Below are 144,179 nucleotides of genomic sequence, written 5' to 3'. Positions count from 1 at the left end.
AGTGGCCACGTCGGGCCTCTTTCACACTGGCGTTTTTCACACGCATGTTAAGCGTGTGTTTTTGATGTACAGAACTAGGATTGCACTCAATGGGGCATATTTACTTACCCGGCCCATTCGCTGCTGCGCTGAAGTCAGCTGGAATGCCTCGAAATACACCGGCCTATCCTGGATGAAGGTGAGTGAAATTTTCGCGACACAATTTTTTTTTTAAATGCGGCGGTTTTTCCGAATCCGTCGGGTTTTCGCTCGGCCACGCCCCCCGATTTCCGTCGCGCGCATGCCGGCGCCGATGCTCCACAATCCGATCGTGTGCGCCAAAATCCCGGGGCAATTCAGGTACAATCGTCGCAAATCGGAAATATTCGGGTAACACGTCGGGAAAACGCGAATCGGGCCCTTAGTAAATGACCCCCATTGGGTTTTATCAGACTTGCATTTTTTTGTTGAAATGCATTAAACTCTCAGCATTATAGCCAGATTATCATTGTCACACTTGAAGCACCAGCGCCGGGCCCTGCGATCCGGATGAATTTGGAAGGGGCCCACGGCCTGATGCTCCACCAACGCCATGATGAATGTCAGGCTGGGCCTCCGATGGGCCCCCGACACGTGGCCGCAAGACAGGGCAGGAAGCTCCTGCTTGTGATTGTACAGTTCTCTATGTGGCCGGAAACAGCCGCTCAAGCACTATTAATGAAGCTGGAGTGCGAAGTGGCCAGAAGACAACCCAGGCACACATTGAACTCTGAACCAGGATGGGCAGCCACATAATGACATCATCACGCACCCACGCACCTATTCCTGTCCGGCAGCAGTAAGAGGATAGCAGACAAGGGAGCAGTGGTGAGTACATGTTTTTTTTAATCTACAAGCAGAAAAAAGTGGTTCCCCATTATATAAAATAATTACAAGGCGGACGTGCAGAATTTAAAATAATTTGTTGAGGGGAGACACACCAGTATATCAAATAATTAATTCGGGGGGGAATATTAAATAATTTATTGAGGGCCAGGATTTTAAATAGTTCATGGGCGCAGGTAGTATATTAAATAATTAATTGAGGGGGGCAGTATATATTATACATTAGGTGGCCCAGTATATTAACCCATTATCAACATGTGATGTAATAGTACGTCACATGTCGGCTGCCGCTGTATGGAGAGGGCTCACTGGCTGATGCCTCTCCATACAAGGGGGGTGTTTTCTGCATATTGCAGGAAACACCCACCATTAACACCTGTGATCGGTGCTAGCACCAGTCGAGGATGTTAACTCTTTGAATGCTACTGGCAAAGCTGCTGACGGCAGTAAAAGGCTATAGCGGCTAAGATTGTTGCTCCCTGTGACATCATCTGGGAGCAACAATCTGTCTCCATCATCTGTCTGCATGATTTCTGGACATTTGTGACAGTGGCACTTTGTAATAAATGAGTAGTAAAATCCCCATATACTGCCATACCGTCGTATGGCAGTATATGGTAGCATCAATCAGGCAACACGGGGGTATGAAAAATAGTAAAAAAAAATAATAAAAAAGTTAATTCAAAAAATTTATATCACCCCCCTTTACCTAGAACTCATATAAATATAAATAAACAGTAAAAATCATAAACATGTAAGGTATCAGAGCATCCCTAAATATCTGATCTATCAAAAATAACGGTTATTCCCAATGTTTAATCCCGTAACAGAAAATAGTGCTCAAAGTCAAAAATGCCAATTTTTGATAAAAATGCTGTACAGTCCTCAAAATGGTAGCATTGAAAATGTCATCTCATCTTGCAAAAAATAACACCACACACAGCTCTGTACACTGAAGTATGAAAAAGTTATTAGTGCCAGAAGATGGCAAAATGAGGATTTTTTTCTTTTGTACAGGTTTTAGTTTTTGTAAATGTATGAAAACATTATAAAACCTGTATAAATTTGGTATCCCTGTGATCGTATCAACCCCAAGAATAAAGGAGATATGTAATTTGGTGCGCACATTGAAAGATGTTAAATTCAAGGCCACAAGAAAATGGCGTAAATTCATTTTGTCACCAATTTCACTGCATCTGGATTTTCTTTCCCGCTTTCCAGTACACGGCATGGAATATTAACATGCCCAATCTACGGGGAACATACATACATGCCGTGGTCATGATTCACCGCAGCGTGTAAGGGGTTAAACACCCAGGATCAGAGTTTTTCCAATCCCGGGTGTTAGTGCTGGGTCTGGGCTCTGATGACATAACCTGACACCGGCATTTTCTGAGACTCAATATCCCGCAATCTTCTTCTGACACGCCGATGTAGAAAGGTGGAACCTCAGAAGAAGCACCCTTAATGGCCACCATAAAAACCTGATATGACGGCCATTAAGGGGTTAAAAATGTATTAAAACACAATAAAACCTGTATAAATTTTGTAAGGTATCCCTGTGATCGTACTGAAACAAAGACTAAAGTACAGGTGTTATTTTGAGAGTTTAGTGAATGCCGTAAAAAACCGAGCCCACAAGAAAATGGTGTAAATGTGTTTTTTCCTGCTTTTCAGTACAAGGCATGGAAGAATAAATACCATCACTAAGATGTACAATTTGTAATGCTGAAAATAAACCTGAGCCCTGAAGGGGTTAAATAATTAATTGGTGGGCGGGGGGCAGTATAAAAATAATTAATTGATGGGGGTCATGATATAAAATTCATGGGGTGCCCCGTTTATTAGAAAGGGAAATAAATCGGGTAAATTAATTAATAAATGGGGTCATATATAAAAGAATTCATGGAGGAACCATGTATTGTGTAATTAATTGGGGGTACCATATATAATAAGGGGTACAGTTTTATTTATTTAGGGGCTGTAGTATAGTAATATTTTAGTTGCACAGTTATGGGCATATGCTACCAGGAGGTGAAGACATCACTTTTCTTGTTTGTGATAAAGAATTCATCCGTAAATGTGGATAACATGGAATTTAGGCTTTTTGACCCTTAGTCAACCTAATAATGTATTAGATGCTGATGACCTCGTCTGATAGATTTCATCTGCTTTGCATAAAAATGTCAAATAACCTTTACAGACATGTAGTGCTCTCAGTTCCTTCAAGGATATGGAGAACAAATCTCTGTGCTTGGCAGAGAGCAGCGAGCCATGATAAAATATATTACCTACTAAAGTAATCTTATCCTATTCTTCTATATATGAGATAGCTGCTGAGGTTAACTACAACTGTAGACGAGGTTTCGTTCATAAGACAGAATGGTGATTACAGTAGGCTCGACACACAGGATATGAAGGCAAGTGATGATGTTCTCTCGTTGCTTAGCAACAGAAGCATAATTACTTTCTCTTTCATCCATGCAGCAATCTAAAGACTATGAAAACTGTCAGCGGCCTGTGCTTCCACTTATGAAACAATACTGTCTCTTGGTTAGTCTATACTGATCTGTAACATTGATCGATGCTGTCTACCACTTGTGTATTCTGGTGTATCATCGTTTTTATGGAATAAAGGAATCAAAAGATTAGTTGCAACCATATGGAGAACTGGATCCATTTCCCCACATTCTTGTTCATCTGAAACCTTGGAACTCTCCGGGCACCACAGACAGGAATGGCGAGCGCGTGGCACCCATTGTTTGAACTGATCCTTAACATTGTATTCTCAAGTCATTTCCCTTATAGAGAAAACAGAACCAAATCAAATTTCAAACAGTTCAACTTTACTAAACCAACAAAAAGTGTTTTGTTTGCCCTCAGCCTTAAAAGGGTTTCCACATTACCTCAAGCTTTTTCCAATGTATGTATAGGTGTGGGGGAGAGGGAGGAAATTACCATTATACATTTATTAGAAGTTCTGCACCCCTTTTTTAATGTGTAAAGTGAAGCCTCCTGTCTTTTACCTCATCAGCCAGACATTTCTGACCATAAAATGGCTGCAGATCGAGGGTCATGTGATCTGTAACTGTCCATGAGCAATCAACCTGCCAGGGTTTTATGATAGCATTCATGAACATAAGTTTAAGGTCCTGGGAGGATGATTATTCATGGATAGATGGATAGAGATCATATGATCCTCCATCTGCAGCCACTTTATGGACAGGAATGTCTGGCAGATGAGGTAAAAGACAGGAGGCTTCACTTTACATATTAAGAAAGCAGTGCAGAACTTTTAATAGTTGTATATTGGTAAATTCAGTAATATCCTGCTCCCCCACTTACACACACATTGCAATAAACATGACAAAATGGCCAACCCCTTTAACCTTTTAAGGACACAGCCCCTTTTCATTTTTGGGTTGCAATTTTCACTCCCCACTTTCAAAAATGCATAACTTTTTTATTCTGTGTCTGTGTTAAGCGCTGTAAAGAGACTTACAATAAAATTGATGAAAATCACATTTGCACCATTTTCTTCTGGGCTCAGACTCTTAAGGCTGCATTTCACATGGATGTGAGCGGGAAGATGTTCGCCCCCCATAGATAGCAATGGCCGCATAGAACATGTGCTCACCATTCTGTAACAGCAAAAAGATACAGCATGCTCTATCTTCGGCTGTATTCATGATATTTTTAATATGCTTAGTTTCCAGAAAATTAGCAAAAAAGTAGTGAATGTATTAGAATTCAGTGAAGAACTAATTACCATAGATTATAGGATTAGACTCCATGGTCCACATTTATCAAAGCTAGTGCATAAAACTGGCACAGACACTATAAATGTACAAGAAGTTTGCACTTTCTTTTCAGTGCAAAGTCAGATAAAAAACTGGGGCAAACACTTTAATAAATGTGGGCCACTTTGTTAAGACGATACTATAACAAATCAAGCTGTCTATTTCGCTACAATCCCCTTTACTGAAGTACTGCTACTTTTTTCAGTAAAAAGTAATCTTCTTCTCTTAGGGGAGGGGGTATGTTTACCAGTCTGAGCATAATAAAGTGTAATAAAGGAAATAGGAAGGAGGAATTAGCGTATTTACACCTTAGCACACCAATTGTGTGCACACAAAAGTGTTACCGAATACTTGTCGTGGGCAGAGCGACCTGTGTTACCTGTGTAACCACTGCTGTGACAAAATTTTAAATGCTGGAATTAACAAATTTTTCAACATTTTGCTACATATAAACATTTGAATAGAAAGTGACCAAAAGGCCATGAAATCCCCAAAAGGTAGCAATGGATCAGCTCATCACACAAAAACTGACACCTTACACTGCTTCATACAGCAAAGTATGAAAAAGTTATTGGAGTCAGAATATGGCAAAACAAAAACTTTTTCTTTTTGTACAAAATATTTTATATTAAAACGTAATGAAACCTATATAAATTTGGTATATCCATTATCATACTGACTCAAAGAATAAATGGGATGTGTCATTTGGACCACACGGGATGTGAAAAAAAACCCCACAAAAAATGGCAGTAATGTGTTTTTTTGTTAATTTCCCAATATTTGGATTTGTTTCCAGCTACCCAGTACATGGCTACCTGTCCATAATTCTTGAGTTTGATCCATGTTAATAAAGTAGTGAGAAGGGCTGCCAAATTGTAATCCCCAACCCACCAAATATTTGTATGTATGAAATTATAAACATGCACTATTGAATGGTATATATCAATTTAAATGTCAAACTAACGTTTGCTTCAACTGTGGATACATTTTACATGTACAGTAGAACCATGTATAATGGGGTGGGAAAGAGCTTAAAACCTGGACCATTTCTCTAGTGCTGCTTGGATTTTATAATTAAAAAAAGGTTTATTCAGTGGATGGAGCCACATCTAGAACACCTGAATTGTATACAATCTTATTCAACACATAACAGGTTTATTACTTCTGTAGATTTGAACCAGACTTTTTGTGACTGTTTCCAATGTTTTAAGGAAATCTAGCATCAAAATCAAGCATGAATAAACCAGGGACATTTTCTCATAGATCCAGGCACCATGACTCTGCCTCCTTGGCCTCCTTCCTTCAAAAATCAACTTTTGGCTTCCCCAACCCCACTATGTTCTGGATTTACAGTCTGTTACACTGTCAACCATCCCCCTGCTCCCTCAGCACTCGTGCAGTAAGCTCCTGCTCACTGCACAAACAGGACTGTTTTTTCAGCGGTCGACACTTTCCATTCAAACCTTTGTGATACAGTGGTGAGATCACAGAATAGGATATTAGACTGAGGGAGACAGCAGCAGGGACAACAATGTGAAAAGAGACAGCTAGACACTTTTAGGAGATCCTCTCTGAAATCCTGCATATTGCTGCCTGAGGCCAGAAACTCTCTATGTAGCGGTACATGTAAGGAACCCTATTGAATTATTGAAGAAAGTCTGACTCTTTGTAGCTTAAGATATTTTTTAACCGGTTCGCGACCGCCCGCCGTGTATTCACGGCGGCGGTCGCGTCGCGCTGCATGGAGAGGGCTCACGGGCTGAGCCCTCTCCATAGCCGGTAAGTCTTTGCTGCATATTGCAGCAAAGGCTTACCGGTAACATCCGCGATCGGTGCTAGCACCAATCGCGGGTGTTTTTATAGCGTGGGCTGCCGGCAAAGCTGCCGGCAGCCTCAAACAGATAGCGGCGCATGGGCGCCGCCATCTTACCTGGGATCGCCGCTCCCCGTGACGTCATCGGGGGGCGGCGATCCGTCTCCATGGTAGCCTCGGGTCTTCGGAAGACCCGAGGCTATTTCGTTTTAACCCCCCTGATAGCACATTGTAATGAATGAGGAAGAAAATCCCCATATACTGCCATACTGTAGTATAGCAGTATATGATAGGATCGATCAGACAACCTAGGGTTAAAGTACCGTAGGGAGTCTGAAAAATAGTATAAATAAAAATAAAAAAAAAGTTTTAAAAAAAAAATTATAATAAAAAAACCTAAAATTTCAAATCACCCCCCTTTCCCTAGAACTGACATAAATATAAATAAACAGTAAAAATCATAAACACATCAGGTATCGACGCGTCCGAAAATGCCTGATATATCAAAATATGATAACGGTTTTTCAATGCGTTTAACCCCGTAACGGAAAATAGCGCCCAAAGTCGAAAATGGCACTTTTTTGCCATTTTGAAAAATCTAAAAAAATCTATAAAAAGTGATCTGAAGGTCGTACAGTCCTAGAAATGATATCATTGAAAATATTATCAAATTTCGCAAAAAATGACACCACCCACAGCTCCGTACACCAAAGTATAAAAAAGTTATTAGCGCCAGAAGTTGGCAAAATCAAAAAAATTATTTTTGTACAGGAGGTTTTAATTTTTGTAAATGTATGAAAACATTATAAAACCTATACAGATTTGGTATCCCCTTAATCGTACCGACCCAAAGAATAAAGTAGACATGTCATTTGGGGCGCTCAGTGAAAGACGTAAAATCCAAGCCCACAAGAAAATGGTGCAAATGCGTTTTTTCACCATTTTCATTGCATTTGGAATTTTTTTCCCGCTTCCTAGTACATGGCATGGAATATTTAATACCATCATTATGAAGTGCAATTTGTTACGCAGAAAACAAACCATCACACAGCTCTTTACGTGTAAAAATAAAAAAGTTATAGATTTTTGAAGGTGGGGAGTGAAAAATGGACATGAAAAAACAGGAAAGGGCACGGTCCTTAACCGGTTAAGACTACGTGCAGAATCAACATAGAATCTAGATACTAATAGCCCACAGACAAATGATTTTAAATGGGTTCATACACAGAGCACTGTTTTTGAACCAACTGCCCAGGACTCAAATTATTAAGAAGTACCTAATCCATCCCGAGTTTGCTGCTCAGGTAGTCTTTTCTACTGTCATCGGCACATGAGCAGACCTCAGTGACACTTTTTTTTCGTATTAAATTTTTATTAAATTTTTAAATCAAACACAAAAACTTTACAAACCACACTCTTTAGGAGCAATGAAAAGCCAAAAACAAACCAAAATGTATATGTAAGGCCTAGCTCAGCCGAGCTAAGGCCCAGTATTAAACATTTATCAATTAGAAATGATTCATCAAAATTATGTAAGGAGAACAGGATGGGGGTGGGGATGGAGGCAATAGGGGGTAAGGATATAGGAGGGAGCTAGGGTAGAGACCTCAGTGACACTTGGCCTCCAAGCAACCCCGTTTCCTCTATTTGAGACCTGGAGCAAAGTGCAGGTAGTCTAATTTTAAGATAAATATAAATAAAGCACATGCATGAATAGAAAGCTGACATATATTGGCAAAATGTATCTACAATTATTGCTGACATTACGTATATAAAAAAAAAATAGTCAAGGGTGTCACTTGGGAAAACCTATGCATTTTGGGAATAAATTTGACTCTTTGAACCCCACCAATTTCATTTATGAATATTGTTTTTGACACGTCAGAAGATGATCTAGGGCAGTGGTGGCGAACCTATGGCACGGGTGCCAGAGGCGGCACTCTGAGCCCTTTCTGTGGGCACCCGGGCCCCAGCACACCAGACAGGACTCAAAGAACCTTCCTCCAGTACCAAGCAACTTTAAATATGCTGCTTTCAGTCATAGTTTGATACTTACTTCACTATTTGGGACTGTAGGAAGAGGGAGAATGAGTAGACAGGGCCAAATTATCTTTGGAGGACCTCCTTCTGGCCCCACAATCCTCTGTCTAAGGAGGGACACTGGAACAAAGCTAAAATTATGAAAATTTTCCATCTTTCTACTGTGTTAATGTCCTCAGGAGGCAAATATGAAGTTGTTGAACAGGGAGCAATACGTTACTTCTTTAATTTTTGGTTGGCACCTCGCGATTAATAAGGGGGGTTTGGGGTTCAGTTTGGGCACTCGGCCACTAAAAGGTTCGCCATCACTGATCTAGGGTACAGTGGATTATTTGGATCTAATGTAGGCATTGTGTGTCTTTGTGGTTGCACTGTTTTCTGCTACAACCTGGCCTTTGTCAATGAAGGAGTCAATAAAAAGAACATGACGCATATGATAATTATGCAGTGATATCCCAGAACGAAAATTAATACACTGTTATAAAACAATTCCCTGACAATTATATCATATCACATAGTGGTAGGTGGATATTATTCCACACAGCATTTAGAAATTTATTTAAAAGGGAACAAAACACTGGAGAAGAATCATTCACATTATGACATTTTACAATTAACCTATGATCCTTTCAGCAGAGAAGACATTTAAGAAGAAATTTAATTAACAATACCAGCTGTCTGATGAGAATGGATAGGACTTGACTGCTGTTGCCTTTTCACGAAGAATGGGTCATCATGAAATGACCTTTTGTTTTCATCAGAATTTTATGTTACACATACTTTTAGGACTTCTGTAATTTTAAAAATGATTTAAAGTAACTAACTACAGTATATTTTTTTAATTAACCCCTTAAGGACGCAGCCATTTTACAGCTTAAGGCTCAGCCCGATTTTTTGGATTCTGACCTGCGTCTCTTTATATGGTTATAACTTTTGAACCCTGTTACTTATCAAAACGATTCTGAGATTGTTTTTTCCCCACATGTTGTACTTCATTTTAGTGGTAAATTTTGGCTGATAAGTTTTGCTTTTATTTACAAAAAAAAAGAAAATATGATAAATTTTTTGAAAAATTTGCCATTTTCGAAATTCTAAATCATTGCGTTTTCAGGCAGATAGATTTACCACCTAAATAAGTTGCTGAATAACATTTCCCATTTGTCTACTTTACATTTTCATAATTTCTGAAATGTCTGGATAATTTATTTTGATGTCACGCGGCTTACAAATAGAATAGTTATTTTCTGTATTTTCAGAATTGACTATTTTGGGGATAAATACAGTTTTGAATGAAATTTTACATATTTAGCATCAAAACCCCCTATATAATCTACCCATTTTCAAATCTGCACCCCTCAAGCTATCAGAAACAGCTTTTACGAAGATTGTTAACCCCTTGAGATCTTCATAGTAATTGAATCAAAATGGAGGTGAAATTTAGAATGGTCATATTGTTCCCTTATACGTTCATTTAGCACTAAAATTTAAACATTTCCAAAATATAAAAAGAGAAAACCCACCATACAATTTGTTCTGCAATTTCTCCTGAGTACAAAGACCCCCCACATGTGGCTGTGACTTGTTTTATGGGGGCACAGCGAGGTGCAGAAGGGAAGGAGGGCGCTGCAGCTGCCAGGATTTTAGTTTCCTCATTGGCCCCCTTTGAAGGCTATAAAATTTTTAGCTTTTTTGTTATTGGGGCCATGTGACGGCATTTTTTTTGCGGGATGAGATGCTTTTTCCATTGTTACCATTTTGGGGTTGGTATCACCTATTGTTGAAAATTTAGGAACTTTTTTTGAGGGCCGGAGTAGAAAAGCATCAATTCTGTACTGGATTTTTTACTTTTTTTTTTTTGGTGTTCACCGTATAGACTAATAATCATGTTATCTTTATTCTATGGGTTGATACGATTACGGGGATACCAGACATGAATATATTTTCTTACGTTTTACTAAATTTGTCAAACAAAACCCTAATTTGGGGAAAAATCTATCATTTATGTATTGCCGTCTTCCAAGTGGCATAACATTGTTACTTTTTTGGCTACGGAGCTGGTTGATGGCGTGTTTTTTGCGGGACATGTTGTACTTTGCACAAGTATCATGTCTGAGTACATATGGTTTTTTGATCACATTTTATAGCATTTTTTGTGGGATTGAAAAGGTAAAAATCATAATTTTTGGAGGGTTTATAACAGTTTTTCTTTACGGCGTTTATCGTGGGGGTTCAATAATGATTTACTTTTATTCTACGGGTTGTTACGGACGCGGTGATACTATATATGTGGGGTTTGTGTTATGATTTAGACTTTTTTTTTAGTTATATGTCTCTTTATATGTTTTGGGGGTTTGGGGCATTTTTAGTGATTTATGACTTTATTTTTTTATTGAATAACTTTTTTTTTTTACTTTTTCACTTTTATACCATGGGACATGAACAAGCAATCATCTGATTGCTTCTTCATGATAATATTCTGCAATACTGATGTATTGCAGAGTATTATCAGTGTCAGCCTATACACTTGCATAGGCTGGCACTGTGCCAGTAAGATGACGTCACAGACGCCATCTTACCGGCAATTCTTGCAAGTAACTCTGGGGTCCAGATCGGACCCCAGAGTTGCTATAGCAATGATCGGCGCCCCCCGAAAACGGTTCGGGGGGGGGGGGCGATCGTGGGGGAAAGACCCCCCAGATGCATGTTAGATGCCGCGGTCGCGCTGACCGCGGCATTTAACGGGTTAAGCACCCGCGATCGGAGACAACTGGGGTTAGTTACAGCCGGCACCCCGTGTTTCCCGATGCCGGTTCGGCTATGATCCAGAGCCGAGCCGGCATAAGCGCAGTGGCAGATATATCCGCCACTGAGCGCTAAGTCACTCCGCTCCGTGGCGGATATATCCGCCACGGAGCGTGAAGGGGTTAATAACAGTAACTTTGTTTCTTTGAGAGGAATGCTATCTGTCAAAACCCTACTTGGGAGGACATCTGTTCACCTCTGGTTTTCCTCTTTGCTTATACTTTTCAGTAACATTAAGTGTATATACACTGGAGATCAAAATTAGAGAAAAATATATGGTCACTTTGTTTTTTCAGAAATAATGCAGTTTCCATTGATCAACATTTGATGGATTCTTTGCAATGGGTACCCCATGCCACTAGAACAGTGTTTTACAAAATTACCAAAGTATATTAACATGAAACCTTTATTTTGAAAAATGTAATGATCATAATTACAGAATAGCATTCAGTCACCAATCAGTGGGCAGTGTACAGGCCTTTGCTATGAATGACTTCAGCACATCTGCAGCCACAGGACATCACTAGTCTCTCACACTGCTGTGCTGGGATTTTGGTCCACTCTTCTTCCAGTCTCTTCCACAGTTCTGTGGCTGCTGTGAGTCTCTTGGCCATAACTTTGTCACCAAGGATTTGGTGTTCTATGTTTAGATCAGTATTCAGGGCTCACCATTTCATTGTTTCAATGTTTTCTGTTTTAAGAAACTGCTTTACCCATTTTGCTATGTCATCAAGGGCATTATCCTGCATGAAAATTGCTTGCTGAGTGAAGAACACAAGGAAGGAGCCACATGTTGCTGAAAAATATTCTGATACACACTTGCATTCATTGTTCCATGTAGCTATGTGCAGAGCTGCATTTAGACAAGGTGAGACCCTGGGCAAAACTAAAAGTATGGCCCCAAAATAAAACTATTTTATGAACTGTCACATTCAGTGTTCCCTGTAGCCCTGCACAATAATAGCTCTGTGGAGTTTCTAAACAGTAATATGTGGATCTGCTCTCTGTTGTGGGATTTTAGAAGAATTTGATAGATAGATGATTATATGCGATAAATAGTCAGATTGGTAGTTAAAATAAAACAACACACACCAATAATTCAATAGAAAAATATGTGGGTACTTTATTTGCCCAAAGGCAACGTTTTGGTTCCTATTCAGGAACCTTTGTCAAGCAATGTGTTTCTTGGTGAAGTTGAATCTCCCCGCTTTGACCAACCTGTAGTTGGTACAATAGTCTTTAAGAAGGTGATACCAGAAAGTCTGGCAAGAGCCTAATTTTAGGTTAATTTTCAGACTGAAATTAATAATTATATTGATAAGTACTTGTCACGGGTGCTCCCCGACCCACGTCCTAGGTTGCGGGCACACCCATGCCTCTCCAGTCCCCAGCTCCCCTTCTTGCTGCCTTACCTATCTGTGTTCCTGCTCCGACTCCAGCAGCCCAGCGCCTGCGTCCCCGCCTCCAGCACTCAAAGATTTAAAGGGCCAGCGCTCCACCCACTTCTCCCATCATCTTTGGATGCCAGATCTTTGTGCCTAGTGGCTCTGAGAAAGCTATTTCATGCAATTTGCTGTATTTCTGATTTTTCTGCAGTGACCCCTGTTTCGTTCCTGACATTGAATCTGTGCTGCATGTCCTGACCTCCTGCTTTGTTCCTGACGTTAATCCTGTGCTGCCTGACTCGACCTCCTGCCTGTCCCCAACCACGATTCTGCCTCACGACTTAGTAACACGCCTTGGCCACCACCGCTGGCAAAGTCGCACCTGCGGAGTGACCAGGGGTGTACCAAGCCTGTCTGCTGCTGCCTGAGGTGAGCCATAGAGAGACGCCCCCCCCCCCCCGCCCATATATGTAAAATATCAGGGAGTGTCAGGACCAGATCCATCATATTGGTTTGGTGTAAAAATAAAGCAATGCAAAATGCATACAGTGTACCGCCATGAAGTATAAAATGCATACAGCGTGCCACCATGTCGTATAAAATGCATACAGCGTGCCGCCATGTAGTATAAAATGCATACAGCGTATCGCCATGTAATATAAAATGCATACAGCATATCGCGATGTAGAATAAAATGCATACAGTGTACCACCATGTAGTATAAAATGCATACAGTGTGCCACCATGTAGTATAAAATGCATACAGAGTACCACCATGTAGTATAAAATACATACAGCATACAGCCATGTAGTATAAAATGCATACAGCGTGCCACCATGTGGTATAAAATGCATCCAGCGTGCCGCCATGTAGTATAAAATGCATACAGCGTATCGCCATGTACTGTAAAATGCATACAGCATATCACCATGTAGTATAAAATGCATCCAGTGTGCCACCAAGTAGTATAAAATAGATACAGAGTACCGCCATGTAGTACAAAATAGAAGCCCTGATAAATATCACTAATGCTGCATATACATACAGCATATACACACACAAACATATATTCACATATGTACACACACACATATACATATACACACACACGCACACACACACACATATATATACACACACACACACACACATATATATACACACACACACACACACATATATACACACACACACACATATATACACACACACACACATATATACACACACACATACATATATACACACACACATACATATATACACACACACATACATATATACAGAGGTCGCACTAACTTTTTTTTGGCAGAGTAAAAATACTCCTCTTGGCATTTCTGAGGAGTATTTTTAGTCAAGGAAGAGTATGGAATTTGTAGTAATATTGGGACTGCACTGGACTCCTATTGTAACAGCGGCGTTGCTGTTTGGCTGGCAGACAGGGAGTCCTAGCATCATATTTCTCTATGATGCAAAGACTACTGTCCAGTGCACTTTGCTCATTCCATTCACCTTGCTGCCACTGGAAGTCGCTGTAGATTAGCCAATTACTATGCGGCTATGCTGCGGTCAAGCCGCCCCATGTGTCTCCTGACCTAGAGCTGCTTTTACATGGGGTGGTTAGCTTCCATTTGGTAATATATTGCAAACACATCGTGCCTAAAGGATGACAAAACGCTTGTGAATTCTCATAATATGCATGAGCTTAGTAAAAAAAAAAAAAAACTTTAAAGGGGTTGTCTGAGTTTATTAAAAAATCTTCTGGTAGCCTGCGGGGTGCTGTAAAAAAAAATAAACTTCCTGCAGATCAGTTGTCCTACGCCGCTGTCCTTCAGTGCTGTGCCGTTTGTTTACAGAGGCAGGCATGCTGTGATCGGGCAACTTTCACCTGCCTAGCATGCCCACCTGTCCCAGTAGCTGATGCACATTGATGTTAATGCTGTATCAGGTGGCTGGACAGGGGATGGGTGGACATTCCAGGCGGGCAGAAGATGCCGGATTGGAGCGTGCCTGCCTCTGTAAACAAACTGGAATGGCCCTGACGGACAGCAGTGGATGAACGGTAGTGCAGGAAAAGGTATGTTTTTAAATAAACTCGGACAACCCCTTTAAGTCAATGATAATCCTTAACATATAAAAATGTGGTCACTCTTGTAACAATGCACATGTGTTTTGTTTGAAGCATTTGCGATTCATTTTCAAGTACAAAGCACCATGTAAATACAACTTAAGGCTACTTTCACATGAATTTATGCTACGCCCATGTCAGAACCAGCATATGTTCGGCTGGAGAAGCGTAGTGAAGTGTGGTGCTCACCCCTCCCCTCTCCATAAGGATGCCAGGCTGTAATTATCTTTTTCCCCATGCACACTATGGTCAAGTGGCACATATGCGCCATTGGAGTCTGTGGGGACAGATATCCACCCACAAATTTTGCAACTGGATATATGTCCCCACAATGTTCGTGTTCAAGGGGCCTAAAATTTAAAAATGGCACAACTCAAGATTCAAGGTCTATGAGCAGCTGAAAAGCTACACATGGGAATAAACACATTTTTCACCTTGAATCTTGGAGTGCTGCCACTTTTTTATTTTTACCTGGAATTTGCACCAAAGTCCTCCTGCTACAAGTGTTGCTCTTTTCTGTACTTTATATACATGATATAACACTTCCATATATAACCTGGGCAGCAGGCTGTTACAGATCTTGCACTGATGTGACTACTGTACTCACTCACATTTCAGCCCTTGGTCACAAGCCTCCAGATCCCTGGTGACCTGTGGCCACATTTTCCTCTGGGTCAGCTCCAGCCTTTGATATGTGCAACAACTATGGTGCAGTGACATCGGCACGTAGGGTGGGCGTGGCTTCTGGTAGCCCCGCCCACTTTTACCCGGCCAAAGAGAAACAGCATCAGGTTAGGGAGGGGGTGTGTCCAGGTGCTGCACGGCTCAGGCTCACACACATACAACAGCTAATCCATCTCCTCTCAGGCGGCTGTGTAAGTCAGGGGCTGCAGCAGCCCTTCTGCTATGCCCTGCCGTCCTCACTCGTCCCAAATAAGGTGAAATGTCAGTGCTTGTTTAGACGCAGGGGGTTTTCAAGGAGTAATACTGCATTTAGGAGCGTCTATGACGCTTCTAGAGGGGTTAATGCGACCTCTGCATATATATATACACATATATACACACACACACATATATATACACACACATACATATATATATATATATATATATATATACACACACATACATACACTCACCGGCCACTTTATTAGGTACACCATGCTAGTAACGGGTTGGACCCCCTTTTGCCTTCAGAACTACCTCAGTTCTTCGTGGCATAGATTCAACAAGGTGCTGGAAGCATTCCTCAGAGATTTTGGTCCATATTGACATGATGGCATGACACAGTTACCGCAGATTTGTCGGCTGCACATCCATGATGCAAATCTCCCGTTCCACCACATCCCAAAGATGCTCTATTGGATTGAGATCTGGTGACTGCGGAGGCCATTTGAGTACAGTGAACTCATTGTCATGTTCAAGAAACCAGTCTGAGATGATTCCAGCTTTATGACATGGCGCATTATCCTGCTGAAAGTAGCCATCAGATGTTGGGTACATTGTGGTCATAAAGGGATTGACGTGGTCAGCAACAATACTCAGGTAGGCTGTGGCGTTGCAACGAAGCTCAATTGGTACCAAGGGGCCCAAAGAGTGCCAAGAAAATATTCCCCACACCATGACACCACCACCACCAGCCTGAACCGTTGATACAAGGCAGGATGGATCCATGCTTTCATGTTGTTGACGCCAAATTCTGACCCTACCATCCGAATGTCGCAGCAGAAATCGAGACTCATCAGACCAGGCAACGTTTTTCCAATCTTCTACTGTCCAATTTCGATGAGCTTATGAAAATTGTAGCCTCAGTTTCCTGTTCTTAGCTGAAAGGAGTGGCACCCGGTGTGGTCTTCTGCTGCTGTAGCCCATCTGCCTCAAAGTTCGACGTACTGTGCGTTAAGAGATGCTCTTCTGCCTACCTTGGTTGTAACGGGTGGCGATTTGAGTCCCTGTTGCCTTTCTATCAGCTCGATCCAGTCTGCCCAGTCTCCTCTGACCTCTGGCATCAACAAGGCATTTCCGCCCACAGAACTGCCGCTCACTGGATGTTTTTCTTTTTCGGACCATTCTCTGTAAACCCTAGAGATGGTTGTGCGTGAAAATCCCAGTAGATCAGCAGTTTCTGAAATACTCAGACCAGCCCTTCTGGCACCAACAACCATGCCACGTTCAAAGGCACTCAAATCACTTTTCTTCCCCATACTGATGCTCGGTTTGAACTGCAGGAGATTGTCTTGACCATGTCTACATGCCTAAATGCACTGAGTTGCCGCCATGTGATTGGCTGATTAGAAATTAAGTGTTAACGACCAGTTGGACAGGTGTACCTAATAAAGCGGCCGGTGAGTGTATATATACACACATACACACACACACATATACATATATACACACACACATATACATATATACACACACATACATATATACACATATATATACACACACACATATACAAACACACATTACACACATACACACACACATATACATATATACACACACACACATATATACATATATATACACACACACATATACATATATATACACACACACACACATATACATATATACACACACACACACACACACATATACAAACACACATAAGTTAGCGGAGCGGGGTTCAGACGGGAGTGGATGGGGAGCCAGGAGCGCAAAGCCGAGAGCAGGAGGGGGCGGATTGAGCGGAAGGGAGCCTGGAGCTTGAGCAGGGGCGGGGGAAGCCGGGAGCGGAGAGGCAAGAGTTCGCGGGGAGACATGAGCGGGGGTATGGGCGACAGCGAAAGTATGTGGGGGGCGGCAGCACATTGTCGGCCGGCGGCCGGGAGCATGGTACCTCACTGGAAAGTGGCGCTGGCCGGCCCCGCAGGGGTTTGATGTAGGCCGGCAGGGGGCAGAAGCCCGGTGCCGGTGGCATCAGGGGGTGGGCGCAAGGTGCCGGCAGCGTCGGGGAGCAAGGTGCCGGACGGAGGGCGGCAACGCGGTCCCGTCCGGTGTGTGGGAGCTTAGTGCCGGCCAGTGCCGCCCCCTCATTGAGCAGGAGGCGCACCGCCTGAAGCGAGATGCTCATCTCGCCTCATGGCAGGTGCGCCCCTGGGAGCAACCTGGTGGCACCTTGCTGCAGCAAGTCCATTCTGCTTTATAGCAGGCTATGGTGTCGGCTTACGCCATCGCTCGCGGTGGTACAGAGGATCCACTACTTCAGATCCTGACAGTACTGAGTAGCAAGTCTCATGCTACTTGTTATGTAGTGTGTTACGGTGTATGGAGAGATTGTCTTGCACCCGTTGGTGTCATATATACAACAGGAGTGTTGTGCTCCCTTGTTACTGGTGGTTCACCCACCAAAAATGGCAGGTATTTATGATCTACACTGTCTCCATTATTTGTTAAGCTGAGACCAGTAGTTCCCTATTTGCCCCTGATTCCCCAGGGAACATTAACTTATGGTTCCTTTATTCTAGAACACGCCAAAGACAACAGGTCAAGATTCAACTGGTCTAAAGTGGCTGATTCAACTGGTTCAACTGGTCTAAAGTGGCTGGTTTGATGTATCTAGAAAAGGTTTGGTAATTTCAGGCTGGAGAGGTTGTAGACTGCTTTGGTAGCAGGATTTAGGCATGGCCTGTTAGGAGTAAGGAATCACTCTCTGAATACATATTCTCTAGACTGGGCCTAGGCTGACCTCTCTCAGAACTTTACAACCACAAGGGGTGTTATGACTTTCTTCGGGCCGTGTGATCCAGACAGCACGCTTTGCGAGTGTGATGCGAGTTCATCGCGTCACACTCGCAAGTGTAGAAGGGGCCCAGTACTTCATAAAGGCCGGGCCATTATACCTATATCTTTTGCCTTTACTTAAAGGACACCAATCACCTAAATACTCACTCCCGCTCCTCTTCACCTTGATCCCGGCGCTGTTCGTCGCTAATCTTGTCACGGGATAACCTAGAAAAAAATCTATAATTAGCAGCACAGAGCTAATTATACACGCCCTCACCACCTCCCTCTCCCATGCTGGAAGCTGAATTAACTGAACTGAATTCACAGACAAATCTTAAAAATGCGCCCACTCCCTGATCAGAAAAAGCTGACAACATTACTGATGGCTGACACTACAGAGGCTGACGCTTTTTCACACACTAGTATCAGTCAATGTCATCTAGTACCTTAGAGGATATGATCTACTCTATCAGGAAGATTATCACATCTCCCGGAAGGGGAGCAACACCTCACTATGCCTTTTATAAAAAGAGAAAGGGAGTCCATCTAGACCTGGTGCTGAATCCCCGAGAAGGATTCCAAAGAATCATTTATTTCTTGAATAGAAATGTCCAGTTCAAGTGTCTAAATTTGAGTCTCTGATAACTGGGGGAATATACTCCCATCCAATCTCATCTTCTAATTCCCCCTCCAAATTATTACTCTCATATCTTCTCATAAAGTTCCTTAAAACCTTCCATAATTTCCACCATGTTCTGAGTTATACTCCCATCATTTTGTCTTATGATGTGTACTCTAGAGATGAGCGAACATACTCGTCCGAGCTTGATGCTCGTTCGAGCATTAGCGTACTCGAAACTGCTCGTTGCTCGGACGAATACTACGCCCGCTCGAGAAAATGGCATCTCCCGCCGTTTTGCTTTTTGGCGGCCAGAAACAGAGCCAATCACAAGCCAGGAGACTCTGAACTCCACCCAGCATGACGTGGTACCCTTACACGTCGATAGCAGTGGTTGGCTGGCCAGATCAGGTGACCCTGGAATAGACTAGCCCCTGCCTGCGCTGCTCGGATCATTCTGTGTCTGGATGCCGCTAGGGAGAGAGCTGCTGCTGGTCAGGGAAAGCGTTAGGCTGTTCTATTAGAATAGTGTTAGGCAGGAGTGATTCTACAAGAACCCAACAGCCCTTCTTAGGGCTACAATAACGTTATACATTTTTTTTTTTATTTGCAGCTAGTACCATATTGTGAGGAATTTGCAGGGGGACTTGCTACCGTTGTGTTTAGCTCTTAGTGACACACATATCCACCTCAAACACCAAAGTGGGACAATTTATTAGGGGTTTGATTTCAATTAGGCACAGTCTGCCATTTACTTTTAATTTTACGTTTATTTTTTGATAACTCAGCGTCATCTCATCTGGCATAGCAGTGTGCTTTTTATAGTTGGCTAGAATAGCCATAGCAATAGGATAGCATCCTTTGGTTTTAAAAACTAAAAAACAACAAAAAAAAAAAACACAAAAAAAAGGAAAAAAAAAATTAAAGTTATAACTTTCATTTTCAAAATGTTTAACCCGAGGGCTAGGGGTAGAGGACGGGGGCGGGGACGTGGGCATCCAACTACTGCAGGGGTCAGAGGCCGTGGTCCTGGGCGGGGTGAGACACCACCTGCTGATGAGGGAGCAGGGGAACGCCGCAGAGCTACACTCCCTAGGTTCATGTCTGAAGTTACTGGGACTCGTGGTAGAGCACTGTTGAGGCCAGAACAGTGCGAACAGGTGATGTCGTGGATTGCCAACAATGCTTCGAGCAAATTGTCCACCAGTCAGTCTTCCACGCAGTCCACCCATGTCACCGAAATCGGCACTCCTCCAGCTCCTGCACCTCAGCCTCCTCCCCCCGAGTCTGCCCCCTCCCAGGAAAATTTGGCATTTGAACCGGCATACTCTGAGGAACTGTTTTCTGGACCCTTCCCACAGTCACAAACCACTTGTCCGGTTGCTGCTGAGCAATTTTCCGATGCCCAGGTTTTCCACCAGTCGCAGTCTGTGGGTGATGATGACCTTCTTGACGTAGTGGAAGAAGTGTGTAAAGAGGTGTCCGACGATGAGGAGACACGGTTGTCAGACAGTGGTGAAGTTGTTGTCAGGGCAGGAAGTTCGAGGGGGGAGCAGACTGAGGGATCGGAGGATGATGAGGTGACAGACCCAAGCTGGGTTGAGAGGCCGGGTGAACACAGTGCTTCTGAGACGGAGGAGAGTCCTCGACCAGAACAGGTTGACCGACGGACTGTGGTGTGCAACCTTTGCCAAACCAGGATCAGCAGGGGTTCCACCACTACTAGCTTAACTACCACCAGTATGCGCAGGCATATGAATGCTAAACACCCCACTCAGTGGCACCAAGCCCGTTCACCTCCGGCCGTGCACACCACTGCTCCTTCCCCTGTGTCAGCTGATAGTCAGCCCCCTGCCCAGGACCCTGGCCCAAAAACCCCATCGTCGCCTCCACGATCCTCCACAGCATCCACCAGCGTTCAGCTCTCCATACCCCAGACGCTGGAGCGGAAAAGGAAATATAGTGCAACCCACCCGCACGCCCAAGCCCTCAATGTCCACATCTCCAGATTGCTTAGCCTGGAGATGCTGCCCTATAGGCTGGTAGAGACCGAGGCCTTTCGCAACCTCATGGCGGCGGCCGCCCCTCGGTATTCGGTCCCCAGCCGCCACTACTTTTCCCGATGTGCCGTCCCAGCCCTGCACCAGCACGTGTCAGACAACATCATCCGTGCCCTGACCAACGCCGTTTCTGACAAGGTCCACCTGACCACGGACATGTGGAAGAGTGCTGCCGGGCAGGGCCACTATGTATCGCTGACGGCACATTGGGTTAACTTGGTGGAGGCTGGGACCGAGTCTGACCCTGCGACTGGTCATATACTGCCGACGCCGAGGATTGCGGGGCCTACCTCGGTCCAGGTCTTTCAGGCCTACTATGCCTCCTCCTCCTCCCACCCCTTCTCCACCTCCTCCTCCGAACTACCATCCGTGGGCATGGCGCCATCAGTCGCTAGCTCTAGGCACAGCAGCAGTGCCGTCGCTAAGCGACAGCAGGCGGTGCTCAAACTGCTGAGCCTAGGCGATAAAAGGCACACCGCCCAAGAACTATTACAGGGCATCACGGCGCAGACTGATCTGTGGCTGGCACCGCTGAACCTGAAGCCAGGCATGGTTGTGTGTGACAACGGCCTGGTGGCGGCTCTGCAACTCGGCAGACTGACACATGTGCCATGCCTGGCTCATGTGTTAAATCTGATAGTTCAGCGTTTCCTCAAGACATACCCCAATCTGTCTGATTTGCTCACGAAGGTGCGCCGCATCTATGCGCATTTCAGGAAGTCCAGCACAGATGCTGCCACTCTCAGGTCAGCGCAGCGCCGCCTCCAACTGCCCGCTCACCGACTGTTGTGCGACGTGCCCACGAGGTGGAATTCAACATTAACCATGTTATCCAGAGTTTACCAGCAGCGCAGAGCGATTGTAGACTGCCAGATGTCAACTTCCACCAGAACTGGTAGTCAGGTCAGTCAGCTTCCTCAAGTCTACAATGAGGAGTGGACGTGGATGTCTGATATCTGTCAGGTGCTGAGTAACTTCGAGGAGTCAACACAGATGGTCAGTGGCGATGCCGCCATCATCAGCCTCACCATCCCGCTGCTTGGCCTGTTGAAAAACTCTCTGATCAGCATGAAGTCGGAAGCTTTGCGCTCGTCACAAGAGACTGGGGAAGAAGATTCCCTTGTTGATAGCCAAAGCACCCTCAGGTCTGTTTCTCAGCGCATATCGGAGGAGGTGGAGGAGGATGAGGAGGAAGAGGAGGAGAATGTTGGCGAGACACAAGAGGGGACCATTGTTCAGTCCTTCACTGTTCAGCGTGTATGGGCAGAAGAAGAGGAGTTGGAGGAGTTGGAGGAGGAGGAAATGGACAGTCAGGCCAGTGAGGGGAGTGAATTCTTGCGCGTTGGGACTCTGGCGCATATGGCAGATTTCATGCTAGGCTGCCTATCCCGTGACCCTTGCGTTCAAAGATTTATTCCAGCACCGATTACTGGGTATTCACTCTCCTGGACCCACGGTACAAGCAAAATCTTTCCACTCTCATCCCTGGAGAGGAAAGGAGTGTGAGAATGCATGAATACCAGCAGGCCCTGGTGCACAAGCTGAAACAGTATTTCCCTTCTGACAGCGCTAGCGGCAGAGTGCGTAGTTCTGCGGGACAAGTAGCGAGGGAGAGTAGGCGAGCAGGCAGCTTGTCCAGCACTGGCAAGGGTACGCTTTACAAGGCTTTTGCCAGCTTTATGTCACCCCAGCAAGACACTGTCACCTGTCCCCAGTCTCGGCAGAGTAGGGCTGATCTTTACAGAAAGATGGTGAGGGAGTACGTAGCTGACCATACCATCGTCCTAAATGATCACACAGCTCCCTACAACTACTGGGTTTCAAAGCTGGACATGTGGCAAGAACTGGCGCTGTACGCCTTGGAGGTTCTTGCCTGCCCTGCCGCTAGCGTGTTGTCCGAGCGGGTTTTCAGTGCAGCTGGTGGCATCATCACCGATAAGCGTACACGCCTGTCGACTGACAGCGCTGACAGGCTGACGCTTATTAAGATGAATAAAGCCTGGATTTCTCATAATTTCCAATCTCCACCAGGTGAAGGAAGCTCAACCTGAATAATTTATGCACTCCTCCTCCTCATTTTCCTCCTTCTCCTCCTCTTTGTACACTAAAGCAGAGGAAACTGGCTATTTTTTGACAGGGCCCACTGGCTCTAGCTATAGTACTCTATGTATTTAATTTTTCTGGAGGGCCACCTACCCGGTCCTCAGTTTTAAACAATTTTTGGGACTGCCACATACAGGCACTCAATCTATTCAATTTTTCTGGAGGGCCACCTACCCAGTCCTCTGGTTTGAAAACTTTTTTGGACTGCCACATACAGGCACTCAATCTATTCAATTTTTCTGGAGGGCCACCTACCTGCTCCTCTGGTTTGAAAACTTTTTTGGACTGCCACTAACAGGCACTCAATCTATTCAATTTTTCTGGAGGGCCACCTACCTGCTCCTCTGGTTTGAAAACTTTTTTGGACTGCCACATACAGGCACTCAATCTATTTCATTTTTCTGGAGGGCCACCTACCTGCTCCTCTGGTTTGAAAACTTTTTTGGACTGCCACATACAGGCACTATCCAAATTAAATTGTCTCCATAGCAGCCTCCACACGTTGTCTCCATTGCTACCTCCAAAAGTCGTCCATATAGCTGCCTCCATAAATCGTCCCCTTATCAAACGAGGTGTGTCAGGCAGAAATTTGGGTTGTTTTCATGGATTCCACATCAAAGTTGTTAACTTTGTCGCCACCCTGCTGTGTTATCCACAAAATATACTGGTAAACTTTTATGATTAACCGATATTATTTCAGCGCTTCTTGCGCATCTGTTTACATTCCCCTCACCCGCCATATCCCAAACTTATAAGAACGCTACTACACTTAACTTGGTGGAGGCTGGGACCGAGTCTGACCCTGGGGCTGGTCATATACTGCCGACGCCGAGGATTGCGGGGCCTACCTCTGTCCAGGTCTCAAAGGCCCAGGGCCGCATCTACCATGAGGCGGGATGAAAATTTCGCCTCAGGCGGCAGATGCGGAGCCCTGAGGCAGGCGGCGAAACAGCTGTAGGTGATTTGGGCACTCGCCCGAATCACCCACAAGCAGTGCGGACCTGCCGCTGCCTCGATTCCTCACAGTACCGCTGATGGAGGACGCTGGCGGCATGACATCATCAAACGCCGCCTGTGTCCTCCATCAGCGCTACTGTGAGGAATCGAGGCAGCAGCAGGTCCGCACATGAACAGCAGCGCTGCTGGCAGGAGGAGGGGGAAGGCTGGCTCCCGGTGGGCTGATGAAGGAGAAGGGTCAGACGGGAAGCCTGTGCAGAGGCTTCACTGGCTGGTGGAGCAGCAGTCAGCTGGAGAGTTATCACTTTGCTGCTGCTCCACCACAGCCGGGCAGCCAGAAAGTATCCTCCGCTGAGCTCTCTGCTCCTGCTGCAGAAGCAAGCTCCGCCCACCAGCTCAGAGCTCCTGAACTTCATCAGCAGCTATGTGTGCTGCTGTGTGTAAGCTACCGGTATGTTGCTGGGTGTATGCTGGGTGTATGCTGTGCATGTTGCTGTGCATGTTGCTGTGTGTAAGCTACAGGTATGCTGCATGTTGCTGTGTGTATGCTGCTGTGTATGCTGTTTTGTATGTATGCTGTGTATAATGCTGTGTATATGCTGCTGTGTGTATGTTGCATGCATATTCTGTGTGTATGATGCTGTGCATGTTGCTGTGTGTATGATGCTGTGCATGTTGCTGTGTGTATGATGCTGTGCATGTTGCTGTGTGTATGATGCTGTGCATGTTGCTGTGTGTATGATGCTGTGTATGCTACTGCCTGCTGTGTGTGATGCTGTGTATGCTGCTGCCTACTGTATGTGATGCTGCATGTATATGCTGTGTGTATATGATGCTGTGTATTCTGCTTCCTCATGTTTGTGATGCTGTGTATGCTGCTGCCTGCTGTATGTGATGCTGTGTGTATGCTGCATGTATATGCTGTGTGTGTATGATGCTGTGTATGCTGCTGTCTGCTGTGTTTGTGTGATGCGGAGTGTATGCTGCGGCCTGCTGTATATGATGCTGCATGTATATGCTGTGTGTATGCTGCTGTCTGCTGTGTGTGTGTGATGCGGAGTGTATGCTGCGGCCTGCTGTATGTGATGCTGTGTGTATGCTGCATGTATATGCTGTGTGTGTATGATGCTGTGTATGCTGCATGTATATGATGTGTGTGTATGATGCTGTGTATGCTTCTGTCTGCTGTGTGTGTATGATGCGGAGTGTATGCTGCGGCCTGCTGTATATGATGCTGCATGTATATGCTGTGTGTATGATGCTGTATCTGATGCTGTGTATGCTGCATGTATATGCTGTGTGTGTATGATGCTGTGTATGCTGCTGTCTGCTGTGTGTGTATGACGCGGAGTGTATGCTGCGGCCTGCTGTATATGATGCTGCATGTATATGCTGTGTGTATGATGCTGTATCTGATGCTGTGTATGCTGCTGCCTGCTGTGTGTATGCTGCATGTATATTCAGTGTGTGTATGATGCGGTGTGTATGCTGCTGCCTGCGGTATGTGATGCTGTGTATGGTCCTCCTGCTTACTTATTTTTGACCCCCTCAGTTACTCTTTTGACCCCTCCATCTACCACCTGCTGATGTACCAGCAAGATCCTCTGAAGAAAAATGGGTAAGTCATGATTCATTATAGGAGTAGTGGTTTATTTCATATATATGGCTGATGTATGTATAGATTAAAAATGTCTATTAATGTGGAATGTTAATGTAGTAAGTTGTATGTACATATATGTACAGATAGAATGTTTCGCGTATTTATGTACTTTTAGTATAAATACTATTTAATTTCTATTACTATTTAAATTAATTTAGTTTTGTATTGTTTTATTGCAAGAGACCGGGTTCTGGTTACCGATCACATGCGTTTCCATAGAAACGTATACGTGATCGGGCCAAGACCCACCTCTGTACACTAGTGCTAGGTTAGTAAACACAGCGCTAGTGTTAAGTTGCGTATGTACATTCAGTGGGCGGTATATAGAAGGAGATCAGGGCTAGGATTTTTTTTTTTTTAAAGGGGGGGAGGGGGCAGCATTTCAGTTTTCGCCTCAGGCAGCCCTGCAAAGGCCTACTATACCTCCTCCTCCTCCCACCCCTCCTCCACCTCCTCCTCCTCCGAATTACCATCCGTGGGCATGGCGCCATCAGTCGCTAGCTCTAGGCACAGCAGCAGTGCCGTCGCTAAGCGACAGCAGGCGGTGCTCAAACTGCTGAGCCTAGGCGATAAAAGGCACACCGCCCAAGAGCTATTACAGGGCATTCCACATCAAACTTGTTAACTTTGTCGCCACCCTGCTGTGTAATCCACAAAATATACTGCCAAACTTTTACCATTTACCAATATTATTTCAGCGCTTCTTGCGCATCTGTTTACATTCCCCTCACCCGCCATATCCCAAACTTATAAGAACGCTACTACACTTGATCTTATACAAAAGGTTCTTAGAAGTGCTGTTTGGGGAGTAGCCTAGAGACAGGGGCTTGGATTGGCGAAAGCTCGCCTGGCAGCGGAGCGCCAGCTCCATCCCAAGATCCAACTAACATAGTTTTAACTGCAGCACCTTTAATCTACTACTAGTTCACTGCCTCCATACATGGTCCCCTTATCAAACGAGCTGTGTCAGGCAGAATTTTCAGGTGTTTCACCACATACATAGTGGAACTCGGCGCGTCTGTCGCCGCCATGCTGGAGACCTGCAGTTGCAATCATAGAAGCGCAATATGGATGCCCCATACTGTCGCTCTTAATCATGGAAGTCCTCTCCATGGCTGCCTCCAAACGTCGTCCCCTTATCAAACGAGCTGTGTCAGGCTCATTTTTCGGGTGTTTCACCAGATACGTTATGGAACTTGGTCACTATGTCGCCACCATGCTGTGTTATCGACTAAATATACCGTCAACCTTTTGTTCACAGAGGAAATAATTTCAGCGCTTCTTGCTCACCTCCTTTGGTTCCTCTCTGCCACCCATTGGTTTGAAGCCTGAGTCCATTTAGGGTATGTCGCCATGCCACTCTCTAGCCTGCCGCTGCTGCCGCTGCATGCCGTCCCCTATAGTGTCAGGGTCAATTATTGGATGTTTTAGATGCTATCTAGCTTCATTCTGTCACTCTGTCATGGCCATGCTGTTGCCCATAATTTTGGCATAATGGTGCGTTTAAGCAGCCTCAGAGGCATCCATGCATGCTGCCCCTGCTGTTTCCTGTCCATTTCCGTGGTGTTTCCATCCTTTTCTGAGGTTTCCAGGTGTTTGGCCAAGCTTCCCTGTGCAGAGCCTTGGTCCCCTTGAAAAATGCTCGAGTCTCCCATTGACTTCAATGGGGCTCGTTATTCGAGACGAGCACTCGAGCATCGGGAAAAGTTCGTCTCGAATAACGAGTACCCGAGCATTTTAGTGCTCGCTCATCTCTAGTGTACTCCCTTCCTCTAATTATCCCCCTCCACAATCCTGGCCAATAATTTCCCTTCCTCTTTCAATATAGTTCTTTTGTCCTGCGAAGAAAATTTTATGCTGCGCTTTTTCATACAAATAGGTTTTCAAAGCCTCTTGAGCAGTATATAAATCTTTCTTTGCACATAGCCATCTCACCACATCCTGCTGTTTTATCCCAACCTTTTTTTCTAACCTGCATTCTTTAAATCTCTAAATAGTTGTTTTTTCCTAGCAATATCCCTGCGATAAATCCCCCTTACATACGCCTTTAGTGAATCACACAAGACCAAAGTATCAACTGAGCCCTAAACCACTGCCCAGTACTCCTTTATCAATTGGGAGCTAATATCGGCATTGTCAAGAATCTTTAACCAGTGTGGGTTTAACCTGAAAAATTTTATTGACTCGGACAACTCATTGTCCATGCTTATTTCTATTGTTAGAGGAGCATTATCAGAGATTGAAATCAGTTCATATTTAATTTTTTTTATAAAGCCTAAAAACTGATCATTAGCTATGCACAAGTCTATCCCTGACATTGTTGATTGTGTTCGACTACAGCAGGAGAATTCCTGTTTGTCCTTTTAAAGCCATCTCCATACATCCCTCAATCACCAATCCTCACAAAAGTTAATCAGTCCGGGCGACCCGGAAGTTGAGCGGGCACCTACATTAGTCAAATTGATGTGATCCAAGGCCCTATCAAAGCAAGCATTAAAATCTCCATTTAAAACCACTAGGGAGTCAGGTTTAGTTTTTAAGAAACTAGTTAGTTGGTTTAGCACAGCCAATGAGAATGGTGGAGGGATATATACAAAAGCGAGAATAACCGTTTTTCTATTAAGTAACCCAAAAATAAAGATAAATCTACCCTCTTTATCTATCAATGAGGTGCTATGGGATCCATTGGCCTGGGGCTGTGTGGGGTTTGCCCTCTGGGTCTCCCATGGTGGCTGCGCTGGCTAGACCTGGCTGTACTCACTCTGTTGGCTTGACCTCGTCGGCGTGTCTCTGTTGGCTTGACTGATGACTTGACCGATTTGGCCCCTCTCGGGCTGGCTCGACCAGACTGGTTCTATCGGCCTGCCCTCACCAATCGGTGTCTTCGACGACGGTGCAATTAATCTGGTGGATTGGCTTTGAGTAGCTTCCCCTCTTCAATGGTTAAAGGTCTAAGGGATTGGCTATTTGATAAGTTGATAAGTTCTCTGGTTAAGCAGACATCTTTATTTGATGGCTAGGATACTTTTTGCCAGATTGTTCATCTATATAAAATTATTTAAGTACTTTTTTTTTATTCTGGTCTCAGCCGTATTTGGACTTGGGAACAGACTTGGGTTTGTGTTTGTTAATCCTTGACATACATACTAGGGGTAGTGGTGTTCAGCTTTGAAGGTGAATTATTAGAAGTACTTATAAAATGCCGGCCAAGACTCATGGGCGCAAATAAGGGGGAAGAGGAGCATCCCCGAAGGAAGTAAGGGAGAAATCAGGGAATAAGGGGGATTCATCCTCCAAATTAGAAAAATTATGGGGCTTCCTGGTGGTTAAAACACGCCATACTCTGAAACAGAGTTTTAGCCGCGATTGCTCTGGGTGCCCATCCCACTGGACGGGGTTTGCCAGGAACTCTGCGAGCCCTTTCAATCTGAAAAAGGTTTGATAAATGTTCTTCTCCCACCACGTCTATAATCCACTTCTGAATCCACCCCTCTAGATCTATATTTTCAATATCTTCTGTCAACCCCACTATTCCAATATTTGCTTGTCTAGAGTGGTCCTCTAAATCCGTCAACTTCTCTTTAAGAAGCTTATTTTATTTTGAGAATCCCTGCATTTCCTTTTTAAGACTCTTTACCTCTGCCTCTAGTATCTTATCTGAGAAGAAGTATTTGATACCTTCTCACTGATTTTAAACATATCTTCTCTTAGCGTCGCTAGGTCAGAAGAAAGTGAGCCAACCTGGGTAACTAGGGATACCACTATAGCCCCTGTTTTCTGCACTGTAGCGAGGATTTCTATCCAGATAGGGTTAGTGACTTCCCCGCCTCCCATATCTGTGTCCGCTGCCTCCTCCCCTTCCTTGTCTATTTGTTAGGACATAGCGGGGTGTTTCAAAGTATGGTGTGTTTTAACCACCAGGGAGGCCCATCATTTTTCTAATTTGGAGGATGAATCCCCTTATTCCCTGATTTCTCACTTACTTCCTTCGGGGATGCTCCCCTTCCCCCTGAGTCTTAGCTGGCATTTTATAAGTACTTCTAATAATTCACCTTCAAAGCTGAACACCCCTACCCCTAGTATGTATGTCAAGGATTAACAAACACAAACCCAAGTCTATTCCCAAGTCCAAATACGGCTCAGACCAGAAGAAAAAAAAAGTGCTTAAAAATTTTTAGATAGATGAACAATCTGGCAAAAAGTATCCCAGTCATCAAATAAAGATGTCAGCTAAACCTGTAAACTATTATGACTTATCAAATAGCCAATCCCTTAGACCTGTAACTGTTCAAAAGGGGGGCAGCTACCCGAAGCAAGTCCACCAAATTAATGGTACTGTCATCGAAGACACCGATCGGTGAGGGCAGGCCGATAGAGCCATTCCGTTCGAGCCAGCCCAAGAGGGGCCAAACCAGAAGAGTCAAGCCAACAGACACGCTGACGAGGTCAATCCGACAGAGTGAGTCCATCCACGTCTAGCCAACGCAGCTGCCACGGCAGTCCCAGACAGCAAACCCCAATGGCAGACCCCCGAACGGCAAATGTTAGTTGAAAGACCCCAATCGGCAGACGCCAGCATGTGGGAAACCGGCCTCAGAAATCAGGACGAAGAGGTGGAAGAGGAGAAATGTGAAGACTCCTCTGTGTGACACCAGGGCTGCTGCAGACACCACAGGGATTGTGATGGTATGCAACATGTATGGATGTGTATTACAGATCCATATATTGGGTGTATAGTATGTGTGATGATGTGTTTGCCTGCATGTGTGTCTGTTTGCATGTATCTGTCTGTCAGCATGTGTGTGTGTTTGCCTTCATGCTTGTCTGTCTGTCTGCATGTATCTGTGTCTGTCTGCATATATCTGTATGCATGTAGCTATACCTGTCTGCATGTGTGTGTCTCTCTCTCTCTCTCTTTCTCTCTCTCTCTCTCTCTCTCTCTCTCTATATATATATATATATATATATATATATATATATATCTTCCTCTTTATGTGAATGTGTGCTGGTTTATAGACTAAAAATATTAATCATCTCAAATGTACTTGAGAAGCAGAGAGGGTTCTGTGTCAGCAGTAATGTTTATTAAGAGGTCACACAGCAGATGAGGTGTGTAGTATGAGGTTCTGCAGCAGCTGAAGTGCGTATTAGGATGTATTAAAGCAGCTGATGTGCGTATTATGATGTATTGAAGCAGCTGAAGTGTGTATTATGATGTTTGCCAGCAGCTGTAATGTGTATTATGAGGTTCCACAGCAGCTGAGATGTGTATAATGAGGTTCCTCAGCAGCTAGGATGTGTATTATGAGGTTCTGCAGCGGCTGAAATGTGTATTATGAGGTTCTGTAGCAGCTAAGGTGTGTATTATGAGTTTTTGCAGCAGCTGAGGTGTGTATTGAGAGGTTCTGCAGCAGCTGAGTTGAAGCTTCAATTTTATTACTTGCCAGAGTTGAGGGGCACAAATTTTTAGGTTCGCCTTGTTGGTTAACTGACCTCAAAACTGCCCTGACCGTGACACGGCTGTTTGGGACGATAAACTAGGGAATATTTCAGGGAACAGGAGACTCTTTTAGTTTTCAAATTTTTAATTCTGCCACTGGAGTTCACTGTAAAGGGTCCCACTAAGGCTCTGTCACCCTGGGGCCTACTGAAACCTGGAGCCGGCCCTGCAGCTGTGGAAGAATACCTAAAATTCCTCAGAGAAAATTAATATTGCATTAATTTGCTCCATGCCACCAAGAAAAGCAACTATCTCCCTGCAGTGACACAAGCATCATGTGAATAAGTTTACAGTACTCAACTGTTAAGAGTGATACAGTTGACATTTGAACAAAAAGTTTACACAGAAGGCTCAAGCATTTTTCCACATAATGCTGAAAGTCTTCCTAAAAGTACATTTTGTTTCCTGCTTGGGGACGCCCTGATTTAGGTATTATTAGAATATTACATTGGTAGACGGTAGTAATTATTTTAGTGAGTCAACCTGTTAAAGAGACTGTAATACCCTTTTACAAAATTATTTGCTTTATTATCTAAATTGTTATTTTCCATTGTTACAATCACTGTATACTTGACCCAACCACAGTGAACGTGTCAGCTATGAGGATGTGCAGACACTATCTAGGCGCCGAGTAACTTACATTAATAAGAACATTCGTAGGTAGATTTAGCTGAGGGAAATGTTTTATTCATAATATTTGTTTTCAGAGTGATCAGACAGGATCAGAGACGGAGAAGAAAACCCTATTAATGTTTTATAGTGTTTAGTTTTCACAAAATGAGCAAAACTCGTAGTGGTGTAATCCATAGCAAAATTATATGTTTCTTATATGTATTCTACAGCCAAGGTAAATTCTCATGTTTTATGAGGTTATCATTTAAGGGAATTTATGGTAATTCATGATGTGTATATTAGAGTGATTACTCCAAGCCAGTGTAGGAGGTAACTGCATCTATAACACCAGGACCATAAGCGTTTTCACAGGGTGCCCTGTCTGTGATAGTTTGTGCATACTCTAGCATTTTAAGCCTCATTCTAAACTAGAGGGGCTTATTTTTGTTGAAAATGATGAATTGGGTGTATGCCCTGTGAGTGGACAGAATACTGTAGATGTTGATTGATAAAGGAATCCAATTGCACACAATAAAAAGATTACTCTCTAATCATAGCCTCAGACTGGTAGGAATAATTTGCTGTGTCGGACCTAGAAATGTAGGCCTTGACCTCAACATGACAAAGGTATAACAGGTTTTTGTCAAGACTGTGGACCCTGGCATCTTCCTAGGCTTACCTAGTGTTGATACTGGCCTGAAGGAGTTTGGTTAATCTATGACTTTTTTCCAGTCTTTAGATGTCAACCATTAATAGGTGAGGAGGTTGTTTCCTTCATCTTTATGTGTAACTGTTCCTTGATCCTGGTTTTGTTGCTTTAGACCAGATTTCCAGAAAAGATGTTCACTTAAAGAGGACCTGCACTAGGAGCTGCTTACTAAAGTCATCAGTTATTGTAAAGGTTTTCAGCATTTCTTTGTTGGTAGGTTGGTGTGGAGTGCGAACACTTTCATCCCTAACCACAGCCCAGCTACCAGGTAACTCTTATACCATTCCGAACATCAATACCCTGAGATAACGTCACCACTGCAGCCCCTGTACACAAACCAAGAGCCGAGCACTAGCGGAGAGGGAGGAAGGGCTTTGTTCATCCATCTCCTCACTGCCCCCACTAGGGCTTAGAAATTCTCTCATCCCGGAATATTTCTATGTAGTAGAAAGTGAGCCCCCACAATCAATTTCACTGGTGGGCCCGTGGTACCCCATTCTGACCTTGATTGAAAGGATATCCAACTAGAGGCTTAACATTGCTTTCTGTTGGCCAATAGTAGAAGAAGTACTTTGCTATCCTGCCACTGTATCTAAACATCTGTCCAAGACAGCATGCCTTTTTGGCGCCACCTTCTTGGTGCATGCATGCCCAGCCAGCACCTTATGTATACTATTGCTGCTAATATTTCCCATTGAAGAAGACCTATCAGTTTTCCACGTTTATTTACGACTGTGTACACATTGGCCCGGATATGTTATTGTGTTTGCACCAGTTTTTTGTCCACTTTTGCATGAAAAAAATTGTCTTTAGAGCTTGCACATTGTATTTATAATGTGCTTGTGGTCCTTTTGTGTCGCAGTTGCATTTTGTCCCACTTTTTAGAAAAAATGTGCACCTAAAAGGGCATGGTAGTGCTTATTCATAGTTTTTGTCTAGAATCCAACACAATTGTATTGCACAGAGTAGATTGAAAGTGCACCAAGAAAAAGAAGGTGCAACTGTGTGCACATACTGAAAATAGACCAGATTAACTAAGAGAGTACCACTGTTACATAATGTGGCGCAAAGTGCACATCAGCAAGGGAGACTAAGGCAGATTGCAGCAGTTTTCATATATGTGGGTCATTCATTTTAGGAACACTAGGGGTTCTACTACTTTAAGAAGCAAAAATAGTGCAACTCACAGTCTCAGAAGAGCCTCAGTTAACCACCCATTGTAAGTCAACAGTATCTGACAACTGGGGTATGGATCTGTCACACAACCAATTTGTCAGTGGCACATCTTCTGTTTACATACAAAATCTAAAACTTCTGTATGAGCACATTATTAGTAAGAACACATGGATTGCCCTTTAAATAAAAATACTGGAGCAAAGATACTCAGAATTTGGCCCCATTTAGAGAATTATATAAACTGAAAACCAGGCTCCTTCACAATGATTCTTGTTAATTAATGTGCCAGTGCCAGTGCCAGTGTAGCTCCATATGCAATTCAAATGTTATTCAGACGGGTGGTTATATCAAATGTATTTCTTTATATAAATTGGTAACATATACATTAATCTTTTCACCCACTGTGAAATAACTATGTGGGAGACATGTATTACTCCTATTGCTTCCTTTTTCTTTATTTTTGTGTGACTTTTTGAGTTTGCAACTTTTTAGGTGCAGAATCAAGCAGTGTACCAAAGTTAGATGCCTCACGGATTTAATGCAGTGTGCCGTATTTATCTTTGTAGCCCAGATGTTTGTGCAACTTGTGCAACTTTTGGGCTTGGAATTATGCCCTTATTGCACCTAATAAGTCGCAAAACAGAGCATGGTAGACTCATACTTACATGGTAAACTACTATTTAGGACGGAAAAGTCGCATACCACAAAAAGTCTTAAAAGTGAGACTAAATAGGCAACTCATCACATGTATCACAAAGAGGAAAATCTTAAGATACATTGCAATGATTAACCCCTTACCGACATGTGACGTAATAGTACGTCACATGCCGGGTCCCGGTGCATGGAGAGGGCTCGCGGGCCGAGCCCTCTCCACAGCCGGTAAGTCTTTGCTGCATATTGCAGCAAAGGCTTACCAGTAACACCCGCGATCGGTGCCGGCTATCAGCACATTGTAATGTTTGAGTAGTAAAATACACATATACTGCCATACTGTAGTATAGCAGTATATGATAGGATCGTACAGAAACCCTAGGGTTAAAGTACCCTAGGGAGTCTGAAAAATAGTAAAAATTAAAAAAAAGTAAAAAAAAAAATTATAATAAAAAACCCTAAAAATTCAAATCACCCCCCCCCCTTTCCCTAGAACTGAGATAAATATAAATAAACAGTAAAAATCATAAACACATTAGGTATCGCCGCGTCCAAAAATGCCCGATCTATCAAAATATGATAATGGTTTTTCACTGCGTTTAACCCCGTAACAGAAAATCGCACCCAAAATTCGAAAATGGCACTTTTTGCCATTTAAAAAAAAAAAATTCTATAAAAAGTGATCAAAAGGTTGTACAGTCCTAAAAATGATAACATTGTATATGTAATCAAAATCTGCAAAAAATGGCACCACCCTCAGCTCCATACACCAAAGTATGAAAAAGTTATTAGCGCCTGAAGATGGCAAAATCCCCCCCAAAAATTTGGTACAGGAGGTTTTAATTTTTTTAAATGTATGAAAACATTATAAAACCTATATAAATTTGTTATCCCTGTAATCGTACCAACCCAAAGAATAAAGTAGACATGTCATTTGGGGCGCACAGTGAAATCTGTAAAATCCAAGCCCACTACAATACGGCACAAATGCGTTTTTTTACCAATTTCACTGCATTTGGAATTTTTTTCACGCTTCCCAGTACACGGCATGGAATATTACATACCACCACTTCGAAGTGTAATTTGTTACGCAGAAAATAAGCCGTCACACAGCTCTGTACATAAAATAAAAAAAGTTACAGATTTTTGAATGTGGAGAGTCAAAAATGAAAACGCAAAAGCGAAAAAGGGCTGCGGGAAGGGGTTAAGTAGGCCAACTGCGGGAAACTTGAAAAAGTGGCACCTGAAAAACTATGATACATGTGCCCCTATAAGGCCCGTTCCACACTTGCGAGTGTGATGCGATGAACTCGCATCACACTCGCAACGCATGTTGCCGGGAACCCACGGCCCGAACGCTGCACCCCGGGAGTGAACTCAGCATGTCAGTTCACTCCCGGTGTGCAGCGTTCGGACCGTGCGTTCCCGGCAGCATGCGTTGCGAGTGTGATGCGAGTTCATCGCATCACACTCGCAGTTGTGGAACGGGCCTAAGTCCAACTCATTCTATGTTAAAATCTGGAGTTCACGTGCTGGACTGCTCGTTCAAACAGTACAGCATAAAGTGTATTATGTGGCGTTTCGGGGTGTGGTACCTTCCTCAGACATGCTCAGTGACTAGACCACCACCATTATATATACGGTGATCTCTATGACATGATTCTAAAAAACATAAATATAACTTTTTCGTAAGTTTCAGTCAGGCAAATTATAAATGACATAAATTACTGCTGACCAAAATTTATCAAAAAGTTAAACATCATTAGACATACTGTGTTATAAACCAGATGTATTATACTGCTAATTGTTTTTAACATTATATTTATGTTTTTTTGAATTGTGTCATAAAAATCACTGTATATATAATGGTGGGGTTGTAGTCACCGAGAATGTCTGAGAAAGGGGCAAGCCTCACCAAAACTTCCTACTACACAACTTACAGTCAGATCTAACTTGACAAAGGTCGGGATGACCGAAACGTCGTAATTTTGATCTGTTTCTTGTGAAAAATCCTCACTGATTTGTTGCTTTATGGTGAAGGCTTTATCATGTGAAAAATTTGTTGAGAAATAAAAAAGAGAAATAAGAATATAGAACGTGTGTGCCATGTTTTCCGATTGAATTGAGAAAGGGGCAACGTCCTGAAATATCACATGATACGCTTGATGCTGTTTGAACGAGCAGCCCTGCATGTAAACTCCAGCCTGCATGCCCCAGGATCTAACACCGGATGAGATGGACTTACAGATTTATTGCACAGTGGGTGAATATGCTTTGTTTTTGTGTGAGAAGAATAATGTATATGTTACCAATTTTTTATAAAGAAATGCATTTGATGTAGCCATCAGTATGAATGGCGTTTGAATTGCATATGGACATTAATTAGAAACGCTAAGTGTAACCGGCCAAGATATATATATTCTTTTGATTATAAGGGCTGACAGTGTAAGGACACATTCTAATGACCATATATTAATTCAGCTATGCATTTCTTCCTTGGAAGTTAATTGCTAGACAATATGACAATATATATAATTGATATACAATGTAGAAAATAGGATGTATGATTCCCATTGGAAGACCTGGCTGACAACCTCTATCGATGCAGTTCTTGCCGAAATATAACTTACCAGCTTGCACTTAGGAAATAAAAAGAACAGATATTAAAGACACAAAGCCTGTGTGTTGCTATGCTGATCTTTTTTATTTATATATGTTACTTTTTCATGTAAACAGTTTTGGAGGCACACGGTAACAAAAGCTCTATAGCAACAAACACAATTGAACAACGTTTCACTCCATTTCACATTGGCTTCGGCTGCGGATTGTACAATATTAAGGCAACCTGAGGAATAACAGGTGTCAACAAGAGAGGAATGTTTTGGAAGTTGGCATCTAGTTACCTTAATGTGGTTGTAGAGGATAAGGGAAACGGGTCAACTGTCTTCACAAAAAGTGTCACCTCTTTCCACAGGTTGTGTGTAGTATTGCAGTTGTCCTGTCCACTTGACGCTGTGCTGCAGCACCAGACACAACCTGCGGAAATGCAGTCATGTTTTTGTACGTTTCTCTAGAGGACCCCAGTTCTCTAGGAACAGGACATTAACAGGACAGAATTTGGACCCAGTAAAATTTAACTTTATTAATGCCCAACTCTTTAACATACAATGGTTAATGCTCATTTAGATGATAATGCTACAGGCATGATAGGGCATGGGAATCATGTAATTTAGAAAATATTGACTTTACTGGTACCAAAGTAAATAGCAATTCTTGCAGAGTGCATTTATATGGCCCCTGCCAATACATCACCGGAAGGTGCAACAATCTGAAACAATTATTACTATGGTGAGTTGTTATATATATACTGAATAAAGTATAAAGTATAATATCCTTATAAATTCTTTGGGATATCCCATTGTGTTTCCATTAAGAAGCCCATGTAAAAGTTACGGGAAAGCACCAAAGATTCCTTTGCAGTTGTATTTTCAAGGCATGGAGGTGCAGAGGATATCACAAAGGTATAATGGTACTGATATCATTAGCTCATGAATAACAAGTAATATAGAATGTAGAATGAGATAATTCTCTAAGCCAAAAAATCTCATTCCATTGATGACTAGTAACACATTAGTACAATATTATAGATCTGTTATATATTACACTTTCAGGTCTACATATATATATATATGTTTACTATGGGTACAAGTAAAACTAGGGTCATTCAGCTGTTATATACCGGGATAAGACATGGCAAAATCTCAGTGACCATTTCCTTAGTGATCTTCTACAATCATTTGAAAATGTGAGGAACAATATGTGGGAAGGTGGGATGTGAACATTTTTCTAATTTACATTATTTAGAAACTCTTGTAGGTATCTGTATTCCTGTTTAGTGTGTGTCTATGGAGGGCAACTACCTGTTTACACAGCTCAGAGCAGTAAGGATTAACCCTTTCTGTTTCAGCTTGAAAAAAAATGATCATAGTATATAACAGTCAGTAGAAGTCAAAGTAGAATTAAAACATTCACTATTCAGCCATGTGTAAAGAAACAGGGTAGGAAAGAGGAAACAGGGTAGGAAAGAGAGTTGTCTTCAGCCAGGTAGATAGATCAGTCTTGACAACGGAGAAGTAAAACCATTACTAAGGGGCACTTTGCAGTCTGTTTCATTGCAAACTATCAGAATTTCTTAATGGTGTATGTTAGGAAAACGTTCACAACACCCCTCCCCCCACATTATTAAAGATGATCTGAATACTCATTAACAGTAAATCCCTTTTGAATTTCTGCTTCTGGTTCCAAGGCTTTATACAGGCCATGGAATATACATAAATATACTGCTTGGTAAAAATAAAAAAGTAACATAAAATTATCAGTAGTGAAACACTTATTATTCTCTGAAAGAGGTTATTCTCCTAAAGGTACCTTTGGAAAATCCAGTGAATAATACATGTTAAGATGAGGAATACAAGGATTTACCTTTTACCGAAGATTGTTATCTGCTCAAGCATGAGACTAAACTGGTTGCTATGGATATGCTTCCTAAAAATATATTTTGATATGTAGTTGCCAAACAAAATGTTTCTAGCATTCCATCAGGTTGTCCGAAGTATATTGTAAAAATATATGTAGGTTCACCACCCTCAAAATCTACAAAATTGGGAAATTTAAAAACGAATGTAACAATTACAACCCTCATCTTATTGTTTATGGCAGCCATTTACAGAGAAAAAGTGCAGTCATCATCACTTTGGCATCATGTCAGCTATAGCCCAGTGTTGTTTGTTAAAGGACAGAAGCAAGGTAAGTGTTGTGTATTACTTACCATTCACTTTTCACAGTTTACATTTCATAATGCAATTTAGAAATGAATCAATGTTTGCTATTGGAATCATCATGTACAAAGTATACAATGAGATTTTAAAGCCTAGCTACTGTCAATGCCTAAAAAATCAACTATTAATACAAATTCCTCAAAATCTAATTTTCCTCATAAAATATTCATAAGACGAGAAAATGATAAATTGATAAATAAAGGTTGTATGTGGAAACTTCACCTAACCATTTGTCTGCCTGTGACTTTGGGGGAGCAATATGTCATCAGTTAATGTAATTTTTTTTATCTATAAATATTATGTAAAAATACTGTATGACATTTCTGGTCAGATTGTCTGAAAGATGAGTGACCAGGACAGGTAAGCAGCTCTACATAGTGGAAACCCCAGAAAATTCAACCCCATATTTCTTTGACTGCAGGGAGTAAGATAACAGGGAATACTAGTATTCCGCAATTTTTAGTGGAATTGTCCTTTGGGCACAACAGAGGAATCCCAACATTTTCACACATAATTATGGCAAATAGTGACAAATCAGTTGATATTTAAGACCGGAATATCAGCCACCTCTAGAAGTTACACTTAGCACATTAAATTGACTAAAAACGTACATTGACTTACAGACACAATTTAACAATTTATTTAAGGAACTCTCCAGAAACAAATTGTACACTTGGGGAGATTTGTCAAAGAAAGTATCCCCCAATGCAACAAAACAACAATTGAAAAATTTCAACCTATTATTCATTGTGTTTCTCAGCTTTTGTCACTTAATGTTCGCAGATATCATAATGCGAAACTTAGCCATTCAAGATCAACAATCTCATAGGTGCTCACAGACGAGAAGAAAATAGACCATAAAAGAATAGACCCTCTCTTAGGCCACATGCACACTGCCGTGAGCCCGCCGCACCGTAGCACGGCGGGCTCACGGCAGCGCGGGGAGAGGAGGAGGAGGTGAGCGCAGCTCACCCCCGCCCCTCTCCATAGCGATATATGGCCGCGGCGCCGTAATACGGGAAAAGATAGGACATGCGCCGTACCGCTCCCGTAGGGCGCCGTGAGCCCATAGAAGTGTATGGGGGACGTATATCGGCTGCATATACGTCGGCCGTATATACGTCCCCCATACTGTAGTGTGAATGTAGCCTTATGTTTAAAGGTTTGGCTTGGACTCCTTGACCCCCCCACCCCCATCCAACTTGTTCTCATTATTTAAAAACAGGGATAGTAACCCTTCTCCAGTCATATGATCTGACTTTTTGGTTCCCTGTTACCAATAAACCTAAAATTGCATTGATATATGTATATTTACTGTTGATTTTAGGTGGAATTTTTTTCTTTTACATAGAATACTGTTATACAAGGTTGAGATATATTTTCAAACAGAAAAAAACATATATATTACTATAAATTAGGCTGCAAGTGCCTTATTGTTCTTTTTTAGACACTGAAAGCTAAGAAATACTTGTAGGCATATTTATTTTCCTAAAAGAAATGCAATGAAGGTGTGACCATCTATTTCTCTATGTTGAAAATATTACATAAGGCTCCAGTCGTGGGAATAACCCACTTAGCACTTTTGTGACTTCCTGACCTTTCCAGGGGTAAACTAGCCATATCATAAAGGTGACTTAAATGATTATATGGCAGGACACAACAGTAGTACAAAGTAATGCTGAGAAATGGTTGGCACTTGAGTTGAAGTGGCAGTCTAGCTCATTGGCAGCGTTTAATCAATGGTCCTATGATATGATAGTCTGAGGCAGCCTATAATGTAACAGCAGTTCAGAAAATTAGTGTTGCATTTATCTGATGGTCTTTGTTTTCTTTGACAAGTCCTAAGTTCTATTAGGAAATAGGTGAAGGGACCATAAAGTGTAATAATTTTTCCTGCACCTTAGGTGTATCACATGCCTATATCACACACTGTTGCATTTACTAAAGGCTGTCAAGTAGGCACTTACTGCCACAAAATACACAACGGTTTATACAGTAGCTCAGCTCACTGCAGACAAATACAACACACAGTGTACTACATCAAGTTTGTTCACTGATGCACAGAAGAGAGTTATTTCAATCTTCATAGCTTATCAGTCCCAACCTCTATCACTGGATGAAGGGCATCCTTTCCTTATTTTCAGTGTCACCCTCGTGGTCTTCTTCTTCTTCTCCAGCCTCACTGGTTTCTGTGCTGTCATTGGCCATCTAGACAAAAGTGAACGTTTTGTGAGAAAACTGTGGAAAGCCATGAGTTCTCGGTGTCCATACAACACAAGATGTAAGTTATAATGAGTTTGAATGTGAGGTTTACACATCTTGTACAAATGTTTTAAGCCAACCGATGCTAAAAGAAAATACTTTTGTCCTTGCTGCATGTCAGGCCAGGAAAAGCACCTGAGGATTAGGAATGGAAGGAGGAAGGAATAATGCTGAAGAGTGAGCATGTTAGTCCAATTCTGCTGTACACATCCTATTGACAAGATGCTATTTTACTAAGATGAAATAAATATGGCGTTTCAAAAGTGATTGACACCGTCGAGTGCTGGATTATCACTTCTTTTCTAAAATTAACTCTACACATGCTGAGCTCCTGGTGTTTCCATGCAGATGATCAGGACTATACATTGATGAGCTGCTTTGTCTCTTATTAAATTTGTGGCACATAAATTAATTTGTGACGTGTTCTAAGTGCGATGAGATCCAGTGCATCAAGCACCGTCCCTTACCACACTGTGACTGTGCACAATGGGTACTGTAAATTAGCTGCCGTTTTGCGGCTTGCTAATGGCCCCCATTTACAAATTTGTAAATGAGTTCTCAGAATGTATACGGACATCCCAGAAAAACATATGGCAATTTTATTTGTTTTCATTTATTCACCGTGGAAGAGTGATATATGCTACTTTATACCTACCATGTTTCTCCAAAAGCAAGACAGGGTCTTATGTTATTTAATGTTCCTCATAATAGGTTGAAGCTCATTTTCTGGGGATGCCTTATTTTTTCCATGAAAAAAATATCCATATTTATGTAAATATAAGAATGTCATTATCTTCTGAATCATAATTGTAACTCCACTAACCCTCAATTACATTGTGAATTCCTTTTGATACTATGGGCTTTTGTATCATTGGCCCAGTTTTTAATGTCTAGCAATGGCACCTATGTAAATTGCTTGTAGTGCATTGAATCTGTCAGCTCTTCCCTGGATGGGACCTGGGCTGTACTAATATAATGGGCACATTCAAGTCGGGAATTTTCTTTCTACATATGGTCCTACCTGTATTCCTTTCAATTTACGTGGGTGGGGTGTTCGGCGTTCAACCCGCCAATGTCAACTAGGCCACAGACCAAAGAAACCGGCCTGTTTGTGGTCCGGATGTGGCCCTCAAGCACACAGGTGTGTTTTTGGCATTAAGTGAGTGTGTGAACTGTAAGGTAAGAGTCCTGCTGTGACTGTTGGTCAAGATCTATGACTGAGCAAGCCACTGAGGGACAAGTGGATGGCTAAAAGTTATATGGTGAGCTTTAGGCAAACATCTGTGTTAGAGCCCAGTGCGTGCCAAATCAGGAACCCATTGGGCACACACTAAGTCACTGTGTAATACAGCTATACAGGGCATAGCCTCTTAAGAGTCCCACATTCTTCCTTTTGGCATATTTGTATTTTGATAACTGGCTTCCTCAGAAATTGTCTCCAGAGGGTTTGATGGAGACCATATGTTATTTAAGAAGCAGGCAAATAGAACCTTCAAGGTCTTGACAATGCAAGACCCCTGGTAATAAGACTTCTAGATTGGTAGGAGAATTAAAAGCAACAAACATATTTGATAATATTTGTGTTGCTGCTGTTCCAGATGGTAGGAAATACACAGTGATGGTTCATCAACTACACTCACACATGTCCTGCAATGGAATATCTTACAGGAGCAGATGCCCGGAGGGTAATTGGTAAAATCTACTTTTGTTTGCATACTGTAACAGCATGTGGCAATATCACACTCTGCATCAACAGTGTCAGCCTTCATTAACTCAACAGATCCAAAAGGAAATTCATTATGTTGACAGTGCATGGGAACAAGCTGTTTATGCTCTCTAATGTTTAGCTCTTCATGTACTTTAGAAGGCCGGAGGAAATATTTCGATGCTTTATCCATGCACAAGAGAGATTGAAATGTAATATTTCCCACTGGCTACAAAGTACGGCCCCGTAAACTGAGAGAAGAACTTGGAAATCTAAATGCATTAGTCATTAAAATGTGTAAAGTTTTAAAGATTTCTCTCTTTTAATCTTCTATTATTAATTATATTGAGACACCATTAAACTGCCCGAAATCTCTGTAGAACGCCAATAACGAGTACAAAACTGGGTATCAACTCTGATGGGTTAATGGTAATTGTTAAGATTTTCCTGATGGACCTTTTAAGGAGACAGTGGATGAATAAAGTTACAAAACCAGTTCATACAGCCAATGCTTGGATAAATTCCTGCATCATGCTTTAACTGTACTGCCTACTCAAGTTTTTACTTTTTTTTCTCACCAAAGGTAACGGTGTAGTTGTATCTCAAATATTGGTATATGAGATATTGGTGAATCTCAAGATAGGACTGGGTACTGGAAAGATTCACATTGATTTATGGGAATTTATTGGATATACAATTAATATGCCTTAAATGGAATACCTCTATAAAGCTATTCCTGCTGTATATCTTCCCTTTGGTTTGCATTGCAGCTCTGGTTGTTTAAGGCTAGGTTCACATCTCGTTTTTAGAACATGTTCAGTGCTCCTGACGTATGAGAAGAAAGAAGTAAAGCTGGCACTCACCGATAAAAATCCAAAACTTTATTCCAACACGGTTAAAACAACATAGTTGTGGGAGGGAAGCAAAAAGCTACAGGAGCCCACAGAAGGCGACGGTCCGTTTTGCGCTTCAGAAGCGCTTAATCCTGCCTGACATTCCGGCGTCCTCACCTGTACTTTAAATTTCGGGCGCCGGACATGGTATCTTAGCCTAAGATACCATGTCAGGCTGGCATTATATGAGATATTGGTGAATCTCAGGCTGGCATTATATTATGGTGGAGCCTAATTTGCATATATAGCAAAATTATTTTTTACAGAAATGCGGCCATGCAAAGATATAAGAAATCTAGCTGGGGACGGGGAGGTCCGTAATAGTCATTTACCATCAGGTAATCTGATGGTAGATTTAAAGATATACATATCATATAATCATTATGTTCCTCTGAGATATCAACTCTGTGTCCTCCGGTCCCAGATAGAGTAATGTACTCTATGTATAGGTGCTCTGCAGGAGGTGATGACATTCCTATATCACATCTCCTATTTCAAGGTGTAATATAGTGACATCATAACACCTCATCCTTCACAGCAAGAAGATAGCGAATGAATTAGGAATAGAGGCAACTTTTAATATTTATTATTGGGGGTCAAATTAATGGAGTCTTTAGTGCAGAGTCTTTAGCGCTTAGACACATGGAGACACATTTCTTGCCCACGCTGCACAATTGGCATTCCAGTGCTCAGCTGGACCTTGCACCACATTTATCGTGCAAAGTCCTACAGAAATGGGTCGCACGCCCCATTTTAATCTTGCCGCAGAAAAAAAAATACTATACACAGGCAAACTGCACATAGTGCCCACTGCACTGTTCTTTGTAAATATGCCGCATTATTCACTTTGAGCATCAGTCAATGTGGGGGTATTATTCAGAGTGGACGGGAAGGGGGCACATTGAGGGGACTTTTGTCTGCCAGAATTATTCAGTGGGAGCATTATTTAGTATGGGTATTACTAGGTGGGTTGTTTCTTACAGTATGCTTTATTAGGAAGTGGGCCACATTTAGGTGGCAAGTGTAGATGTTTCATTGAGGGGCATCATATGGTGGGGAGCATATCCACATGATATGTCATAAATACATGACAGGTGCAGATCCCTCACGGCCAACTCTAAAACTTCTGATGATGTCCTTTGTGCGGCCAAGCCAAATGAAAAGACAATTTGCTCTGCTTTTTCACAAATCCCATAGACTTGAATGGAGAGTGAACACACATGCATATAAAACTCTGCATTCTGCCATCTGTGTGCATAGAGTGAGCTGCCCCCCATTTTTGAGATAGATGCAGATCCGAGTTGGGACCCAAAAATATCTTGTATCTTTGACATTTTCTATGGATAATAATAATAATCTTTATGTATATGTGTAATAAATACTATTATTCATAATACCTGTTTTAGTGTGATGGCCACAATGACCCAAATATCACAAGATGTAATAGGCAGGGATCTCTTCTGTGTTTTCTGTAGCTGTATGTTATATGTACTGTTGTTTTTAGCACAAGCATATGTGGGCGGAGGGTATGTAGAGGAGTTGACACTACTGAGAATTCAATGTATATGCACTGCAGCCTGTGCCCCGAATCTTTTATGACCCTAGCAAAGCCCCTGGCTGAGAGCATACGTTACTCACCACGAGGGTTGACACCCCTGATTTCTCTGTCCATATAACATTGGCAGCTGCAAATCACAGACTGCTGCCGTTGTTCAGTCCTCCCACCACCTTCAGGGAGGAGGAGAAGGGTGATCCTACTGTATAAGCATACAGTGGGATACGTCCTTGCCATATGTTGTAACGACACATCGGGAATTTGCCCAGACAACCACAAGCCTAAAAGTATTCTCCAGACACACACCTGATTATTGAAGATACACTGAAGAAAATATACTGCAAAAAAAAAAAAAAACTTTCAGTAGTAACAATGACTGTAATACTTACTAGAGGAGTTGGGGCTTTTTCCACATCTAAAATCAGTTTTCCAATGTTACCTCTGTCATGGATTCTCTGCATTGCTTCTTTCACCTGAAATGCCCCAAAAAAGTGATATTTATTTGAGCAATTCTTCACCCACATGCATGCAACTCCAGTTCTCTGACAAGTAAACAAGATGATAGGGTAATGCATAGGCTTAAGAACACTACAATGTGAATAATGCTGCTATCCAAAACTAGTGTTATTCAAGTAAACAAACAAATCTTGGTAATAGGAAGTGATGTATAATGCATCTCTGTTGGCAGGATCCTGTTCACATAGTTGTAGTATTATTCAAAGGTGAAAACTGGTCACAGCTTACCTCTTACAGTACAAAACAGGTTGGCCACATTCACGTGTGGCATTTGGGGAGGAGTTACTCGTGATTGCATCATGAATGAGCACTGCATGTTTTGCATTTTTTGCAATATGTGACCTTCCACGCCTTGACAGGTTGGTGGATTGGGGGGGGGGGGGGCAGGGTTGTATAGTAGTCACAATTCGTGGCCATGAGCCAAGGATTGCGACCTTTACATGCAAGCCATGATAAATTCCCCCATTCTCCCCATAGTTTAAGATGAACTTTGTGCTGTGAATGGTTACTCTGGGATCAATTTTGCTTGTTGAGAGTTTCATAAAAATGCACAGTTAATTTGCAGGCGTACAGACAACTAAATCAATCATCCAGTCCATGCCAAAAGTCAGGTCAGAATCGGGTTGATCAGGGCCGGCAACAGCACTGGGCATAGCTGGGCAAGTGCTTGGGCCCAGAGCTGCTGGGGGAAGGGGGCCCACATGAGGCTGTACATAATCCATGGGGATGAGGGGAGCTATATCTAATGAATCCATAGGAAATGTGGGGGCTTTATATAATATAAACAAAAAGTACGCCACTATGGATAATTTTCTTAAAAAATTTTTTGTTTTATATATTTCTTATTCACAAATTGATTACACAACGTACAAGTATGTCAAAAGAGTTTTTCAATTATTCAATTATTCAATTATGTCTTGCATGTCAAAACTGTAGCTCTATAATAAAAGGAGATAAGATCTCCCATCCAAGAAAAGGGACTCCAATTCATATTAAAAGTAGGTTTACCTGTGATAGTAAAAATGTAATTTATATGATTAAATGTCCCTGTGGGAAAGCATATATTGGACAAACTACTAGACAAATAAAAATTCGTATCAATGAACATAAATCAGCTATTAAGAACTATGAGAAAAATATAAAAATAATGAAAGAAAAGAAGGAAAAGGGAAAGAAACAATATGAAACGTCACTAGCTAGACATTTTTTTGAATATAGACATAACGTATCTGAATTAAAATGGACCATATTAGAAGAAGTGGAAGCAAATGATAAAGAGAATATAAAAAGATGCCTACTCCAGCGCGAAGTTCACTGGATACATAAACTTGAAACACTAAATCCAAATGGGATAAACGAAGAATGTAATTTTAATGTATTTCTTTAATGCATGTCTCTGATCGCTGCCAGTCCCTCGCCCCTCCCCTTGTACTTGGAGGGTTAGCTTAGATTTCACTTTTTCTATGCATAGTTTAAACGAAAAAGAGAAAAGCTCTGTTTTATTATGTATATTTGTATAGATAAATTAGAATATACATATTGAATGTATTAAAACTTTGGCTATACCGGTATAAATTCAAGAGAAAGTTGGAGACGCGCATGTCTGAGGAAGGAGGCGTGACCTCCGAAACGTCACAAGAATCATGCGAGTGTTTCTCTCTGCTAAGAAGTGACTGAAAAAAGATCTACTCCTCTGCTGAAAATCATCTGTGAAAAAGCCTCTACAAAGCCACGGTACAGTGAAACCTCAAAAAATGGGAATTGCTTGCAACCCAAACTATATATGTTAAAGGACTTAGAGGTAATACCTCGAAAATAATTGAAAAACTCTTTTGACATACTTGTACGTTGTGTAATCAATTTGTGAATAAGAAATATATAAAACAAAAAATTTTTTAAGAAAATTATCCATAGTGGCGTACTTTTTGTTTATATGCTGCTGAGTCTGGACATTCTAGGGAGTCTAGCGTGTTCCACTATCTTGAAACTTTTGTGCCTAAACAATATTTATACTTAGGGGCTTTATATAATGTAACGATAAGGGGCTGTACATAAAATAACCATGAGGAGGCTGTATATAAAGTAACCATGAGGGGGCTGTTTTGTATGATAAACTAGGGAATATTTTAGGGAAGAGGAAACTGTTTAAGGTTCTGAATTTTTAGTGCCGCCATGTAAATTCAGAGGAAAGGGACCTACTGAGGCTCTGTCGACCAGGGCTCTACTGCCCTATGTGGCAGGTGTCATTTTTAACAACTAATATACAAACCTAGCTTCTACAGTAAAAACAACAATCCCTGTGATAAAGACATGAGCATCATGAACATATTTTCAGCCATTTTAATGACATTATGAGGTTACCTCTTCCAAAGCCCACAACGAATCCACCAATGGTTTGATCTTCTTCATATTGTACAAGGCAAGCAGCTTGTCTACAACCCCTCTTATGACACTGGCGCGTCCTTGTTTGAAAAGCAGGTTTAGCAGTGAGAATCCTGACATAACTTTGTTCTCTTCATATAATTTAATCGGATTGACCTTTTCGACTTGCCACCACTAAAAGAATAAAGATTGACTGTATTAGCCTACATTATGCAGTTATTTGTGTAGCCCTTCTGGTATGGGGCTTTACATAATGTAGGTGACTACATAAAAAAATGTACTCAAAAATATTGTTATTAAAGGGGGTCTACCACCTACCTACTCAACAACAATGAAAGAGAAACTCACATTTCATGTTTCTCTGTGAACTTTTTTTAGTTACAATTTATGAAAACTAGCTTCTCAGTGCACCAAGGTCAAGGTTGTGTCTGCCGGGAAACCTGTTTTCTTTTTATGTTGTTCAGAACCTAGTAACACCACCCTTTTACCTGCTGCTTGACAATCCCTCAGAGAACGAAGATATAAAAAGAAGAAAACTACTCTGTACCAGTAGGCGCCATCCTAGCTTGGCACACTGAGAAAGTAATTTGCATGAGATAGATTCCTGAGAAATAGAAAGCTTATAAAGTGCCCTATACCTTACTGTTTTAACTTGTGGGTGAGTTGGGAGGTGGTAAACTTTCTTTAAAGTTGTTTCATGATACACCCCAGGAAATGCTCCAACCAATGTTTTCTCTTGTGTTTTGTAAGCTCCGGAGACACTCTGGAAATAGAGTGCAGTGCAGAGTGGTAGCATCAGTTCCAGAGTGGTGGGCTAGCATTAAAGGGGTATTCCCATCTGGGCATTAACATTTAATTAAATTAATTTACCATATGTAAACATTTTTTCAATTGGATGTTATTAAAAAAAAAAATTCCTGTGTGAAGATAATTTCTCATAAATGTTGCCATGTTGTCCTCGGATATGACCACCTCACATTTTGGCAGCAGTGGCCTGACGTGCACTATATTGTTCTGCCTGACCACTTGGATTTTGCAATCATTACTACAGGACGGCTGTGAGACCTGAAGTAACTTCAGGACATTTCATATATAAAAACTTTTTGTTTCTTTGCCCAATCCCTCCTGCAGAGCTGGTCATATCCAAGGACACAGTCTTGTTTCTAAGGGACCATATGACTACATTTGTGATAATTTATCTTCACACAGGTAATTATTTTTTAATAAAATCGAATGGAAAAAATGTATATATATGACATATTAGTTAAATTAAATGTAAATGCAGAGACGAGAATACCCCTCTAAGTAATGCTCTATTATTACTCAAACCACTTTAACAAAACAATGTGAATAAAGTATGGAAAATTGGTACACTTTATCAGTGATCTAATTGGAGTCTACTAGAAGTTTTGACCATACATTTGTGGATGTTGTTAGTAGCAGCAAATATAGATTTACACTTGATTTACTCATGTAGCTGGACTGTTCCACAGAGCAGAGGGGAGGGACTGAAGAGCAGTAAAATACTGAGATTTTACAGCACAGTGTGAGGTCAATCCTCCAGTGCATCTACAATCCGGAAAAATGAAAATTCTGTTCTACTGCTACTTACAACAGACATAAAGGTATGTTACACAGCTTTCCTATACTGCTACTAAACACTGGGATAACAGTATGTAGCAGTTCCTACCCAGTGTTTGGTTACAAGTGGCAGCATTTCATGGAAAAGCGGAAGGGTCTGCTGTTCACTGCCTGGCGCTGTGGCTCCATTGTCCAAGGTGGGTTCATGGTGGTCTAAACCAGACACTGAAGGCATAAACAATTTCCCGTTTAATTGAGAAATACTTGATACACATAGATACAAATATACATTCTAAACTAGTTGTCAAATTACGCTAGATTTAAGGGGTATTCCCACAAAGACAAGTTTCTTAAATATACTCAGAATAACAAAATAACACATTCTCGAATTCAGTTTAACAAAAATACAGCATTTCACAGATATAATTCCACCCTTTCTCTATCAGTCCTGGTGTATATAATTTCGGATGCCCCGGGATCGGACCGTAACCTTCTATCTTCTATGGTCGGGCAGGGCAGGCTATTCTCATGAATAGTTTCTCCTATCTGCAGGATGCAGTCTGCCCTTACCTCTTCTATTACAAGAGGAGCTCACCCACAGACACTTCCTGCCGGAAAGCAGCAGTGTGCAGAGACTTACTCTACAAACTACAGGCAAGATAAGATCTTTATAGATGGGTGAGACAATCTGTGTGTGTTATAGCTCGATGTAGCAGAGATGACAGTATTTGTTATAGCTCTGATGTAGCATGGCTGAGTGTGTCATTGTATGTTATATGCATCTCATGGATCTCACCATCTCTCATCTCTGATCTGTGTCATCTCTTTTTCTATGTTTCAGATACTAGTGAATGTTCAGAAGCTAAATAAAAGTGTAGATAAGCCTGTACAGTTATAATATAAGTACATTGTCAGCACACATAACCTCATAGCACTAGAGCAATCAAAATGTGCCTACTTAGAGAGTCCCCACTTACACTGACCATCACTGAGTGATAGGAACTAAACAGCAATACAACTGAATAAACTTGTAAAGTAAGGGGGGGGGGTAAATGATCTTTATTGTGTAAACATCACTAGGGGGTTCAAATTTGTGAACTTTCTTCCATGGGCAAACCCCTTTAATGATCCTCGAAATCAGTTCTAAATAATCATTATTCTTTATGCAAAACATTTTACTCCATGCCCCCTTTGTTATATAATTACATCTGCTATAATTTACAGCTCATGACCTAAATAAAGACTATGGTAAATGACTAAAGTAAGTAGAATACAGCGGCACTCACCAGTTTCGTGCGAAGGAAACTCTGCCTATGTACACACCTCAATAAAGATTCCTTTGCACGAAACTGGTGAGTGCCGCTGTATTCTACTTACCGTATATACTCGGGTATAAGCCGAGATTTTCAGCACAAAAAATGTGCTGAAAAACCTCACCTCGGCTTATACACGAGTCAACTAAGAAAAAATAATAATAATACTCACCCTCCGGTGTCCGGATCCTCGGCGGCAGCTCCCGATTCTTGGCAGCGGCTCCGCTCCCCTCTTCTTTCTTCACTGGCGGCTCCCGGTCTCTTTTCTTTCTTCACTAGCCGGCAGTCGCGTCCATGCGATCTGCGGGCGGGCGCACACTATGATGCGGCGCTGTCGCCGCTGATGACATCATCGGCGGCGACACTGCCGCATCATAGTGTGCGCCCGCCGGCAAGTCGCATGGACGCGACTGCCGGCTAGTGAAGAAAGAAAAGAGACCGGGAGCCGCCAGTGAAGAAAGAAGAGAGGAGCTGTCACCAAGGTTCGGAAGCCGCCGCCAGGACCGGGAGCCACCGCCGAGGACCGGGAGCCGTGCCGAGCATCAAAGGTGAGTATCGTCGGAGGGTGAGTATTAAGTTTGTTTTTTTTATTCACTTGGCTTATTCACTTGGCTTATTCACTGGTTTTTCCAGTTTTTGATGGTAAAATTAGGGGTCTCGGCTTCGTTCGTTCTCTCCGTTTATGATACTATGGTAAATGACTATAATGTGTATTGTTATACCAAATAGAAATTTCTGAGACCTTTTTTTTCCCAAAAGAACAGTCACCAACAGATTAATTCACCATATGAGATGTGGTTTCTAAGCACTGATTGTAGACAAATTTATTTGTATCAGTCCACTCATATATGCCAATGCAAAGCGAATGAGGGAGGAATGACTTATATTGTTCTTCCACCATTCAGCTGCACTGATTTTCAGCAGCCATCTCTTTTTTCTAAGTCTAAAACCTATCTTCACACAAATAATCAGGCTCCCTGCCCACTGCAAGCGTCTGCACTGCAATGCAATTCAAAAGCATTTGACATAAGGCTTAAGGTAGTGTTCACACATTCAGTTTTTCAGATGCAGTTTTGAAGCCAAAAGCTGGTGTGGATGATAATGGGTACAAACTTACCTAGAGTTACTTCTCCTTTTTGACTCCATTCCTGGTTTAGACATCAAAAACTGCATCTGAAGAAGTGAATGTGTCAATGCACCCTGAGGTGCATCGTGAAGAACTACATTCAATTTGGAGGGGTTTTTATGTGCAGGTACAAAAATATTTTTTTAACACGTTTCATCTGCCCACTTACTGGCTGCAGCTGTCAAATGCTATATTCATGTAACCATAACATGGGAGGACTAGTACAGAGGTGTGCATTCACAGTCTGCGGGTGACTGAAGGAAAGACTGCCCAAGCCACAAGCACAGTTAAACTTAGGACCTGCTTCAAAATTTGCAACTGAGGCACTCGGCTTATTCATGAAATTTGTGGAAACTATCGCCATGTTTATGAGCTCATTAAAATACATGGGGACGTGTGCTAGTCCTGGAAATAATAGCTAACAAAAGCCCAGAGGCAGTTACAGACCACTGAGAGAACAGTGGGGTGAGGCTATTTCTTGTGGTTTTTTGGAAAATGACAAGCTGAACAAATCCTTTCAATTAAAATATTATGAATATCTAGGTTGTGATACTCACTGATTTTGCAAAACTAAAGAAGCTTTTTGTTTCACCAGTAACCATATTGGATGAACCTGCAAAAAAAGAATGTTATTGGGATTGTGTATATGAAATAAATATATAAAAAATAAAAGAGGTCCAATTAAACAATTCTTAAGCCCGTATCAGGCTGTGACCCACACCCCGTGCAGCATGGCCCATGACTTCTGTTGCTACGATGTTCTTATAGAGAGTGGGGCACATTTACTAAGGGTCCGAATCACGTTTTTCCGCCAGGTTTCCCGAATTTTTCCGATTTGCGCTGAATTGCCCTGGGATTTTGGCGCAAGCGATCAGATTGTAGCACATCAGGGCCGGCTTTCATGTGACAAATCGGGGGCGTGACCATTGGAAAACCCGTCGGATTCGGAAAAAATTGTTGAATTTTTAAAAAATTTTGTGTCGCAAAAATAGCACTCACATACACCGAGACAAAGAAGGTGAATTACGGCGTGAATCCTTAGTGACCTTAACGACCTTAGTGAATCCCGGCAGAACACGAAGCAACGTCGGAGAACGCGCCGCTGGATCGCGACTGGACCGGTTAAGTAAATCTGCCCCAATGTGTCTGTGTCCCCTGCTCCTCTACCCTCTCTCCATGTCACAGCTGGTGGAAGGATAATCTGTAAAGTCTGAACACTGCCGATTTTTCGCACCATCCAACTGCACGGAGACAGACTAGAGCAGTCATGTGGTAGACACACAGCGAACAAAGAGGCGTCTTAGATTTCTATTATTTACTTCCAATGTGGATAATGTATTGTAGTGTCACTACAAAATCCTACACATACAGTTTTGGATTTCAAAAACAGGAATACTTACTATTTACAATGTACCTTCAACATATGCAATCTGTTGTGCAATTATCTACAATAATATGCCAAACCCTCTCGCATAGTGGTGCGGACAATGGGGCACATTTACTAAGGGCCATGCACCAGTTTTATGTCAGACTTTACACATTCTTTTCAGTGCAAACTGGTTGCACAGGTATTTAAGAAGTGGCTGAGATACATTTCTGGCGCACGTGACACTTTGTAGCACAAGCTGCACTATACCCGATGTGACACAAATTTCTGCACTGAAAGGGGCATTCCAGTGCTCAGTTGGACCTTCAACCTCATTTATCATGCAAAGTCCGACAGAAATGTGTTGCACGCCCCATGTTAAAGTTGTACCAAAAAAAGTGGTGCACTCTGTTGAAGCAATGCGCCAGATTCATGAGGAATGTGAGTGCAACCTGCACTATACACAGGCAAACTGAAAGTAGTGCCCACTGCACTGTTCTTAATAGATGTGCCCCAATGTCCCTGTACTTGCTTCGGTCTTGCTGGCAGACTCTCCATAGTACATTGGACACATTATCAACTGGCACCATGTCTACACAGTGAAGCAGAAGCAGATAAATGACAGTATGCATGTGTTCTTATTTTGACCTGTTTTATCTCTTCTTTTTGCAGGTTTTTTGATTTTTTGGGTTATTTTTGGGTGCATCTTGGCAACTATGCCAGGGGCTTAAGTAGTTACCTGGAGGATGCATCTGTTGCAGTGTTCCTAAATGCATAGTGTAATATTGACCTTAATGACTCTCACATATGATAATGCCCCCTTACTGTGGCCAATTCACCTATGGACCCGTATAATACCCCCTAAAGAAACTCTGCAACATGTAAAACCCCTCTTTTAGTCTTCCTTTAAATTTGGGTTTCCACTTTTATTTATCTCCCCTATCTCCTGTCCCATATCCTCCTCTTCTAGTGGCCTCCAGTCCTCCAGTCTCCTCATACTGTGGCCACCTGTCCTTCAGCCTCCTCCTACTGTGCCCCTCTGTCCTCCAGCCTCCTCTTACTGTGGTCTATTGTCCTCTATCCCCCTCTACCTGTTGCCTCCATCTTCCTCTTCATCTGGCCCCATGTCCACCATCCTGCTCTCTCAATGTCCTCCTATCCTCCATCCTCTTCTACCTGTAGCCTCCTGTCCTCCATTCCTCCTCATATTGTGGCCTCCTGTCCTCCATCCTCAAACTGTGGACTCCTGTCCTCCAGCCTCCTCTTACTGTGGCCTCCTGTCCTCCACCCTCCTCACATTGTGGTCCTCTGTCCCCTATCCTGCTCATATGCTGGCTTCCTGTCCTCCATCCTCCTAATATAGGGGCAACCTGTCCTTCAGTCTCCTCTACTTTTGGCCTCCTGACCTCTATCTTCCTCTACCTGTGTCCTCCTGTCCACCATTCTGTTCTTTCTATGGCCTCCTGCCCTTCATCCTTCTCTGCCTGTGGCCTCCTGTCCTTCATCCTCCTCTACCAGCCCCCTCTTACTGTAGCCTCCATTCCTCCAGCCTCCTTTTCTGGTGGCCTCCTGTTCTCCAGCTTCCTACTGCGGCCTCTTGTCTTCCAGCCTCCTCTTGTGGCCTCCTGTCTTCCATTTCCCTTCATATAATGGTCTCTTGTCTCCCCTCATATAGTGGCCTCCTGTCATCCTCCATCTCCCCTCATATAGTGGCCTCCTGTCCCCCTCCAACGGGACTGTGTTGGGAGCTATGTTAAATGTATCTTTCCAAGACTAAAGTTTTCTTTGTTTTGCAACTTTTTGTAGAGCAAAACACCTCCCTCTCACCTCCCTTTGAGCACTGTGGGTTGTAAGGATTTTTTCAGACATGATGGTTAAAATGCAAATAAAACTTCATAAGAAAATACATTTTAAAACCTTCATCTGTGTCAAAATACAAGCCATGGATCAGGAGTACATAAACCAGACAACAGCAGAGAACACATCTTGGCAAATGACTAGCAAGCTAGGAACCTGAATGCCAGTCGGGGAAGTTTTTCTCAGCAGTTTGTACTATTCCAAATTAAACCATTTAAAGGGCACCTACCACCCCGATTCTACCTATAAAGGTAGAAGGGGTGGTAGGTGGATGGATGGGACGTGAGGATAGCCCTTTTTTAAGCTAATCCTCACGTCCCGGGTGTCTTTTAGAAAACTTTATTACATGTATATGCTAATCTTTTTATGCGGCTACTGGGGCGTGGAGTAGCCGGACATGAGGCTACTAGTCGCGGCTACTCCACGCCCCAGTAGCCGCGTTACTCCGCCTACCAGGTAATCTTCGGCGCGCAGCTCCTGGTAGCTGCGCGCCCTCGTCCGGGTCCCCTGCGTTCTGCGCATGCGCAGAATGCAGGCCTTCGGCTCCACGGCCGCGCCTCTGGGGCCGGAACTACTGCGCATGTGCAGTAGCCGGGGGACTCGTACGAGGGTCGAAGATTACCTGGTAGGCGGAGTAACGTGGCTACTGGGGCGTGGAGTAGTGCCGCACTTGCTCTTGTGCCGCACTTCTCCCTATGGAGAGTGGAGGGGTGAGCAGCACGTGGCTGTATGCGTTTGTGTGAAACAGACCTTACACAGTAGAAACATCTAACCACACTTACCATATAAAATATATGTTCCCAGTGGTTTCAGGAGGCCAATTCCTTTCCCAGTGTTTTCTCCGCATAAACTGTCCAGGACAATGTCAACTCCTTCTGGTGAGATTCTGGAAATAATTAAAGAAAGAACTTGTATTTCTGCTTCACACAATAAGATCTTTGTGGAAATATGAACTATAGATTCAGCGATTTCTATTATGTAAGGAAAGTGTGCACAGGCTTGGTCTGGCCCACGTGGCTGCGCAATGACGTCGAGACTGTTACGTCATCGCACGGCCACGCATCTCCAGGGACAGGAGTCGGACACAGGATGAGGTGAGTAAAGTTTTTTTTCCCCCTTAAAATATGGAGGGGAGAAGGGGGGGGGGATCTTAATAAAATATGAAAGTTTACACTGCTCTACAATGCATAAGTATTGTAGAGCAGTATATTGGACTTCAAACGGGAACTTGAACCAGCGATGCTCTGATGCTCTTTAGGATATATAAAAAATAAATAAAAATATAAGCCCTTAAAATGTCACTTTCCCATGCAAACATTTAATAAAGTATAAAAAACACAAATACACAAAATAACTCCACATATTTGGTAGTCCCTCATCCGTAACAATCTGCTTAATTTAAAAAATCAGTACTGGATCCGCATGGTAAATAGAGGAAAAAAAACACAAACATTTTTCCCAAAAAAGGTAATTTTTAATTTCTAAAAAGTGATAAAAAATGTTATGCACTCTAAAATAAGGCCACTAAAAAGAACAACTCTTCTCGCAAAAAATAAGCCCTTAACCAGATTTGTCAGTCGAAAAATAAAAAAGTTATGCTTTAAAAAAATGGTGATGCTTAAATGAACAAGATTTTCTGCAAATTAGTTTTTATTCAGTAAAATTTAATACAATACACAAAACCCTGACATATTGTGGTAACAAAGAGTTAATAAAATCTCACCAATTAGCTATAGATGCCCCAAAATTATGTAGCAGAAAAGTACATCTCATGTGACAAAAAATAACCCCTACAGGTCCACATTAAAAAAGAAAAGAATTATAGCTTATACAATTTGACAATGCAAATCTGTTCTGGATGGGCTCCTTTCATTTTATGGCCGGCCATGCACCCATACAGCAGGTTACCAACATATATAAATTGGGTATCAAACTTTGTGGAGCCTTTATTCATTTATACCATCACAAATGTTTAATTTTCCGCCCAAAATGAATGTATTGTCAAAAAATATTACACTTTGTAGACCACACCTCCATTTTGTTTTAACCCCTATAAAACACCTTAAGGGTTAACAAACTTCTTAAAGTGCTTTTTTATACGTTGAGGTGTGTAGATTCCATAATGGGGTAATTTACTAAACGTGCTATTATTTGGACCTCTCAGAGTCAATTAAAAGTTGAGCATTAGAGATGGACGAATGGATTCTAACGAAGTGGAATTCGGTCCCAATTTCAGGGAAAATTTGATTTGTCACGAATGCGAAGTTTACAGTGATTTGTGGGAACAAAATTTTTTTTTCTCCTTTATTACCAAAATAGGCGCAAGCACAATGGGGCAGATTTACTTACCCGGTCCATTCGCGATCCAGCGGCGCGTTCTCTGCGCTGGATTCGGGTCCGGCCGGGATTTATTAAGGCAGTTCCTCCGACGTCCACTAGGTGGCGCTGCTGCGCTGAAGTTCCCCGGAACGCACTGGAATACACCGAGCCGGGTTTTCTTTCAGCCACGCCCCCTGATTTCCATCGCATTTCCATCCATTGCATGCCAGCGCCGATGCGCCACAATCCGATCGCGTGCGCCAAAATCCCGGGGCAATTCAGGGGAAATTGGCGCAAATCGGAAATATTCGGGTAATACGTCGGAAAAACGGGAATCGGGCCCTTAGTAAATGACCCCCAATGTGTTACATGGGGCAGAGAACTCTGGGAAGAAGAAAGGGACACCCTCGATGACATGTGCAGACCTGTAAGCCAATCAGCAACCGTCAGGCTTATGTGGTGTCACAGCACTATAAAAACAGGCAGCCATTGCGGCATTTCACATTGCATGTGCTGTCTCCAGCGCCTATCTGCTTGTACTGTACTGTGCTGTAGCGATTTATGCTCCAATCCCTGGGTGTCCATTGTGGGGGATCGGTATACCCCAAATGGCAGTTCTTTTTTGTTGCTGAAATGAATAGGAAGAAATATGTGTAAAATCCACATAGTTTCTGGAGTGACTGATCTTTGTTCCAGTCCCAGGGTGTCCGTTTTGAAAGACCTGTATACCCCAAATTGCAGTTCTTATTTGTTGCTGAAGTAAATAAGAAGAAATCTGTGTAAAATCCACATAGTTTCTGTAGTGATTTCTGCTCCTATCCACGGGTGTCCGTTTTGGGGGATCTGTATACCCCAAATTGAAGTTCTTTTTTGTGGCTGAAGTGAATAAGAAGAAATCTGTGTAAAATCCAAATAGTTTCTGTAATGATTTCTGCTCTTATCCCAGGGTGCCTGTTTTGGGGGATCTGTATACCCCAATTTGCAGTTCTTTTTTGTTGCTGAAGTGAATAGGAAGAAATTTGTGTAAAATCCAAATAGTTTCTGTAGAGCTTTCTGCTCAAGAAATACGTGTCAAATCCATGTAGTTGCTGGAGTGATTTTTTCTTTAATTCCAGGGTGTCCATTTTGGGGTATCTGTATACCGCAAATTTCAATAGTTTTTTGTTGCTAAAGTTCAGAGCAAGAAATATGTGTCAAATCCACATAGTTGATTAACCACTATGTCACACAGAAAGGTGGCAGAAGGAGCAGGCAGAGGTTGCAGCACAGTAAGGGGACAGCAAAGCAGGGGTCAGTCTGTGAGGCCAGAACTGCCATTGTAGTGTGTTGATTAACAATCCAAAGGTTGTTTAATGGTTGACTAGGTCATCCACTTCCTCCCAAATAACATCTGACAACCCCAGCCTAGAGTCCGTGGGTTTGTCAGAAACAACACTTAGTTGGCATGGTCAAGTAGCAGTTCAGCGGCCCTCACCTGTCCTCAACCAGCCTCTGTCCTGTTCATTTCTCTCAGCCAGAGATCTACTAGGTGGTCTGGGCTCGGCGCCACTATATAGCGAAGACAAAGTCTTTGAGGACAGTCAGCAGCTGCTTGGCATTGAAGAGGTGGGGCAGACATCCTCTGCTTCGTGCATAACAGATGTGGAGAGTGGCACAGGAGGTTATGTTGCACTTGCAAGTAGTCAGGCTGTGCATACTGAGACCGTTGAGTAGTAGCAGTAACACAAATCGATGATGATGTAGCCGATCACACTTGGGAGCCGGATGAAGCAAGGGTGTCAGCTTGAGCAGCAGGCAGCAAGTCGCTACTGTGTCCATGAGTCAGCAGGGTAGCAGCAGTACGAGGACGGGAGCCAAACGGCCGTGGGGTGCAGAACCCACTTCGCAGGTCCAAGTAGGCAGTGGCACCGGGGCTTAGCGAGGCAGTGGCGTTAGTAGTCAGTCAGTGTAAAGTGTTGGTGGTAAAATCACCAACTCGGCTGTCTGGCAGTTTTTTGTTAAGACACCAGAAGAGCTGAGCATGTGTATATGTAGAATCTGCGGGTAGAAAGTAAAGCATGGCCAGGAAGCTAACGTTGGCACCACGGCCCTGTGTCAACACATGCAGCATCACCATCCAATGGCCTGGGATAAACATGGGATTCCTGGCAGCCAACACTCACATACTACTGCCACGGCTGCTGTGGGAAGATGGGGGGTAGGAACAGTAGCAGCTCCATCAGCAGCAGCTTAAGTCTGGAGTCTTTAATAAGCAGCTTCCTTCACCCGCCTAATGAGGAGGGTAGCCGCCACCAGCAGCAGGACATAAAGCAGACCCTGCATCAGCAGGTGGTGGCCTACATGGACAGCACTCTACCACCCCAGGTAGAGGATACCCTGGACTACTGGGTAGCCAAAGTTGATGAGTGGCTGCAAATTGTACAGTTTGCAGTAGAGAAGCTGTCCTGCCCGGCCAGTAGTGTGACATCAGAGCGGGTGTTCAGTGCGGCGGGGGCCATTGCTATCCCAAGGAGAACCTGCTGTCCACCAGTAATGTGGAGAGACTGACCTTTGTCAAGATGAATCAGGCACGGATCGGCCAGGATTTCAACACACCAATGCCTTATGCATCAGATTAGATCATCCATGACGCCTCCTCCAAACGTTGAGAAATGAGTCTGTATTCTAACTACCTGCTTCAGCCACTATTCTGATGCTGGCACCCGCCTGATACCACACATCTGCTGCTAGTTGCTCCATCTGCCTCCCCCCATCTTTACCAGGGACTAGAATTGTCACCCACCTCCACACTCTGTCATTGTGCCACTTTCTGACCTCCTGCTACTACTGCAGGTACCTCCACACTTTGTTATTGTGCCACTCTGTGGCCTACCATGTTGCTGCCACCTTCAGTATTTGTCATTGTGCCACTCTCTGACTTCATGCTGCTGCTGCCACCTCCACACTTTGTCATTGTGCCACAATGTTTCCTACCATGTTGCTGCCAGCTCCAGAATTTGTCATTGTGCCACTCTCTGACCTCATGCTGCTTCTGCCAACTCCAGAATTTGTCATTGTGCCACCCTCTGACTTCATGTTGCTACTGTCACCTCCAGAATTTGCTATTGTGCCACTCTCTGACCTCATGTTGCTGCTGCTGCCACCTCCACACTTTGTTATTGTGCCCCGCTGTGGCCTAACATGTTGCTGCCAGCTCCAAAATTTGTCATTGTGCCACTCTGCGGCCTACTCATGCTACTGCCAACTGACCGCTGTCTCCCTGGAACACTCTGTGATTTCCTTACTGCCAACACCTTCTCCACTCTTTTGGGGAGTTTCTACATGTATCCCTATTTAACAGAACAGGTTCTGTCGTCATCTATGGAATCATCTGATGTCAGTGTAAAAAGAGTGCACTCTGATGTTATAGTGGGATCTTGGCCCTCAGCTCAGTCCTTCCGAGCTGGCACAGACGTTACCTTGTCAGGCTACGTTCTCCGCTTCCTTTATTTGGTCAAGTTGGCCCCTGTAAGTGCCCATGGAATTGAAGAGTGAAGCAATTCTAAGAGCATGTCATAATAAAACGCAGCATTGTTTGAAGACCAAACCCCGCTCCCTATGCATATTTGAGCATGGCACAACATTCTACAACACCTTACAGGCTCTCTGCAGCCAGGAAATACCTGGATTTTAATGTGATCCGTCATGATTCGATTCAGGTCGAATCAAACTTTTGAAAAATTCGCCGAACCTGGTCGAATCAAATTTTGACAAATTCGCCCATCTCTATTGAGCAGGCCCATCTAAATATGGGTTTTGGTGATTTTCCCAAAAATGTGAAAAATGCCACCCAAATTCTAAGCCTCATAACATTTGAGTAAAATACGTGGAATCTTAAAAAAACATGCAACATAAAGTAGACAGGGAAAAGTAAGTTATGAATTTATTTGGGTGCTATGACTTTCTGCTTTAAAAGTAGAGAATTTAGAACTTTGAAAATAAAGAATTTTTCCAAACTGTTGCCAAATTTCCATTTTCCAACACAAAAGATTTAATCCAAATTTTGAAACTAATTTGAAGTACAATGTGTCACGAAAAAACAATCTCAAATTCCCCTGGAAATCTTATAGTGTTCCAAAGCTATAAGCATTTATAGTGACACAGGGCAGATTTTAAAAATGGGGCTGCATCCTAGAAGCCAAAATAGGCTGAGTCCCGAAGGGGTTAAAATGATCAATAGCAATGTTCCCTATTTCTCATACGGAAAGTAAAATGGGATTTTAAACCACAAACTACAGAAAGCCCTCTTTTAAAAGAATCTTTCTATGTCGACAAGCAATACACACTAGAAAGTGCAACAATTGAAGTTTTACCTAAATACCACTAGTCTCCTGGTAGTGAAATATAATGCAAAGTTCAAAAACCTCACTCTAGCACCTATGCGATCTATATAATGTATGCACTGATTAATCCTGTGTTGAAAGCACGGAGAAAAAGGAACTGTGAATGCTGCATTGCCCTTGAATTGAATGGGAATGTGAAAAACTCCCCGTGCAAGTCTATAGAGACGCATCACACTCTGAGACACATGTAAGTGCAATGTCATTTTTACTGATCAATTGCCATAGAAAGATAGACCTCAGTCGTGAATCTTTTTCACAGTGTTTTATGCTAGTTGTCTATGTGTGAAAAACATAGCAAATACTGAACAAACATTTGCATGAAAAATTGAGACTCTGAACTAACTGAAAACTTGAACTTGAACTGAAAAATTGAACTCCAAAGAAAAATTTCCATTTTTCACTACCAAACCCTGATCAACTCTGATCAGAAACTCTTCAATGCAAGTGTGAAAGGGGCCACACTCTTAGCCTTTAACTGTGGTGGGGGCTTACATGGTACATACTGTGACCCATTTAGGGTTTACATAGAAACAAGAACTTACTTTTTGACTTCTTGTACGTAATCTGAATTCCTGTCGAAGAGGTGATTAAGAGAGTTTTTAATCGCCTCATGCTTGAAGGCAGAAGCAGTTCCAAACACTGTGACATTGGGAACAGTTGAGCAGAGTTGAGCCACTGCTTGTCCCTGGAAACATTACATAACACATTAGATTAGGAAGAGTTTGTATACACATACAGATTTGAAGAAAGATGTGAGACATATAAAAGACCTTCAAATGTCTACAGACTCTTCATTAGGTCTCTTCATGAAAGTTATGCTGTAGGCAGTGTCTCAGTTTTGATTGACCTTGACCTTGCAAGATGGACGGTAGCCAAGATTTCCATGCAGATTGCCATGCTCTAGTAGTAGTCAGTGCTGGCACAATATATAGCTTCAAAGTCTCTTTCTATTGGAAGCCAGTGTCTAGAACTGGAGCAGAACCTATTATGTAGATGCTGAATAATAATTTTCAGGGTGAGCTTCTTTTTAAAAGAACTCCAATATTGCAAAAAAAGTATTTTTTTTAAACTATAACTAACCTACCGTATATACTCCAGCATAAGCCAACCCGAGTATAAGGCCCATCAATTTTACCAAAAATAACTGGAAACCACCCCACAGATAATGAAATGCCCTAGAATAGCCCCCCCAAAAATGAAGTGTCTTGCAGCCTGCCTGTCAAGTATAGAAAGTAGCTTTCAGCTGTTTGACTTTTGGGGACTTTATTTGTGACTTTTGTTCAAGACCTCACGTCAGATGCATTAGAAAAGACACATCTAAGACATATCTGACCAGCTAAAAAGAAAAAAGGGAGGAGTACAAAGCCAAACTTAAGATACATGTACCCCATGTACCCTAGTTTGAAACTATTAAAGACAGTCATATAGAATGCTTAGTTTATCCTATAGTTTTATTCTTAATATGCATTCAGCAGGTTATCAAAAGGTAGGAGATGGATGAAATGTACTGCGGTTTCAGGATCAGATTACACAGAGTTGGTTTATTAACTGTTACTATGGAAATACATAGGTGGCATAAAATGTTAGAATATTTTATACTAGGCCTAATGCAAGGTTTTTCAATTTAGAAACACCATGAAGGGGTATCTAAGCAGTCTTACAACCACAATATGCATTATCAGTGAAATAAAAGTCTTTTGTAGTAGATTTTGCTGTAAGCTTTAAAAGCCAAGACTGGTTTAAAAAAGGAAATTAATAAAGAAAAGATGATCTCTTATAAGGCTTCATTTACATATTAAAGGAGATTCACAGTACATGGTACAAGCAGGGCTGTGGAGTCTAAAAGCCAAATCTCTGACTCTGACTCCTCAGTTTCCAGAACTTTGACTCCAGTTCCACCAAAATGTTCACCAACTCTGCGACTCTGACTCCATAGTCCTGTTTTCCTGGTCAATCTAGCAGTGCTTGAAGTTCCCTCCCAGTGCCTCATTCCTGTAACCTATAGCAGAGAAGCTTCACTCCTGAGCATGTACATAAAGTGCAGCACACATTCATCTCAACTTAAAAGGGGATCAGGTGTGTACAAGCCGCGCCAGCAGGCCATATGCAGCTGCACTTCCATAACTGATGTAACATTACTTATGGAAGCTTTATATGGTAAAGGAGGACGGGTAGCTCTCACTGCTCCCGGATACTCTCCTGGCACTCCACTCTGACTCCTGACAATGGTTGTATGTGAGCAAAGCTGAAGAGAGTGCCCGCGGGAAAGGACCGAGGAGTGGTAAGTACTTGTCAGTTGTACTGTACTACTCCCGGGTCCTCTTCTGCTCCTGGCGCAGTTATGCTCCGGATTCTGATGCCGCCACATAAGCCAGCACGGGACACAGAGAAAAGTGGCACATGTAGGAGAGAAGAAGCTTCAGTGTGGTGCAGGAAGGAGAAGATGAGCCAGGAGAGGATTCATTTATTTTTTTGGTCTGCTATGGGGTCTCCAGTATTATTAAATTTATGCTCTGGGGGTCTCCAGTATTATTGTCTGCTTTGGGGTCTACAAAATTTGTCTGCACCGGGGGGTCACCAGTATTATTGTCTGCTCTGGGGGTCTTCAGTATCAGTATTTGTCTGCCCTGGGGGTCTCCAGTATTGTAAGTAATAATTTGCCTGTACTTTGTGGCTAGGATGGGGTGGGGGTTGTTTTATTGTGGCTACTCTGAGGGGGCTGTGTACTATTGCAGCTACTCTGTGGGATCCTGTACTATTGTGGCTACTCTGGGAGACCCTTTACTATTGTGGCTACTCTGGGAGCTCCTATATTATTGTGATAACTCTGGGGGACTATGTACTATTGTGGCTACTCTGGGGGACTATGTACTGTTGCGGATACTCTGGGGGACTATGTTCTATTGTGGCTACACTGGGGGACCATGCTCTATTGTGGCTACTCTGGGGGACTATGTACTATTGTGGCTACTCTGGGGGACTATGTACTATTGCGGCTACTCTGAATGACTATGTAATTTTGTGGCTACTCTGGATGACTATGTACTTTTGTGGCTACTCTGGGTGACTATGTACTATTGTAGCTACCCTGGGGGTCCCTGTACTATTGTGGCTATTCTGGGGGACCCTGTACTATTGTGGCTACTCTTGAGGGCCTGTACTATTCTGGCTACTATGGTTGCCCTTAACTTTGTTAGCTACCCTGGGGCCCCTGTACTATGGCTACTATGTGGGACCCTGTACTATGCTTGCAATTCCGGGGTTTCCCCACTGTTAATTTACTGGCTACTGTGGGGGACCTATTTCTATATAATACTATACTGCCTTCTATATTGTTTACTGTTGGGGCTCTGTTACTATATTGGCTACTGCGAAGACACTATTATATTTGCAGCTGTGGGGCCTGTGACAATGCTGGATGCTGGGGGGGCACTGTGTCTATATTGGCTACTGGGAGGCATAATAGAGGTTCCTAGTGGAGCATGAGAACAAGCGGAGAACCTAAAATTTTATTTTGCTATATCTGCAGAGATGAGTCATGGCTGACATGGTCGCCAGGAGGTAGGAGAAGATGAAAGATACCCATCAAATTAAAGACGTCATCTGCGTGTCACCAGATTTACAGTAAGTGTTGGAGTTCCATAGAATCCTGTACCACTGCTGTCATTCAATAGGTAAGATCAATCAGTGGCACTACAAAAAGTCTCTATGTAGCTCACTACTAATTTCCAACTATGGTTACCATTTTCCTAATAACACGGCACTGGTTTATTTTTCATTGGTTTTCCTGGACTTTCTTGGTGCAAAAAAAGTCTCAAAAAAGTAGCATTGAGGTTTTGTGGAACTGGAGCAAAAAGTCTCACTTTATACCTCTTGATTAATCTGGCGTAAACAGAACTACTGCTAGTGCAATGCTGTGCAACACAGTGCAAAGCCAGATTTTTTGCAAAAGTCCCATATAAACTTACACAGTTACTCCAGTCCCCTACTGAAGTACTGCAAAGTATTGTATAAGTGATTAAGGTCTCCCCAGTGTAAGTCCCCTAGTGAAAAACTGTAAATACATAAATAAAATTGGTATTGTCACTTCTGTAGTGACCTTGGCCAAGCATCTATTACATTATTATACTCTTATTGTCAGGAATATAAAAATAAAAAAACTAACTTAAAATTGCAATTTTAGTGCTTCCTAGCTCCCAAAAACATGTAATAGAAAGCGATCAAAAAGTCAGATGTACCCTATAATACTACCCATCTAACCACTTCCTTTTCCCACAGTAAACAAGCCCTAACTACTCTCTTTTTGATTGAGGAATAAAAAAGTTATAGCTCTCAGAATATGGCGACACTTTTTTTTTTGCTAAAGTAGTAAAATATAAGAAAACCTGTAGATTTTTGGTATCTCCTTAACGATACGAACCTATTGAATAATTATATCATGTTTAAATTAAAAAACAAGCGGCAAAACAGCTGTTTTATTCTGTATGTTTGCAGGAAAGGGTTAATAAATTTGAATCATCATGCTATTTTTACCATGAAAAATAAACCGATTGGAAAATACAAATCTTCCTGAAAAAATAAGCCCTTATATGCCCCGGTCAGATCAAAAATTAAAAAGTTATATCTTTTGAAATTCGAGCAGGAAAAAAACATAAAAAGGTCTGTGTCCTGAAGGTGTTAAATGCTGTTGGGGTTTTTTATCTTATACTTTTCCCTTTTTTACTTATATTTACAACATTTTTGGCATATTTGCTTATTTGAACCAAATTTTGCTCCTTTTCCAATCAACCGGCAAAGTTAGAGGCATAAGAATTCTTCAATGTTGCGTGTTACACCTAATATATCTTTAAAATCCAGATGTCGATGTATGAAAATGGTGCAATTTTGGCAAAAATTGCTTTTAAAAAGTTGCAAATAAACTCCAGTCCGGATCATGCGTAGGAAAAACTTTAGAAGAGATTGCAGAAAAGCGTACAAGTTTTGTGGGTCTTTTAAATAAAAAGTTGCAGAAAACCCCACAGAAGTCCAAAACCCGGAAAAAACAAATTTAACCCCCATTGTGTTTAATAGAATGCTATGTCATTTGCGTGTTTAATAGTTCAGTTAGGAGTAGTATAGTATTCTAACTAGTTACTTGAAGGGTGGCCTCAAAAAACATTTTCTCTGATGAGCCCAAGCTACTCCAGTCTGACACTGCCGATTCCCTATATCTGATTTTCACTTCCCCTTCTTTAAGCATGATCTGAAAAGCTTTATTACCTTGACATACAGAATGACATTGTGCTCCCCACAATAAATGACCTTGTAAACCTTATTACGAGTTTCATAGATGAGAAGAATGAGAATACATTGCAAAGAAATAACATCAGCCATTTCTCGCAGACTTAGATGAAGGTAATTGCTTTATAGCTCTGAAGTATTTTTACATTTATGCTGAATAGTTTTGATTCCTGCTGAATGAAGAATAAGTCATCAGCTGTAGTCACAGAAGTCATTTCCAATGATTGCTTTGTTAATTCACATTTTATACTCCCATAAAAACAAAGATTACAGTTAGTCTTTAATACTATAGCTGTATTTCTGTTTTAAAAGAGACCTCTCACCATAAAAATGAGTTTCATCCAGTGAACAATTCTTGAACATGGATTATTTTCGAATTATAATATATTTTGAGTTTCTTCTATTATTTCTTCTATTAATGTATGGATAAACTGATAACTGGGCAGGCTTGGACTATCCCACAAACATGGGCACTGTGTATAACACAACAGATTAGAGGGGCACTATGTATAAAATAACAGATTAAAGGATCACTTTGTATAAGATACAGGCAGTCCCCGGGTTACATACAAGATAGGGTCTGGAGGTTTGTTCTTAAGTTGAATTTGCATGTAAGTCGAAACTGTATATTTTATAATTGAAGTTCTAGACAAATTTTTTTCTTTTGCCCCAGTGACAATTGGAGTTTCAAAATTTTTGCTGTAATTGGACCCAGGATTATCAATAAAACTTCATTACAGACACCTTACAGCTGATCATTGCAGTCTGGAACTATAATAAAGCACCCAGAGAGCTTCACCAGAGGTCACAGTGGGCAGAGGGGTCCGTCTGTAACTATGGGTTGTCTGTAAGTCGGGTGTCCTTAAGTAGGGGACCGCCTGTAATTGATTAGAGGGAACTATGTACAAGATAATTGACTAGAGGGGCACTATGTATAAGATAACTGATAGAGGGGCTCTATGTTCAAGATAATTGATTAGTGGGTACTAAGTATAAGATAACTGATTAGAGAGCTATATATAAGATAACTAATTAGAGTGGCACTATGTATAAGATAACTAATTAGAGTGGCACTATGTATAAGATAACTAATCAGAGGGGCACCAAGTATAAGATAACTGATAAGAGTAGCACTATGTATAAGATAATATACTAGAAGAGCACTATGTAGAAGATGACTGATTAGCAGGGCACCATGTATAAGGTAACTGATTAGAGGGGCACTAGGTATTAGATAACTGATCAATGGGGAAATATGTATAAGACAATTGACTAGAGGGCGCTCACTATAAAAAAAAAAGATTAAAGGGGAACTATGTATAAGATAACTGGTTAAAGGGAACTATGTATAAGATAATTGATTAGAGGTGCACTATGTATAGGATAACTGATTATAGTGGCACTAAGTATTATATAATTGATTTGAGGGGTATTGTCACGATTACACCCACGATCCTCGGTACGGATTGAGGGTGTACCCGTGCCTGCTGCCGCGGTCCCCGCTCCCCCAGCTCTCACTTACCTCTCCAGGCTCCGGCCTGCACTCTTGCTCCCAGCGTGTAGGCCGCATGCTTCTTCCATGCAATCGCGTGCTCCTGCCACTGGAGGGGGCGCGCGCGGATTTCTCCCAGCCTTAAAGGGCCAGCGTCCTCCTTATTGGCTCTGGCATTCCAGGCTCGGCTATATAGCCTGGCGACTCCCAGCATCCCCTGCCGGATCTTCATGTCCTGTTACTGAAGAGAAAGCCCTCCGTGTTCCCGAGCGTTTCCAGACGCCTCTGTGGATTCTGTGATTCCCGTGTTCCGTGGTGTTCCCGTGTTCCTGGTTTCCTGTGTTCCCTTGTTCTGTGTTATCCTGTGGCGGTCCTGGTATCCAGTGGCGGTCCTGTTATCCTGTGGCGGTCCTGTTGTCCTGTGGCAGTCCTGGTATCCAGTGGCGGTCCTGGTATCCTGTGGCGGTCCTGGTATCCTGTGGCGCTCCGGTAATCCAGCAGCCATCCGAGGTCCTGCCAGCCATCCAAGGTCCTGCCTGCCATGCGAGGTCCTGCCTGCCTGCCTTCCCGTGGTCCTGCCTGCCTGCCTTCCGAGGTCCTGCCTGCCTTCCGAGGTCCTGCCTGCCTGCCTGCCGTGGTCCTGCTTGCCTGCCTTCCCGTGGTCCTGCCTGCCTTCCCGTGGTCCTGCCTGCCTTCCCGTGGTCCTGTCTGCCTTCCCGTGGTCCTGTCTGCCTTCCCGTGGTCCTGCCTGCCTGCCTTCCCGTGGTCCTGCCTGCCTTCCCGTGGCCCTGCCTGCCTGTGGTCCCCGTGTCCCTACCTTGGCTGCCACTGTGGGCCTAGTCGCACCCACGGAGCGACCTGGTGACTCTGGCGAAGACCAGGAGATCACTTAGACTCCGCTCCCGGGTACGGCTAAGGTTGTTATCTCCCGCGGTGGTCCAGGGAGTCCACTTACTTAGTCCTAAGGGACTATTCCCCTGAGACTGTGACAGGTATGATGTATAAAATATTTGATTAGGAGGCGCTACATATAAAAAATGATTACACATTACTAAATCTGAAATAAAAAGCAAGGAGAACTTTACATGGATTAAATAAATAATTCATAGGAGAGCTATAAATAAAATTAATAGGGGCCTGTTTCGTTTATTTGCATCACATGTGAAACACATTTCTTCGGGAACTCCTGGCTTATCAATTTTTAGCAGCTACCACCATCACTTAAAGGGAACCTGTCACCAGGAGACTCATTTTTAGCACTCCCCCAGTCCCCACAGAGCATAGTACATACACTGCCAAAGTGTTTTTGTATTAAAAATTGGTTTTACAGAAAAAAAGATATGTTATATTGTACCTTTCATTAGCATCTGCTGTGTGACTAGGCAGTTGCCAAATGGGAAGGGCTGGAAAGGAGCAGTCCCCCCCCACCCTTGGGGAACAGCTACTCCATGTGACCTTTTCAAATATATGAAAACACCCATCACTTGGATTAGCGACGCCCAGTGCTCCTCTACAGCAAATCCTGAGTGTGGGGAGTTATTCATATATTTGAAAAGGTCACATGTTTCCCAAGGGTGGGGGGGGACTGCTCCTTTCCAGACCCTCCCATTGGGCAACTGCCTAGTCACACAGCAGATGCTAATGAAAAGTACAATTTAACATATCTTTTTTTTTGTAAAACCAATTTTTTATACAAAAACAATATGGCAGTGTATGTACTATGCTCTGTGGGGACTGGGGGAGTGCTAAAAATGGTGACAGGTTCCCTTTAAGTCACTGGGGGAGATTTAACACTACTTTGTCTGGTTTGTTCAAATACTTTTTGAGACCTTTGCATCTCAGTTGAGACCTATTTGACTCAGTGGAGATAAATAAGTCTCAGCTGAGATAAAAAAAAGTCTCTAAAATAGTAGAAGAAACCAAATAGGTGATAACTCTCCCCCATCCTGCTGAGCTTCGGCAAAAATGTTTGTTTAATTAAAAGTAGCATTGTTCCATATACAGGCAGTCCCTGGGTTACGCACAAGACAGGTTCCATTGGTTTGTTCTTAAGTTCAATTTGTATATAAGTCGAAACCATATACTTTATAATTGTAACCCCAGCCAAATAGTTTTTGGTCTCTGTGACAACTGGATTTTAAACATGTTGGATTGTCATAAGAACAAGTATTAACAAGAAAACTTAATTACAGCTTTTAATTATAGCTTTTATAGCTGGTTATTCTAGCCTAAGGCAAAAGTACAGTACATTACCAGAGGTCCGTTTGTAACAAGGGGTCGTCTGTAAGTCGGGTGTTCTTAAGTAGGGAACCGCCTGCGGCAATGTGCAAATAGATACCCTTACTAGCAACAGGCAAAGGTGAAATATATAGTGCTCGGTGCCAAACCACAGAATAAAGGCCCAAGTATTCCCATCTTCCCTTTATATCATATGAAATATTTGATAGTGTCAAATAGGTCATACAACTGGACAATGACATAGAGCTTCAAAATAGAAAATAATCAAGTTGTTACAATGGCCCAGTAGCAGTCAGGGCCAGCTTTTCAGTTCAATTCTTTCTTAAAATAAAAGTTATTTAACTTACCACTCCTCCACCAGCAGAGTGAACCAGCACTGACATGCCTTCTCTGAGATTTGCCACCTCAAAAAGCATCATGTAGGCTGTGACAAAGTTCATTGGAAAAGCAGCTGCTTCTGAGAAACTCATATCATCTGGGATTTTGTAGACAAATTCTGCAGGAGTGCAGGCCACTTCTGCCCAAGCATTGTAATTGACAAAGGCCATCACTCTGTCACCTATCTGCAATGCAAAAACATAAGAATAAAGGTCAGGTTGCAATGCACAAAACATAAGAATAAAGGTCAGGAATTCATGTAATACACTTATCATAAAGCAGTAATGTGAAATTGGGGGCATTAAAAACTTCCAAAACATTAGTCTGTACATACTATGGTAGTAGCGTTAGCCTGAGAGAAATTGCAAAGCCACAGGTTTGGACCAACGCTGTAAAAAAACTGAAAAGTCATAAAACCATTGAACCTCTTGTCCCCAAGCATATTCATGCAATATACTGTAAAAAATCCGGACATACCAATAAAGAGTTTTGTTAGCCCAATTTTTTATGATTTCTTGCTGTCTTTAATTTTTCAAAGGCTGTCGCCAAACCTCCAGAGCTATTACAATAGACAAATGATGATAAATCTAGCTTTGTTACAAGAGAACAGTCATGTCTGTCAGATCTATGGTAAATAAAGGAGGATGGTCGGCAGCAAGACGGATGGATACAATTACAGAGACCATGAACCTGCGCTATCCGTGTTCATGGATCCTGCAAAATGTGCCTCCAGAAAAGCGACAGACAATCTTTTTCCTATGGCCTTATTACTGCTAAGGACTGCTTGATAAGTGAAATATTTATTTTATAATTTGTTCTGTCGGTTAGGGAATTGCATACAATACATTTACCAAGCAAAAAGTTTAGAATGCAGTAATGAGTTTAAAATTTTAATTTGACATACCTATATAAAACCATATCTTATTGAACCACATTAAGGTATATATAATGTACTAAAAATAACTATTTCAAGCTAATTTGAAGGAAAAGGGGTTGAAAAACACAAATATTTAGTTTACATTTAAGCAATAAAAACATTTTAGAGTGTTTTTTTTTCACCATACTTTAGGCTGTGGGAGGATGAGGTTTCATTGGTACCAGTTGGTATTTTGGAGGGGGGGACTAAATGCCACAAACATAATTGGCTATGGCATCTATGAAGCGTGTCACGGTTTCCCCTGCGACCCAGATCCCGTGTTCCCCGGAGTGCCCCACTGCGCCCCCCGCCTAACCAGGTTCCAGCGGTGTCTCCCGCAGGTCCTTGCATGCGTCCCCACTGCCTAGGGCACGCGCAAGCAGACCCTGTTAAATTTAAAGGGCCAGCGCGCCGATAATTGGCGCTGGTCACTTGCCTTCCTGATGGGAACCTCTTCCTGTTCCCCCCGCCGGATCTATGTGGCTATGCCTTAGAGAAAGCTCCCCAGCGATATTCCTATGTGTTCCTGAGTCCTGTGTTTCTGCGTTCCTGTGTGTTCCTGCTCCTGTGTGTTTCCTGCTCCTGAGTTCCTGTGTTCCTGCGTTCCTGCATTCCTGTTTCCCGTGTTCCCGTTCCCGTCTGCCTGGACCTCCCATTGCTGACCTCGGATTGGACTTGACTTTGCATCTCTGCCGCCTGCCCTGACCCTGTGCCTAAACCTGACCACGAGTCTGTTTCCTGCTAAGGTACCTGCTAAGGCTAGTCGCACCTGTGGAACGACCTGGTGGTACACTACCGCAGCAAGTCCATCCCGCTTTGTGGTGGGCTCTGGTGAAGACCAGGTGCCACTTAGACTCCGGTCCCAGGTTTCGTATAGTACCACCTCCCGTGGTGCTGTGGATGGCATAGTTCCATGCAATGTAATTTGCTTGCATCCATAGGCAATTTAACTGTGTTATATATGCAGCCATGGAAAAGAAATCATTAGAAACTTTTGCTGCATTTTATGGCTGTCCGTATAACTTTTAACCACTTTTGGAAAATTGCACCACTGAGAAATCCTCAAATTTGTTCAGATGCAATTTTGCAAACTAAGGCCATGTTCTCATATTTTTTCCTTCCCAAAGATAAGTCTTACTCCCGTTAACCCAAACAAGACATATTTTTTTTCAGTTGTCATCAACATCAACATATAACACAGTAACTATAGCACAACCTCTGTCTATTGCATGATCTGACCTTGGGTATCTACTACTAGAAAGATCATGTAATGTTTCTTATTATAGACATTAAAATGTTTGCCAGTAGCCTTTAAAAATTTCTGAACTCATTGCTGATCTCTTCTGTCCTTGCTATTGTGTTAACACTAGCTTGAATGTTCCAGACCAAAAAAAGGCCATAGGGGCTCATTTACTAAGGGTAGCGCTGCTCACTTTGTCCGACTGTGCACCTTTTTCAGGACTAAAACGGCTTGCACAGGTATTTAAGAAGTGTCTGCACTGGGATTGTGTCGCGCGCGATCCTTTTGTGGCGCAGCGGCACCAGCTTCAAGGGAGTGTGCCGACTGTCTGACTGATTCGTGGGATTTAACTTTTAAATTGTGTCGCAAGCCCTAGCCCTAAAATGCAGCACTAAAAAGATGGTGAACTCTGTTGTCTGCTGGCCCCTCTGACTCCCTGCTGGAATCTGGTTCTATGCCAGGTAAGATAACTATCATTTTATGGGGATGTGAGGGAAACATTTTTCTAAAAGAAAGATTGCATTGAGTTAATAGAGCTCTATGGAAACATGTCACTAGCTATATGTGGGCACAGGTTCCCTTTAAGGAAAGGCGTTTGATAAGAAGCACCTGGCTGCTTATTACATCTTAATTCCTATTGGAGCATATAGGCTGTACTTGACTGCTTCTGTTTTTTGGCCTAGTTTTCATTAAAGAAAATCTGCCATCAAAATCATGCAAGATTTTCTGTTATCCATGGCCTCCTTCCTTCTAAAATCAACTTTTAAAATTATGCTAATTAACCTGTGATCTGGCTTTATAGGCTGTCATACTGTCTCACCCTCCTTCCTGCTCCCTCAGCAGTTGTGCAGTGAGTATTCCCTGCTTTTAGTGCATGGAGCATGGGGGAGGGTGAGACAGTGTAAAAGCCTGTAAAGCCAGATCACAGTTGGGCTAGGTTAGTCTTTCAGGATCATTAGCATACTTTTTAAAGTTGATCTTAGAAGGAAGGTGGCCATGGATAACAAACATGAGCAGCTTACCAGAGTCACATGCCTGGATCAACAAGTAAGTGTCCCAGGTTTATCATGCTTGATTTTGATGGTAGATTACCTTTAAATAAATCTTAACACTGTTTATGTAGTCATATATTGATTATCTGAGGCTGTATTTTAAGCCCTTCTAAGGGCCATGGTTTCCGGTGTCATTGTAAAGATGACAATGTTTATAGCTGCAAAAAGTGACTGTTAGGCTTACTTGCTGACTCATTTCGCACCCTACATGTGGGTGCTTTTAATTTAGTGATGTAAAAACTGGTGACAGTGTCCTTGTTAAACAACTTTTCCTACATATTTTTTTAAAAAGGTTGTCCAAGGTTAGAAAACAAATTCTAGAAATACTAGAACTGTTGTCAATAGGCCTCAACAGATATAACCACCAAGCCCTTTCAAGTAATATGGAATGAGGTTCTCAACTCCAGAAAATCCTTTCAAAATACTTTATACTGTATATAAAGCTGTAAGACTTCACAGAAAGCAATTGCTTTTAAGGGAAGCAGTGTAAGAATATTCAGTTTCATCTTCTGACATTTCAGTTTGAGGATAAACGATAGACACAATAAACAATACCAGATGCATTGGTTTAATGTTTACAAATGTAATATATTTTTTCTCCTTGAATGGGAAAAGTATGCCAGGCTTTGTGGATTCAGCAATCGTGGCTCCCAAGTGGTGCAGGAGAATGGATTGGAGAAGGGAGCCGCATTCATTGCCTCTCTCTTGAGATGTCGTAAATACATTTTGCAGTCACTAAGCCATTACTAGATTCTTACTGTTACCTGCAGGGATGGATATAAATACACAAAGGACTGTGCACTGCTTTTATGTAACACTGTACAATAATTTTAGTTAAGCTGGCATGTGGCACAGTTTTCATACAGTCTTGAAGGTGAAGCCTCATTTAGGAATGTATGAAAATCTTTCTAGAGCAAAATTAGGTTTTTCATATGGCAATTCTCAATGTATTCTTATATGTGTTTTTTATAAAGCACTGCAGGTAATGTTCCTCACCTATTATGGTAAAAGTTTATTCTATTTATGGGGTCTCATACAAATTACTAGAAACTTACAATCCTCTGCTGCATTAAAATCCCTCAAACTTATACGCACACATGTACACACTGATAAATATTTATACACTTACATATATCCGTACAGGTAGCTACTGATCATATGGGGGAAGCACATGGCAACAATTAGAGATGAAAAAAAACCTTGTCCTGTCATTCTGCTGTCCCCTTCCTCGACATTTCTTCTCTTACCTTAGTTGCCATTGTATTGCAACATCCCCCACCGAGGCTAGCCTTTTCTCGGGGCCTGGAGACAGCCTGGGCCCGCAGTACCTGAGTGGCTGGCGATTGCGGCCTAAGCACGCTTGTGTCACGGTGCTTGGTATGGGGAACCGGAGGGCTGTCCTACAGCCTGGCAGGTCTCCAGTAGGGTGGTGTTGGCAAGAAATGATGAGGGAGAGGCTGCTATAGCGGATCTCCCTGGGGCAACCCTTTGGTGTCTAGAGTATGAGTCTCTGTGTGGTGGACAGGGTGCCCGTGATGGTGGCAGCTGTAGTAGCAGGGACCAGACGGAGGCAGAGGTTGAACAAAAACAACTTACAGTTCTTTATTGGAACCGACAGGAACCGCAGCAACGTGCCTTTAACAGAGTGATGGAGTACTGAGATGCTTTTGGAGGAAGCCACAGGAGGGATTCTCACCAGCCTGGATGCAGGGGCAGGCTGGGAGGTAGCTGTGTCCTAATAGGAAGCTTCAGCTCGTCCTGGAGTGCTTCAGGTATCACCCTGGAAGGTAGGATGATACCCCTTTCCTCACTATACTAGCTAATCTATTAGCTCCACTCTTCAGTGACAGGGGCTAAGCTCTTCCTGCTCTTATCTGGTATGCTGGCTGACTAGATCTCTAGCTGGTGTCCTGCAGACCCTCAGGTCTGACCAGGACTGGTCTCTTCTCCCTTCTGGGAGAGACTGCTCTCCTCTCTCTCCTGAGAGAGACTCCTCTAGAACATTCCTGGCCAGGGGTTTTATTATCTCCCCTTGGTCAGGTGGTGGCAGCTCCTCCAATCACATCTCAGCTTACAGAGGACAGGATATAATACAAGACATTGGATGATAGGTTTATACACATCTTGCATCATACACAAAGTTAACTTTTGCCTTGCCAGGCAGGATTAACCACTGCAATGTCCCCTGTGTGATGTGATGACATGCTGTGGGGCTTATTCGCAAGCACTCCTTCGCCATTGCATCGGCGAGGGTGTTGCATACCCCCGGGGCAATTGAAAGAGCCGCCCTCGGCTCGACTACAGATGGTTTGAGGGCGCAGAGGTGGATAGGGGCACTTCGGGGAAGTGCAGGCTATGTGAGGTGTAGGGACAAACCGCCCATGGTCCTGGAGACAGGCACCTGGGTTGGTGTCGGACTAAGACAAAACATGTAAGTGCTTGACAGTTGGTCGCTGACGCCATTAAACCGAACTGTACAGTAGGAAAGGTGTGGTGTCATGTCCTGTAATCCACTCCTTGCACCAAGGCCTGTATATTTGTTATGTAAACACTTCTTCCCTGGCGACAAATATATAATGTGTATATCTGCATTGCATTAGCATATGCGACACGAGTACCTCCTGACTGGCATCCTTACCCATAGTATGAGTGGCATCCAGGTGCTAACTCTGTAACACCCCCGGTCCCCAAAGGACCCGCAGTTTACGGACTACCCCCATGTGCAAACCTCGGTTTGGGGGATAAGGTAGCGGTCAGTGTTTCACAGAAAGACGGTCCGACACAGCCACACTACAACCTGTAAAGCCTATGAAAGGGTTAATGCAGACTACTGACATATATTATGACAGTGTGCAAACAGTAGGTAAATGCACATTGGCTTAGGAGCCCAATGGGTACACATCTTGAGCGTTACAAACGTTACATAAGTAGGCTACTCAGGGTAGCGGGATAAAATGTCTCTTTACCTGAAAAGGAAAAGGCATAAAAGTGCAGGCATAATGTCCATACCTAAAAGGAAGGCATTAAGTGCAATATAAGAAGTCAATAGCAATAGCAACTTTTCCCTGGAGTTGGCAAAAGTCTCACAGAAGGTCTTTAATGGCAAAGTCCATCTTCTGGGCACAGCCCTTGATGTGGGGAAAAGTGCAATAAAGAAGCAAAGGGTCTCCTCTATGTGTAGAGGGACAGAGTCCTTTGGTAGGAATCTCTGCTGTGGCAGAGGAAGGGGTGCTATCATAGCACATAATAGTGGAAAATCTCTTCACTGAGATAAATAAGGGTAAGAGTCTCAGGACAGCTTCTGGCTCTATAGGGTAGGGCAGAAATAAATATACATATGTACCCAGTACCTGAAGAAGGCTTTCAGCCCATCAGGGGTTACTCGGCATCGCTGGGTTCAGCAGAGACAGGATCCGGCTCCAGCAGGGAATCCTGTACATCCTCAGCGGGAGTAGGTTCCGGCTGGGGACACCCGGTGGCAGTAGCGGGTACTGCAGGTGCAGCAACATCCTCCTGACTTTCAGGGGGAGGAGCGCTGTCGCCCGGGATGTCGGCTGTTCCAGCCGGGGGCTCAACTGAGCCAGGGACCACAGAGGGGTCCAGCAGTAAATAAATAGGGGCCTGCGGCAGCGCCGTGGCTCCCTCTAGCTCTGGTTCTTCTGGGGCCGGGTCATCACCCCATTGGTAACCGGCAAGTGGAGAAGTAGACCTCGTCGGAACCTCCGGACAAGGTTCAGTAGCCTGGATGTCTTCTCCCACAGAAGAACTACGGGACCTGGCAAGGCTCCCGGCAGGGGAGACAGCGGGAGTGGCGCCCTGGATCATGCCCGGCCCATGGATGGCAATGGGGCCCGTACTCACGATTACCGTGGACGGAGCATTCACGTGGGTCACCGCCCGGGGACTCGCAGCCGAGGAAGAGGAAGTGTTCGGGGATTCCGGCCACTCGTCGTCCTCATGCAGCTCGTCATACGGTGGATAGCGGTCCTCATCGGAGTCGGGGATCCGGATCACACCAGCCGCCCATGGTCCTCGGGGACCCTCCTGCAGGGAGAACTCAATACACTCTCCTGGCTTCAGGTTGTGCAGGCTCTCTGGCAAGTCAGGCCTCTTAACAGACCGGCGGGGAATAAATACCTCCCGTCCGGTGTAGTCTTGGGTGGCGAAGCCATAGCCGCGCTGTTTGTCGAAGAACCGGACCATGCCGGTGGTGCGGTTCTTTCCCACCCAGGCTCCAGCTGCAGACCGGCCGGCCATGTAACGCTGGGCCTCCTTCTCGCGGCGTCGCTGTTCGGATACAGCGTCTCGGAGTCTCTGGCGGACGGCCTCACCTCGGCCTTGAGGCTTCGGAGGTGCCGGTGCTGGGGCTCGTGGCTCCGTTGCAGGCTCGGATCTCCGTGTTGGTCGGGCAGGTGCCGGAACAGGAGCAGGAGCAGCCGGAGGATCCGGAACCGTCTCAGCAGGGCTAGCAGGCCGAACAGGGATAGTAGGCCTCGTAGCAGGTGGCACAGCAGCAGTAGGCCCAGACAGGAGTCGGGGCCTCCCCACGTGGCGCCTCCACGTGGGCCCGCGGTACCGGCATGGTAACCGGGAGAGGCACGAGGAACCGCCCGGGATGTAGTTGGTACTCCGTCACTGTCTGGACATACCTCCTGGTGACGAAGGCTCGGGTCAGTCCTCGATGCAGCCGGTGCCCAGCAAAGGGCCTCCGGACCGGCTGCGCAGAGACCACAACCATGGTCTCTAAGACTTCATAAAATTCTGGACGCTCCACAGGAGGGAATGGCGGAGGACCCCACATGGTGCTGACCTCACAGTCCAAGATCCGCATGAGTTCTGGCATTTTGTTGAGGCGGGGCAGGAAGTCCGCGTCGCGCCAGAGGGAGGAGTTCAAGTCCTTCCCGCCAAGAGCTGTGGCGGGCTCTAATTTTTCCTGCACCACAGGCGGGGTTCGCGCCCTTCGCGCGTGGGTGGAGCTTGGTGTGTCGTCTGGGTTTCCCGCCAGTGAAGATTTTGGCGGGCTGGAATTACTTGCTGCGCCACAGTTTCTGAGGTAAAATCTTTAGGCGCGGCAGCGCCGGATGTAGCAGAGCTGGTACAGTTCTTGCAGGGATTAACCTCTTGAGTGCTGGAGCGGCGCTCGACAGCACGTGGCAGCATTAACACAGTTCAATCCAGAAACACACAATCACTTGGGCCTAAACCCGAATGGCAGCAGGGTTAGGCAGCACAGTCTTTAATAAAGGAAAGTCTTTAATGCCGTAATAAGGCACAGAAGTATTAATCCTGTTCGTGACGCCACTTGCAACATCCCCCACCGGGCCTAGCCTTTTCTCGGGGCCTGGATCAGCCTGGGCCCGCAGTACCTGAGTGGCTGGCGATTGCGGCCTAAGCACGCTTGTGTCACGGTGCTTGGTATGGGGAACCGGAGGGCTGTCCTACAGCCTGGCAGGTCTCCAGTAGGGTGGTGTTGGCAAGAAATGATGAGGGAGAGGCTGCTATAGCGGATCTCCCTGGGGCAACCCTTTGGTGTCTAGAGTATGAGTCTCTGTGTGGTGGACAGGGTGCCCGTGATGGTGGCAGCTGTAGTAGCAGGGACCAGACGGAGGCAGAGGTTGAACAAAAACAACTTACAGTTCTTTATTGGAACCGACAGGAACCGCAGCAACGTGCCTTTAACAGAGTGATGGAGTACTGAGATGCTTTTGGAGGAAGCCACAGGAGGGATTCTCACCAGCCTGGATGCAGGGGCAGGCTGGGAGGTAGCTGTGTCCTAATAGGAAGCTTCAGCTCGTCCTGGAGTGCTTCAGGTATCACCCTGGAAGGTAGGATGATACCCCTTTCCTCACTATACTAGCTAATCTATTAGCTCCACTCTTCAGTGACAGGGGCTAAGCTCTTCCTGCTCTTATCTGGTATGCTGGCTGACTAGATCTCTAGCTGGTGTCCTGCAGACCCTCAGGTCTGACCAGGACTGGTCTCTTCTCCCTTCTGGGAGAGACTGCTCTCCTCTCTCTCCTGAGAGAGACTCCTCTAGAACATTCCTGGCCAGGGGTTTTATTATCTCCCCTTGGTCAGGTGGTGGCAGCTCCTCCAATCACATCTCAGCTTACAGAGGACAGGATATAATACAAGACATTGGATGATAGGTTTATACACATCTTGCATCATACACAAAGTTAACTTTTGCCTTGCCAGGCAGGATTAACCACTGCAATGTCCCCTGTGTGATGTGATGACATGCTGTGGGGCTTATTCGCAAGCACTCCTTCGCCATTGCATCGGCGAGGGTGTTGCAGTATACTGTGGAAGATGTGCACTGTAATATACATAATGGGGCAGATTTATCAAGCTGTCTGAAAGTCAGAATATTTCTAGTTTCCCATGGCAACCAATCACAGCTCCCCTTTAAAATATTCATGAGCACTGGTAATCACAGCTGTGATTGGTTGCCATGGGCAATTAGAAATATTCTGACTTTCAGACAGCTTGATAAATATGCCCCAATATGTATATAATGGTGCAACATTCTTCATTCTTTAGTGTGTAACATCAGATGCTTGGGCCCCGCCAACAATGTGAGCCCCAAAGCAGCTGCTATGGCTGCTACCACTGTAGTTACCCCCGGCGCTGAATGGGTAAATACTATGAAGTAAATTTAAGAAACACTGCATGCAGCAAATGGAGTTGAGGCATTTTTAAAGGGGAGATTTACATTACCGTGAAGCCCTCGATGGTGAGAGCAATCTTTTCTTTTCCATTCCTAGATTATGTACTCTCTAAGGCTACCTGCATGCGAGAAGGAAATCAGGATGTGTGCTAGTTGTATATTCACTTCTCTGCGTTCATACACATGGAGATATTTCAATATATTCATTGCTTCTCACTAACTTTCTGCATTTGATAAAAATGAAGTCTGACAATTGCTTAAATAATCTTCCATGCATGGCAGACTATTGGAAAACTGTATGTGAGTTTCTTCTGAATGACCAGCCATCGAATGTGGCCCTGCTAGGACACAGGTGGGTAAAAGGGGAGCTCATTCATTTTGATTGAAGCAAAGGAGGCTTTATTGTGCAGCGGATTATGGCATTGTGTTACGAGCCGCTGAAATGATCATTAAGCTCCTTCCTCTTGTTTCCCCTGTAGTGAAAAGGTCAAATATGGCTCTCGGTCACGTTTTTAATTACCATCCCACAGTGAGGGCCAGCTATTCATTTTACCAACCACAGTTGCCATGGAGAAGGCAGCCATGTCATATCACAGTAACAAGTAAACTTCAATTGAAACAAAAAAACAAGCCTTTTTCCTTTGTCTAAGAGTTTATTTAAGAGTAAAGTCCAACCTCATATAGACTATATCAAACTGTAAGAAGCACCTCAATAAAGAGCAATATAGCCAGAGAGCTGAACTCTACACATGCAACTTTACAATGGAGTATATTTCATATATAATTGCACATGTGCTACACCCCTGCCAACGTATAGGCAAGGGAATAGTTGTGAAAAGGGCACTCTACCTGTCAGGATCCATCTGGTGAGCTTGCACAACTCACCCAAGGGATAATTCAGGGAGAGCTCAGGTAATCTGCAGCTGTAGCCTCTACCTGGAAAGGGAATATGTGGCTGTATTGTAAACTGGAGTGCCATTGGAGAAGTGCTACCACCTGACCAGGGGGAGTATAAAAGCCCTGTGCAGTGAAAGCACAAGGTCTTTCCACAGAGTAGAGAGTCAGATCTGCTGTCAGAGTGAACAGAGAGACAGTATGTGCAGCACACCTTTAGTGATGTCACAGAAACCTATTCCAGGAACTGAGTCAGGAGAGTCTCACATAGAGCTGCAGCTTCCACAGTTTGGACACAGCTCTATCTCCATTATACCAGCTTGCATATACCATCAAGCTGGTGTCTTATCCTGTGGACCACTCTCCACGATCACTCCAGTACCAAAATCCAAATCTGCTGTTTGACCTGTTGCCTGCTACCTGTTGTTCAATAAAGAACCGTGAGTTGATTTGCACAATGTTGCCTCCATCTGATCCCTGGATACAGCTATATACCACCACTGGCTTCTCCATCCATTACCAAAGGACTCATCTTATAGACATTCAGTGGTTGTCCCAGGGAGAAACCAGTACTTCAGCCTCTCCCTCCATATTTCTTGCACACACCGCCTGCTGGAGACCTTCCAGGCAGTAGGACAGTCCTCCGGGCCCCAAACCAGGCGCCGTGACAACACCATGCCCTAGGCCGTAATAGCCAGCCATTCCAGTATTCTGGGCTCTGACTGCCTCCAGGCCCCCGAGAAACGGCTAGGCTCTGTGGGGGATGTTGCACATGCACTCTAATAATTATAGGTTAACATGCAAATATGTTTTCCAGGGGGGGAAAGGAAAACTAAGCCTCCAGTTGTACCTCTACATTAATGTTTGACTTACAAGAAGACAAAAGGACGCCCAACTATAGACAGTTACGTCTCCATGTCCATGGAAGACCACAGAAATCTGCTTGTTTCTGATTCATGATGGACTTCAGCATCATCTTCTCGAGGTAGTAAACATGGAGAAGTTATGAAGTTATGGACGATAAATATATCATTTGTAAAACAGAGATATAAAATGGGATGCCATATATTGGGTCAAAAGGACAAGGACATTTCATTTCTTGGCCAGTGTATCCGTAACTTAAGTACTTAGGTATAGAAGTCACAGTAGCCAGGGCAAACTTCAAAGTGAGGATTTTACAACCTTTACTCTAAAGCAGGGGTAGGGGTAACCTATGGCTCAGGAGCGAGATGTGGCTCTTTTAATGACTGCATCTGGATTTCAGACAATCTTGAATAAATAGTGCCACTGTTGTTGCTTAGGTGACAGTACCTGGGTGTTGGACACTGACATTCACCCTAAGCAATGATGGTGGCGGCGGACCTGGGTCATAGAGGAGAGTGGGGAAGCAACAAGGATCCAGCTGCAGGAAACACAGGTAGGTGAGCATTAATATACATTTTTTTTTTGCTGTTGCTACCTATCCACTGGGGGGCATGTGCTGTTGCTACCTATCTACTGGGGGGCATGTGCTGTGGATACCTCTCTACTGGGTGGCATGTGCTGTGGTTACCTATCTACTCGGGGTATGTGCTGTTGCTACCCATCTCCTGGGGGGCATGTGCATATTGTATGGCTCTCACAGAATTGAATTTTAAAATGCATGGGGATCATGGCTCTCTCAAACAAATATGTTCACGACCCCTGCTCTAAAGGTTCAAATCCAGGATATCGGCATAGTGTAAGTTGGACAGCTCAAACTTGTTGAAATGGAGTTAATTTCACAGCTCCTGTATGTTCTTCACAGTGCCTTAATATGTGTCTTACTAAATAGGTTTCATAGAATACCAGGGTCGAAAGAGGTTCACCCTCGACTTGAATGTTCTGCAAATGACCAAAATCAGCTCTCCAAGCTCTTGGTTTTGTTTGTTGCCATTAAAGGAACCACACCTACAGGGCTGGGGACCTGAGCAGGTGAACGGCACCATAGTGGCTATTTAAGAATACTAGATGAAAGTTTTCTTTTGGAAAATCTGGCATCATTTTTCTCAGGATAAATAAAATCATTAGGTTAAAATCTCTAACATTAAGCTAGTTTTCCTTGAGCAGACTTCACAGACAGAAGAACGTAAATAGATTCTATGAGAAATTTGTCCCCACAAACTTCAATTTGCAGAGTACAACAGAAGCTGCTAGGTAGATACACAGGGAATAAAAAAGCAGGCGAGGAACAGTCAAATGATTCATTATACAATAAAATAAATAATATCTGAAATATCTGTGGTATATATTTCTCTCTTCTGACTGCCTCCAGCACATAAATTATTGCCTCAGCCTGAAGTGTACGAGTAATAATTGGAGAGAGCTGCTGCTGGACAGGCCGGGCAGCTTATCACCGAAGAAAAAAGGCTTTGACACTTTTAAACCATAGGCCCCATACACATTAAATGATCATCTTAATTCACTAACAATAGTTTTTTTTCTTTTTAAATTTTAATAATTTTTTTTTTAAGTATGTAAGATACAGTAAAAGTCATTGCACCACAGGGACCAAAAGAAACAGAATTACAAAACAGGAAAATGCATTGGCATATTCCCACAAGTTCTGCTACAGCCATCCCATGTGACACAGATATATCTTTAATAACAATTACTGAGAGGACAATAAAACAATAATGTAAATTTACACATGTACTTGTTAAATTGTTCTTTATAATTGTATTTTTCCCTATTAAGAGTTATAATTTAGTAAAATTACACTGTGTACACTGTTCATAAGGATATTAACTGAGGGAATTAAAATACTTAAATAAAAGCAGAATAATAAACTACAATTTTGATTTTGTTTATTAGTACCTTTGTGTAATGCAGTGAGGGAACAGCTAGGATGGACTGGAATGACAAGACAGTGCGCCCTATGGCTAAACCCGCTTCCCAGCTGTCCCTAACCAATTGCCCGGCTTACCCTACGCGGTAGACAGGGGCGTTGCTAGCTACACAAAAGATCCGGGGCACGGGCCCCAATGTATATCTACCAATTTCTCAGTAGTGTCCACCTACGTGCTCTACGCCCAAATGCACTTGTTCACAACAGTAGTACCAATAATATAAAATACCTACTTGTTTCATTAGTGACAGCAGGTAACGTGTTCTTGGATTGTAGTTCTCTGCTTTCTCCATCAGGCCCACCTTCATTTTCTCATTATACCCTCTATTGTGGTCACTAAACATTGTCATCCTTCTGCTACCCCTAATACAGCTACCCCAAACACTGCAATAGGGTTACACGAGAACTACACAAATAATACTCTAAAATGCTCCCTATTCTACCTTGTACTGTAAAATGCCCTTTTGTGAAATGACAATAATGCCAACAACACCACTATTGTCCATCTTTCTGCCCCCAACACTGGAGTATTCTCATGTATATGTGATATTTCTACAGGACTAGAGGAAGGCCATACACCTGTCTTTATAAAAGAGAGACCCCACTGTACATGTTGCAGATTTCATGCAGATTTTCCACATTAATTTGTTACTTTTTGTTTCACCTGATCTGATGTCATTTCAAGCAAGCATCTGCATCACATTCTGCAGCATGGTGTGGACTTGACGCAGATTTGTTGCAGATTTTTATTCTTCCGTAGAAAAACACTTGCAAAAATCTGAGAGTATGCGCAAGAAAAGTAACATGATCATTATTTATTTTCCACACTGAGGAACAATTTCTTTGCGGAATTGTTACGCATCATCTACATGACTTTTTCCAAATCCCATTAACTTTACTGATACTGTATTACGCTGCATATTTTCTACACAAAAATCTGCATGTAAAATCTGCAACCTGTGCAAATAGCTTTAAAGGGGTATTCCCACAAAGACTTAAATATACAAAATATCACATTCTCTGTTAATAACAAAAATACAGCAGTTCACAGATAAAATTCCAACCTATCAATCCTGGTGTACACAATTTCAGTTGCCCCTGGTTTCTGACCCTCTGTCTTCTGACTTTCTGGTCGGCAGCCATCATGTCTGATTCTGTGGAGGTAAACTGTTCTCTGCAGCGGCCCGTAACCCCTGCATTCTAGGGGGAGCTCACACTGATACACACTAACTTCCTGCCGGTATATAAGAGCGGCAGCGAGAGGAGAAATACAAGCTACGGGAAGATAAGTTCATTATACGGTGAGGGGGAGGCAGGAACATCATCTCTGATAGTGTGAGAGCAGAGATGTAGCAAGAGCTGGAAAGTGTCATTGTGTGTTATATCCATCATCATGGATCTCATTATCTCTGATCTGTCTCGTCTCTCTTTTTCCATGTGTCAGATACTAGTGAATGTTAAGAAGTTAAATAAAAGTGTAGCTAAGCCCTGTACCCTGATAATCTAAGCACATTGTCAGCACACAGCATCTCATAGCACAGAGGAATCATGAAGTGTCTGCTTAGAGAGTCCCCGCTCACACTCTGGAATCTTACACTGACAATCACTGATAGCAGCAATAACACTGAGTAACATTGTAAAGTAATGGGTTAAAATGATCTTTTTTGTATAAACATCACTAGGGGATTGAGATTTGTGAATTCTCTTTCATGGGCAAACCCTTTTAAGGTGTAACTATATCCCATGGCCAGGACACAGCAGAGATGCGATGTGATGCAGCCAGCCACATGAATTAATGGATTGTGCCGATAACCTAGAACACCATTATTATTTAGTAACAGTTTCATGTCTTGTTAACATGAAAGTGTTACTAAATATTTTTGTTATGAATTATTGACACAATCCATTAATTGATCCAGCCCACTGCATCACATCGCATCTTCGCTGTGTCCTGGCCATGGGGTATATTCGTACCCTTACAGTGTTTATGACATATCCTGCATCCCCTGAACACTGCTCACATCTCCTAATCACCCATCCTGACCCCTGCTTACACCCTCTGACCCCTGCTCACACCCTCTGACCCCTGCTGACATTCCCTGACCCCTGCTCACATCCCCTGACCCCTGCTCACATCCCCTGACCCCGGCTCACATCCCCTGACCCCGGCTCACATCCCCTGACCCCGGCTCACATCCCCTGACCCCGGCTCACACTCCCTGAGCCCTGCTCACATCCCCTGAGCCCTGCTCACATCCCCTGACCCATGTTTACATCCCTTAACCCCTGCTCACACCCTCTGACCCCTGCTGACATTCCCTGACCCTTGATCACATCCCCTGCTCACATCTCCTGCTCACATCCCCTGGCCCACGATTACAAAAGGAGAGGTGGCAGAAAGCATAAGAAAAAAACCAATTCAACAAGATCGAAAAACGAGGAGCCAACCCAAATAGACACTCCAGAAGCACTTTCAAACAATATTGATGTCTTGAATCTCTCTAAAGTGGAACTTAATAAACATGAAATTAGTGTACTTAAACTTGGCTTTAATTATGTCCCTGAAAGAACTTTCGATCTTTTCACGACTCTATTGGACATCAATAAATTTATCAGAAATCTTACAATCAGAAAGCATTTTTTCAGCCAAGAATCGCAATCTATTGATACGACACCCTCACATACCGACATCAATGTGTTTCAAGGATTTACTTTCATGGAACAAAGAACATTAATTGACCATATCGATCTTGATGACCAACCGACAGGCAGCGAGGAGATTGTTGCATCATCTCTGGCCACCAAAAATCCAACGTTCTATCCGAAACAAACTAGAGTACCAACTATGGACGCTTTTCAAGAAGCAGTAGAAAAAGATCTGAAAAAACTATTTGACACCTCTAAGAAAAGAAAACCATGCAATTTCACCTACAACCAACACAAAGCTTTGCACAAATTGAAAAATAGCCATGAACTTACCGTCAAAATGGCGGACAAAGGTGGTTGCATTGTAGTCATGGACACCTGTTCGTATATCCAATGGACACAGGAACTTCTTACCGACACAGAGACTTACAGGGTTTTACCTACCAATCCTACCAATAAATTCCAACAAATCTTTCTTAATATTATCACTGATGGTTATACCCAGGGGATACTCAGTAAAAAACAATTTGATTATATCAATGTCAATGAACCACAAGTACCTTTCTTACATGCATTACCGAAGGTACATAAGGGCGAACATCCACCACCCATGCGCCCCATAGTGTCTGGCATAGGCTCCCTTACAGAACGTCTCAGCGAATGGCTCGACTCCTTATTACAACCTCTGGCAACTAGAACTCCCGGTTATCTTAAAGATACCGGAGATGTTCTAAGGGCCTTACAAACCGTTACATGGGATGATTCTTACAGCTGGCTAAGCTGTGATGTGATCTCCTTGTACACATGCATACCTCATAATGTTGCATTATCAGCAATTGAGTACCACATGAACAAATATAGTACATACAGTGACAATTTAAAAAACTTCATAAAAGAAACATTATGGTACCTATTAAAACACAATTTTTTTCTTTTCAACGGTGTATTTTACTTACAACTTAAAGGAGTCCCTATGGGAGCCAAATATTCCCCTTCCCTCGCTAACCTTGTTATGGCGTGGTGGGAAGAAATTAATCTCTACAGTGATACCAATCCATTCGTGCGGTCGATCCTCTGGTATGGCAGATACATCGACGACCTGCTATTTATTTGGTCGGGCGATGTGTCTGCCATACCCGACTTTATCGACTGCATGAACACCAATTCTTTTAATTTGCGATTTACCCATCACATCAGCAATACACAAGTAACATTTTTGGATCTCAATATTTTTGGGTACAACCAACAAATTCATACTAACACTCATCGCAAAACCATCTCAGGAAACACTATTCTACATGCTCACAGTTCACACCCGAAACACACCATTACATCCATCCCGGTTGGAGAACTCACAAGAGCTAAAAGGAATTGCAGTAAAACATCGGATTACCATCACGAAGTTACCAATATCAAAAACAGATTGAAACACAGAGGTTATTCCCAGTGGCAACTACAAAGGGCAGAAAAAATAGTGTCATACAAAGATAGAAATTCACTTTTGGAAACCTCTTTTTCAAATAAGAAACGAAATGTCAGGAACAAACCCACATTGGTAGTACAATACAGCCCCCAATTTAATGCAATCAAACACATCATTCAGAAAAATTTATCAATATTGACACAAGATGACACACTTGCGCAAATTTTAACAGAGGGCTGTGATGTAGTGTCTCGTCGAGCTACCACAATAGGTAACATCATTTCACCCAGTTTTCCTACTCGAGACAATAATAGACAAAATTGGTTGAGGCACAAGGGTTTTTTCAACTGTGGTTCACATCCCTGCAAAACTTGTAAATATGTTTCACCCACCAAAAATTTCTTCAACTATGATAACACACAAGAACATCACATTGCCTCTTACATTAATTGCAACAGTGATAATGTCATATACATTATAGAATGCATACAGTGCAATAAAAAATATGTGGGGGCCACCAAAAGAAAATTTAAAGTCAGATTCCTGGAACATCTGGGAGATATAAGTAGAAAAACAGCTCCCTTCGAACATAAAAGGGCCATATCAGGCGCATCGAGGCATTTCATTGATATCCATGGGGGTAAAACTGACTTCCTGAGAGGTTATGCCATTGAGAAAATTTATCTAAACAAAAGAGGAGGTAGCATCCAAAAACGCCTCGTGGATCGTGAAGCGTATTGGATTTTCCACCTAAATTCCAGATTCCCGTCTGGTCTTAACTACAGAAATGAATTCATGTTTCATTATAGGGAGTAATCAATCCTGCCCCACTGTTTCCTCCACACTGTTCATCGGGTACATTGAGACACTGTTTGTACATCATCTCACATAGCATCGCAAGGTAGCAATTATATATAATATTTATTTTGCACATGACAAAATATGAACACCAATTTATTCTTCTACACGGGTAGTCTTTCGTTTATGGTTATTGCAAACTAGTCAATGAATTCTTCTTTTTTTTAAATTGTTTTTATATATTATGACAGACTAAGGGTTTAATTGTCTTATAATGACACCATACCATACCAAACAACGCAAGCTAATTGTCAAAACGATCATCGCTGAAACAATGCAACCAACAATCATTCAAATTGAACATAGAAATGTTAAGACATTTAGTTACTATCTTATCGTTTTGTATTTACTTACTGTTTTATTATAAGTCTGTCAATGTTTACAATCTGACATTTGGATTCCATCTCTCCATGTCTTTGAACGCTACGTGAATCTATCCCGCTTTTTCCATTTTGCCCGAAGCGTTCCCAGCTTCCGGTCACTTTTACATTTAACATTCACCTAGCGTGAGCTCTGCTCACACCTTCTGCTCACATCTCCTGACCCCTGCTCACATCCCCTGATCCCTGCTTACACCCTCTGACCCCTGCTCACATCCCCTGACCCCTGCTCACATCCCCTTACCCCTGCTCACATCCCCTGATCCCTGATTACACCCTCTGACCCCTGCTCACACCCTCTGACCCCTGCTGACATTCCCTGACCCCTGCTCACATTCCCTGACCCCTGCTTACACCCTCTGACCCCTGCTCAAGCCCTCTGACCCCTGCTGACATTCCCTGACCCCTGCTCACATCCCCTGACCCCTGCTCACATCCCCTGACCCCTGCTCACATCCCCTGACCCCGGCTCACATCCCCTGACCCCGGCTCACACTCCCAGAGCCCTGCTCACATCCCCTGAGCACTGCTCACATCCCCTGACCCATGTTTACATCCCCTGACCCCTGCTCACACCCTCTGACCCCTGCTGACATTCCCTGACCCTTGATCACATCCCCTGCTCACATCTCCTGCTCACATCCCCTGGCCCACGATTACATCCTCTGACCCCTGGTGACATTCCCTGACCCTTGATCACATCCCCTGCTCACATCCCCTGACCACTGCTCACATCCCCTGGCCCACGATTACATCCACTGAGCTCTGCTCACACCTTCTGCTCACATCTCTTGACCCCTGCTCACATCCCCTGATCCCTGCTTACACCCTCTGACCCCTGCTCACACCCTCTGACCCCTGCTGACATTCCCTGACCCCTGCTCACATTCCCTGACCCCTGCTTACACCCTCTGACCCCTGCTCACACCCTCTGACCCCTGCTGACATTCCCTGACCCCTGCTCACATCCCCTGACCCCTGCTCACATCCCCTGACCCCTGCTCACATCCCCTGACCCCGGCTCACATCCCCTGACCCCGGCTCACACTCCCAGAGCCCTGCTCACATCCCCTGAGCACTGCTCACATCCCCTGACCCATGTTTACATCCCCTGACCCCTGCTCACACCCTCTGACCCCTGCTGACATTCCCTGACCCTTGATCACATCCCCTGCTCACATCCCCTGGCCCACGATTACATCCTCTGACCCCTGGTGACATTCCCTGACCCTTGATCACATCCCCTGCTCACATCCCCTGACCACTGCTCACATCCCCTGGCCCACGATTACATCCACTGAGCTCTGCTCACACCTTCTGCTCACATCTCTTGACCCCTGCTCACATCCCCTGATCCCTGCTTACACCCTCTGACCCCTGCTCACACCCTCTGACCCCTGCTGACATTCCCTGACCCCTGCTCACATTCCCTGACGCCTGCTTACACCCTCTGACCCCTGCTCACACCCTCTGACCCCTGCTGACATTCCCTGACCCCTGCTCACATCCCCTGACCCCGGCTCACATCCCCTGACCCCGGCTCACACTCCCAGAGCCCTGCTCACATCCCCTGAGCCCTGCTCACATTCCCTGACCCATGTTTACATCCCCTGACCCCTGCTCACACCCTCTGACCCCTGGTGACATTCCCTGACCCTTGATCACATCCCCTGCTCACATCCCCTGACCCCTGCTCACATCCCCTGACCCCGGCTCACATCCCCTGACCCCGGCTCACACTCCCAGAGCCCTGCTCACATCCCCTGAGCACTGCTCACATCCCCTGACCCATGTTTACATCCCCTGACCCCTGCTCACACCCTCTGACCCCTGCTGACATTCCCTGACCCTTGATCACAACCCCTGCTCACATCTCCTGCTCACATCCCCTGGCCCACGATTACATCCTCTGACCCCTGGTGACATTCCCTGACCCTTGATCACATCCCCTGCTCACATCCCCTGACCACTGCTCACATCCCCTGGCCCACGATTACATCCACTGAGCTCTGCTCACACCTTCTGCTCACATCTCTTGACCCCTGCTCACATCCCCTGATCCCTGCTTACACCCTCTGACCCCTGCTCACACCCTCTGACCCCTGCTGACATTCCCTGACCCCTGCTCACATTCCCTGACGCCTGCTTACACCCTCTGACCCCTGCTCACACCCTCTGACCCCTGCTGACATTCCCTGACCCCTGCTCACATCCCCTGACCCCGGCTCACATCCCCTGACCCCGGCTCACATCCCCTGACCCCGGCTCACACTCCCAGAGCCCTGCTCACATCCCCTGAGCCCTGCTCACATTCCCTGACCCATGTTTACATCCCCTGACCCCTGCTCACACCCTCTGACCCCTGCTGACATTCCCTGACCCTTGATCACATCCCCTGCTCACATCCCCTGGCCCACGATTACATCCTCTGACCCCTGGTGACATTCCCTGACCCTTGATCACATCCCCTGCTCACATCCCCTGACCACTGCTCACATCCCCTGGCCCACGATTACATCCCCTGAGCTCTGCTCACACCTCCTGCTCACATCTCCTGACCCCTGCTCACACCTCCTGCTCACATCCCCTGACCCCTGCTCACATCCCCTGATCCCTGCTTACACCCTCTGACCCCTGCTCACACCTCCTGCTCACATCCCCTGACCCCTGCTCACATCCCCTGACCCCTGCTCACACCCCCTGACCCCTGCTCACATCCCCTTACCCCTGCTCACATCCCCTGATCCCTGCTTACACCCTCTGACCCCTGCTCACACCCTCTGACCCCTGCTGACATTCCCTGACCCCTGCTCACATTCCCTGACCCCTGCTTACACCCTCTGACGCCTGCTCACACCCTCTGACCCCTGCTGACATTCCCTGACCCCTGCTCACATCCCCTGACCCCTGCTCACATCCCCTGACCCCTGCTTACAACCTCTGACCCCTGCTCACACCCTCTGACCCCTGCTGACATTCCCTGACCCCTGATCACAACCCCTGACCCCTGCTCACATCCCCTGGCCCAAGATTACATCCCCTGGCCCATGATCACATCCCCCGGCCCATGATCACATCCCCTGGCCCTTGCTCACATCCCCTGGCCCATGATTACATCCCCTGGCCCGTGATCACATCCCCTGACCCCTGCTCACATCCCCTGATCCCTGCTTACACCCTCTGACCCCTGCTCACACCTCCTGCTCACATCCCCTGACCCCTGCTCACATCCCCTTACCCCTGCTCACATCCCCTGATCCCTGCTTACACCCTCTGACCCCTGCTCACACCCTCTGACCCCTGCTGACATTCCCTGACCCCTGCTCACATCTCCTGACCCCTGCTTACACCTCCTGCTCACATCCCCTGACCCCTGCTCACATCCCCTGATCCCTGCTTACACCCTCTGACCCCTGCTCACACCTCCTGCTTACATCCCTTGACCCCTGCTCACATCCCCTGACCCCTGCTCACATCCCCTGATCCCTGCTTACACCCTCTGACCCCTGCTCACACCCTATGACCCCTGCTGACATTCCCTGACCCCTGCTCACATTCCCTGACCCCTGCTTACACCCTCTGACCCCTGCTCACACCCCCTGACCCCTGCTGACATTCCCGGACCCCTGCTGACATTCCCTGACCCCTGCTCACATCCCCTGACCCCTGCTCACATCCCCTGACCCCGGCTCACATCCCCTGACCCCGGCTCACACTCTCAGAGCCCTGCTCACATCTCCTGACTCCTGTTCACATCCCCTGGCCCACGATTACATCCTCTGACCCCTGGTGACATCCCCTGACCACTGCTCACATCCCCTGACCCCTGCTCACATCCCCTGACCCCTGCTTACAACCTCTGACCCCTGCTGACATTCCCTGACCCCTGATCACAACCCCTGACCCCTGCTCACATCCCCTGGCCCAAGATTACATCCCCTGGCCCATGATCACATCCCCTGGCCCATGATCACATCCCCTGGCCCTTGCTCACTTCCCCTGGCCCATGATTACATCCCCTGGCCCGTGATCACATCCCCTGACCCCCGCTCACACCCTCTGACCCCTGCTGACATTCCCTGACCCTTGATAACATCCCCTGGTCACATCCCCTGAGCTCTGCTCACACCTCCTGCTCACATCTCCTGACCCCTGCTCACACCTCCTGACCCCTGCTCACACCTCCTGACCCCTGCTCACATCCCCTGACCCCTGCTCACATCCCCTGACCCCTGCATACAACCTCTGACCCCTGCTCACACCCTCTGACCCCTGCTGACATTCCCTGACCCCTGATCACAACCCCTGACCCCTGCTCACATCCCCTGGCCCATGATCACAACCCCTGACCCCTGCTCACATCCCCTGGCCCAAGATTACATCCCCTGGCCCATGATTACATCCCCTGGCCCGTGATCACATCCGCTGACCCCTGCTCACACCCTCTGACCCCTGCTGACATTCCCTGACCCTTGATAACATCCCCTGGTCACATCCCCTGACCCCTGCTCACATCCCCTGGCCCACGATTACATCCCCTGACCCCTGGTGACATTCCCTGACCCTTGATCACATCCCCTGGTCACATCCCCTGAGCTCTGCTCACACCTCCTGCTCACATCTCCTGACCCCTGCTCACACCTCCTGACCCCTGCTCACACCTCCTGACCCCTGCTCACACCTCCTGACCCCTGCTCACACCTCCTGACCCCTGTTCACACCTCCTTACCCCTGCTCACATCTCCTGACCCCTGCTCACACCTCCTGACCCCTGTTCACACCTCCTGACCCCTGCTCACACCTCCTGACCCCTGCTTACACCTCCTTACCCCTGTTCACACCTCCTGACCCCTGCTCACATCTCCTGACCCTGTTTACCCCTCCTGCTCACATCCACTGAAACCTTGCTCACACCTCTGATCCCTGCAGATACCTCTTTTGATTCACCTGTCTAGGTGTCACTCATCTGCTGGCCTTCTCCTACTTCCTTCTTCTTAGCTCCGCCCACTACTCGCGGTCCCGGCATCTTCTCCTTCTGCAGGTGAGAGGCTGCTGTTCCCTCCTGTCAGACTCCGATGTGGGGGCGGGGCAGGCGGCGATTACTCCTCCCTCCTCACCACCAGCCACAACAGCATCATGCCCTGCCTGCTGAGCTCCTATCTCTGCAGGGACTTTGTAGCGGTGCACGGAGCTTACTGCTCTGTGCTCCTCCACACTGCTTAACTCTTTCTGCATCCTGAGGATGCAGGAAGAGGTGATATCGCTGATGCAGCACAGGGAGATTCGGGGCACAGGCAAAAAGATCCGGGGCACGGGCCCCGGATCTTTTGACCTAGCGACGCCCCTGGCGGTAGATAACTGGTCAATGTACCTTAGACAAAGACTAGATATTACAAACAAAGCAGAATAATAGACAGAAACAGATCAAGACCAAGAGGACAATGCAATTAAGATAAAAGCCTGCAAATTCCAGGGGAGAAGAGTCAATTTATGCTGACATAACTGTTAGCAGCCCAGAGCAAAATCAACAGGAGACAGATGGGTGTGGTGGAATTCAATTAAGTCAGCCAGGAATAAAATAAAGGAGTGTTCAGACAGAAGGTAAGGACAGAATGTAACCTAAGAAAAAAATCACATGCATTGGCGCAATGTTGTTCAATAAATCTCTTCCATTAGACATGTTTCTGGATGTAAATGTACTTGTTTCTTTGCCTCCCTTGAGAGCTTCAGCCTTCCCCTGTTCTCACTAAGCTGCCAACTGCATATATACACAGCTTCCTCTCTCTCGTCGTGCTAGGTCGTAATCATGGTGTCACCCACTGTGTCTCTCTTTTCACTTGCCTTCCTTACTGAGAGAGACTAGGAGAAGGGGTAGGGAGCAGCATGAGTCATAATTCCCCTGTTAAAGCTCCTCATATTCTTCAGAGCTCAGACATATAAACAAAGAATCACAGAGAGTCTGCTCACAGCACAAGTAGCAGGACTGCTGAACTACTTGATGGACATTCAGGGACTATTATTAAGGCAGTAAAGGCACATCTGAAATGTATGTAAAAGAGTGGCAGACCCCTGTTATACTTTTTTTACATACAGCAATTCTAAATTAAACAATTTATTCCAAAAAGAGTTAAAAAATTCAATCTATAAACTAAAATATGTCAAAATTTACCTCAAAACCAGTTACGTTTACTCCAAGTGCCTCAACAATTCCAGATAGTTCAAATCCAGGAACCAGTGGTGTTTTTGGGGGATTATCTATGTTTCCTTGTCGAACCATCAAATCAATGAAGTTCAGTCCACTATAAGAAAAAGGATAAAAAGAAAAGGTAAAGTTTTGTATTTTAAAGCACAATTCTACAATTTCATGAAACATGCAGTCTTTGTTGCATCCTCTCCAAAACTGTTGCCTTGCCAAAGGGATTGCCTTATTAAAGGAAATCTACTGTCAGAAATCTACTTACTAAAGGCACTTGCACATGCAACAGTGCAGCCTGTGTAAACGTGCCATATGGTGGCACTGTGTTCATGTGCAAATGCCTTTAGTATATCCTGACCATAGATTCCTCCACGCCCCAGTAGCGCCTCTAGCTAATTAGCAAAAAAATAAAATAAAGTATTAACCCCATAACGCCGAGGCTCTTTTTCATTTTTGCGTTTCCAATTTTTACTCCCCACCTTCAAAAATCTATAACTTTTTATTTTTCCATGTCAAGAGCTTTATGAGGGCTGTTTTATGTGTAACAAATTGAACTTCATCTAATACTCCATGCAGTGTACTGGGAAGTGGAAAAAAAATTCAAAAGCAATGAAACTGGAGAAAAAATATTTTCTTATGGGCTTGACAAATAAATCTCCTTTATTCTTTTACAAAAAAATCATTTTACTAACTTCTGGAGCTAATAACTATTTCATACTTCGATGTGATGAGCAGTGTGTGATGTAATTTTTTGTGACTTTAGATGAAATATTTAATGCCCAGCATATACCCTTAAAAGGATCAGCTATAGCTAAAATAAAAGTGGATTAATTGCAAATTCTTGTGCAGGTTTATTTTTTTTTATCATTACTGTTATTATGTCTAGTTTTGCATTACTTCCACTATTACTGACTCTTCTTGTAAGCCTGGCAATATACATGAGATAGTTGTTGGCTGAATGCCTGTACTGCCTGTGGATCAGACATGTAAACATATAAAAACGTCCAACACTTCCTTCCTTGGCAACAGGTGAGAATTGGAACACACACTGACCAAAATCAACTGGTTTACAATATATGCATCTAATAAGTTAAAAGACCTAGGTATAGATAGAACTTACTCACTGTACATGGGGTAGGCAAGTATAATATTACTTACATAAATCTGCACCCAGATGCCTCCATGTATATAACTACCGTAAATAATAATGCAAGTTCTAACACTGCAAGAGTGTCTTTCCACTGACCAAAATCAACTGGTTTACAATATATGCATCTAATAAGTTAAAAGACCTAGGTATAGATAGAACTTACTCACTGTACATGGGGTAGGCAAGTATAATATTACTTACATAAATCTGCACCCAGATGCCTCCATGTATATAACTACCGTAAATAATAATGCAAGTTCTAACACTGCAAGAGTGTCTTTCCGTTTCCATGCCATATGATCAAAATTGGGACTGCCTCACTTGAATATGGCCTGTGTTGGTTTCTTTAAAGATTGAAAAATAGTCTAAAACTTTTCAAAATTAAAGGGAATCTGTCAGAATTGTTGATCCAGTTCACACCTGTGTTCAGACCACTGCTATTAACTTTCTTCACTAGTACAATAATCAGTAAAATCCAAAAGAGTCCAACATGAATATTGAATAAAAATGTAGCTTCCACCTTCAGTTAATGGCTGACCGGCCGACCAGTTCTGGGGGGTTACAATGGCTTACATTACAATCTAATGCACAGGTATTTAAAACCAACATGAGCTAATCAGAATGCAAACACTTCCAATGACATCACTTCCCATTATTAGCATAAGGATCAAACAATAGAGATATACAGACTGCACACAGCCGTCTACCATGCCTTGGGCCTTCAAGCGGTGAGCTGTCCTTCTACATTTTTTTTTTTTGTCTTATATACAGACTGAACCCCCTATGATCAAATTGTGATCAAATTGTCTTTAAAATTCATACCCAGTCTTTGTATTTAATGTCAGTATCCAGAAAGTTTTTTGTCTCCATAGCCTCTCAACCCAATCTCCACCCCTACTGGGTTTATTAACCCGTTCAAGTTCACAGAAAAATAATGAATTAGTTTGTGGTTTATGTACTTTATATCAATAAAATGTTCAGTTGCACCTGAAACTCCTGAATTCTTTTTAACAACGTCAGAAAGATGTTGACTAATCCTATCTATAATTTTAGTGTCTGGTTGTTCCACTTCTGTTCAAGCTTCAATTATTTGAATCCAGCTACAATCCTAGAATGTAAATTTTACATTTTATATTCCGAAAATTACATTTTTCACAGTCCTCCTCCTATGATTTAATAGATGGCTACCACATGTAGTTAATGGAAAAATACATTCAAAAGAATTAGTACATGAAACAATTTACACGCCAACCACGAGGCTTAAATGGGTTGGCCACTTTACCTCACAAATTTGTAATGTGTGATCTCTAAGTGGTGATTGTTCATTTTATGGTCAGGAATGTCTGAAGGCTTCACTTAAGAAAACTGTGCAGAACTATTAAGAAATGTATATTGGTAAATTACCTCATATCCTGCCCCCCACACTTACACTCACATTACAAAAACATGAGGTAAAGTGACCATCCCCTTTAATAATTGACTGATTCTGTATGTGGTTTTCTTTGTAGTTGTCACCACATTGAAATCACATAGGATTAGAAGTAATAAAATAATCTCATAAAGTATAATCGATAGAAAGCATCATCTGCTGACAAAAGATGATGGGGAAGATTTATAAGGTGTCTGAAAGTCAGAATATTTCTAGTTGCCCATGGCAACCAATCACAGCTCAGCTTTCATTTTATCAGTGCTCATGAATATTTTTAAGGGGAGCTGTGATTGGTTGCCATGGGCAACTAGAAATATTCTGACTTTCAGACAGCTTGATAAATCTGCCCCGATATTTCTCACATCTGCACAGAATATGCCTTGGAAACTCTATAGATTAGTAATGGTGAGCCTTTTAGAGGCCAAGGGCCCAAACTACAACCAAAAACCCACTAATTTATCACAATTAAATTTAATCAGAAACTTATTTTTCATTACTCATTACATGCCAAAGCTTTTAATTATATTGGCGTCTTGGGGATATAAATATCATTAAAATAAGGAGGGGCAATACGGATTATCATTGCAACTTCCCTCCCTTAAACAGGAAGCATTGGAGTACAGAAGTTTCAAAGATAATCCAGCACTATCCAACCCATCTTGCTGCTCCTGCTGGCCAGGTAGCCCAGGAGTTGTTGCTTTAAAATTGCGCTGACTGCAGAACATCCTGGGCTACCCAGGACTGCAGGAGAAGGCCTTGAGTCACTCAATCTGTCCGGCAAACTCTACTCAGGGGTGACAGCCTAGGTGACCACAGAGATTGCTATGGGTGCTGGTACCTGTGCCATAGGTTTGCCACCAATGTTCTAGACCCAAAGGAGTCTGCTCCAGACTGCTGCTCCCTGTGGCCATGAGGTTTCTGTAAATTATGTCACTATATGCAGTTACTACAGCTCAGGCAAGATGGCAGAACCCATAACCATGGAAAGAAATTGGAATTAAAATCAAATATAAAACCAGAAAATAAAACTAGATTAAAAGGTAATATACTCCAGGCACCTAGGATAATGGCAAAAAAAAATAATAATAATAATCCAGCGTGTACAGCCAAAAATTCCATTAAAACTCCATCTTTCATCTGACTATATAGTCCATTCAATAAGAAGCTGCAATGGTCATAACATAAAATATTACAGGAAAACTGTTGCAGCCATAAAATTCCAAATCCTTTCTAGTGTCATGTGACACTCTTACTCATGGCTGGTATTATGGACGCACAGTGAAACATATACTGTATGCTAGATGACCAGAACACACATAGGTCATTATCCGAACAACAAAATACTTGGCGTGGATCCCCTGGCGTCCATGAACCATGCACTAATACTGAACACCAGACATATGTAAATATCAAACCTGGCAAAAAAACTTAAAAAAAAACATAACATTACGCTCAAAATATATATACCGTATTTTTCGGACTATAAGGCGCACTAAAAATCCTAAAAAAAAAAAATCCTAAAAATGTTCTCAGAAATCAAAGGTGCGCCTTATAGTCCAGTGCGCCTTATATATGAACCGTAGTTACAGACAACAGCTGCCTTGAACTGTGCACAGGTCTTCCACCTGCTGGTCATTCATCCTAATAATCAGGTGCGCCTTATACTCTGGTGCGCCTTATATATGAACCTAGAGGTTTTAGCAGGCATTTATTGATGGTGCGCCTTATAATCCAGTGCGCCTTATAGTCCGAAAAATACTGTAAATATGTTGTTACTATGTGTAACTGGTAAAATGCAATAATATGATAATACCCACAATATACATTTTGTCTTATTACTGTAATTCCAATATAATACATTCTCAATAATGAGCATAGGAAACTTCATAGTATAATAGTAAAATAAAGACACATTACATTATTCAAGAAACAGGGTACACATGTGTACAAAAAAGATTGTCATTGTCTTTTTGCCATTTATCCAGTGCATTGGTCCATGTGGGATCCGAAATGTGCACAAACTGGAATCTGTACCAGGTGAGCTACAACATTTTATTTTTGTTACCTTGGCTAGGTTTGTGGATGGGTCATAAGGGGTAAAAAGGTTTTTTTACAACTTTTAGGTTTTTTGCAACTTTTTCCGATAAAGATGATTTTTTTGAATTTATTTGGTTAAATGAGTCAAAGTAAAAAATTGGAACACATTTCTTTTAAAAACCTATAATACAGTGTGAAAAAAAATCCAAACACGAACAAGCCCCAACAGCACTTTGCAGTGGCTACATGGAAGTGTAAAGCTCCTGATATTTCTGATGGCCTGGTTCTGCTTCAGTGCTCCAATTCAAGCTCCCAGCAATCAGCAGAGGCAGCGGTGAATCAACTGTTATCCAGACTATTTAATGTGGTGGCGTTGACTCATCCCAGTACATCATTCACTCTATGTATAATCGCTGGCATTTCACTTCCAATGTGGAACATGAGTCACATCAATTTAAACAGCTTGAGGCAGTCATATTGTGCAGCATCAAGAGTAAAAATACAGCAGAAAATATACACAGCAAACCAAAATGTATGTCAGAGGATCCCTAGTTCTAAATATGTATATTCCTGTATAGTAACTTCTTAAAGGTCATCTTTAAGAATTTCCCATACAAACAACTACAATCAGTGCTGAGGCATGTCATAGGAAAGAACCTTTGCTATTTTACTTCTACTTTTCCCTTCTACTTTTAACCCCTTCCCGACGCGCGCCGGGTCCCGGTGCATGGAGAGGACTCGCGGGCCGAGCCCTCTCCATAGCCGGTAAGTCTTTGCTGCATATTGCAGCAAAGGCTTACCGGTAACACCCGCGATTGGTGCTAGCACCGATCGCGGGTGCTTTCACGGCGATCGCCGCCGGCGATGACGTCACGGGGAGCGGTGATCCGTTGGGATGACAGCTTCGGGTCTCACGAAGGCCCGAAGCAGTCTCGTTTTAACCCATTCATTACAATGTGCTATCAGCACATTGTAATGAATGAGGAGTAAAATCCCCATATACTGCCATATTGCAGTATGGCAGTATATGGTAGGATCGATCAGACAACGTAGGGTTAAAGTACCCTAGGGAGTCTGAAAAATAGTAAAAGTAAAAGTAAAAAAAAGTTAAAAAAAAAAAATTATAATAAAAAAACCTAAAAATTCAAATCACCCCCCTTTCCCTAGAACTGATATTAATATTAATAAACAGTAAAAATCATAAACACATTAGGTATCGCCGCGTCCGAAAATGTCCGATCTATCAAAATATAATTACGTTTTTTCACTGCGTTTAACCTTGTAACGGAAAATAGCGTCCAAAGTCAAAAATGACATTTTTTTGCCATTTTGGAAAATATAAAAAAATAAATAAAAAGTGATCAAAAGGTTGCACAGTCCTAAAAATGATAGCATTGAAAACGCCATCAAAAGTCGCAAAAAATTACACCACCCACAGCTCCCTACACCAAAGTATGAAAAAGTTATTGCCGCCAGAAGATGGCAAAATCAAAAAAAAAAATTTTGTACAGGAGCCAGCTGGAATTAGTAGGAGCCATAGTTATAATAACAATATGTGTAAGTGTAAAGCTCATTCTCTTAGGAACCTGATTTAAGAGTTATTATGGGGTCAATGGCTCTGAGGTTTTGTTGAATAAATGATAAATAAAATAATAGTTTATAATTATAATTTAGAATAAAAGAGCCATAAAGCCATAGAGCCTTAGAGGAGTCAAGTTTAAAGGCTGGAGGAAGAATATCACTTCTTTGGTTTTATAGTACCTAGAAGCATGCTTTAGATGTCTTGGGTCAGGCCTGTGGGTTTACAGAACTGGGGATATAAGAAGTTGAATAAATATTTTGAAACCTGCAGATAAAAAGCCAATTCTCACCTATTTTGTAATTTCCTGTATCTCTTGTTCTGTATCTTACAGAACCACAAGTCTGAAGCAATCTGATAAGATTCTTATATTTAAAGTGACACCAGAATGCTTCTAGGTACTATATAAACAAAGATAGGGGCATCTGAAGTGGCATCCCCTTCAGCCTCTAAACTTTACTCATCTTAGCAAAATGACTCATATTTACTCATTTTCACATGAATTTGGAAGAGAGTTTTATAGGTAAAGGACGTGATATCACATTAAAGAGGAAATCCTAGAAAGGTCATTTCATACCCTAACCAAGGGGGGCAGTAGTTTAATGGGGTAAAATCTGATGGCAGGTTCCCTTTAATATAGGAAACCTATAGCGAAAAAAGCATGGTTCTAGGCAATAGGTTACACAGGTCTCCTGGTCAGCTACCTAACACTGTTTACAGCTCAGTATGGTCAAAACATTTAAACAAAACTGATACAAAGGCTGTATTATTGAACTTTGCAAATAGGGATGAAGTGCACTTAAATTAAAAAAAAAAAAATAACTAGAGATGAGCGAGCACTAAAATGCTCGGGTACTCGTTATTCGAGACAAACTTTTCCCGATGCTCGAGTGCTCGTCTCGAATAACGAGCCCCATTGAAGTCAATGGGAGACTCGAGCATTTTTCAAGGGGACCAAGGCTCTGCACAGGGAAGCTTGGCCAAACACCTGGGAATCTCAGAAAAGGATGGAAACACCACGGAAATGGACAGGAAACAGCAGGGGCAGCATGCATGGATGCCTCTGAGGCTGCTTAATCGCACCATTATGCCAAAATTATGGGCAACAGCATGGCCATGACAGAGTGACAGAATGAAGCTAGATAGCATCTAAAACATCCAATAATTGACCCTGACACTATAGGGGACGGCATGCAGAGGCAGCGGCAGCAGGCTAGAGAGTGTTATGGCGACATACCCTAAATGGACTCAGGCTTCAAACCAATGGGTGGCAGAGAGGAACCAAAGGAGGTGAGCAAGAAGCGCTCAAATAATATCGGTACATGATAAAAGTTTGCCAGTATATTTTGTGGATTACACAGCAGGGTGGCGACAAAGTTAACATGGAAGCCATGAAAACAACCCAAAATTCTGCCTGACACAGCTCGTTTGATAAGGGGACCATGTATGGAGGCAGTGAACTAGTAGTAGATTAAAGGTGCTGCAGTTAAAACTATGTTAGTTGGATCTTGGCATGGAGCTGGCGCTCCGCTGCCAGGCGAGCTTTCGCCAATCCAAGCCCCTGTCTCTAGGCTACTCCCCAAACAGCACTTCTAAGAACCTTTTGTATAAGATCAAGTGTAGTAGCGTTCTTATAAGTTTAGGATATAGCGGGTGAGGGGAATGTAAACAGATGCGCAAGAAGCGCTGAAATAATATCGGTAAATGATAAAAGTTTGCAAGTATATTTTGTGGATTACACAGCAGGGTGGCGACAAAGTTAACAAGTTTGATGTGGAATGCCCTGTAATAGCTCTTGGGCGGTGTGCCTTTTATCGCCTAGGCTCAGCAGTTTGAGCACCGCCTGCTGTCGCTTAGCGACGGCACTGCTGCTGTGCCTAGAGCTACTGACTGATGGCGCCATGGCCACGGATGGTAATTCGGAGGAGGAGGAGGTGGAGGAGGGGTGGGAGGAGGAGGTATACTAGACCTTTGAGACCTGGACCGAGGTAGGCCCCGCAATTCTCTGCGTCGGCAGTATATGACCAGCCCCAGGGTCAGACTCGGTCCCAGCCTGCACCAAGTTAAGTGTAGTAGCGTTCTTATAAGTTTGGGATATGGCGGGTGAGGGGAATGTAAACAGATGCGCAAGAAGCGCATGATGCGCATGGAGCTGGCGCTCCGCTGCCAGGCGAGCTTTCGCCAATCCAAGCCCCTGTCTCTAGGCTACTCCCCAAACAGCACTTCTAAGAACCTTTTGTATAAGATCAAGTGTAGTAGCGTTCTTATAAGTTTAGGATATGCCGGGTGAGGGGAATGTAAACAGATGCGCAAGAAACGCTGAAATAATATTGGTAAATGATAAAAGTTTGCCAGTATATTTTGTGGATAACACAGCAGGGTGGCGACAAAGTTAACAACTTTGATGTGGAATCCATGAAAACAACCCAAATTTCTGCCTGACACACCTCGTTTGATAAGGGGACGATGTATGGAGGCAGCTATATGGACGACTTTTGGAGGTAGCAATGGAGACAACGTGTGGAGGCTGCTATGGAGACAATTTAATTTGGATAGTGCCTGTATGTGGCAGTCCAAAAAAGTTTTCAAACCAGAGGAGCAGGTAGGTGGCCCTCCAGTAAAATGGAATAGATTGAGTGCCTGTATGTGGCAGTCCAAAAAAGTTTTCAAACCAGAGGAGCAGGTAGGTGGCCCTCCAGAAAAATTGAATAGATTGAGTGCCTGTATGTGGCACTCCCAAAAATTGTTTAAAACAGAGGACCGGGTAGGTGGCCCTCCAGAAAAATTGAATAGATTGAGTGCCTGTATGTGGCACTCCCAAAAATTATTTAAAACAGAGGACCGGGTAGGTGGCCCTCCAGAAAAATTAAATGCATAAAGTACTATAGCTAGAGCCAGTGGACCCTGTCAAAAAATAGCCAGTTTCCTCTGCTTTACTGTACAAAGAGGAGGAGAAGGAGGAAAATGAGGAGGAGGAGGAGTGGATAAATTATTCAGGTTGAGCTTCCTTCACCTGGTGGAGATTGGAAATTATGAGAAATCCAGGCTTTATTCATCTTAATAAGCGTCAGCCTGTCAGCGCTGTCAGTCGACAGGCGTGTACGCTTATCGGTGATGATGCCACCAGCTGCACTGAAAACCCGCTCGGACAAGACGCTAGCGGCAGGGCAGGCAAGAACCTCCAAGGCGTACAGCGCCAGTTCGTGCCACATGTCCAGCTTTGAAACCCAGTAGTTGTAGGGAGCTGTGTGATCATTTAGGACGATGGTATGGTCAGCTACGTACTCCCTCACCATCTTTCTGTAAAGATCAGCCCTACTCTGCCGAGACTGGGGACAGGTGACAGTGTCTTGCTGGGGTGACATAAAGCTGGCAAAAGCCTTGTAAAGCGTACCCTTGCCAGTGCTGGACAAGCTGCCTGCTCGCCTACTCTCCCTCGCTACTTGTCCCGCAGAACTACGCACTCTGCCGCTAGCGCTGTCAGAAGGGAAATACTGTTTCAGCTTGTGAACCAGGGCCTGCTGGTATTCATGCATTCTCACACTCCTTTCCTCTCCAGGGATGAGAGTGGAAAGATTTTGCTTGTACCGTGGGTCCAGGAGAGTGAACACCCAGTAATCGGTGCTGGAATAAATTCTTTGAACGCGAGGGTCACGGGATAGGCAGCCTAGCATGAAATCTGCCATATGCGCCAGAGTACCAACGCGTAAGAATTCACTCCCCTCACTGGCCTGACTGTCCATTTCCTCCTCCTCCAACTCCTCCAACTCCTCTTCTTCTGCCCATACACGCTGAACAGTGAAGGACTCAACAATGGTCCCGTCTTGTGTCTCGCCAACATTCTCCTCCTCTTCCTCCTCATCCTCCTCCACCTCCACCTCCTCCGATATGCGCTGAGAAACAGACCTAAGGGTGCTTTGGCTATCAACAAGGGAATCTTCTTCCCCCGTCTCTTGTGACGAGCGCAAAGCTTCCGACTTCATGCTGATCAGAGAGTTTTTCAACAGGCCAAGCAGCGGGATGGTGAGGCTGATGATGGCGGCATCGCCACTGACCATCTGTGTTGACTCCTCAAAGTTACTCACAGATATCAGACATCCACGTCCACTCCTCATTGTAGACTTGAGGAAGCTGACTGACCTGACTACCAGTTCTGGTGGAAGTTGACATCTGGCAGTCTACAATGGCTCGGCGCTGCTGGTAAACTCTGGATAACATGGTCAGTGTTGAATTCCACCTCGTGGGCACGTCGCACAACAGTCGGTGAGCGGGCAGTTGGAGGCGGCGCTGCGCTGCCATGAGAGTGGCAGCATCTGTGCTGGACTTCCTGAAATGCGCACAGATGCGGCGCACCTTCGTGAGCAAATCAGACAGATTGGGGTATGTCTTGAGGAAACGCTGAACTATCAGATTTAACACATGGGCCAGGCATGGCACATGTGTCAGTTTGCCGAGTTGCAGAGCCGCCACCAGGTTACGGCCGTTGTCACACACAACCATGCCTGGCTTCAGGTTCAGCGGTGCCAGCCACAGATCAGTCTGCGCCGTGATGCCCTGTAATAGCTCTTGGGCGGTGTGCCTTTTATCGCCTAGGCTCAGCAGTTTGAGCACCGCCTGCTGTCGCTTAGCGACGGCACTGCTGCTGTGCCTAGAGCTACCGACTGATGGCGCCATGCCCACGGATGGTAATTCGGAGGAGGAGGAGGTGGAGGAGGGGTGGGAGGAGGAGGAGGCATAGTAGGCCTGAAACACCTGGACCGAGGTAGGCCCCGCAATCCTCGGCGTCGGCAGTATATGACCAGCCGCAGGGTCAGACTCGGTCCCAGCCTCCACCAAGTTAACCCAATGTGCCGTCAGCGATATATAGTGGCCCTGCCCGGCAGCACTCGTCCACGTGTCCGTGGTCAGGTGGACCTTGTCAGAAACGGCGTTGGTCAGGGCACGGATGATGTTGTCTGACACGTGCTGGTGCAGGGCTGGGACGGCACATCGGGAAAAGTAGTGGCGGCTGGGGACCGAATACCGAGGGGCGGCCGCCGCCATGAGGTTGCGAAAGGCCTCGGTCTCTACTAGCCTATAGGGCAGCATCTCCAGGCTAAGCAATCTGGAGATGTGGACATTAAGGGCTTGGGCGTGCGGGTGGGTTGCAATATATTTGCGTTTCCGCTCCAGCGTCTGGGGTATGGAGAGCTGAACGCTGGTGGATGCTGTGGAGGATCGTGGAGGCGACGATGGGGTTTTTGTGGCAGGGTCCTGGGCAGGGGGCTGACTATCAGCTGACACAGGGGAAGGAGCAGTGGTGTGCACGGCCGGAGGTGAACGGGGTTGTTGCCACTGAGTGGGGTGTTTAGCATTCATATGCCTGCGCATACTGGTGGTAGTTAAGCAAGTAGTGGTGGAACCCCTGCTGAGCCTGGTTTGGCAAATGTTGCACACCACAGTCCGTCGGTCATCCGGTGTTTCCTTAAAGAACCTCCAGACTTCTGAAAATCTAGCCCTCGCCGCAAGAGCCCTCGCCACGGGAGCTTCACTAGTTGACACATTTGGCGCTGATGCACCAGCTCTGGCCCTGCCTCTCCGTCTGGCCCCACCACTGCCTCTTCCAACCTGTTCTGGTCGAGGACTCTCCTCTGTCTCAGAAGCACTGTGTTCACCCGGCCTATCAACCCAGCTTGGGTCTGTCACCTCATCATCCTCCGATCCCTCAGTCTGCTCCCCCCTCGGACTTCCTGCCCTGACAACAACTTCCCCACTGTCTGACAACCGTGTCTCCTCATCGTCGGACACCTCTTTAGACACTTCTTTCACTACGTCAAGAAGGTCATCATCACCCACAGACTGCGACTGGTGGAAAACCTGGGCATCGGAAAATTGCTCAGCAGCAACCGGACAAGTGGTTTGTGACTGTGGGAAGGGTCCAGAAAACAGTTCCTCAGAGTATGCCGGTTCAAATGCCAAATTTTCCTTGGAGGGGGCAGACTGGGGGGGAGGAGGCTGAGGTGCAGGAGCTGGAGGAGTGCCGATTTCGGTGACATGGGTGGACTGCGTGGAAGACTGACTGGTGGACAAATTGCTCAAAGCATTGTCGGCAATCCACGACATCACCTGTTCGCACTGTTCTGGCCTCAACAGTGCTCTACCACGAGTCCCAGTAACTTCAGACATGAACCTAGGGAGTGTAGCTCTGCGGCGTTCCCCTGCTCCCTCATAAGCAGGTGGTGTCTCACCCCGCCCAGGACCACGGCCTCTGACCCCTGCAGTAGTTGGACGCCCACGTCCCCACCCTCGTCCTCTACCCCTAGCCCTCGGGTTAAACATTTTTAAAATGAGAGTTATAACTTTAATTTTTTTTTTACTTTTTTTTGTGTTTTTTTGTTTTTTTTTGTGTTTTTTAGTTTTTAAAACCAAACGATGCTATCCTATTGCTATGGCTATTTTCTAGCCAAGTATGAAAGCACACTACTATGCCAGATGAGATGACGCTGAGTTATTAAACAAAATAAACGTAAAATAAAAAAGGAAATGGCAGACTGTGCCTAATTGAAATCCAACCCCTAATAAATTTTCCCACTTCGGTCTTTGCAATGGATATGTGCGTCACTAAGCGCAAAACACAGCGGTCGCAAGTCTCACTACAAATTGCTCACAATTTGCTAGTAGATGCACTGCAGCAAGTACAGCCACCAGCAGATCAACCAGAAATCAAATATATATAACGCTACTGTAGGCGTAAGTAAGCCGTTTGGATTCTCCTATGGCTATTTTCTAGCCAAGTATGAAAGCACACTACTATGCAAGATGAGATGACACTGAGTTATTAAAAAAATAAACGTAAAATAAAAAGTAAATGGCAGACTGTGCCTAATTGAAATCAAACCCCTAATAAATTTTCCCACTTTGGTGTTTGAGGTGGATATGTGTGTCACTAAGAGCTAAACACAACGGTAGCAAGTCCCCCTGCAAATTCCTCACAATATGGTACTAGCTGCAAATAAAAAAAAAAAAGTATAACGTTATTGTAGCCCTAAAAAGGGCTGTTGGGTTCTTGGAGAATCACTCCTGCCTAACAGTAAGCTAATAGAACACCCTAACGCTTTCCCTGACCAGCAGCAGCTCTCTCCCTAGCGGCATCCAGACACAGAATGATCCGAGCAGCGCGGGCAGCGGCTAGTCTATCCCAGGGTCACCTGATCTGGCCAGCCAACCACTGCTATCGACGTGTAAGGGTACCACGTCATGCTGGGTGGAGTGCAGAGTCTCCTGGCTTGTGATTGGCTCTGTTTCTGGCCGCCAAAAAGCAAAACGGCGGGAGCTGCCATTTTCTCGAGCGGGCGAAGTATTCGTCCGAGCAACGAGCAGTTTCGAGTACGCTAATGCTCGACCGAGCATCAAGCTCGGACGAGCATGTTCGCTCATCTCTATAAATAACCCCTTGAAGACTAAACATAACAATATGTAAAAATGCACCTTGTTTTTAATACATTAAACAGAATTTGTACAAGAATGTAAGAACTGAACTAGACTTGGGTACAACATTTATTGTAACATTGGGGTATAATCAATAACCCCTACACAGCTTCCCATTGTAAATATACATAGGGCGGTCGTGAAGGGGAGTATGGAGAGTGCTGAAGGAAATGGCCCTCTACATATTCGGCCGATGTCAGTTGTATTACACAGGCATTGCAGGGTATTTTTTTATATTTTAAGGTATTAATTTAGGTATTAAGACATAACTTAAAAATCATTGCAATCGTACTGATCCAAAGAATAACTGAGAGGTGTCATTTCAACCACATATTGAAAGCCATACAGATAAAGCCCATCAGAATGTGGCTCAGCTGTGTTATTTTGCCAAGTTTTTTCCAGATTCCCTGTACCCTGCACAGAATATTAAATGGTGGCACTAGAAAATACAATTTGTCCACAAGCCAAGAAATAGCTTTGTAAACAAAAAAAAAATCTAAAAATTATGGCTTATGGAAGGATAATAGTGAAAATTGTAAATGAAAAAATCTATAAAACACTTGGTCTTGAAAGGGATAAGTAACATAAGGAGTCTTCATTTAGTCTTGTAGAATAAAGAGGTTTCCTGTATTAACTGTAAAACCCCTTGGACACAGTGGCAGGGGAATATAAATATATACAATACAGCAGTTGAAATAAATAATGAACTCATCATCAAATTTTCTAAGTAAATATATTTTTAAAGTTTCCATTGACATTCTCGCCAGATATCGGAAACAACCCATCCAACTTACACTGGCAAAGAAATCAAACCATAGATGTCCGTTAAAGGAAACCTACCATGAAGTAGATCTGATAGTAGATTCCTCCTGCCTGCATCCGCCCTAATCTGTATTTAATAATTCTGTAATTTAAACTTCATTTTAGTAATATGTAAATTAACTGCAGAGGCTACCAGGGAATGAAGTAGCCTTAGCTCCCAGTGCCTGGCCACAAAATAAAGATTGTAACAAGTTAGGTTAGGTTCCAGGATTTTTGAATTGCAGATTAGGGCAGAGGCAGGCAGCAGGAATCTACCATCAGATCTACTTCTGACAGTAGACTCCTGATGGTTTGATTTCCTTTAAGTTATGTGAAATAAGGAAATGAAATCAAACAGGGAAACAGTATTAAACAAGTGACCGAAATGTATTTAAAGAGAATCTGTCACCACATTTTCACATATACAGCTAGTGACAGGTTCCCATAGAGCCATATTAACTAACTGACATCCTTCTTGTAGCTAAAAATTGTTTCCCTTATATCCCCATAAATCAACTTTATCTTATATGAACTGGCATCAGAGGGGGCGTGCCCCTTCCATCTACTTCTCCTTTTGTCTTATGCCTCTTCTCAGCATGTCATGTGACCAGCATGATGTTATCGCAGGTCTTTTTCCCAGTTATGTTTTCATCTGTGCATATGTATCTGATCACATGGCAGTCCATGACAGCATGCCTCCATGGACTTCTATGACTACACATCCTTCCATGAAGGCTGCTGTGATTTCATGTGATCAGATACATACGTGGGTTAGATGCTGCAAATGTAACATCACCCTGGTCACATGGCATGTTCCCTATGATGTAACAGAGCTCGCTCTCAATCTTCCACATAACAGCATGTTCTGTAGCTGTGAGACCTTTCACTGGACTAAAATTCCCATACTTCACAATTTTACTCTCTTTTATTGCTGTTTTTGGTCTTATCACTTCAATTGCAAACCGATTTTTTTAAAATTCCCATACTTCACAATTTTACTCTCTTTTATTGCTGTTTTTGGTCTTATCACCCAATCTCTCTGAGCAGACATTTCATGATCCCTCTGTGAGATGCTGTGTGCTGATAATGTGCTTATCAGGGTACAGGGTTTATCTATACTTTCATTTAGCTTCTGGCCAGTCTACTAATATCTGACACACGGAAAAAGAGAGATCATGAGATGGATATAGGACACAATGACATACTCCAACTCTGCTATCTCACCTATAACACACACAGTCAGCTCTGCTATGGCAAAATAAGGATCAACACTACCAAACCGCGGTTCATTCGTCCACAATGCACCTCCCACACAGACCACAGGTTGAACTCTGTAGGTGCTCAGCTCCAAATTCAAGCAATGTAGTCATCAGTAAAGAAAGTAATAAAGCAGCACTCACCGAATGCATTGTTTCAATCTTTATTCAGCAGAGTGGCCATACAGACATACAGTAGGGCGCGACAGGTGATGAGCCGTTTTGCAGCAAATGGGCACTTTCCCTAGTTTAATGGGTAGGCTAGAGAAAGCGCCTGTTTGATGCGAAATGGCCCGTCGCCTGTTGTGGTCTGCTTCATGTCCGTATTGCCACTCTATTGAATAAACAATTCAACAACGCATCCGATGGGTCCTGCTTTACTACTTTCTTTACTGATTAAGTCAGCTCTGCTATACCACCCTCCCCTAGGATAAAGACCTTATTTTGTTTTAAGTTAGTAGAGTAAACTCTGTACAATTCTGCTTTCTGGCAGGAAGTACCACAGCTGAAGTGTGTCTGAGCTGGTCTTGTAATGCATGGGGGAGGAGCAGGAGGCACAGAGCACTGCAGAAGACAAGAGAAGCTACAGGGACAACCAAATTGTAAACGCCAGGACTGATAGAGACAGGTTGGAATTGTCTGTGAAATACTGTATTTCTGTAAATAAGAGTGAATTGAAGAATGTGTTATTTTGTTATCCTGAGTATATTTAAGAATTTTGTTTTTGTAAGAATACCCCTTTAAAGGTAATCTAACATCAAACTCAAGCATACGGTGCCTCCAGGGGCATTTACTTATAGATGCAGGTACAGTGACTGGTAATCTTCATTTATTCATTCTCCATGACCTCCTTCCTTCTAAAGTGAACGTTTACATTTGTGCGAATAAGCCTGAAAGGCTACTGGGGCAATCCCCTCTGCCCCTGCTGTAGATTTGCATGCTATTAGACTCTTAACCTGCCCCCTGCCTGGCACTCCCCTTCCATCGGCTTGATGTAATCGCATTGCAGCGCAGTGAGAGGGATGTAACAGTCAGTGAATCTGAAGCACAGAGGGGCTCGGGGAACTACACCAGTAGCCTTTTGAGGTTATTAGCATACTTTTAAAAGTTTCAGCTAAACAACATTTTAGAGGGAAGGAGGCCATGAATAACAAATACAAAAGATTACCATAGTCACGGTGCCTGGATCATGAGTAAGTGTCCCTGGTTTATCATTGGTTGATTTTGATGGTAGATATGCCATAGAAAACCCTTTGTTGGTAATGACAGCTTCAGGAAACCTTCTGTATGGAGAAACTAGTGCCATGCATTACTCATCTGAGATTTTGCTCTATTCTTCCGCACAAACACTTTTCAAATCCTGAAGGTTAGGTGGGCATCTACTATGAATTCTGGGCTTAAGCTCCTTCCATAAATTTTCTGATAGATTTAGGTCAGGTTATTTCCTGGGCCAAGCTAGCACCTTTATTTTATTTCACTAAAACCAATTGAGAGTTTCCTTGGCTGAGTGTTTGGGATCCTTGTCCCACTGCAATGTCCCTCCTTGATTCATCTTCATCGTCCTGATAGATAGAAGCAGATTTTTATACAGAATGGCTCATTACATTTTTCCATTCATCCTTTCTTCCAATTATATGAAGTTTTCCAGTGCTGAAAAACTGCTCCACACTATGATCTTTCTACCTTCAACCTTCTCTTGGAATGCCTTTTTTGGTTTAATTTGTGTTGCCTTTTTGCCTCCAAACAATGTGTGTATTTTGGTATCCAGAGAGTTTATATTTGAGGTTGTCTAAGCAGACTATTTTCTCCCAGTATTTCCCAGGCTTGCCTAAATGTTAAGTAAACCTTGCAAACCTTCTGGACCTTTGTGGTTTAGTGGTCCCAAATAGTTGTTACAGATCTGCCCATTACTTAATTAGATAAAAAGATTATATTTACCTAGAGATGAGTCCGATAAGGCACATCAGACTCATCTTTGGTGCTCACTGCACCTGCACAGTAATACACTGAAGCTGGAATAGTATACCCTGGCTTCATTGCGCAAGTATCATGACTTCCCTAAGTACAAAAGTTAGGGTTTATTTTTTTTTACTTGTGGGCCTGGAGGAAAAAGCTACAGGACTGGTTTGGGATACTAAACCACCAGTCCATAGGGGCCTGCGAGTTAAGTAATGTCTTAAAGAACCATGAGAGATTCCCTTTAAATTAACTTGAACATGCTTTTTATTCAGCAATGGCGTCTCACGTGGTAGTGCGAGCTTCAGTGCAATACTTTTTGTTTTCTTTAAAACTGTACCTGCTGATTCCAGGACCTTTCTGCAGTTCTCCACAGGCTTTTGGAGAACAGGCTCCTCATCTGAAATCTTGCAAGGAACACCTTATTGTGGCTGGTCCCAACAGTGCTTGCTGGGACGTTCAGTGGTTACAAAATTCTTTGCAACCCATGCCATCAGTATTTTCTACAACAATAAGATTTCAAAATGACAGCAAAAGGGTTTGATCTCTCATGCAATGTTTCCTGTGTGGCAGCTTGGTAATGAAACACCTTTTTTTATAGGCCTTCAGTTTAAACAGCAGATATTATTCTTCTGTAACTGGCACAATTTCTTTCTAATTATTGATAGATTGCAGTAGGTGTCATGATTTGTTGCACCTCTCTTTCTTCAAGTGTGTACTATGTTTCCATTGTGCCATTTTATTTTATTATTCATTTCTTAATTTATAGATATCTATTATTTAATTTACTTGCCATTGCAGATTCAGAGGGTTATTTCTCGAGGCTCCAGGTCTAAGGAGCTAAATTGTTGTTGGACATATGGTAATAAAGGCACTTTAGTTTTTTTCACTTAAAATTTTTTTTTGTGGTGCTGTCACTCTTCTTTTCTATTACAGGTGGTCCCCTACTTAAGAACACTTGACTTACAGACGACCCCTAGTTACAAATGGACCCCTGGATATTGGTAATTTATTGTACGTTAGTCCTAGGCTACAATAATCAGCTGTAACAGTTATCAAATGTGTCTGTAATGAAGCTTTAGTGTTAATCTTGATTCTTATGACAACCCAACACTTTTAAAATCCAATTATCACAGAGACCAAAACAGTTCTGGCTGGGATTACAATAATAAAATATACAGTTCCGACTTACATACAAATTCAACTTAAGAACAAACCTACAGACCCTATCTTGTATGTAACCCGGGGAATGCCTGTATTGTATTGATATATATATATATTGTGACAAGGTCACTATTGAATTGGAGAGAAAATGAGTGTTTATGTGTATTACAGCGACCACAGTGTGAATTGGGTCAAACTGGAAGCTGTTTTCCACGTGTTGGTCTCTTGGAAGACCTGGTACAGGACCCTAATTGCTGGAGTGGAGACAGAAGTGTGATCACTGCTCCAGTCCAAAGCTTCCAGATTCTAATGAGTCTAACAATGCACCAGGTGTGCAATCCCTTAAAGAAAGGTGTGGGGCTTTCTACCTGGAGATACAGAAGCAGGACTGTGTGAGAGCCACACGTGAGTGACACAGGGTTACTGAACGTATGTTTCATGCTGGCAGGGAGAAGCCATTCAGTGGTTAGTGAGGGCCGCCAAGTGTTTAGTTAGAGCCGGACAGGCAAGGATTTTATTTGATGTTTTGTTTGTTACTGCTGTTTTGGCTGGAATAAATGCACAGTTTCAACTTTAATCCTGCTGTCCAAGAGAGCTTTGTCATTGCCGACCCCCACATTTGAGCTGAATATATATTACTCTGCTTCATTTCCCTCCATCATGTGTCCAAAAATACCCTTGAAAGTGAAAAGGCTAGGCTGTACTACTGCTGTACAATGCTAATCCAAAGGGTATGTCATCCCTTTCAGGAAAACCACCATTAACTATGGATCTGTGCTGTTTAACATCGTATCAGTTAAAAAAGTTAATTTTGCCACATGAAAATTTCATTCCTGCAAGGCCTGCTACATCTATATGCTGCTTAGATAAGTGAATAAGTGAAGGTGGAACTTCTTACCAGGAAACATATTTGGCATCTTCCTGGATTATGTCTCCATAGTAACATAACTTCTCCAAAATGAAAATATCTAAATGTCAGTTAGGCCCATGTTATCAGCTGCCATCTCATCACTTTGTAAATGTCTCTTCCATTAAAGCAGAAAAAATGCATCAATATTCAGCTGAGTAGATGGCCTCACAATGGCAGCAAATCGTTTGTTTGCTAAATGAATTTCAGCTAAAACATGTTGTTTAACATATAATGGATGATGTAGGAAAATAGACAATATTTAATACTACAATAAAATTGAGAATCCAATACCTGATAGATACTGAATTGCCATATTTTTTGTGATTATGAAAAGATTATGAAAAAAATATAAAAAGCTCAGTCCATAGACAATGAGAAGCACACTGAACACAGCCTAACGTAACCTCATATAGAAGCAACAGGTTATCAGCAGTCGCTGCTGATGAAGTGATGTACAGTATATTGACAATCCCATCCCCCTCACCCTGTAGTCAGGTGCTGAATGTCCTATAGCAGTATATTACCTCTCAACCACTGGCCTAGTTAAAGGAGTATTCCCATTTCAACAAGTAATTGATATTATTTGAAGAATGAAAAGTTATACAAATTTCCAATATATACTTTCTGTATCAATTCCTCACGTTGTCCGAGATCTCTGCTTGCTGTGCTTCTATGGAAAGCTTCCATGTTTGTTTCCAGGGGACAGAAATCTGACCATGGTCACATAGGTGCACGGCTCGTTATAACCCACAGCTCTGAGTTATCTATGTGATATAACGATCTGTGCACCTGTGTGACCATGGCCAGGTTTCTGTCTACTGGAAATAAACAATGCAGCTTTCTATAGAAGGTTGGCCAGCAGAGATCTAGAAAACTGTTAGGAATTGATACAGAAAGTATATTGGAAAATGTTATTATTTTTCATCATACAAACAATGATATTAATTTGCTGAAGTGGGAATACCCCTTTAACACTGACATTTCTGACTGCTTTACCTGTGGAATACTAACTTACTCTACTAGTCAACCAAGGGGAACAGTTTTCACGGTCTGGACAGTGATTAGTTAAATCCGCAGATTTTATACAATGTAACCATACACTTACCAGTTTGACTTCTGGTCATGACTGTACTTACTGTACCCTGCCTTTTTGTTAACTCTTCCCTTTCTGACCTTTAAGGTAACCTGTCCGTCAACAGGTTCAATTTTAGTTATCCCTTCCAGAGTACACTAGTCATCTAACCCATCCTGGCAATTTTGCTTTTAATGCATCAGTTTTATTTGCAGCTTAACCAACTTACTTCCAGGATTCCTTCCCACTGTCTACTAGTCTATTGTGTGGTTAGGTTGCTAAGCTGCCATTCCTCTGGTTAACCATTTAACCACCAGACTAGTTAGTAACTTTTCTACCATCAGGTGGACCTTCTTATCAATTAATCTTTGGTTGCTAGCATGAGTAATCCTTCCATTACCAGGTTGCCATGTGTTAGGCACAATAGGCTGCATTGTTACATTGGGTTTCATCTCAGTTAACCCTTTCATTAGTGGCTTACTTTGCAGTCTCCCATCATTAGACAGTCTTTTATTTAACCCTTTTTATCTCCAGTTAACCCTTACAACACCTGAATTGTAGGGAAAGGAGATCTTATTTATTAACCACCCACCCCCAGGATAAATGGTGAATGAAGTATTATAAAGGGTACCGGACCAGGCTTTCACCCGGATCTTCACTTCTCCATCCTGGGGCTCAGGCATCACTTTCCGGGCCACCCGCAGTTTGTTGAGCCCTCCAAACCCAGAGAGGAGCACGGCTCTCATATCCCTGCCATCTGTGGTACCTCCTGGAGCCTCGGCCACATCCTTCCCGCCTTCCTTCTCTATCATCTGCTCTGTCTCCTCAGCTTTTTCCGGCCGCTCCTTGGCCATGGCTCCTGGCGCTGCTGTTGAATGCGATACTCTGGCTGTTGTCACTGTGGCTTCGGGTGCTGGTTCTTCTTTGTACCGTAATGTTCAATGTGTAATGGGTAAAATGCAGGGCTGGTAAGGAACTGTACCAGTAATTGTTGAAAAATGAAGTCACATGAAGAGATGATAAAACTGTAAGTTTTATTAAGTGTTGCAACGCGTTTCAATGCAAAAACATGCGTCTTCGTCAGGCCAAGGAGGGATAGCCGCTAAAACATATGCATAAAAGTATATACAAATATTAATATAAGTATGCATAGAAATGTAAATAAAAATGCATGATCAGTGATCAATGATCAGATATTATATCAAGGTATGTAACCGATGACATCAATTTACATACAGAAGTACATAAATGCATACACAAATACAATGACAAATAGATAGTAGTAGGGAATATAAAAGGATACTTTCAACCATATAATGCACATAGATAAAGGTATATGAAAGGAAGGTATCATTTACTCTTATATAGAATTGTATAGAGTCGACTAACTAGATGGTACTAGATGTGGGAAAGGCAGAAGAATAGTATCATGATAGGCATATTCATTTATTATTTGAGAAGGAAGAAGGACCAGTAGGTATTGAGGGAATAAGCTAGGCATAGAAAATGTAGATATTTCACCATTTCAATGATAAATTCATGTATAACTGATGGGCTAAGTAAAAAGATAACTAGTTAAAAATGATAATAATAATAATGCTGGATGATTGTGAAGCATTCATAATAGGACTCACCAGAGATTGTAGCAGGTTCAGCCTTTTCTGCAGCATGCAGAGACACTGACTGCTGTAGGAGAGGAGGGAGAGCAGGAAAGCAATGGTGTGAGGCAATCAGCTGTGTAGCTGGATCCACTGTGTTGCAGGCAGGCTGTGAGATCTAAACATGGGGGAGGTGCTCCATGTGTGGATAGCAAGGAGCTGCAGAAGAGAATGCTTCATGGGGAAGGTGCTCCATGTGTGGATAGCAAGGAGCTGCAGAAGAGAAATGTTTCATGGGGAAGGTGCTCCATGTGTGGATAGTAGGGAGCTGCAGAAGAGAAACGTTTCATGGGAAAGGTCCTCCATGTGTGGATAGTAGGGAGCTGCAGAAGAGAAATGTTTCATGGGAAGGTGGTCCGTGTGTGGATAGCAGGGAGCTGCAGAAGAGAAATGTTTCATGGGAAAGGTGTTCCATGTGTGGATAGCAGGGAGCATCAGAAGAGAAATGTTTCATGGGAAAGGTGTTCCATGTGTGGATAATAGGGAGTAGCAGAAGAGAATTGTTTCATGGGAAAGGTGTTCCATGTGTGGATAGTAGGGAGTAGCAGAAGAGAAATGTTTCATGGGAAGGTGGTCCGTGTGTGGATAGCAGGGAGCTGCAGAAGAGAAATGTTTCATGGGAAAGGTGTTCCATGTGTGGATAGTAGGGAGCATCAGAAGAGAAATGTTTCATGGGAAAGGTGTTCCATTTGTTGATAGCAGGGAGCTGCAGAACAAAAATGTTGTATGGGGAATGTGCCCCATGTGTGGATAGCAGGGAGCTGCAGAAGAGAAATGTTTACAGTATCTTCTCAAGGAGTTTCCTGAGAGATGAGTTCTGAAATGTATAGGGAACTGTGAATAGGACGGTGGGGAAGAGGGTAAGTGGTATAAAAGGTGGCTTAGAATGAGGTCCAGAGTGAAAAAGAATCCAAAAAGATTCTCATCTGAATGGAAAGAAACAATATTGAGGGGATTTATTATTGGCTTTGCGTCTTGTGCACCATAATTAATCTATGTCATTGCCACAATTTAGCTTCTTTTAATATACTCACACCTTTATTTTTTTGTTGCTCAATTTGGGCACAGCTCTCCATTCCTGACACTTTTCCTGCATTTCTAGTTCCCTGACACCTTTTTTTAAACCAACAAAAAACCAGCCTCCCATTCAAGGCAACAGGAAGGTGACACAATTGGACCCAAAAAGAAAGGAGCTGTTGAAGCCTAAAGTGGATAGGGTATCAGTTCAATCATTGAAAAAGATTCATAGTCGCCTGGCATGCAACCAAAATTACCCTTAAACCACCAGGGCACAGTATCATAAAAATGTACTTTTATTGGAAATCTAGTTAAGAACAACTGAACTAAAGTGTATTAAAATACACAATGGGCAGTAGCTGGAAAATGGAAATATAGCAGGATTGGGTTGCTCTGCGAGCAAACGTTCATGGAGAACTTGTGCTTAGGCCCCTTCCACACTCGCGTTGCATTTCACGTCAGAGTTTGATCAGGGTGCGATCAGGGTTTGGTCAGTGAAAAACATCAGAGTGCAATCAGTTTTCAGTCAGAGTTTGTTCAGTGTCTCAGTTTTTCACACGCGTTTTTGATGCAATTTCAATGCAATTTCAATGCGTTTTTCACGCGCGTTTTCTGCGCGTGAAATGGACTCAGGACTGGGCTCTATGGCCTCTTCCACACTAGCGTTGCGTTTCACGTCAGGGTGCAATGCGTGAAAAACTGACGTTTTTGGCTGCATTTTTGTTCCATTTTTCCTTGGAGTAATTAGCGTTTTTGCGTTTTTCACGCGCGTGTTGTTAGCGTTTTTTTGCGTTTTCAGCGCATTTTTCACGCGCGATTCAATGGGAGACTCGAGCATTTTTCAAAGGGACCATGGTTTGGGATTAAAATGTGTTATTTAATTGAAAAATAATGTCTTCTGATAATTTGCAAACATCTGCGATCTATTCTTCACTGTTCCGCGTGTATATTATCTCCCGACAATTTAGCAGATGTGAAGAACAGTGAAGAATAGAATAAAATCATTGTACACAGTGAACACAGGATCATTTAAGATAAAAACACAGTGCAGAACACAGTGCAGAATAGATTACAGATGTTCGGCACATCTGCTTACTTGTCGGGAGATACGCGCGGAACGGCGCGAACTAAATAGCATGTGAAGAACAATATATATGTGTGTGAAGAACACATTGCAGATGTTTAAATACATCTGCAATGTGTTCTTCACACATATATATTGTTCTTCACATGCTATTTTGGGCGCACCGTTCCGTGCGCATCTCCCGACAAGTAAGCAGATGTGCCGAACATCTGTAATCTATTCTGCACTGTGTTCTGCACTGTGTTTTTATCTTAAATGATCCTGTGTTCACTGTGTTCACTGGTTTTATTCTATTCTTCACTGTGTTTTTTTAATTAAATGATCGTTCGCGAGCAGGGGAAATACTGTTATTCTGGTAACCTAGCAACCCTTACGTTTAAAACGCATTGCACTTGCAATGATTGCGAGTGCAATGCGTTCTTGATGCATCTCCATAGACTTGAATGGGGCGTGAAAATTGCGCGTGACTCGCAAAAATAGAGCATGCAGCAATTTTGACGCGCGTGCAAACGAACGCAAGCACGCGCGTCAAAAACAACGCTAATGGAGAAAGACCCATTGAATACAATGGGACAGAGTGCAATGCAAGTTCTGCGCGTCAAATGCACGCGCAGAACTCGCGCGTGAAAAACGCCAGTGTAGAAGGGGCTTATCTTTTCTATGGCAATTGATGCGTGAAAAACGCATTGCACTTGCATTACACTTGCAAGTGTCTCAGAGTGCAATGCGTTTTTGATGCATCTCCATAGACTTCTATGGTGCGTTTTTCACGCGCGTGACTTGCAAAAGTAGAGCATGTTGAGATGTAAACGCGCGTGTGTGCGTGAAAAAAAATGCAAGTCTGAAAAGGCCCATTGGTTACAATGGGTCAGAGTGCAATGCAAGTTCTGCACGTCAAAAGCACGCGCAGAAAACGCGCGTGAAAAACGCAAGTGTGAAAGGGGCCTTATAGCAACCGATACTGTAATAAGCATCTATAGGTAGATAAGAAATGTTCATAGACTCATCCCAGCTCTTCCTGTTATATGGAACACCTCTCCATTTCTCTATCTACAAGGCTATCAAAAATAACTTGGCCTATATGTAACCTCAGATTTTAACATTTTCCTATGCACTGTCCACTGCTAATTAAAACATACTGCTCAACCACACCAGAGAGGGTCTGGTTGAACAGCAAGTTTTAATTATGCGCTTCTTGTATGTGGTGGCCAATATTTTGGAGCTTGTATGGAAGTTGTAATACATAAATTACATATGCAATTTTAGGTTTGCAAAAGTAAAACAAACACCTGGGCTACAAAGATAAATGCAGCACAATGCAATAAATCCTCGAGGCAGCTAGCTTTGCAACCTTTTAGGCACCAAATCAAGCAGCTTACCAAACTGCGAATAGTTGCACATAAAAAAGAAAGAGAAAGCAGTAGGAGTGATACATGTCTCCCATAGAGTACCAAATAAACCATCCCCTCCAGGTAATGCTCCTCGGGACATGTTAGTCAAACTCCTCTGCTCTAAATTCCGGGACCTATAATTGCAATCGATGAGAGGGAAAAAATAAAAAATGTTTAATGGCACTAAGATTATGTCCTTCCCTGATTTCTTGAAAACTACACACATGAAAAGGAAAACGCTTCATGGAAGTTTAGAAGCAGGTGGAAAAGGCGGGACTTAACTACACTCTTCTATCTTTGGCTAAATTAAAACATCAAGGCAAGACTTTATTTTTTGAACCCTCAGAAGAAGCAATGAATTAGCTGGACTCAAAGGGTTTTTGATTTGTCTGTTTTTCTTTTTTAGTTGGTAGCTAGAATGACTTTAATTGTGATATTTATCTCATAGTTAGAGAGGGTTGGCGGGATAAGGGGTTTGGGGGAGTTAGAAGTAGAGACCTACATGTGGGTTACAGTGGCTCATGAAGGGGGAAATGGGGTGGGTACTTGGTTAGTGGATAGAGGGTATAACCAATTAGTTAGATGTAATAGTGAGGGCAACCATGTCAACTATTTGTGAGGTAGTAATATAGATGAATATTACAATTATTACATGGAATATTAGGGTGTTAGGTGATAGGATTAAAAGAAAATCTGTGTTGGATTGTGTACAGACACCTATCCGCTATTATTGTGTTAACAGAGACACTTTTCTCAAAAGAAACCACTTATAGACTGGACAGAAATTGGATTGGGGTTAAATAACATTCCACATTTTGTATGATGGCTAGAGGGGTGAGTGCCAGATTGTACTTTAAGGCTCAGCTCTTTTTTAAAAAATCTTACCAGTGTCTCTTCTTATGGTAATAACATTTCAACACTTTAACATATCCCTGTGATTTTGAGATTGTTTTCTCATGAGACATTGTAGTTTATGTTAGCTGATCAGTTAGTTTTTTGGGCAGGGGTAAAAAAAAGTTAAATTTTCAAAGTTTCAAATGTTTTACTTTTTAGACAAAAAGTTATACCACAAATTTGTTTTGTAGTAATCTTTTGTCTTCTTTGTATTTCCATAATTTAATTTATGTTTCCTTTTTTTTAATAGATGTTAGAAGGTTTATTGTTTTAGTAGCAAGTTCTCAGATTTTGCTATAAAGGCTTATGTACTATAAACCCCGACAAGTAACACCATTTTATGAATGTTACATCTCAAACTATTCAAATCAACATTTGATATGTCTGTTAACCCTTTAATTCTTCTCAGGAATCAAACAAAAATGGATTGGAAAGTTTTACAATTTCAATTTTTGTAAAATAATATTCTCATTTAGCCCTAAATTGTAAACATTCAGAAGGTATTAGCGGTAAATATACATGCCAAAATTTTTGGCCTGTTTCTTTCAAGCAATACCTGAAATGTGGCTGTCAACTGCTTTTCGCCGCACAGCTATGTCTAGTACAGAGTAGAAAACACAAGAAAAAATGGATGAGTATACTGAACTAGAGTAACAATACAAATTTTATTTCAAAGCCCTAAATGTAAAGTAACCAAAAAAGGAGTATAAAACTGGACAGAGATCCAGGGAGGCGAAGATTGTGTGCACCAGTAATATTTATTTGTTTATATTTATCTCGCATCTGCCTATACTGTTTTGCACCTTGCCTTGTATTTATGGTTATTTGCACTGGTGGGCTGATTGAGCTAGGGAGTGTAGGGTCGTTTCTTGACCCGTGGGGGTCGGGTACACCTACTTGGTTTACTTTTTTAGTGTTTTTAATCTCATATGTTATGCGGAGAACATGGCACACACCAATTCTGAATTTTTCAAATGATTTTTATTTCAGTGATTCTATCACATAGCAAAGCCTTCACCATAGTAAAAATAATTTTTTAAAGAGTAATTTTTCACAGATCTTTAAATATTTAGTACGACGTTTCGGTCATCACGACCTTTGTCAAGTAGGATCTGACCTAGGGTGGAAAAACATGCAGTAAATACAAGGCTAGAGTATGCTATATAGGGGGGAGGGGAGAGGGTATAGTGAAATATATACATATATACAAGACGTCCTTTGTAAGAGACATATAAGCATCCTGGTAGGTAATGAGATACATATCAATGGTAACATTGGCAAGACAAAAAAACTGAAATGGTGAGGGAGAGAAGTATAGGGTAGCGTTTGTGGAGAGGAATAAAGGTATGCAAGAGCGGTATATAGTGAGATCGATGGGGCAGAGAATCAGGGAGAGAAAGGGCTGTAATACTTACATGAGAAGTTTGTAACAGGGGGAAGTAGTGAGGCCGCCAGTGTGTGTGGCCGCGGGGGGTTTTAAATAGCATGTGCGCGTCACCGGAAGTGCACTGCGCATGACCGGAAGTGACGTCCGGGTCACTGCGGTGCAAAACCGGAAGTGACGCCCGGGTTGCTATAGCAACGGGACGCTGTGTGGGGACAGGAGCGCCGGCACATCGCACACCCTGCAAAAATGTAGGGTGTGACGTGTCGCATCTGGCGGACTTGGGGGGCATAAATTGGAAAGGAGGAGGATGTATTGGAAAAGAGCTGTGGGGGAACAAAAGATTGAATACAGAGTAGGTTGTATGAGTAAAGTTAGTTGAATGGATAGTAATAGAGTATCAGCCTAAGATTAGGTCTAATGACTGGGTGTACTATGTGTGGTAATTACCATCCTGGGAGAGACAGAGAAGAGCGATGCAGATTCTATGCTGTTATTTTTTCTGTAAGAGAAGGGAAATAACATAAGTTAAAGTAAATCACATCAATGTAGCATAGAAACATATACATACAACTACATAAGATATTAGGAAAAGGTTCGGTCATAAGCCCTATTCAGGCCCAATGGTTCGATGGTCTGCAAGGTGTGGATCCAGTAGGATTCACGGTTGCGCAAGAACGCTATCCTGTTGCCCCCTCTGCGGGGGGTTTCCACCTGTTCAATAACTTGGAAGCATAATTGAGAGGGGTGGTGGTGGCACTTGACAAAATGCGCTGGAACTGGTAATAAAGTTTGATTTGTCCTTATCGTTGATTTGTGCTTACTAATCCTGTCCTTTATGGGATTTACAGTTTCTCCCACGTATAGGAGCCCACATGGACATTTGAGAAGGTAGACCACGAACCGTGAATTGCAGGTGAAGTATCCTTGTATAGGGTACCGTTGTCCAGTCCTGGGGTGGCAGAAGGATTCCCCACGAATGATGGAAGAACATTGACTACAATTAAGGCAGGGGAATGTGCCTTTTTTTTGGGGTGGACAGAAACATTTGCTTAGTTTTTTGAAAGCTTCCTATGTCAGCCCGTACTAGCCTATCCCTCAAGTTCTTTGTGCGTTTATAGCACATGAGGGGAGGAGATTGGAATTCCTGAATGTCGGGGTAGGCTTGTTTGAGTAGTGGCCAGTGTTTTTTAATAGTTCTAGTCAGAAGTGGGGAAGTGGGATGGTATTGGTGAATGAATGCTACTCTTCGGGGTTTCTCCTTGGGTTTATTGTTGGTTTGTGTGGTGAGTCTCCTCTCTGTTTCCGTTAGAATGTTTGTGGGGTAACCTCTCCTCTGAAATTTAGCTGCCATTTCTGTCATTCTTTCCTTTTTCTTTAATGGGTCACTGACTATTCTGTTCACTCGATTGAATTGGGATATTGGAAGTGATTTCTTGGTCTGTGGTGGATGTGAGCTGTGGAAATGTAGGAGTGTGTTTCTGTCCGTCGGTTTGACATAAAGATCTATAGAGATGTTTCCTAGGGGATCCTGTATCACCAGTGTGTCTAGAAAGTTCATCTGTTGGGTATCATGATGCAGTGTGAACTGCAATTCGGGTGTGACAGAGTTGAGGTAGTTGTGGAAAGTAAGTAAGGAGTCCAATGAGCCCCTCCATACGCAGAACACGTCATCTATATATCTTCGCCAATACAAGGAGGATTGCTGAAATGTCTCGTTGTTGTATACATGGTCCTTTTCAAAGAAGGCCATGTATGTGTTGGCGTACGGAGGGGCTACATTGGACCCCATAGCAGTTCCCTGAGTTTGGAGGTAGAATTTATCTCCAAAGAGAAAGAAATTATTGTAAAGAATGGTATGTAGGAGTTCCAGGATAAATTCTCTTTCGTGTTCGCCTATCTGGTCTTGATCTAGGAGTCTGCTAACCGCATCTATGCCTTTTTCGTGGGTGATAGACGTGTACAGGCTGCATACATCCCAAGTCACTAGGATCGAGGGTTGTGGAAGGGGAGAAAGGGCTTTTATAGAATCCAAGAATTGTGTGGTGTCCAGTAGGAAGGATGGGGTTTGTTTGACCAGAGGGGTGAGAATTTTTTCGAGGTAAATCGATAGGGGTGCTAGTAATGAGTCAGTGGAGGCCACGATGGGTCTGCCCGGAGGTTTATCTAGTCTTTTATGGATTTTGGGAAGGGTATAGAAGACTGGTGTTATGGGGTGATGGTTGACTAGGAATTGTGCGGTTTTGGAATCGATGGTGCCTAGGGTCAAATATTTGGTGATGATGTTGTGGATTGATCGAGTGATTTGTGGTGTGGGATCTTTCTGAAGTTCTTGGTACGTAGTGGGATTTTCTAATTGGGAGTGAATCTCCTGAATGTAGTCAGTTTTGTCCATCACTACGATGGCACCCCCCTTATCTGCTGGTTTTATAACCAGGTTTTTAGAGTCTTGTAGATTCTTAAGGGCCTGTTTCTCTAGGGGGCTGAGATTGGAATGGTATTTGTATTTATTCTTCTTTATGTTGTCTTTGAGCTTCTGGACGTCGTTCTCGACTAGTGAAATGTAAGTCTCGACTGGGTGATGGTGGGTGGGTGGATTGTATTTACTCTTGTTGCGTAACCCTAGTTTGTTAATAGTGATGTTGGAGGTGTTATCAGAGTCTGTGGTGGTGTATGGGGATTCTGTAAAGTGGGTTTTGAGACGTAGAGACCTATAGAAGCGGTGTAAATCGTCTTCTAAGTTGAAGGTGTTAAGTGGGGTTGTGGGACAGAAACTTAAACCTTTGCTCAATACGGCCATTTCTATAGGGGTTAGTGTTTGGGAAGAGATGTTGACCACCTGGTCACACTCACCTGGGATCGGGTCTGAGCTTTGGGTGGAGGAGGTTGTTTTCTTCTTGCGCCCTCGTCTCGTTGGTCGTGTGTGTCTTGTGTTTGTGGATCCTGATGTTGGTAGGAGGGAGTGGGGCGACCGTGGCCTAAAAAACGGCGTTGGCGTGAGTCGTTGGATCTATCGCCACTTGATGATGAAGATCGGCGTTGAGAGCGTCGTCTTTGTCGGTAGCCTTGAAAGTTTGAATCCTGCCACTTGTAGACTCTTTTTTGTTGGTAATCCTCAGTGTCTCGTAGGAATTTGGTCCTCTTCTTATTCTCTGTTTCAACTCTGAATTCTGAAATGGTTTGATCCACTTTATCTTTGAGTTTTGTCCAATCGTCTGGAGGTAGGGAGGAGCTTAGTTGTTGTTCGATAGACTTGAGAAGATTGGAGGTCTCTGTAATCTTTGCTTGAAGGGTCTCTACGGTTAGGAGGATCAGGTCAAATGAGCATTTGTTGAGAATGCTTTCGAATTTTTTGCAAAATTCCGAATCGTCTTTAAAGAGAGTGGGAAACAAGTTGCAGCGGAGCCCTCTGGGGATTCTTTCCACCTTATAATATTCGGTCAAGGTTGCACAATGGAGTTTATAAGCTGTGAACTTTCTATATTCCCTTTCAAAGTCCCTTGCTCGTATTTCTGAGGTCGGGGTTTGTAGGAATTGACTTGTCAGTGTTACCTTTTCAATGATCTCGTTTGCTTCTTCTTCATTGTATGAGAAGGTATTAGTCGACATCTGGACGTATTAGGTGCTGGTCCTAGGTGAGAGTGTTGACACGTAGAACAATAGTGACCGCACACTTGAGGGGGGTGGTGCTCAATGTAGGATTCTCAATCCACGTTCAATCTTATGCGGAGAACATGGCACACACCAATTCTGAATTTTTCAAATGATTTTTATTTCAGTGATTGTATCACATAGCAAAGCCTTCACCATAGTAAAAAGAATTTTTTAAAGAGTAATTTTTCACAGATCTTTAAATATTTAGTACGACGTTTCGGTCATCACGACCTTTGTCAAGTAGGATCTGACCTAGGGTGGAAAAACATGCAGTAAATACAAGGCTAGAGTATGCTATATAGGGGGGAGGGGAGAGGGTATAGTGAAATATATACATATATACAAGACGTCCTTTGTAAGAGACATATAAGCATCCTGGTAGGTAATGAGATACATATCAATGGTAACATTGGCAAGACAAAAAAACTGAAATGGTGAGGGAGAGAAGTATAGGGTAGCGTTTGTGGAGAGGAATAAAGGTATGCAAGAGCGGTATATAGTGAGATCGATGGGGCAGAGAATCAGGGAGAGAAAGGGCTGTAATACTTACATGAGAAGTTTGTAACAGGGGGAAGTAGTGAGGCCGCCAGTGTGTGTGGCCGCGGGGGGTTTTAAATAGCATGTGCGCGTCACCGGAAGTGCACTGCGCATGACCGGAAGTGACGTCCGGGTCACTGCGGTGCAAAACCGGAAGTGACACCCGGGTTGCTATAGCAACGGGACGCTGTGTGGGGACAGGAGCGCCGGCACATCGCACACCCTGCAAAAATGTAGGGTGTGACGTGTCGCATCTGGCGGACTTGGGGGGCATAAATTGGAAAGGAGGAGGATGTATTGGAAAAGAGCTGTGGGGGAACAAAAGATTGAATACAGAGTAGGTTGTATGAGTAAAGTTAGTTGTATGGATAGTAATAGAGTATCAGCCTAAGATTAGGTCTAATGACTGGGTGTACTATGTGTGGTAATTACCATCCTGGGAGAGACAGAGAAGAGCGATGCAGATTCTATGCTGTTATTTTTTCTGTAAGAGAAGGGAAATAACATAAGTTAAAGTAAATCACATCAATGTAGCATAGAAACATATACATACAACTACATAAGATATTAGGAAAAGGTTCGGTCATAAGCCCTATTCAGGCCCAATGGTTCGATGGTCTGCAAGGTGTGGATCCAGTAGGATTCACGGTTGCGCAAGAACGCTATCCTGTTGCCCCCTCTGCGGGGGGTTTCCACCTGTTCAATAACTTGGAAGCGTAATTGAGAGGGGTGGTGGTGGCACTTGACAAAATGCGCTGGAACTGGTAATAAAGTTTGATTTGTCCTTATCGTTGATTTGTGCTTACTAATCCTGTCCTTTATGGGATTTACAGTTTCTCCCACGTATAGGAGCCCACATGGACATTTGAGAAGGTAGACCACGAACCGTGAATTGCAGGTGAAGTATCCTTGTATAGGGTACCGTTGTCCAGTCCTGGGGTGGCAGAAGGATTCCCCACGAATGATGGAAGAACATTGACTACAATTAAGGCAGGGGAATGTGCCTTTTTTTGGGGTGGACAGAAACATGAAGAAGAAGCAAACGAGATCATTGAAAAGGTAACACTGACAAGTCAATTCCTACAAACCCCGACCTCAGAAATACGAGCAAGGGACTTTGAAAGGGAATATAGAAAGTTCACAGCTTATAAACTCCATTGTGCAACCTTGACCGAATATTATAAGGTGGAAAGAATCCCCAGAGGGCTCCGCTGCAACTTGTTTCCCACTCTCTTTAAAGACGATTCGGAATTTTGCAAAAAATTCGAAAGCATTCTCAACAAATGCTCATTTGACCTGATCCTCCTAACCGTAGAGACCCTTCAAGCAAAGATTACAGAGACCTCCAATCTTCTCAAGTCTATCGAACAACAATTAAGCTCCTCCCTACCTCCAGACGATTGGACAAAACTCAAAGATAAAGTGGATCAAACCATTTCAGAATTCAGAGTTGAAACAGAGAATAAGAAGAGGACCAAATTCCTACGAGACACTGAGGATTACCAACAAAAAAGAGTCTACAAGTGGCAGGATTCAAACTTTCAAGGCTACCGACAAAGACGACGCTCTCAACGCCGATCTTCATCATCAAGTGGCGATAGATCCAACGACTCACGCCAACGCCGTTTTTTAGGCCACGGTCGCCCACTCCCTCCTACCAACATCAGGATCCACAAACACAAGACACACACGACCAACGAGACGAGGGCGCAAGAAGAAAACAACCTCCTCCACCCAAAGCTCAGACCCGATCCCAGGTGAGTGTGACCAGGTGGTCAACATCTCTTCCCAAACACTAACCCCTATAGAAATGGCCGTATTGAGCAAAGGTTTAAGTTTCTGTCCCACAACCCCACTTAACACCTTCAACTTAGAAGACGATTTACACCGCTTCTATAGGTCTCTACGTCTCAAAACCCACTTTACAGAATCCCCATACACCACCACAGACTCTGATAACACCTCCAACATCACTATTAACAAACTAGGGTTACGCAACAAGAGTAAATACAATCCACCCACCCACCATCACCCAGTCGAGACTTACATTTCACTAGTCGAGAACGACGTCCAGAAGCTCAAAGACAACATAAAGAAGAATAAATACAAATACCATTCCAATCTCAGCCCCCTAGAGAAACAGGCCCTTAAGAATCTACAAGACTCTAAAAACCTGGTTATAAAACCAGCAGATAAGGGGGGTGCCATCGTAGTGATGGACAAAACTGACTACATTCAGGAGATTCACTCCCAATTAGAAAATCCCACTACGTACCAAGAACTTCAGAAAGATCCCACACCACAAATCACTCGATCAATCCACAACATCATCACCAAATATTTGACCCTAGGCACCATCGATTCCAAAACCGCACAATTCCTAGTCAACCATCACCCCATAACACCAGTCTTCTATACCCTTCCCAAAATCCATAAAAGACTAGATAAACCTCCGGGCAGACCCATCGTGGCCTCCACTGACTCATTACTAGCACCCCTATCGATTTACCTCGAAAAAATTCTCACCCCTCTGGTCAAACAAACCCCATCCTTCCTACTGGACACCACACAATTCTTGGATTCTATAAAAGCCCTTTCTCCCCTTCCACAACCCTCGATCCTAGTGACTTGGGATGTATGCAGCCTGTACACGTCTATCACCCACGAAAAAGGCATAGATGCGGTTAGCAGACTCCTAGATCAAGACCAGATAGGCGAACACGAAAGAGAATTTATCCTGGAACTCCTACATACCATTCTTTACAATAATTTCTTTCTCTTTGGAGATAAATTCTACCTCCAAACTCAGGGAACTGCTATGGGGTCCAATGTAGCCCCTCCATACGCCAACACATACATGGCCTTCTTTGAAAAGGACCATGTATACAACAACGAGACATTTCAGCAATCCTCCTTGTATTGGCGAAGATATATAGATGACGTGTTCTGCGTATGGAGGGGCTCATTGGACTCCTTACTTACTTTCCACAACTACCTCAACTCTGTCACACCCGAATTGCAGTTCACACTGCATCATGATACCCAACAGATGAACTTTCTAGACACACTGGTGATACAGGATCCCCTAGGAAACATCTCTATAGATCTTTATGTCAAACCGACCGACAGAAACACACTCCTACATTTCCACAGCTCACATCCACCACAGACCAAGAAATCACTTCCAATATCCCAATTCAATCGAGTGAACAGAATAGTCAGTGACCCATTAAAGAAAAAGGAAAGAATGACAGAAATGGCAGCTAAATTTCAGAGGAGAGGTTACCCCACAAACATTCTAACGGAAACAGAGAGGAGACTCACCACACAAACCAACAATAAACCCAAGGAGAAACCCCGAAGAGTAGCATTCATTCACCAATACCATCCCACTTCCCCACTTCTGACTAGAACTATTAAAAAACACTGGCCACTACTCAAACAAGCCTACCCCGACATTCAGGAATTCCAATCTCCTCCCCTCATGTGCTATAAACGCACAAAGAACTTGAGGGATAGGCTAGTACGGGCTGACATAGGAAGCTTTCAAAAAACTAAGCAAATGTTTCTGTCCACCCCAAAAAAAGGCACATTCCCCTGCCTTAATTGTAGTCAATGTTCTTCCATCATTCGTGGGGAATCCTTCTGCCACCCCAGGACTGGACAACGGTACCCTATACAAGGATACTTCACCTGCAATTCACGGTTCGTGGTCTACCTTCTCAAATGTCCATGTGGGCTCCTATACGTGGGAGAAACTGTAAATCCCATAAAGGACAGGATTAGTAAGCACAAATCAACGATAAGGACAAATCAAACTTTATTACCAGTTCCAGCGCATTTTGTCAAGTGCCACCACCACCCCTCTCAATTACGCTTCCAAGTTATTGAACAGGTGGAAACCCCCCGCAGAGGGGGCAACAGGATAGCGTTCTTGCGCAACCGTGAATCCTACTGGATCCACACCTTGCAGACCATCGAACCATTGGGCCTGAATAGGGCTTATGACCGAACCTTTTCCTAATATCTTATGTAGTTGTATGTATATGTTTCTATGCTACATTGATGTGATTTACTTTAACTTATGTTATTTCCCTTCTCTTACAGAAAAAATAACAGCATAGAATCTGCATCGCTCTTCTCTGTCTCTCCCAGGATGGTAATTACCACACATAGTACACCCAGTCATTAGACCTAATCTTAGGCTGATACTCTATTACTATCCATACAACTAACTTTACTCATACAACCTACTCTGTATTCAATCTTTTGTTCCCCCACAGCTCTTTTCCAATACATCCTCCTCCTTTCCAATTTATGCCCCCCAAGTCCGCCAGATGCGACACGTCACACCCTACATTTTTGCAGGGTGTGCGATGTGCCGGCGCTCCTGTCCCCACACAGCGTCCCGTTGCTATAGCAACCCGGGCGTCACTTCCGGTTTTGCACCGCAGTGACCCGGACGTCACTTCCGGTCATGCGCAGTGCACTTCCGGTGACGCGCACATGCTATTTAAAACCCCCCGCGGCCACACACACTGGCGGCCTCACTACCTCCCCCTGTTACAAACTTCTCATGTAAGTATTACAGCCCTTTCTCTCCCTGATTCTCTGCCCCATCGATCTCACTATATACCGCTCTTGCATACCTTTATTCCTCTCCACAAACGCTACCCTATACTTCTCTCCCTCACCATTTCAGTTTTTTTGTCTTGCCAATGTTACCATTGATATGTATCTCATTACCTACCAGGATGCTTATATGTCTCTTACAAAGGACGTCTTGTATATATGTATATATTTCACTATACCCTCTCCCCTCCCCCCTATATAGCATACTCTAGCCTTGTATTTACTGCATGTTTTTCCACCCTAGGTCAGATCCTACTTGACAAAGGTCGTGATGACCGAAACGTCGTACTAAATATTTAAAGATCTGTGAAAAATTACTCTTTAAAAAATTCTTTTTACTATGGTGAAGGCTTTGCTATGTGATAGAATCACTGAAATAAAAATCATTTGAAAAATTCAGAATTGGTGTGTGCCATGTTCTCCGCATAAGATTGAACGTGGATTGAGAATCCTACATTGAGCACCACCCCCCTCAAGTGTGCGGTCACTATTGTTCTACGTTTAATCTCATATGTGTCTTGACTTGATTACTTTTATGGTTTTGAAATAAAATTTGTTTTGTTACTCTAGTTCAGTATACGCATCTATCTTATCTTGTGTTTTCTATATTGAATTGTTTAGGATGTGTGGACATAATTATAAGTTTTCTACATTGGTAGTGCCTGTCCTCCCTGTTGTTTGCCTGTTGTCTAGAACGGAGTAAGCGCTATTGGGTTTTTGGAAGGCCGATTTGGCTACAAATGTTTTGTGGTGCCACAGCGTACTTGTAGAGCCCATAAAGTACCAGTACAATAGAAAGCCCACAAAGATGACACCATTTTGGAAATTACACCCCTCAAAGAATTTATGTAAATTAAGTAAATGGTGCAGAGTAAAAATTGCAATTTTTTCTCAAATATGACATTTTATTGGCACATACATTGTGCACACCACATGCCACGTTAGATAAACACCCCAAATATCATTCTGCAGGTTGTCCCGAGTATAGCAATATCTCATGTGTGGCAATAATCTACAGGTGGGCATACAGCAGGGCTCAGAAGGGAACAAGCAAAATTTAGCCTTTGTAGCTCTGTTTTTAAAGGTTTGGTTTTGGAGTGTTAACAGAGCCCATACAGTAAACCAATTTGAAAACTACTCCCTTCATAGAATTTATCTGGGGTTGTGGTGTGGAAAAATAGAGTGGGATTTGGTACACCCACTACTGGACCATGGCTACTAACTCTATGTAGACAATTTTTACACCAGCACTACACTGTTCAAGAGTCTTGCTTCCCAAAAAAACTGTGGCATGCATCAATGTAAGAAGGAATTCCCCAGGAAGAGTGGCATTCTGGGGGCACTATTCTGGAGTCCTTCCCTTCATATACCTTCAACTTGTATGTGTACCCTGATGCACTCTTGCACATCTTCACACATCTTATACATCTTCATGCCATAACGTGCCCTCTTATTTGGCAGTTAATGGCGTAAATGAAATGTACCAGGGACTCGTCAATAGATAGGTGCTTCTCAGGGGTATACACTTGCATAAATTTGGCACTCAGTCTAATATGGGCCTCACCTTATATAAGTGATCATAACTGGGGTCATCTCTGGGTGGCCACTGTGCATTGAGGCATAATGCAAAAATTTCAAAGTGCATCATGCTCATCGCGATGCAGGGTGTGGTACAATATGTCTGTGCTCCAATAGTCCATGATTTTGGGTATTTTTTAACAGTCCCATAAGAAGTACCATGCCCTGATATTTCTCAATCTCTGCTGCAGTGACAGGGGTTCACCTGTGGTGTTGTGTGTAAAAAGAAGTGGAGTTTTGAGCAATATGTTGTGCAGAGATTGGTCTGGAATACCATCATACCAATTTAGGTCCTCACTAAAAAAATATTTTAAAAAGTCCACTGGTCTGTGCCCTGCTGTGTCTCTGTGATGAATATGAAGAAAGATAGGGAAAACGTATATCTAGAATATCTTTAAAATCTTGTAAAGATTGGAAGGTGAATCCACATTAAAGAAATTGCGTTCTGAAATTGGTTTGATTGATGTCTGGAGATATAATTATGGAGAGAAAAAGATATTTTCCTGTGTTAGCAGACCCCATAAATCTATGTTGAGAATAGACCATGCAATATGTAATGATAAATGTCTGGAACACATAAAAAAATCATTCACTTATGATAGTGGATTTTACAAAAGAGCAAGAAAATACCAGTACCATGGTTCCCTGGAGGGTTAATGCCCATTGGTTGTCAATAATTAATGAGGATTTGGAAATAATGATAGAAATAGAAGAGTTTTGGCTAAGACATAAGGAGTCAGGAGATATTAGAATGATATGCACTTAAATCAATTATCCGTGGACTCCTGTTTTGCAAAGTTGAATGGGTAAAGACATTAGCCAGAGAGAAGGGGGTGGAATTAATTAATAAAATGCAAAGATCTAAATGAACATTTAGCTCCGATCTGACAGATAATAAATATTCTGAATTTGAGCATGCTAAAAAAGATCACAGGCAATTCTTGTTGGATAAGGCTCAGCACGCCTCCTTCTTTGCGGGTTGTAAACAGTTCTTTGAAGGGGGAAAGCCTGGTAAATTACTGGCAAATATAGTATGTAGTCAGGACGCCTCCCCTAATGTTGATTCAGAGCAGGGAAATATAAAGCCGCCTAAAAAAGAAATATTGCAAGTTTTCGTATATAATTTTTCAAAATTATACACATCTGAATTGGAGTCAGATCAGCTGTGTGTCCTCAATGCTAATAGACTGCACCAGTCGAACGTATGTTTAACATCTGCTCAATTTCTGCCTTTTTGCAATGTTTTTGCACAGGAAATTCTCAGATACATCAAACATAAAATTGAGCAAAAACTTTAAAATTGAGATAAATCTCTCTCCTGTAGTAGCAATGGACACATATACACCATCTCCAGTTGATAAATGTGGTGTCGCACGGTGTTGCACACTCTGTGGTGTATTTTTTCCGCCATTACATGACTTTACAGTTGCTGGGTTTTTTCGCAAAAAAACCCTGCAAAAACGATGTTTGCACAAAAATTTGCGACAATTATACGCCAAGAAGCTACATAGGACTATTGATAAATCTCCCCCATACTGTCAGATCTTTTGTGCCTCCCCCTCCACTGGATAAAGATCTTATCAGTCTGTAGCTTTACTCTCCTCATGAGCGGCAGGCGGGAAGTCAGTGTGTGTGCGTCTCTGTGAGCTCTCCCTGGAATGTAAGGCAGGGAGGGAAGCTAGAGGGAGGGAGAAGCTCAGCGCAGTGTCAGATAGAAGAGCAAGATGTCTACGTGACCATAAACTCAGAAGATATAGGGTCGGGTCCTGGGACAACCAAAATTGTGTACACCAGGACTGATAGAGACAGGTTGGTATTATATCTGTGAAATGCTGTATTTTAGTTAATAACATTAAATTACAAAATGTGTTATTTTGTTATAATGAGTACATTTAAGAAACTTGTCTTCGTGGGAATACCCCTTTAATGCTGGTTTTGTCATTAAGTATTAGCAACAAATTGTTGTATCTGCAGCTTATCCCTGGCTCTATTCTGTAGGAATATCTACACTTACTAAGTGGTTTGTTTCTTTGTGGTCCTATTTTTCTCCTGGCTACGTAACAGTACGTTGCCGCACGTGTGGCCATGCGCCCATTGCCGTGATGGGGGGCGTATATATACGTCGGCCGTGTATATGTTCCCGTTACATTAGTGTGAATGTAGCTTTAGTGTAAAGGACAGTTTTCCCTTCCCTATTTTCCTAGTTCTTGCTGCTCTCTTTATACGGTTTCATGCTTCCGCTTAAACTGTCACAGAAGTTACCTGACAGATTCTTTTTTTATTTACAGAGTCACCAGGCAATAGTGCCCTCTGTCTCCTTTATTATTCGCATTATACATAGAGAAGAATGTGGTTCCTTTAACCCCTTACCGACATGTGACGTAATACTACGTCATATGCCGGGTGCGGGTGCATGGAGAGGGCTCACGGGCTGAGCCTTCTCTGTAGCTGGTAAGTCTTTGCTGCATATTGCAGCAAAGGCTTACTGGTAACACCCCCGTTCGATGCCAGCACCGATCGCGGGTGCTTTACCGTTGATCGCCGCCGGCGACTTCAAAAAGCTGAGGATCGTCTCTCCTCGTGACATCATCGGGGAGCGGCGATCCGTCGCCATGGAAGCCTCGGGTAAAAATAAAAAAAAGTTTAAAAAGAAAATCACCCCACTTTCCCTAGAACTGACATAAATATAAATAAACAGTAAAAATCATAAACACATTAGGTATCACCGTGTGCGAAAATGCCGATCTATCAAAATATAAGTATGGTTTTTCACTGCGTTTAACCCCGTAATGGAAACTGGCGCGGAAAGTCGAAAATGGCACTTTTTTGCCATTCTAAAAAAATTTAAAATTCTATAAAAAGTGATCAAAAGGTTGGACAGTCCTAAAAATGATAACATTGTAAACGTCATCAAAAGCCGCAAAAAACGACACCTCCCAAAGCTCCATATGCCAAAGTATAAAATAGTTATTAGCGCCAGAAGATGGCAAAATCCCCCCAAAAATTTTTGTACAGGAGGTTTTAATTTTTGTAAATGTATGAAAACATTATAAAACCTATACAAATTTGATATCCCCATAATTGTACTGACCCAAAGAATAAAGTAGACATGTCATTTGGGGTGTACAGTGAAGTCTGTAAAATCCAAGCCCACAAGAATGCGGCACAAATGCGTTTTTTTACCAATTTTACTGCATTTGGAATTTTTTTCCTGCTTCCCAGTACACGGCATGGAATATCAAATACCACCATTTTGAAGTGTAATTTTTTACACAGAAAATAAGCTATAACACAGCTCTGTACATGGAAAAATAAAACAGTTATAGATCTTTGAAGGTGGGAAGTGAAAAATGAAACCACAAAAAACGAAAAAGGGCTGCGGCATTAAGGGGTTAGTTAAAAAAATTTGAAAGAAAATTAAAACTTGGGGGAAACTTTCTATTTCACAGGCAGATAAAATGTGTTTAATGAAAATTATTATATTACCTGAGGTCCTTTATGTGATATCTGCGGCCTCCATTTGGATGGATAGCAATTTAAAAAAAAAAAAATAGAAACCCTCCTGAATGATCTTGTATGGGGGAGGAAGAAGGTTAGAATAAAGGTTTTTTTTTTAGGCCTAGAGCTTTAGGCCTTCAACTTCCCTATTGTTTTTTTATTATATTTCATTAATGTTACAGTATTTAGTAATGGGAGATTATTTAGAAATTCAAGAAATAATGTAATGTAATTAAATAAATGTTGATCAAAAAATTGGATAATTAGGACATTATTTCTTGATATATTATTATTACAGTATTCAAAATAATAATCAACCGGAAAGGGTGAAAAATTATGAAAAATTTAATATTTGGATTTAGGTAAAGAAATTAAGTGAAAGAAGAGATGGTTGTCCAAGTAAGTAAAAAGAGATGGTATGCTATTATCCATTGACAAAGATGGGTGGGAGACCTTGAGAGGGAAGAATTGATACAGTACGCTGTATGTTTAATTAAGAATAATAAAGGTTTATTAAAAAATATACACGTAGCTGCTCCAGCCTCCATTAATTAATATACAGAGGCTCCAACGTCCATAAATTAAAATACAGAGGCTCCAGCCTCCATGAAATAATATATAAAAGCTTCAGCCTCTATTAATTAATGTACAGAGGCACCAGCCTCCATGAATTAATATACAGAGGCACCAGCCTCCATGAATTAATATACAGAGGCACCAGCCTCCATGAATTAATAGACAAAGGCACCAGCCTCCATGAATTTATATACAGAGGCTCGTCTCCAACCTCCATGAATTTAACGCAATTGTGAGGTTCCATCCTGCTCTCCTCTTTACTTATTCTCTTCTGGAACTCTTCTGTTCTGCCACAATCTTCAGTGCAGTGTCCAGCACAGACAGCCTCATGCACAGTGAGAGATGCACCTCCTTTCAATGACATCAGCAATTCTGATACAATTTTTCTCCTTGGCAAATCACTTGAGGCGCCGCCCCGTGTCACCCACGCCTGCACTATGAGGGACCCCATCACAAGGATGCCAATGTAGCAGAGTTTTCTGATCTGGCCAGCGTGTGCCGTGGGCCCGTCTGGGAGCTCTGGGGCCCCGGCATTCCTGGTAAACGGTTTTGATGGCTTGACTTTGTTGTTCTTGTTGATGTCTTTCCTCATTCAGCAGGGTACAAAACATTTGTAACGTTGAATCTTTTTGGAGAATAGTGTAAAAACGGTAGGAGCTATGATCAGGAACTGATATAGATTGTTGTTTGGAGGTAGAAGGTGGTACTCTTGAGGAGATAATTGATGATCCTTTGTATGTTTGAGTTTTTTGGACTTATCATTGTTGGTTTAATCGTAGGATGGAGACATGTCTGTTGAGGCGGAGTTTCCAGGTGAATGTGTTAAAGGGGTTGGCCACTTTACCTCATGTTTTTTGTAATGTGTGTGTAAGTGTGGGGGCAGGATATAAGGTAATTTACCAATATACATCTATTAATAGTTCTGCGCTGCTTTCTTGATACATAAAAAAAAAATCTTCTGTCTTTTACCTCATACAGACATTGCTGTCTATAACATGTGCAACACTCCTGCCAATCTATGAGGAGTATGCATCAGGGCCTGGTAAAAAGGAGAACTCTGGATCCCATCACCTATGACCGACTGTACCAGATTGTGATCCCCAGGAGAGATGCCAAGATAGTGCTGGATATGTATCACGACCAGTCTGGACACTTTGGCGCTCAGAAGACTGAAGCTACCCTCCGGAAGCTTGGCCCTAGACCATGTGAAGTTGGAGATCAGCAGGTCCGTTCATACCTACGCAATGACTAAAATCGACCACTACACCAAGTTTGTAGTCGCAGTGCCAGTCATAGACTTTTCCGCCAGGACCACCACAGCTGCTCTGTGGAAGAGCTTCATCCTCCCCGCCAGCCACTCCGGTATTCTGGGCCCCGGCTGCCCATAAAAAGCTAGGCCTCGGTGGGGCATGTTGCACATGGCTGCAGATGGAGGGCCATGTGATCTCTAATTGGCAATTGTTCATGGACAGTCAGAGAACACATCACCCTCCATATGCAGCCATTTAATGGACAGGAATCTCTGGCTGATTAGGTAAAAGACAGAAGGCTTCATTTTACATATCAAAAAAGAGGTGCAGAACAAAAAACATAAGGTAAAGTAGCCAACCCCTTTACGGTCTAGGAACAGTTGTAACTCATGCTGTTTGGTAGGGCAGGAGGATAAGCCAATTATTTAGCACTGTATTTTAAATAATTTTTTATATAACTTCTTGTAATATCTGGTCATCTATTGCATTTTTGCTGCACATTTATATATATATTTATATTTGTATATATTTTTATGCACATTTTAGCAGCTATCCCTCAAAACAAGTTGCCAAGCTCCATGTGAAAAAATCTAACATTTTGTATAACTTACGATACCTGTGGATTTGCCACATAGAATTTTGTGGCACAAAATTCACAGGCTTATAAAGTAATATTAAAGCGAATGTGATTCAGAAATAATAATGCTGACAATGCATAATTTTCCTGTGCAGAAATATCTCAAATTTTTAGTTCTATCACTTTGAACAGAGAACAGTACTTATGCATAATCTCACCGTTAGTTGATCGTGGCAGCGGTTCAGAAATTGTCTGGAGAGGCCTTTCTTTGGAGGCCTATACAGCCCTCCATGTGCTAGCTGGAAGTACCCTGATGACCTTTAGGTCCTGGGGTGACCATTGTTAGACCATAAGCCGATGCATGACAATGCTAGGCCTCCTGTGGTTGTAGTGTGTCAGTGTTTGCTACATGATGAAAGCACTGATGCTATGGGCTGGCTTTCCCATTTCTCAGACTTGAAGAGGACCTGTCACCTAAAATTTCGGCACTAGGAGCTGCTTACTAAAGTAAGCAGACGCAGGGCAGTCACCGGCGGCATATGGAGCGAGAGGTCCGGTGTAGAGGTTTACATTGTACCCCGCCGCAGTATTAGATAGCGTTACCGGTCATTTCCGGTAATGCTATACTTCTAACACTGCGGCGTTTGTTCAAGCACTAGGAGCTGCTTACTGAAGTAAGCAGCTCCTAGTGCCGAAATTTTAGGTGACATTCATCACACATTAGTATAATTGTGATTTACATTCAATAAATAAATTCATATGAATCCATTCCATACATCATCACCATGTACATACATTAGAATAGCTTAGTGCGTATTTGCTTCACAATGTATACAGGGATGTGTCACTTAGTATACACAGTGCATAAGGGTAAACATTCAATTATATTACAGGTGTCACAAATATAAAGATATAATTGTCATACTTGCAAAGCGATCTTGTAGTATAAGTAACCAGGTTGGCTTCTCCAACGTGAGATTGGTCATGTCAAAGGTGGTACCTAAATATCTATGCCATAGTAAGTGACGTGGAGCGCAATATGCCCATGCGCATCACTGCTATTGAGTCTATGGCGATCATACAATAAATAGGATGCTGTGCTAGGATCTCAACATCACTTTCGGCATGGTCCAGCACTCTATACTCCCTAGTATGTATACACCATCCTAGAGAAGGGCAAAGGGACTGTATATAAATAATAGTTCAAAATAATCTGTATACCCCAAAAAATCTGTGTGGTAAGGTAAATGAGTCTGTCATACCTTAACATTGCACTGTTAGTGTAGTCCCTTTACTCAGGGATCAGTCACAGTGGTGTCGGGGGATTATAAAATGGTAAAAAAAGGGACATTAGTCCATATTAGACCTGTCTCCATGTATATATGGCCTATGTGACAAAACTACTCATAACACCAATGTATAGCAGAAGCATGGGTAAATTATATATTTACGGTAATATTTTCTCTTCTGTGACATTTCTTACAGATTTTTCATATCTATGGTGGTTGATTCATATAGAGAGAGAGAGGAGGGTAGTGATAAACAAACGTTAAAAACCACCAGGACATGAATGAGTTTGGGGACTACCACTTGAACTGATGTTTAACTACCATTATATGTTCTCCTTTTTAATAAGACATATTAAAACAGACTAAAAATGTTCTCGTCTTCTGTCTTGAAAGAAGAGTGGACAAGCAAGAGTTCCTGCAGTTCTACAATGGCCTTTTGCTGTAGTTCCATACACCAGCACCATGGAGAGAGCCCCCAATCATCCCTGTGGCCCTGTTTTCATTTTGTCTTGAAGTCCTTTTGTTCATTTATTATCTTTTTTCGTAAAGAAATTCTATGGCTGCATTGTACTACAAAGAAGCAATTAGATGCAGAAAGCCTAACATTATGTTAGCGCTTCTGATGCTGCGCACACACAGAGCATGTAACAAGTTGCTAATGGCAAATTGTTACTGCCTGTTATAGGATAAACACTAGGCTCTGCAAATAACCCCTGTATTGCTGTAAACACTGCTTATGTGATACCTCTTGGATATTTAAGGGATTGAAGGTGATGTAGTTATTTTCCCTCTTCAATTACAGTTCAGAAAGACTGGAGGGAAGGAATTGTAACCAGAATTATTGTTACTCATAGTGAATGGGCTATGGCAGTGATGGCAAACCTTTTAGAGACCGAGTGCCCAAACTACAACAAAGTCCCGCTTATTTATCGCAAAGTGCCAACACAGAAATTCAATTTGTGATTTATACTCCCTTCTCTGTCACAGTTTTCATTGATACCAGCCCCTGAGGCACCAATAAAGCAGAAAATAGTCCCAGATAGAGATGTCACTTTAAAATAGCTCTGTGCACAGCAAGTTCTGGGCTGTCTGGGACTGCAGGA

General features: G+C 43.2%; 1 protein-coding gene across 2 annotated transcripts; it reads right to left on the bottom strand.

Annotated features, from left to right (window-relative positions):
* Positions 1–37,295: 37,295 nt before the first annotated feature.
* On the bottom strand, positions 37,296–120,265 carry VAT1L (vesicle amine transport 1 like). Of its 2 annotated transcripts, XM_072117496.1 has the most exons (10): positions 119,692–120,265; positions 118,694–119,159; positions 97,210–97,339; positions 72,065–72,280; positions 63,250–63,392; positions 56,789–56,892; positions 53,341–53,396; positions 48,743–48,937; positions 46,255–46,338; positions 37,296–41,658 (listed from the first exon to the last, which is right to left on the bottom strand). In XM_072117496.1, the coding sequence occupies exons 2-10, from the start codon at positions 118,909–118,911 to the stop codon at positions 41,560–41,562; spliced, it is 1,245 nt and encodes a 414-aa protein (XP_071973597.1). In that variant the 5' UTR covers positions 118,912–119,159; positions 119,692–120,265; the 3' UTR covers positions 37,296–41,559. The 2 variants fall into 2 exon arrangements, with proteins under 2 accessions (XP_071973597.1, XP_071973598.1); XM_072117497.1 differs by lacking the exons at positions 118,694–119,159; positions 119,692–120,265 and adding an exon at positions 118,091–118,233.
* Positions 120,266–144,179: the final 23,914 nt, after the last annotated feature.

The sequence above is a fragment of the Engystomops pustulosus genome, chromosome 7, assembly GCF_040894005.1.
Source record: "Engystomops pustulosus chromosome 7, aEngPut4.maternal, whole genome shotgun sequence".
In the NCBI taxonomy this organism is placed as follows: Eukaryota; Metazoa; Chordata; class Amphibia; order Anura; family Leptodactylidae; genus Engystomops; species Engystomops pustulosus.
The sequence above is the reverse complement of the archived record's forward strand: the minus strand, read 5'-3'. Positions and strand labels throughout refer to the sequence as shown.

Excerpts from the sequence above, each read along its gene's own strand:
- VAT1L (XM_072117496.1), bottom strand. The coding sequence starts at position 118,911 with ATGGCCAAGGAGCGGCCGGAAAAAGCTGAGGAGACAGAGCAGATGATA. Across the intron at positions 97,340-118,693 it reads AAGATCCGGGTGAAAGCCTG|TGGACTGAACTTCATTGATT; the intron begins GTCCGGTACCCT and ends TTTTTCTTATAG. Across the intron at positions 46,339-48,742 it reads CGTTGTGGGCTTTGGAAGAG|GTGAAAGAAGCAATGCAGAG; the intron begins GTAACCTCATAA and ends GGGGCATTTCAG.